The 144,179-nt window shown below is 35.3% G+C and overlaps 1 protein-coding gene across 1 annotated transcript; it reads left to right on the top strand.

Annotated features, from left to right (window-relative positions):
- The first annotated feature begins 44,571 nt into the window (after nucleotides 1-44,571).
- Nucleotides 44,572-140,630, top strand: Alg10 (alpha-1,2-glucosyltransferase Alg10). The gene is made up of 4 exons (XM_090415204.1): nucleotides 44,572-44,736; nucleotides 70,141-70,323; nucleotides 132,508-132,723; nucleotides 139,633-140,630. Exons 1-4 carry the CDS (start codon nucleotides 44,572-44,574, stop codon nucleotides 140,470-140,472), a joined length of 1,404 nt encoding a protein of 467 aa, XP_090271330.1. The 3' UTR covers nucleotides 140,473-140,630.
- Nucleotides 140,631-144,179: the final 3,549 nt, after the last annotated feature.

The raw sequence follows: 144,179 nt of genomic DNA, 5'->3' as shown, positions 1-144,179 counted from the left end.
TGATGTCGCAATATATTGACTAAGGCAACAAACTCTATCCCTTTGTTTTTGATACTCCTAGCATTTCTGCACATACATAATAATCTACCTGTTGGTTCTTTTGTATACTCTTGTTTGCAGTCTGCATGATACAGTTGGACTACTTGCATATTTCTATTCTTCTTTAATGCTTAGCACACACATATGATGGGTCCGAACCGGTTGAACAGAAACCATCGTCAACATTTCCATGACAAATCTCCATGACCTAATATATTTCCATGACTTAATATACATTTTTTCTCCTGTGAACATTATCATAAAGGGAACTCCAAATTACGAAACTCGATAAATTATTGCTGCTTTTTAAATAATGTATACTTTTAAACATAAACATATGCATTTATTTAATATGATTTTATTTGTGTACTTATTTTAGGAATAAGTCTTTTAAATCTTCTAACTCCTTTTTTCCCCCCCTAAATGGAGAAAACGCAGCTCATTTAGTCCTAACCTGTGAAGATGGATTAGTAGTCAGTCCATTGTCTCTGTAATGTTCAACGATGTGTTAATCTATCAATGACTCATGATGACTTTGCTCGAGAGAGAGAGAGTGCATGGTAGACAACTGCTGCCATCTCGTGGCCCTAGACCCTAATATTCGTATCATTTTTTTATTAAGAGTGTGAATTTTACATTAAATTTTTATCATGTCATGTCATAAACCTGAATTTTGGGAACTTTCCTTAATATTTAATATTTAATATTGTGTTTCTGTGTGGGCATGCGACTGCCAGTACCAGTCCTCTTCAATTCCCTGAGCATAGATCGATGAGATGTGGATCGGGAACAGCCTTCATTAAATGCTTCGATGAATTTCTGTGCTGAGGAAGTTCTGTTTGTCCGTACATGCTTTTTCAAGACGACAGCAATCTCCTTCCTGACAGACTCTCATAGGACCACAGTTACACCTTTTAGACAAGCCACATAGTTTATTTTTTGCACTGATTAAACACGCTGTATATCTCACCTTTTGAGTAACCAGAAAGTTCTGTTGTTTTCAAAATCGTGGCTCCAGCAAGATGGGCACCCACAGTAAGCCCCCTTTCGAACTCCGAAAGATCTTTGTTTATCCCATTGTGATCAACACTATTGGCGATCACTGAACAGCAGCATAATTAAATAGTTGCGTAGAACACCTAGTGACGTACATGACCAAGTATTTTGTATATACGCCTGGTAAGTAACGTTTACGTACATTTGCATACAAGTTTTTAATTCAATGGCCAGTAGGTGTATAACACTTGAAATAAAAAGGCAAAATTACGAAAATATAAAAAAAATAAAAAATTTTATTTTTGCATTTTTCCCAAATAGAAAAGAAAATTTTATATTATTTCTGCCGAAGTAAGTACATTTGTAGTAAAATAATAATAATAAATTTTCGAAACTTGATAGGACAGAAATTTTTCTCGTCCCTGCTCAGGTTTTTTGTAGATCTGACCTTACAAATGCGATTTCCACAGAGCTACACAGGCAACTTAATTAATTTTATTTTATCTAGTTTTAAGCGTGCGTTTATAATTTTAAATTATGGTACAGAATAACTCTAAAACAATAAATTTCGTTAATATTATCTTTGAATAAGGGATAACTATGAAATTTTCAATGCCACACAACTCTAGAACTAAAGTTGTACAGATATATAAAGGGTAATTCATGTGAGAAGAAATTAACGGCGAATTATGATGGGATTTTACCTGCTTAGGTGAAAAGCAAATTCCGAAGTATATTTAGAAGATGGTGATAATAAATAAATAAATAAATAAATAAATAAAAAGTATGAAGAATGATTAAATTTCTCCGGAGAAATATGAAGTATTTGAGTGAGATCGTTGGCGATAGCAAATCATCAGCATCTCTGCCTGCTGGATTGGTGCATTTGAAGATGGACAGCCAGTTCGAGTTACATCCAAATCTCCAAGAATATGAGTTTGAAATCAGAAAAGTTGAAATAGAGCAACATTTAAAAAACGAAAATTAATGTTTTGAATGATTGGTGTTATTATGAGATAGATAGATAAGGCAAAGAAAGTTTTCACTAAAGAAGATTAAGCATAAGAAATTCTTCATTAGAATCTCTCTGTCTCTCTCAATCTTTGAGAAGAAAAAATTCTGTTAAGAAAAGTATGTGTAATTTTGTAGACTGAAAATGTAAACTAAGATAATTAGGTTGCAATCAAAACTACGTTTATTTTTGAAGTGGATTTGTAAGGTGCACAGATTTTTGTGGTTGAAAATGTTTATTATGTTGAAAGTCGGAGAGTATAGAATATACAGCAATGTTCTTTGCTAAGCGATCTTTTTCCATCTCCTCAATAAATCACGGCCACGGCAAATCCCTCATCAAATCACCACTTGGATTTTTTCAGGCATAAATGGCAGAACAGTGATTCGCAGCTGATCTGGAAGCCTTCTATAGATTCACTACTATGCTTATTTTTATTTTATTTTATTAAGTTTATTCCCGCTTGTTGTCTAGCAGCCAGTCTGCGAAAGGTTTTGTACTATATATCCAAGATATAAGAAATTTTGGACCTCTTCGGAATGTTAAACATGACTTTGAAAACATTATTTACACTTCCAGGGGTATTAGGGAAAAAAAGTACGTTTCTCTGCATTCGAAATGCGATTTCTTGATAGTCTTCAATCAGTTCATTTCGTTATCAATTATATCACATTTACGTTCGCGCGGTTAGCCCGGTGGCTGTGCGCTTCGCAACCATATGCCTAGGGAAGGAGTGTCCTAAGTTCGATTCCCGTCGGTGATGTTAGGAGATGAAGGATTTTCCTCAGCCATAGTTGAGTTAGTCGGTCTTGGGCGTGGACAGCAGGGTTTTTTACCCAGTTTATCCTGGGGTTTTTCATCCCGCAAAGCAGGTACTATAAACCAGCCTTGAGAACTCAACACTACAGGACATAGGATACACCATAAAGGTAAAAGAGGATAAAAGGAAGATGAGATGAGATATCACATTTACTAGTCTGGTTGGCCGAGTAGAGGCCATGCACTCTCCAGCCAGCAGTCTGCGATTGCGAATCCTGCCGTGAGATTGGATTGTCTTTAGGTGGGAAATGAATCTCATCGTCTAGTGTGAGAATACCACATTGTTTATTGAAAACCTAAATAGCTGGAAAAGTCCATGTTTGGTCTCTAGAGTTTCTGAATTATATCGACCACTTTGCAGCACTTGGTATCATAAGAGCAGAGACTTAGCTCTGAAAGGTTGCGGACTCCACATCGATAAATAAATTATATCTCCATACAAGAATGCTATTACGAAAACCACCTTGCGTAGTTTACTTACATGTTTTGAAGTCGAAAGGATGTAACTCTTACATTACCTGAGTAATCATTTACGGTTGCTTATGCAAAGTATACCGATAATCAAATGCGTTATTTAGCTTCGAGTTACTATGAATTTAAAACGTTAAAAATACTAAATTAATAAACTAAATGAATACTAAATTACAAAGCTTATTAGCAACAAATGTCATGTGCGGCAGTAGTCAAGAGAAAAAGATAAAAATAAATAAAATAAATCCGCTAATGTCCTTTATTTCCTCATAGGGCAGTCTGCTAGAAATGAAACTTGAATGAGATTATAATGAATTAAGAAGAGGACACGTCACTTTAACAGTATACTAGAAAGGAAAACGGTTAAGAAAAGATTCGATGAGTGAGTGAAGAAGATTGTCAGAAATTCAGTTTATTGCTGAGAACAAATATTTCACTTTCTCATCCAGCTGGGAGGGTGGAATTGCTTGAGTTGGAATGTAATGAAATGAAGAGAAGAGCAATGTTTACGTTGTCATGATTAAAATAAGCACATATTGCTTCGAAACGTTCTGAGTGAAATAAATAAAGTGTCATCTGTGCCTTTAAATGAGGACAAATTTGCTCTCTCTCTCTCTCTCTCTCTCTCTCTCTCTCTCTCTCTCTCTCTCTCTCTCTCTCTCTCTCTCTCTCTCTTCTTCTCTCTCCATCAGCGGTGAGTTAGTGATCCTCTGCTAGAATAATTGTCTGAGTAGAAGGAACGCACGATGGATCAACATCGTGCGTTCAACATGTTGATGTACACAACAACTGTCTGTGTACATCAACATGTACACAGACAGTTACCCAAGTGAAAGTTACTCTAATTAATACACAAAGCAAAAACGGTGTATTTAATTTAACATACTACAAATAATTTGTAGATACTTCCTGAAATGTCATCATGAAAACAGAGAGTTTCAATTTATTTCATTCCTTCCATCACTTTTTCTTGCGAGGTATTTTTTTCGGTTGAAGATTGCTTTTAGTGTTCAGTTTAGTTTGGTTGAGAAAGAATCTGGACAGACTGGATGAAACAATGCAGTAGAATCAAAAACGGAAATCATTAAGGAAGAGGGATGTAATGTATCGATTATATCAGCATCTTCGTATTCAAATTATTTCTCAACCAAACCAAACTCAGCACCTAAAAGAAATGAAAATAATTTTGCATTTTCATAACGAAAATTTCCTGTATTGCAAATGGTGATAAACTGTGAATGCTAAAAATGAACATTAAAAATTATTCTTATTGAAATATAAAATAGAGTAAATCATTAAGTATTTAATGAAATAGTTAAGAAAAAGCGAAATTAAAAAAATTATCGGTTATCAACTCCCATTTCTGAACATATTATGCAATACAAAATTAAACGTTTGAAAGTACCACTGCTGCTGCTCTTCTATGGAACATGTTGATTAAAAATTATCGTTTTAAGCGGTAGGCTTTTGTTTTAAGTAAGTAAGTCACCACTGCATGTCAGCAAAGTGCTGCCATCTGTTAGGATAGGATTAATTTAATATATATGTTTTGGGCACGTTGAAATGATCATGCTTGGATGGCCATAGCTAGGAAGCATTCAGATAAATCAATGTTGGGATTTACATTCAAGTGTATAGCATCAAATAATATTTCCATAGATTAACAAATTTTTCTTTGCGTTTTGTGTACAAGTTTTTTTTCACATTCCTTCCACAAAACTTGATGTTTCTCTGTTCGAGGCATTATGTAAATCAGCTGAAGGCAGTATATGTGAAGGCAGAGCTGCAGCTCTCTGTCATTCTATATATCTGATATTTTTCTCGGTGCGCTTAGAGTTCTCCGTCTTTCCCTAGCATGGTGTCTTGCAGCCACGCCACAGTTGATAATCTCGTGGATATTTCAGATTGCTGTTTATATTTAACGGATCGAAGTAGACCTTAACCCGATGAAACGAGTAAATACGATTCTGGCCAGTTTCATAGAAATAGGGCTAATATGGGAACAAGTAATAAAACTTTTGACTTATACATCAATAGAAGACGCATTGCCTAGTTCTTCTTCATTGGTAATAAGAGGATGAGCTCTTACTTCCAGTACGGAAACGATGCCCAATTTTTGAGGTCTGTTATACTTAGGTTTAAATCCTAAAATGAAAGCTAACCAAATGTTAGCTTTCGTTTTGGAATTTAAAGTTCATAGTTCATAGGTTAATCGCTAGTTCACAGGTTAATGTTATGTTGAGGAAGGGGGGTAAAGAAAATCAGAAAGTAATTGTTGTTCGTGGCTCCAAATTAAGGATATATCTTTGATATATGTCTTTCATACTTCTTTCTTTCAGGGTTACATGGTGGTCAACATTCATAGTGAAGAATTTATGGAGACATGACACACTTGTCTGAATAATTACTTTACTTAACATTAGGAAAGTTACATTGGACGTTCCGACCTCTGTATTGAGGCCATCATCAGGAAAAATACATCATTATCATCATCATACGTATCAAGGATTTAGGCCTAGTACGGCTGTTCCGGCCTTAGAAGTCATCGTTGAATCGTTTAAGAGGACGTCCTGGTTTTCTTTTTCCTAATGGCTTGTACTTTAAGGCTTGTTTTGGTAATCTTTCTGTTTTCATTCTTTGAACGTGTTCCATCCATTTATGTTTATTATTTTTTAATTTTTTTCAATTACTGGTTCTTGGTTTAATTCTTTCATAATATCTTCATTTCTTTTGTGATCAAATAGGGTATACGTTGCAGTTTTTCTCATAAACTTCATTTCTGCTGTTGTTAATCTTTGTTTGTCTTTTTGTTTTATTGTCCAGATTTCGCTTCCATACATTAAGACCGGTAGGGCTAATGTATTGTATACTTTTAGCCTGGTTTGTTTTTGAACTAGGTTTGGTTTAAATATAGAGTTAATTACTCCTGTTATTTTTAAATATTTCGCAATTTTTATGTTTATATCTTTTTCATTTTCATAAGTGATCATACATCCTAGGTAGTTAAATGAATTCAGCTGTTCTAAGATCTTATTATCTAATACTATTTTAGTTCTTGCTGGATCTTGTCCTTTAAAGTTTTTTTTTAGTTTTTAGTTTTTGATTTTTCCGTTGATATTATCATACCATAATCTTTGGATATCTCATTTAGATTTAAAATAGCTTTGTGTAAGTTATTTTCAGAATTTGTAATTATTATTTGGTTGTCGGCAAAGAGGAGAGTGTTTACGTTCACTGTAGGAGAAAGTTTAATTCCTTGATGTAAATTTTTACTCCATTTTATTATTATTTCATTTAAGTAGATATTAAAAAGAGTTGCTGAGAGGGGACATCCCTGCAGGACCCATTGGTTTATCTCTCTTATATATGATAGCTGATGATTTAATCTTATTTGTATTTGATTATTTTCATATATACTTGTGGCAGCTTTTAGGATATTATTTGGTATTTGTCTTTCTTTTAATATGCTAAATAATATGTTTCTTTTAACTTTGTCAAATGCTTTTTCAAAGTCAATAAATGCAATATGTGTTTCTAAATTATATTCTCTTCTTTTCTCTATTATTAATTTTAGGCAGAAGGCTGGGTCTATACATGATCGTCCTTTTCTAAATCCATTTTGTACCTCTAGAATAAAGTTTTTGGAATATTTCATTAGTTTGTTATTTAATATTCTGCTGTATATTTTGTAACATGAATTTAGTATACTGATACCTCTATAGTTTTTAGGGTCATCTCTATTACCTTTCTTAAAGATAGGAATCACAATTGCTTTTTTCCATTCTATTGGGGGGATACCAGTTGAGAATTTTATTTAAAAATAATAAGATTCTTCCTTTGAATCTTGTTCCTGCGTATTTATATAGTTCTGAACCTAGCTTATCTTCTGGAGGTGATTTTCCGTTTCTTGTTTCTTTCAGGCTGATTTCTAATTCTTCTTCAGTTATTTCCTTTTCATTTTCGTTAATTGTTTGCCAGTTGTCTTTTTTAAAATATTTGTCTGTCCACAGTTCTGTGTAGTAATTTAGAAATTCTTCTAATTTCAATTCAGTGTTTAATTTTATGTTTTCTTTGGTATCTGCATTTAGGTGTTTCAAAATCTTATATACATTGTTCTTATTTTATATAAATCATGTTCTAGATTAGAAACAAATTTATTCCATGATTCTCTCTGTCTTTTTCTGACTTCTCTTTTAGCTATGGCTCTTATTCTTTTATATTCTATTTCATCTTCTAATCTTTTACTGCTTAACCATTTGTGATAGGCTTCTTTTTTCGTTTTGATTATTTCTTTGATTGTATCATCCCAGATCTTCAGTTTTTTTCTTTTATTGAATTTTTTGGTCTTTCCTAAGCTTTCATTTGCTGCTGCATTTAGTATCGTTTTTATATTAAGCCATTCTATTTCTATTTCTTCATTTTGTTTTATTTTATCTAGATACTGGTTAATTCTTTGTTCATAGCCATTGTATATTTGTGTCATTCAATAGTCTAGTTTTATAAACAAATGTTTCAATTTTTCTTTCTGTTCTTGTTACTTGTAGCCATTTAGGTGGTAATCTTAATTTTATTTTAACAAGGAAGTGGTCACTGCTTATTTCATATCCTCTGTGAACTCTAACATCTAGTGAAATTTTTGATGTCTTTTCATTTAATATGAAGTAATCTAATATTGATTTCCATCCGCTTGCTGCCCAAGTATATTTATGTATGTCTTTATGTTTATAGAAGGAATTCATTATTTTTAGGTTATTATAAACTACAAAGTCAATCAATTTTTTACCATTTCTGTTTAGAGTGTGTTCTCCATGTATTCCTATATTATTATTAATTTTCGTGATTCCAATTCTTGCATTTAAGTCTCCTGCTATTATTATATATTTAACGGATCGAAGTAGACCTTAACCCGATGAAACGAGTAAATACGATTCTGGCCAGTTTCATAGAAATAGGGCTAATATGGGAACAAGTAATAAAACTTTTGACTTATACATCAATAGAAGACGCATTGGCTAGTTCTTCTTCATTGGTAATAAGAGGATGGGCTCTTACTTCCAGTACGGAAACGATGCCCAATTTTTGAGGTCTGTTATACTTAGGTTTAAATCCTAAAATGAAAGCTAACCAAATGTTAACTTTCGTTTTGGAATTTAAAGTTCATAGTTCATAGGTTAATCGCTAGTTCACAGGGTAATCTTATGTTGAGGTGTTGGGTGTTAAAGAAAATCAGAAAGTAATTGTTGTTCGTGGCTCCAAATTAAGGATATATCTTTGATATATGTCTTTCATACTTCTTTCTTTTAGGGTTACACGGTGGTCAACATTCATAGTGAAGAATTCCTAACTTTCCTAATGTTAAGTAAAGTAATTATTCAGACATGACACACTTGTCTGAATAATTACTTTACTTAACATTAGGAAAGTTACATTCGACGTTCCGACCTCTGTATTGAGCCATCATCAGGAAAAATACATATGCATAAGATACAAGCTACATGACACTGCAAAAGTAAGAGAAATCTAGATTCTTGTTAATAATTTAACCTAGCCTGACCTCTTGTAGAAAAAATAAAATAAATAAATAAATAAAAGTTTAATTTAAATTTTAAAAAAAATGTAAATTAAAATAACATATAAATGGAACTACATTAAACATTTCTAAAGTCCTCTCCTATTGAGATTTTCTTCTGTTTGGGCTTGTTCTTGTTGCTATACGGATTTTAGATGGGTCCTCCACATTCTTGGAATGATTAAGCCATCATTTTAGTTCAGATTTGGATGACGTTTTAGCATTACAAGCCTTCTTTGAATTTTCTTTCAAACCAGGTGCGGTGTGGTGTAGGGACTTAGTGTCTTTCCATTCAATTCTGTGCATGTTTGGAGTGCGTGGTCTGATAGGTCTGTATTACTTTTTTTTTAAATTTTGTTTAAATACTTCCACTATGAAAAAACAGGCCTATCAGACCACGCACTCCAAACATGTTGTAGGAAGGTTGTAGCAGAGGATCCACAAAGTTTTTGAATGATGTTACTACGAGTCTCGATTTTAGCCGCTGTATTCTCCAAGTGTTTCCTGCGGGATAGCGTTCGGTCCAATGTAATGACTATTTACTCGGAAAACTTGTTATATCGTAATGTATATATAAGCTTCCATCTGATCAACCTATTGATCAGATGGAAGCAGGACACTTCCGTTTTATCTTCATTTGGGCATAGTCACCTTTCTTAAAGTAATTCCCTAGAGTTGTTAGATCGGATTTTACAGTTTCTTCCATAATTTTAAATGAACTACTGTGTCTAGTAGCACGATCGATGTCATCTGCATGACAGATTTTTCTGGCTTGCGTATCAGAGTTCTTCAGAGGAGAGGATAATACTGATCCCTGGGGTAGATCATTTTTTAGTTTCTTGTATTTACTAATTTATTTTCCTAGAGTCACTTGAAAATATAGTTATACAAGGGATGACTTTTATCGTTTGTATATTAGACTTTCCTTCAAACAGTGTCATAAGCCTTTGTGATCGGGTTCGCAGCTCTGGCTCTCCTACTTGTAGTGCAACCTGGAGAACGCTAAATGAGCTCGAGCGGAAACTGATTGCCAATCTATTCAAGGATCTCTTTGTTATTATCATGTAGTATCAAGAGAATAAAGAGTATCATCCTTCTGAAGACTACTCGACTAAAAATCTGGGACATTCTATCCGAATGTGCCAATTAAATATTGAAGGTATTAGCCGAGTGAAGTGCGATTATCTCTCTAGCTTTCTTTCTGACATGGGTATTGATGTACTGCTTCTTAAGGACACTCATGCAGATTCAAAGAAAGAACGCCGAAGAAGGGGCATAATTATAGGTTTCTATATCATTGGAGCAACATATCACCAAAAGTATGGATCAGCAACATATATTCGAAATGATATTGAGCATGCGCACTTTTTGACATCAATAAGAAAATAGAACCAACATTACAAAAAATAAATCGTACCTACAGTAACAGAACTGAGATTAATTGTGGCATTCCTCAAGTGGCAATTCTATCGCCATGCCTTTTTAAATGATTTATCCAACGTACAACTGTACAACGCACAACTACAACTGTACTGTACCAGTACGCAGACGACACGCTACTTTTCCATCCATCAACACATACCGACAGTCGACTGCTAACTATAAAAATTCTTAGACATTACATTATCATACTAAGACACTACTTTTCCAGAAAATATAGAAAAACAGTTCCAATTCCATATCAAATCAGACCTCAGTAAATAACATACATTACAAGTAATTATAATAATGCATATGGAAAAGCAATTCGTCAATTATATATGCAAGACTTATTAAATAAGCTTCCATATAACATAAAGAACCTAACTTCATATGCTGCCCAAAGCTCTCTTTAGAGCAGCATATGTAAAATATATTCCACTCCTTATACTCAACGCCAGTCAATAACAATACATGGTATTAAAGTAACCACATACAAAAAGACTATTAATACTCGAATGGCACCTGAAACGTTTATCTTCATATAAGCCAAACACATCTTTCGAAAGATGTGAACAAAATAAACATTAAATATACTGGTAAGGTTATTGTACTTATTATATACATATGCAAATATAAAGTATACGTATATGAAATGTAGAGCTATATTCAACGTAAATATGTATGGATATACAGCATATGTAATTGTATTATCAACTAATCCTCATAATATTACGATGCAAAATACTTTTAAAATATTATTATTATCATCATGTTCTTTTTTTCTCACATTTTTAGTTAAGAAAGTAAGAATTCAATCGTACTGGAGGAAAGATACTTAATTTGAGATGTTTTTTAAATCGTTCCAATCCGAATCCTGTAATCCCTTTAACTAGGAATTTTTCTATACAACTCGCGACTATAGAAAATGTATTTTTCTATAGTCGCGAGTATATTTACTTGAATATATTTTTAATGTACAATATTTCGGTAGCGTTAAGCTGATATTCTGCTTTGAATTTATTTCAATAAAATTTAAAATACAACCAGCAGAACCATCTCATAAGATGGTTCTGCTGGTTATATTTTAAATTTATAGTATATATAGCATCTAGTTAGATATAGTATATCTAACTACTCATTATCTAATGAGTAGTTTGGCATCGCTGTTCTTGGTAATATTATATTAGAATAATATCAACGCATTTGTCTTGGGCTTCTGTTCTTGATAATCATACTATTGCAATTATAATAATACTTAACAAGACAATTAGGGAAATCTCTCGTAAAATATATTCCAGCATATAATTTTTGAGGAGGTTTTTACCTTTGAAGGAATTTTAGATTTGTGATAGGAAGAAAATGATTAATTATTTCCTGTAATTTAAGTACAAATTTCAGTCTCTGTAAACTGACAATTGTTTATGCCCGCTTTCCATCTGAGATGCAACCAACCTTTATAGGATTTTTCACATCGAAGGTAAGACAATCATTCTGGTAAGGAGATGGAAGGCTTTTTTTTTAACCTGGAAACTCTGATATTTTATATTCTATCTCGCAAGATTTCTATCTTGCGAAATAGAATACGCACAGATGATAGAGCCCATGCATTGATATGTAAAGCCGGTTATTTCGTCGAGCCACTAGCCTAACACTTTAAATAAAGTTGACATTTAACAATAGATGTATGCTACTTCTATTATCACTCAGTAACGATTAAATTCCTAATTCCATTAAAAATTCGATTAATTATTAATTTTTAGCTATTTTTGTCTATTTTTTTGTTGAGGAGTACCTTTTATAATGTTATTGGCTTTTTACTCGATTTTTAGGGCATTACTGATGTTTTAAAGACAGATACATGAAGGCTATATGGGAGGAATAATTTTGGCCATACCTTTGTAGGATGTTCCTGGTTGTCATCTTAATAAGCGGCATCCGATGTATGGCGATATACATTTGTATTACTTCTGAAGTGTTTTAAGAGTGGACTGAGAATTCTTTGGGAAGAAGGTGAAAAATATAATTTTTTGGGAGGGAAAGGAGAAGGATAGAATATGATGGAACATGATTAGGGGTGAAAGTAACGGAGTATGAGCCGTTTCGATAGTGCCTCGTCTTCGGAGCTCGTGGGAAAAGTGGAGGCTCTGTCATGTCGGCTTGGTGTTTTAGTCTTGGGTGTAGTTGTGTTGTTTTCAATCGGTCGGAGTCGTGACCTAATTTTTATGTTTTGGCGCTTCCAACTCTCGGAGATTATATAGGGGGCCGTAAACGTTTATTGAGTTTTTGTCACATTTTATAGCTATCGTTTCCGATATTGTGATCATTATATCATTTCCCTGTGTGTCTATTATTATGGCTTTGTGATTTGTGGGGTATGCTTTTGTTCAAGAGCGTGGAGTGCAATTTCTATTTTTCTTTTGGTTATTACGTTTCTTATTGTCTAAATGTTCTGGAATTGGTATGTTGCAGTCACGGAAGTGTTCTTATAATCTTGCCCATAAAGATCTGATCGTGGAACCTGTGTAGGGGACATCACAGTCTTGTTGGCAAGGAAATTTGTAAACTACTCTGTACTGTTCTAGTATTTCTTTGTATGTGTGATATGTTGTAGATTTGAGTAGTGTTGCCAATTTTGGTTGGGGGTGAACACCAACTTATAGTCGGTGTATTTAAAAAAGTATTTGTGGGCTTAGTATGTGTTCTGGATGTATAGTAGTTTGATGATTTTTTAAGCTGGGAAGCTTTTTTTTTTTTTTTGGTTGTTGAATTGTTTTGATTGGTTTTTGTTGTTTTGTTGGGGTAATTTATTAACTGTGTTCGGTAATTTCGGTTTTTAAAAATCTGTGTCTGTGTTAATTTCTTTATTTTTATGTTGAGGTAATTATGTGTAGTCGAAAACGTTTAGGCATTTATAAATTATGCTGGGATGACTGATTTTTTGATTGAATAAGGATGGTATGAGTTACTGACATTAAACTGTAGCCATTTTTGCCAAAATTTCCAGTCTATTCAAATCACTTTGTAAGCGCTGGTTATCAGCAGTATCCCTGAATGCTCTGCCTATCTTCGCATCATCGGCAAACAATTGCACACCTCTTGTTAGACCCTAATAGCATTACTGTATAGAATGAACAACAAAGGACTGAACCCTGAGGTACGCCACTGGTCACCTTAAATCTGGAAGATTCACACCCACCGTATATCATTTTCTGATATCTGTCAGTCAACTAGCTACAAGAGTTTATATTTAAGTCCCATATTCTCCAGTTTATGCAGCAACCTTTCGTGTGGTACCCTATCAAATGTCTTAGCAAAATCCACCATTATCATAGTGTATCCAATTCGGCCGGAATATTGTTATAAATTATGAGAAAATTGCTAAAAGATGACATTCCTTTAATAAACTCATGCTGCTTCTTGCAGAGTAAAGCTTGTTTGGCAATCATTTTCTCTAAATTCTTTTCTACCACATCAGCGATACTGATAAGTCGGTAGTTAGACACATCAGTTTGTGAACCACCCTTGTACAATGGATCTATCATACATTCCTTTCATTCCTGTGGTTTCATTCCTGAGCTGAGACATAAGTTATACAAACATGTGAAAGACCTAGCCAGTTCGGTTGAACATTCCTTTAGCAAACGTGGTGATATTTCATCTATCCCTATTGAAAAATTCTTATTTGTGTTATGCAACATCTCTTCAACCTATTCAACCTAATTCAATGTAGCAGTAGCATTGTGCACTATGTTACATACACCTGGTTGATATATCTCAGAAAAGTGAGCATTCATTAATTGAATAATCTCATCGGCTTCTGAGACTGGAGTACCATCTGCATTCAATAAAGTTATTCTTCCACATTCATTCTTTCTTTTGCTTGCGGGATAATGACAAAATTCTTTTCATACTCCGATTTAGCTTTCCGCACAATACTCGTTACTTTTCTGACCTCCGCTTTATATTTATTTCATAACTCCTCTCCCTCCCTCTTATTCTCACGATATTCTTTCCACATCATCTTCTTCTTGTGGATATCTTACTTAATAAGGTAGCTCATCTATTTCACTCCCAACCTATTTATTCTTGGAATAAAAAGGGATACATTCAGGTATCTGAATGTATCCCTTATTATACGCCTCATTTTAGCACTTTTTCAAAGATCCCCATGCATTGCTGATATTTTATCATTAGTAACTGATACTATGGGAACCTAAGTTGAATATAATTTCCAGCTTTGTAGTTCAGCATGTAACCTGTTTTCATCGGAGCATCAATACAATTAGATACTTCCCAAGAAAGTACAGCATGATCACTGTCACCAGCTGGTGGTAAAATAGTCATATTCTTAACAGAAACCCCTTCTGACGCTATGAACAAATCTAACACTCTTTGACATCAAATTCCTTCTTTCACATACTGCTTGAGAAAGTTGTTTTGCAACAATTCAATAAATTCCTCTTCTTTCTTATCATGAGATTTCTCTTCTGCCGAATCAAAGTCACCCATAATGATCACTCGTTTAATACCCATAAGGCTAAATTGGCGATGCATTTCTTCGTCCCCTGCAACTGATCCGCCAGGTCTGTAGCAACATGGTACCATATATTTCATTCTGTTAACCTCCACTTCACACCAGATAGCCTCAAACTCGCTGCTACATGGAATATTGTTTCCATAATTGATTTATTGCGCTTCTCTCCCATCTGGACTTAATTCATTTGATATCATTAGCAGCACTCTCCCTCCTCACTTATCTATTCTGTCATTCCTAAAAATAGTATACACATTACACTGTATCCCAGTTAACATATATGATCCTTCTAATACCTAAGTTTCATTAATGCTCACAATCTTAGGGCACTTCGTATTAAATAAAGCAACGAACTCAACCCCTTTGTTTCTGATGCTCCTCACATTTGTGTATAGACATAACAAATTACCACTACCCTAATCTTATACTTAAATATGTAATCTATTTGGCTTGTTGAAGAACTTTCTCTCTTTCCTCCCAGACATACTCAAAAGGTCCGAACCCAAACCATATATTTCCACCCCTTTTTCTAGATACATAACCATGTGCGAAGCATTCATATCTTTATCAGGTTTGCATACTAGAGCTTAATTTACACAGATATTTTCCCCATTCCTCCCTTGATCATCTAGTTTCCTCGATTCTCTGCATTAGGTCTCATACCAATGAGTAATTTTCCCAGGCTCCTGATGCCAAATGAATTCAAATGCAGGTCGTTCCTCTTAAACGTTTTTTCTGCAATCACACTCAGCATTCTAGAATGTGCCAGTAGAGCTAATCTAAGGCGGTATGCCCATTTAAATAGAATGGGTGAAGACAGGTTAGCAAAACAAGTTTTTTTTTGGCAGGAAAGAGACCAAAAGGAAGACCAAGGTCTAGGTGGATTGACTCGGTCAGAAGTGTCTTAGAATGATGAAATGTTAGATATGACAATAATGGAATGCTCACAAGTAACAGATTTATTTGGAGGAAAATTGTTGATAAGAAGATTAATAATAAAGTAAACTTAATCATACAGTGCTGTCATAGTAACTTGAACTGCCCTTCGGGGGGGGATACATTTCAGGAAATTGATGATGATGATGAAAATCTCTTTCACTTTTCTTTTCTGCTCTTTCGATTGCGTTTGTCATATCTTTAATTTCTCCCCCCAGGAAAATAAAAGTAGTGACCCCCCTTAATAAGCACATATTTTAAGATTGAATCACCATATCATATCACCTCTTTTTTTCTTATATTTTAACTTCCCTTGTTGTTATTGTTATTATGATAACTAAGTTCAGTGCTTTCCTTCCTCTTTTTGTTCTATTCCATTTTTCTTATCCTGTCTAAGTTTTGTTAGTTTTTCCACTTTTTCTAATACTCTGGTCGATTTTCTAATAATTTCTTTTAATCGAGATATTACCAATGTCAGATTATCCTTGGATAAAGTATCACCGTCACTGCAGCAACGCTTTTGCTCATCGGGACAAACGTTCACTTTAACTTGGGCTTTACACACTGCTCTGTTGTGACCAGATATCGGTGACATTTTTAAGCGTGGTGAAAACTAACAATATTTCTACAATTATGTTATTAAATACTGTAGCATAATAAATATGCTAAACTACAATAGTATATACTAAAAATGGACCAGTAATTCTAAAAAAACACTGAATAAATCAGCAAAATTCACTGACATTTCAGGAGCTTCCTAACAGCACCTCTTTTTATGATAGCCTCGAAACCATGTTATTATTATTATTATTATTATTATTATTATTATTATTATTATTATTATTATTATTATTATTATTATTTACTATATGGTTGTACTAAATGGAAAATATATGATAATTGTACATATTGTGCATACTGTATTTGATCAAATTATTTCAAACTTTAAAATAATAAAAATAATGAAGAATAAGCTAACGCCTTTTTATTCCAGTACAGGGAGTAGGCAAGGGCTTTAAACCCTATCTAGTTTTTCGAGGTATGAGTGGGCAGTTTAATCTCCACCGGTAGCCAATCAGAGATAGCTGGCCCATGTCTATCACTAATTATAGGCAGCCACCAATGAAGAGACTGGCAAACAAGTGCTGCTATCTCTTGGTGCCTAACCCTAACAAGATATGTTACTCCCTGAAATAATGTGGGTTCTAGGGTCGATTTTCTTGAGTTTATTTACGGGATGAAGAACCAGAGTTTCCAGAGAATAAACGTGCTTCTGCTTGCCTGTGCCAGAGATCGACTAATTCGGAAACCGGTTGAAGAAAGGCTTAGAAAAAGTTACTCTAGTCGGCGACTTGACTCAAGCTATAAGTCTGTCTTCATGCTGCCAATGTAAAAATTAAATGTAAAATATGTAAAAATATGTAAACATTTAAAATGAAATCATATTCCTTGTATGTATTCAAGACGAACATATAGATGTAAAAACTGTAAGTATCTGTTAAGTAATAAGTATTCAAAGTTCGAAGTATACGTCGGTCAACTACGCGAGAAGAGAACAAAGGAGGACGCCATATTAGAAAATACAGCAAGATCGTCAAACAAGAAGTATGAAGTGCTACAAATGCCAAGAAGACCTAACGGGGGAAGAAAACCACGTAACATGTAGGAACTGCCAAAGAAACATGCATTTTTTATGTTCAGGATTGTCCGAGACTACCTGGCAGCGAAAATCAAACAAGAATCGTGACGAGTGGAAGTGTCCCCATTGCAGAGATAACAAAGGAACGTCGCCTTCGACCGCAGGCGGAAAACAGCCAACGCAGAAAACAACCGCAGGCAGTAAACAGCTATCAACAACAGAGGGAATTAAAAACAAAGAAAACAACAACGGAAACCCAGGTGAGCCATCTTTAAATGCATTACTTGAAAATAGATTACAAAACCTAAAAGACTGTTTAATCGATTTTGTTGGAGAACTATTTAAAAAACATACCGCACAAATTACAGAAAAATTTAACCAATACGAGGCATTTATTAAATTTAATAATAACTCGATAGAAGATATGTTACAAACCGTTAGAGAAATTAAAAACTGCGTCAAAGAGCTAACTGAAAGACAGCATAATTTAATTAAAGAGACAACGGACCTACGGCAAGAACTAAACTCTCTAAAGCAACAGTACGAGCTCTCAAACCAACAGCAGCACAAAAATGACCTCCTCATAAATGGTCTCCCAGAAATAGCTACGGAACCTCTAAGAGACACTGTAATACAACTAAGCCAAAAAATCGGCTCCCCCATTGAACCAAGAGACATCCAGTCAGTGCATCGGTTACCACAAAAAAGGAAAAGAGAAAATAATACCCGTCCTTCTCCCGTAGTAGTGCGACTCACCAACAGCCTAACAAAAACTACACTCATAAAAGCTAGCAGGATTAAAAATCCAGTAGTAAAGGATCTGAAAGGAGACCACGACAACACCCCAATATACTTGTCTGAATACCTTACTCCACACTATCAGAAAATATTCTACCAAGCAAGGAAAGTAAAAACAGAAAACAATTACCAGTTTATATGGATAAGAGACAGCAAAATATTCCTTAGAAAGACACAAGACTCAAAACCAATCGAAATAAAATCCGTAGATGACCTCAACAGGCTGTCACATTGAAAGGAATATTGACAACTCGCAAAGAAGGACCAGCACCCCAACCAACATGAATGCACACCATCAAGCAGACGTAATCACCCCGGAACATGATAATTGCCACATTCTGAAATCACTATCAGAATGGAAACAACTGAAAATCCCCAAAAAAGGACTATCTATTCTCCACATCAACATCAGAAGCATTCAAAAATACTGGCTGACCCTGCAAGCTTATCTGAAGGAAGATATAGACGAAATAGACATTTTAATACTGACTGAAGTATCTACCACAAACGAAGAGGCATCCTCCTACAAATGCCACACTTCCAACAACACAAACACTGCAGACAAACAAAACGAGGCGGTGGTATAATAATATTTACCAAACATAAACTAGAAGTAACAGAAATAAACTATAAATTAGAACACGCAGAAAACATATGCATCGAAATTAAAAACATCAAACAAGAAAACTCCCTGTTATTAAACGCAATATACAGACCACCCAACTTAAGCACCACAAAATTCCTAGAAGAACTAAATAGATGGCTTTCAGCCACGAAAGTAGGCACCTCAAAATACTTGATAATAATAGGAGACATTAATATATATAAACATTAGGAACATAAATAACAACACAGAACAATACCTAGACCTATTATCGGCATATAACATAACCCCATCCATACAGTCGTATACACGAGAAGAGATAGTCGGAAACACAACAACCTCAACCTGCATTGATCATATAAATATAAGGGCCCCTCCTAACAGCCACACAGCAGCCGTCATAACATGCAAACTAGCAGACCATTATTTCACAGCATTGCAGTTACACACTGAACCAGAACCCATAAAAATCACTGAGACTACAAAACAGTATCATAGCATTGTAAACGAAGCAATAGTGAACGATGAAATCAGAAAAACAGACTGGATGCAGATAGCATCTTTAGACTCTGCTGAAGCTGTATATAATAATCTTAAACTTGCATTTAACAAAATATACAACAAAGCATTAACAAAAATAAAAATAAACCCCCAAACGAAACAAAATCCATGGATAACAGACAACATACTAACAGACATACAAAGAAAAGATGCCCTATGGAAACAACTTAAGAAGTCACCGAACAATATCGCTTTAAAAGCTGAATACAAAAGAAAACGGAATCTCCTAACAACCCAGATTCGAACGGCAAAAAGAAACTATTACAGCAACAAATTAACAACAGCACAGAATGACATAAAGGAAACCTGGCACCTGATTAATGAAATGCTGGACAATATACACAGAACCACTGCAACAGAAACAATAAAACACAGCTTTGCCTGCGACCCCAAATCCCTTAAACAGTTGGCAAACAACTTTAATCAGCACTTCGTGAACTCTGTCCAAAAGCTACAAGAAACAACCTTTCTCACACATACGAACATTCTCCACTAGGTCCACGAGCAACCCAGTCGATGTGGTTCCCCACAGTAACAAAAGAAGAACTATCACTGGCAATTCAACAAATTAATCCTAACAAAGGACCGGGGATAGACGGAATCAGACCAAAAGACATCAAGAAAGACTCAACCGACCTACTTCCAGTTATACAAAAACTGTTAAATAAAATCTTCGAAACGGGACACATACCTGAAACACTGAAGACTGCACTAATCACACCCATACACAAACAGGGAAAAAGAAACATAATAAGTAATTACAGACCTATCGCCACGCTGCCTGTAATCAACCAAATCATGGAGCGCATTGTACATCAGAAACTCTCCACATACGTTGAAAAATTTCAAATCATACCCAAAACACAATATGGCTTTCAAAAAAATAAAGGAACAGCAACACTCCTGGAAGATTTCACAGATCTAATAAACGCTGCATTGGACAAAAACAGAATAACATTAGTGGTATTCATTGACCTAACAAAAGCATTTGACACACTAACACATAAAACCTTGTTAACGAAACTTACCTATATCGGAATTGGAGGTCGCCTACTCCAGTGGTTTAAAGCATACACGAAAAACAGAAAGCACATCACACGTATAGGATCAGCACACAGCAAAGAGGTACATGTAACCTGTGGAGTACCGCAAGGAGCTGTCCTATCTCCCATTCTATTTAACATATACACACACGACATAAGCCAACTCCCCCTAAAAAGTAAAATCTTCCAGTATGCAGACGACACTGCCATAGTATCCATTCACAACACTGCAAAAATCGCTTACGAAAATATGCAACACATCAATCAAATCACTAACTGGTTAACCGAAAACGGCATATATATAAACCCTGGAAAAACAAAGCTAATGATATTCAAAAACCCCCAAACCGTGCCCATAGAAACTAAATATCTCACTATCAAACATTCATCCTCCTATACACAAAGTGCAGAACCTAAAATAACAACCATCACACAGGTGAAAACAACACGCTACCTTGGACTTCACTTCGATGCAGATCAAAGTTGGAATAGCCACACAAACTACCTACATACCAAGCTTAGGATAATAGCAAGCAAACTATACAGATTAAAAGACATTGCCCCAACCCACATAAAAATACTAATCTATAAAGCATTATGTGAAAACATTTTAAGATATGCAATCACATCATACGCATTCTGCGCAGACTACAGACTTAACAGGCTACAATGGTTGCAAGACAAAATGATAAAACTGATATTCTGGGAACAACCCACTCTTATGCAGGAAGCATGGACAAAACATAAAATATTTAAGGTGAAACACTTATGCCACTACACAGTCATGTTAAAACACTACTACAGCCCAACATATAGAGTAACCAGAACAACACATCAAATAACAAGACCACAGTCAACAAACTACATAACATATAAGTACAACAATCACCACGGCAAAGCCACCCGAAAGTTCTACGTACCTGACACGATAAACAAACTGCCGTTCGACAGCAGAAACCTAGGAACATACAGAGAGCTGAAACAGGCACTATATAAATATTATAGCGAGAATGAAAATTAGGGCAATTCCTGTTTCTCTCTCCCCCACAACACATACACAAACACACAAACCACGACAACCCCCCTCTCAAAAAACAACCACTACAAGAACACAAAGAAACAAACACACCATGTCTAAATCCAACCCTATTTGCACAAAAAAAAGTTAAACTGTAATAGCAGTCAAAGTCTTTCAAACACGTACCAACAAACAGTAAAATCAACGCCTGGCTTGTGACCACTATAGGAACACAACCATGAAACCACCACCCTCTGTCATCTATTATCTTCCTCAGATAAGCTCTGCTAAGCTTCGAGGAAGAAAATTACTAACATGCAAGTATCTGTTAAACACACCTGTAATGCGTTATAAATATTATATACATATAATTACTACAGCAACTATGTATGAAATTCATCTGAGACAAAAAAAAAAAAAAAAAAAAAAAAAAAAAAAAATTCTGTATAATCCTTATTGTAAATACTGTAAATATTATTATTGTATGTAACTTATACTGAGACATAATAAAAAAAAAAAAAAAAAAAAAAAAAAAAAAAAAAAAAATTATTATTATTATTATTATTATTATTATTATTATTAAGCCTGTGTAGCTCAGTGGATGTGGCGTTTGCACACCACCGCGCTAGGCCGCACGAAGGAAGTCTTGGTTTCGAGTCTAGTCGGCGACTAGAGGAAATTTTTCTAAGCCTTTTTTCGACCGGTTCCCGAGTTAGTCGATCTCTGGCACGGGCAAGCAGGTTTTTCCTCCCGGAAACTCGGGTTTTTCGTCCTGTAAACTCAAGAAAATCGACCGTAGAACCCACATTATTTCAGACATTACATATAGACCACGAGATGGCGGCACATTTGAGCCGTCTCTCTTCACTGCGTACCGCTTAATTAGTGATAGCCTTGGGCCATCTGTCTCTGATTGGGTACCAGTGGAGATTGAACTGCCCACTCAGTCTCCAAAAGTTAGATAGGGCTAAATGGCCTTGCCTACTCCCGTATATACGGGAATAAAAAAGGCGTTAGCTGATTTTTTATTATTATTATTATTATTATTATTATTATTATTATTATTATTATTATTATTATTATTATTATTATTAATACATGAAGTATGCTGTTATATCCTTTGCACATTATCACATTATGCATATTATAATGATTCAAAAAAAATATATATATATAATGATATTAATTAGAATCTGTCTCATGTCTCTTCATCTGCTGCTGCCTTTAATTAGTGATAGACATATGCAAGCTATCTCTGGTTGGCTACCAGTGGAGATTGAATTGCCCACTTAGTCTCCAAAAGTTAGATAGAGTTTAAAGGCCTTGCCTGCTCCTTATAAGGGAATAAAAAGCATTAGCTTGTTATTAAGAGCCTGTGTAGCTCAGTGGATGTGGCGTTTGCACACCATCGCGCTAGGCCGCACGAAGGAAGTCTTGGTTTCGAGTCTAGTCGGCGACTAGAGGAAATTTTCTAAGCCTTTTTTCGACCGGTTCCCGAGTTAGTCGATCTCTGGCACGGGCAAGCAGGTTTTTCCTCCCGGAAACTCGGGTTTTTCGTCCTGTAAACTCAAGAAAATCGACCGTAGAACCCACATTATTTCAGACATTAAATATATTGTGTTAGGGTTAGAGACCACGAGATGGCGGCACATTTGAGCCGTCTCTCTTCACTGCGTACCGCTTAATTAGTGATAGCCTTGGGCCATCTGTCTCTGATTGGGTACCAGTGGAGATTGAACTGCCCACTCAGTCTCCAAAAGTTAGATAGGGCTAAATGGCCTCGCCTACTCCCGTATATACGGGAATAAAAAGGCGTTAGCTGATTTAAATTTTTAAAAAGCTTGTTATTATTATTATTAAATCTAATTTATCTGAGTCATAATAATGTTAAAATATTATTCAGGGAGTACTGGTATAATCATATAAGGTCCAGTTGACACATACTAAAGTTAATGTGGTACATATTAACATTTAAAATCTAAAACAAATCTCAAGGATAAGCAGTCTTACTTGCACAGTTCAAGTGATATTACTACTTGAACTCGTTCACTGATGTTGCACTTCCTCTGGCAACATATTCCACTAACTCACTACTATCTATGAGAAAAATTTACTTCGCTGTTCCCCGAACTTTTCTTAACCTTGCATAAATGACCTCTTTTTTTTCCCTCCCTACCTTGTTTTGAAAATTTTCCCCTGTATGTACCTATAAAATCTCCCTCGCTAATTATTGTCTGTATCATATCACCTTTCATTTGCCTATCCAATAGCCGCTACAATCCACAGTTACTCAATCTGTTCTTAGTCAATATCAGTACTGAAATTATTATTATTTGATACCTGCAGGGAGTCCAAAGACTCATCGAGGGTGGTCACCTGTTCTACAACTCCGTCTCCACCATTCAACCACCAACTGACCACAACGACACCAACGCCATCTATCGCCGACTTACACTCGTATTACCACAGACAATCGCAAATATCCTTGCCCACGGCGGGATTCGAACCCGCAGCCTTTTGGCTGGAGAACGGATATGCTATCCACTAGGTCAACCAGGCCAGCATTATCTTAGTTATTCTCATTTGAACCCTTTCTAATGTTTATTCATTGCCCTTAAAGTGAGGGAATCAAATCAGTATGCAATAATCCAAATAGGGTTGAATCGATGTCTTATATAATTGCATAAAAATTTCTTTGTCACTAATCATTTTATTTTTTTATTATTCCTGCAATTCCGTGTGTCATCTTCACTGTCTATCACATAAACTTCATTCCTGAATACACAATCATTCCCCCCTATCCCTTAAAAAAATGTTCCTTGATTTCTTCACCTCTTGCAGTGCATTTCTGATATTGTACACTGCATTCCATTTTCTTGGTCCATAATTGAAGTAACATTCCTACATTTCTGCCCACAATACCAGCCTATTCAAATCTCTCTGAAGTAATCTAACATCATAATTATTTTTTGTTTCAGATGGCGAAAAGCTTCCCAGCTTTTCGCCATCTGAAAATGACACTAAAATATCTAGTGTTTGTCTTCAAGGAAGACAAACACTACATCATAAAAAAAGCGGTCATCAACAGAAATAGGTATCAGAAGTAGTACCTATTACTTTGTCAGTCTTGAATCCATGCCACTAATCTGCTATCAATCCCCATTCCTCCTAATTTCAAAACTAATTTATCATGACTTACTTTATCAAATGCCTTCGCAAATTCAAGAAATATTACATTCTATCCGGTACTTTCCGAGAGATTTTCTTCTTTCATCCACCTTTGTACTATGTCTCTCACTCACGTCTCTAATCTACATTATGCCTCCCAGACAGAAAGACTGGTCGGTAATTTGATACTACTGTTTTGGAAACACCTCCATGTAGCGGTACTACATTATCATCTTTCTGCTCCTCTAGGAACTTGATTAAATAACCAAGTCATAGTTACAGTCAACTCCTTTGCACATTCCTTAAAATGACTGGTGCCACCAAATCCAATCATTTTCCCTTACTGACATCAAGTTTTTTAATCAGCTAACGCCTTTTTTTAAATTCCGTATATAGGGAGTAGGCGAGGCTGTTTAGCCCTATCTAACTCTTGGAGACTGAGTGGGCAGTTCAATCTCCACTGGCAGCCAATCAGAGATAGCTGGCCCAAGGCAATCACTAATTAAGTGGCACGCAGTGATGAGAGACGGATCAACAAGTGCCGCCATCTCGTGGGCACTAACCCTAACACAATATATTTAATATCTGAAATAATGTGGGCTCCACGGTCGATTTTCTTGAGTTTACGGGACGAAAAACCCGCTTATATCAGAGATCGATTAACTCGGGAACCGGTCGAAAAAAGGCTTAGAAAAATTTCTGCTAGTCGTCTAGTAGATTCGAAACCAAGAAGACTTCTAGAAAGTGCCATATGCACACTGTCTAGAAAACAGTGTGCATATGGGATATGTGAGTGTGCATGATTTAAGGTAACCATTGCTATACCACAAAGATCCGTCCTTCATGCATTGTTATTCAATCCATACATTAATAGCATTGGGAAGGATTTGACAGCTGAAATACAGTTATTTGCTGATGATGAAAAGATAAGGAACATAATCAAGAATGCGGCTGATGCAGTACTACTTATAGAATGATTTCAATAAGTTGGAATTGTGGTCATGTCAAAATGGCTCTCAGTTTATTTTATGCATTTAGTGTATGGAGGGAAATACAAAGAAATTAATTGTAGTTGAATGTTTGTAGTTTGTAGTTAGTTTCACAGTATTCTTCGCAGTCCTTGGGACTAGAATTTGGTATTCGCGCAAACCATATGAGATACTTGCTGCATAGGAAGTAGTTGTTTCTGATTTTCTTTATTTCTTTGATGGTAGCTTCTCTTCTGAAGCAGAGATTAGTGATGCTGGAAAGAACAAGTATCAACAGGAGAGAAAGAGATCTTAAAGTCCAGAGATGGTTCTCATTGTTATGTTAAGCTGTGTGTTCATGATAGTCGTGTGACTATCAATTTAATGTTAGTAAATGTAAAGTAGCGCATTTGGTATCATTATATATATATACAATATCATATTATACTGGTGAGACTGCTGGAAGAAACTGATCAGGCTAGGTATCCTGGAGTTTTCGTACATAGGAATGTAGGAAAAAAGATTACAAATACATCTGTTTATTTGCTACAGATGTGGCATTGCAATAACCCTGTTGGTAATTATAATGCTAAAACGAACTTTGACTTGTAAAGAAAAGAAAATATTTTTCCTCTTTACAAGCTTGATAAGACCTCACTTGGGCATTTAAATGCAGATCTAGTCTTCTGGTTTTCATGGTGATTTGATATAGTAGAGAGAGAGAGAGAGAGAGAGAGAGAGAGAGAGAGAGAGAGAGAGAGAGAGAGAGAGATAAAACAATATGCAGATTGTGTAGTACTGAATATGAAGACGATTGAGAATTTATAGTCTGGAGACATCAGCAAATAGGAGAAAAATGGGTGATATTATTGTGACTTAACAAACTAGGGATCTTGAAAGAATCATATAGGATTTCAGTAGATGAATTTTTCATTTTATGGAGGGTGGAGGAAGGCTGAGATAGCATCCTTAGACGGCGAGAATGAATGCCTTCAGGAAGGGGATGAGAGCTAGATTTTTCTCTCATAGAGCGGCGCTTGATTGAAATGGATTGCCACTGGTTGTTATGTGTACATGCATACATACATACATCTTCAAGGCCCATTCTTCCTAATTGGGTTGTGGGGGAAACAGCTGCAAGAGGAATTTCCAATGGTCACGATCCTCTGCCACCAAGCTCAGGTGTTCTGGTGGGATTCCCAAACGTGTCCACCCAAGGTTTTGGATGTAGGTTATCCAGCGAGTCCTTGGCCTTCCACGTGGCCTCCAACCCTCTGGCTTGGCAAAGAGGGCATGCTGAGGGAGCCTCTCTTGTGGTATTCTGACCAGGTGCCCGTACCAACGTAACTGTGATCTCTCAACATGGAGAAGCAGCGGTTGAGTATTGAGGGTTCCCGAATTGCAGAGCTTCTGACACTGTCGAGTCTTGTCAGCACCGCAACCCCTCATTGAAGGGTTGAAGGAACCTCATTTCAGCCGCTTGGATTCGTGTCCGCATTCTTTCGGTCATTACCCAACTCTCATGACCATAGGTGAGGATGGGGACATAGACTGTATTGAAGACAGAGAACATTGCCTTCTGGCTTAACTCCCGCTTCAATACTACCGAACGGCCAAGATCACGCAATATTGAACTTGCTAAGCCAATTCGAGTATCTAGCTCTATGTCCCATTTTCCATCATTCGTGAATATGGACCCAAGGTATTTAAACTTCTCCACCTGCCTAATTGGGACTCCACTTACATTTAGAGTACACTGGGATGGTTGTCTTGAGACCACAAATGTTTCAGTTTTGGCCACACTGATCTTCATTCCGGCGTCTGCAAAAACAGCTACAAACCTATCCAGGGTCCGCTGGAGGTCATCTGTGGAAGAGCTAAGCAGAACTAGGTCATCTGCAAAAAACAGACGTCCAATGCTACATTTTCCAATTCTGACACACTCACTGCCTCAGCTGTGCCTATTAACCCAGTCCATAAATATTATGAAAAGGAGAGGTGACAGAACACACCCTTGGCGGAGGCCAACGAAGACTGTGAAAAGTTCAGACTTTGTGCTGTTTATCCTGACACAAAACTCTGGGCATTCATACAGGGACTTGATGGCAGCCAATAGTTGGCCATCCACTCCATACTCCTGTACTACTTGCCAAAGCTTATCCTGAGGAACCCGGTCATATGCCTTCTCCACATCCACAAAACATGTGTAGACATTCTTGGCATATTCCCGAGATTTCTCAAAGACTTGCCTTAAAGTGAAGATTTGGTCAGTTGTGCTTCTACCAGGACGAAAGCTACATTGTTCTTCCTGGAACTTTAACTCAACTATGTCCTGTACCGTTTTTCCAAGGACTTAGCATACACTTTCCCAGGCAGGCTGAGCAGAGAGAGAGATGTCACGATAGTTACTGCAATCCTTCTGGTCTCCCTTCTTAAAGACTGGTATTATTATGCCTATCTGAGATTGCTTTGGTGCTCACCCAGATATCCAAGCAGTCTGACACACTCGAGTCAGCCAGAGAACACCGTCTCGATTTAAAGCTTTTAGCATTTCGGGCCGAATTTCATCATCACTAGCAGCCTTGCCCGATTTTAGCGATTTTATTGCTAAATGGACCTCTTCTGCTGTGAGATTAGTCATTGCCCCGATCTGCACCTCTTGGATGTCCACAACTGCTCGGCCACCCAGGTTAAGAAGGCTCTCAAAGTATTCCCTCCATCTGTGGAGGATACCCTTCTTGGTTGTTAAAAGTGCACCATCAGAGGCCTTAATTGCCCTTGCTGTGCACGATTTCCTCCCTAGAAGGCGGCGGATGGACTGCCAGAATACTTTGTTTGCATTTGCATAGGATGAATCTAATCTTTCTCCAAAGGATTCCCAAGCCTTCTGCTTTGCTGTCTTTACTGCCTCAAGCAGCAGCTTTTCGTGCCTCCGCATACCGCAAATGCATCTCAGGTGACCTGACCCTAAGCCATGTTAGGTAGGACTCCTTTTTTGCGTGGACAGTTTTTCGGACTTCTTAGTTCCACCAAGGTGTCCTTTTCTGACTGCCCTAGCAGAGTGCTGCGGAGTGGTGTCTAACGGAGACTGTAACATATTTTTCGAACGGGTCCCTCTGCCTAAAATCCGAACGCGTCCCTTGGTAACCCGCGCGACGGACGATGCCGTATGATCATTTTTTGATGGCTTGATCATGTTACAGTGTTTGATAATGTCCTGTTAGCACAAGACGAAATGACATAGAAAGATAGTAAAGATTCCCCTCAAATACTCTAATAGCATTCGGGGGAAGGAGCAAGAAGAGAAGAAAGAAAGAAGAAAGGGAGGAAGAGGAGGGACCAGTCTACAGATAATATAACAGATGTATATTACATGAAGTAAGGCATGGTCCAGCATCAGGTACTTCGGGTTTGCCACACCCGTACTCACTAAAGTGAGCCCCTGAGGACTTATGTGTATAATGTGTGAAAATTCAAGAACAGTTTTGATGGCTAGTGCAGGTAGTTAGTGGGCTCCATGTATGAGCCCAAGACTCACTGGAGGTCTCTCTTAATTACAATCTTCCTTCTTCCTCTGTTACATTTGATGCGACCTTGTTAGTACAACCCCCCAACCGGCCTGTCGTCGAGCCTACCACTGGTGGAGAAAGTATTTTTGAGTGCAGCACGTGTGTTCACGGGCTGGTTTGATTGTTTGCCCATATGAGACCGGCTAACTCACCTTTAGCTGAAAGAGACCAGATAAAGGTTCCTCACGTCACTGACGGGATAGAACCCAGATCTTTCCGACCAAAGGGCTTCGTCTATACTGACTGAACTACGGAATCTCTCTCCCTCTTAATTACAATAAGAATAATAATAATCAAGATCACTGTTAGGATATATTTCCCTCCTAGGCAAGCATTATTTTACGGCCCCTAAATTCAAGGAAATATGCAAAGTTAAAAAACAAACAAAAACAGGGTTTTATGGTTGAGATCCTTTTTTTTTTTTTTTTTTGGTTTTGATATCTTCGAAACTTACTGTTTCTAGATATTGCATTGGTTGCTTATTGATTTACAACGGCTTCGGGCTTAATCCATTACTTAATAATATATCCTTCTTAATCCCTTTATATTTTCTATTCCGTAAAAGCCATCTGACCATATCAGAATCTTACTAGTTAAACAATATAAATAATAATAACAATAATTATTATTATTATTGTTGTTATTATTATTATTATTATTATTATTATCATAGAGGGCGCTGTATAGGCATACGAACTGGCGCAGGGTGATATCGCTGCTCCAGTCTCTTATAGTTTTGAAGTGGTTCCAACTCCTGTTTTAAGTTGAAAGTGCTCCCAAGTAACCCTACTTATCACACCGAAGACAGTGATGTAAAATTCAACGAAATCGGCTAAGAAGAAACCAAATTTTTAGGTGAGAGAGGACCGTGGTCAACAAACAGCGAAGAACAAAGGACGTCGCCATCTTTATAATCACGCCATACTGCCTAAGGGAAGAAAGGTGAGTGATGAAGTGTATCAAATGCCTGGAGGATTTATCGTCCAACAGAAATAATATAACTTGTACGAAATGCAGTAGGATTCTACACTTAAAATGTGCCGGCTTTTCAGAAACAACCGGGCAACATAAATATAAATCCGATGTAACACGCGAGGAATAGATGTGCATACTCTGTAGGAAGAACAAAGAAACGCACCTAAAGCAGCCACCTATGACGCGGCCGATTATACCGGAGGCAAAATCAGACGACGAACTGAAGAGACAAAAAAATGCAGGTGGCTGAATCCTATAATTTCAACTCTTTAAATATACTAATAGGAAACGGTCTAGAGACCATAAAAGCTAGCTTAGTAGACCTTGTACAAGAACTCTTTAATAAACAGAACGAACAAATAACAAAAAAAAATCTAGCGAATATGAAGATTTGGTAAAACATAATAATTTAGCAGTTCTAGAAGTGTTGCAAACGGTAAAAGACATTAAAATGAGCATTAATGCACTAAATGACAGGCAACACAATTTGATGAAAGAGACATCCGAACTCCGTCAAGAACGTCATTCTCTAAAACTACAATACGAACGTTTAAATCAGCAACAACATAAAGAAGATCTTGTCATAAACGGTCTTCCCGAAACTGCACCTACAGAAAACCTCAGAGACGTGGTTTTAAAATTAGGCCATGTAACTGATATCCCCCTACAGCTTAACGACATTCAGACCATAAATCGGATTCCTAGGAGGAGCAAAAACCAAGGCTTGCCACCACCTGCACCAGTCATAATTCGTCTTAAGAGCAAGTCCACAAGAGACAATCTCATAAAAGCCAGCAGGCAGAAAAAATCAGTTGCGAAGGACTTGAACGCACAGCAAGACAATACACCAATCTCTCTATCCGAATATTTAACACCATTCAACCATAATCTGTTGTACCAAGCAAGAAAAGCAAAAATGGAAAAAAATTACCAATTTTTGTGTACCAGAGATGCCAAGATGTTCATAAGGAAGTCACAAACTTCAAAGCCGATACACATTAAAAGCATAGAAGACATAGAAAGGCTGCCACTGTGAAAAAAAAAGCCTCCTAAATAGTTCAAAAAGAAGCCCACAATAAAAAAGAATGTGAACCATCAAGACAGATGCAATAACAACAGGATATATCGGCAATTTCACTTTGATCAGACCTTTCAGATCATTCATTTGACCTCCCAAACATCTGCCTGCTTCCAACACAGCAACCAAATCAATAATAAATAAATATATATATATATATATATATATATATATATATATATATATATATAACCAGTATCATCCTCAGATAACTAATTACAAAGCTTCGAGGATACAATTCAGTTACATCCCAGTAGTAATATTTATCTAACATTATTTACTTAACATTCTGTAACGAATACTAGCAGTAAACAGAAAATGTGATAGAATACTTCAGTTATATATTTAAATTTAAAATTATATATTTAATTTACGTATTTAAATTAAAAAAATTATTATTATGTAAACTGAAACATTAGTAATGTTGTTGAACTTGTGAGTTTTTAAGGTGTAAAGTATTACTATGATTATTAATAATGGTAATAATACACACTTTTTACTCTTGTGTCAATGAGAAATTCTGCAAATGATAATGATATTAGGAGTAATTATTATTTTTACTGAACCATTTTGCAAGAAAAAGTTGCATTGTTGCCTAAATTTTAGTATATTCATGCAATTATTTGAGAGATAATAAACTATTATTATTAAAAGAAGAAAAAATTATTATTATTATTATTATTATTTTATTCACATAATTGATACACAGTCAAAACAGGATTTCATATAAATAAAATTTTGACTGGTGATTCAGAACAATTCGGATTCTTCCCAAGAATCTAAGAATAGTTCGCCAGGTAACATCGTAACACATGGACTGTTCCAAGTAATGCTGTTTTATGTAGGTCATATGGGGTATGGTCTATATTCAGTAATTTTTTTCCAGTTCTTTGTTGTTAATGTTGTTATCACTGGGTACTGCAATATCGATAATCCAAACCTGTCGATGTTCGAAAATTGTGATGTCAGGTCTATTGTGTTCCAAATGCCGATCAGTTTTTATTCTAAAGTCACAGAGAATTTTTGCTGTTTCGTTTTCCAATCCAGACTCTATTTCATGCTGCCACCAGTTATCAGAAGTAGGAAAGCCATATTTTTTGCATAGATGCTAATGAACTATTTTGGCTACTTGATCATGGCGATATTTATAGTCAGTTTGAGCTATTTTGGTGCAGGCACTGATTAGATGTTCTACAGTCTCATCTTGCTGATCGCATGATCTGCATTTGCTGTTATTATTGATGTTGAAAAATTTTGCTTTGATTGCATTAGTTTGTTATTATTAAACATGCATGTTCCTGAGCTGCTAGAGTAAATCCTTCTGCTTTTTTAATGTATCCGTGCTGAAATCATTGCCATGTCTTGTTCACGTCAATTTTGTCCTCAGAATACCAGAAGAAATTGGCCATGGAAGAGTTTATTTTTCAAGCACACATATCGGATATTTTGTTGTTCATTTTTGTAATCGGATTTGTTTCCTGTTGCTTTTAGAAGGCCCTCTTGTGTAATTGCTTGAAGCATTGGCTGAGAACTATTGTCGATGTAATTTCTTAAACCAATTTCTTCTTCTTCCACAGCCTGTCTTACTTGCAGCAGACCCCGTCCACCTATTCTCCTCGGTAGGTACAACATGTCAACATCACTTCGTGGATGTAATGTATGATGCATAGTCATTAGTTTTCTAGTTTTGTGGTCTAGTTTTTCCAGGTCTTCTTTTTTTCAATTTATTATGCCAGCTATGTACCAGATCACTGTTATAGCCCAAGAATTCATTGCTCTAATTGTGTTTAATTCCATTTAGTTTTGTTTTCAGAATATTTCTAAATTTTTTAATGTATTCTGATGCTGCCTGTTGTTTAACTTTCGAGTGGAGAATATCATTGGCTTCTAATATTCCTAGGTATTTATAGTGTTCGTCAGCTGAAATTGCTTTTATATATTTCTCTTGATCAAAATTAAAATTGCTAGTGTCATTAATTTTTACTTGTTTAATAGATAAAATTGCGCATTCATCTAAACCAAATTCCATTTTGATGTCCTGACTGAAAATACGAACTGAGTTCAGTAAAGAGTCTATTTGATGGACCGACTTTCCATACAATTTCACGTCATCCATGTACAACAGATAGGGAATTTTAATATCACATTTAGGAATTAGAAGAAACACACGTATAAACCACAGTGAAAATTATTTAATTGTAAATATTTCATCCGAAGTATCGTAGAACATCATCAGTACAGTATTTAAACAAAAATTAGGAATAATATACAGTTAGGGCGCATGATTACAATAGAATCTCATGAAAACGTGCATAACGTGCTAAAGTAGTACAAAAAAAAAAAAAAAAAAAAAAAAAAAAACCTTAATTATTTAACACAGTTTTGTATGATAATTTCCCATACTTGAGGAATAGTAATTTTCGTTAAGGTTTCGTTATTTAAAAAAAAAAACATTTTGGAATTTCATATCCAAGTTTTGTTTTCTTCAGAATCATAGACAAAGGTATCAAAAAAATGTTGGAGAGCAATGGTGACAAGGAATCACCTTGAAAAATTCCACGTTGAATGTTGATATCTCGAAATCGTTCATTATTCATTATTAATGTTGTTTTCCATGGGTCCATAGCAGTAGCCAGAAACGAACTTTTTGCTAATTCCAAATATTTTTTGTGATTTTAGGATCCAGGATTGTGGATGGGAATTGAATGCTTTCTTGTAGTCTATCCATGCCATGTTTAAATTAGTTTTTCGTCTTTTTGAGTTTCTGGGAATCATTTTATTAATAAGGATCTGGTCTTTTGTTCCTCTAGATTTTTGAAAATTGCCTTTTTGTTCAATCGGATAAATCTGATTATCTGATAAGTAGTGGTATATGGAATTTGCTATGATTGCAGTGAACAGCTTAAGCATAGTTGGTAGGCCGGTTATTGGATGATAGTTACTTGGGTCTGCACCCTTATCCTTATCTTTCATGAAGAGAAAAGTGCGCCCAGATATCATCCAGTCTTCAACTGAGCCTGACTGCAACAAATAATTAAATTGTTCTGCCATTCGATCATGTAGACTGGTTAGATGTTTTAACCAAAATCCATGTAGTTCGTCTTTGGCAGGTGCACTCCAGTTTTTTAATTTTCTAGCTTGAGAACTGACCATTTCTTTAGGATAATAACATTTTGCATTTGTGTTTGTTGCATTTCTGATTCTATTTCCTTAATCCATGATGCATCTTTATTGTGTTCAATAGGATTATCTGAGATTGACTTCCAAAATTTGAGTGTTTCTTGTTTTTCGGGTGAATGATGGTTTGCATTTGTATTTCTCTGGAGAGACTGAAAGAACTGACGTTGGTTCTGTCGAAATTGCATATTTTGTACATATTGGTTTATTCTTGCTTCGTAACTTTTAATTTTCTGTGCAGTCACTGTAATTCTTTGTTTTAGCTCTTCGGTAACTTCAGCAATTGTTTTGTTGGCCAAATTATATGTGTTAATCAGTTTGTTTTTGATGTTATTATTTTTCAACTATCCTTCTTTAAAACTCTTTAAGTTGTTGACCTTTCGTTCTAACCGGATTTTCCATGGTGCAGATTCTTTCATCGTCGGCTTTTTCTCTTTCGTTCTGCAGCCTAGCTTCACTGAAATGATATAGGCTGTGCTGTATAGGAGCTGATTTGTTTCCTTTATAACTGTTGGTTGTGATGGTTTCAATTACCGCATTTGCGTCTAAGAGGGGTTGTTTTAGCTTAGATTGTTGTAAAGCTTTTAATGATGGTAGTCTTATACAGTCATTTATGGAGTTCTTATGTTCCAATATCCCTGACTTCATTTTACACTGACTTTCTGTCAAAACATTCTGAGGTATATCGTCAGATTGATGTTTACTGAGTTGAATTCCAAAGTTTGATGTAGCTACCTCCTGATGATTTTCTGTTACTGGAGTTGTTGGTTCATTACATAACTCTTGCAATTCAAGTTCAGTAAATATTTTGTTACGGAAAATGAAATTCTTTTGGTCCATAAGTCTTTGTTCTGTTATTGCAGATCCTCAGAATTTTTGTTTCCAAATTAAATGCACACGCTTTCTGAAACCTCGTTTTTCTGGTGTTGATCTTTAAAAACATTTCATAATTTCTCTGTTTTCTTCTACAGTCCATTTTTTACGTTTGGTTTCTTCCAGTCGCTTTTCAGCTTCCTACCCTGATTGTCCAGCAAGGAGATAATGGTCCTGTAGCCCACTTGTCTCCTGATACCCAGGATCCCCAACATCTGACGCAGTCCTTGATGACCCAGGCATCGACTGATCCGGTATGGATCTCTTCTTTTTCACTATTAAGATGGGAGATGGAACACTGTTAGTCTGGCTCCTCAGTTGAGCGCTGTCTGACAAGGGTGACCCTGCTGGCAGCTATGCAACCGCCAGAATAGCTCTCGACATCACTGAAGCACACAAGCCCCACCGCCACGACAAGGCCGTGTTCCTTCGGGGGGATTATTATTATTATTATTATTATTATTATTATTATTATTATTATTATTATTATTATTATTATTATTATTATTCCATCTAACATAAAAAAAATACTCCTATATCACGGTATCTGCGAATCCCTACTCAGATAGTATATAACAGTCTATGCAAACACATCAAACAGCCACCTAACAAAATGAGAAATATTAAATAGGAAAATTGTGTCAACAGTGATTTGGACACCTTATATGCAACAACAAATATCCCACCAGCACATGCGATATGCAGAATCCTGAGCATTAAAAATCTGAAACGCTACATAACATTAATAAGGAATTACTTAAACATCACCATCGAAACAACAGAGACACATATCTTATAACGCGACCTACAACAACTCTCTACATCTGTATACCTTTCAACAACTCATACAGTTCTTTTGTGAGATGACATCAGCTACCCACGCTACTCAACAACCTATCAAGAAATTTAAAACACACAGAACATTAAAAGACGAACTCTGGTAAATATACCAACAAAGTTAATATACCATTAACACTAATATACACATCACAAACCACCAACATCCAATGCCTACATCCCATTCATAAACATCAACAACAAATATAGTGAAGGCTAATCCCATTCTCTTCATGAAAGTAAGGATCCCAGACGTCCCGTAAAATATGGGATCGTCCCTGTTTTGGCTAATGCGTCCCGTTGTCCCGAGAAAACTCTTTGGGACAGCTTTTTGTCCTGTATTTTAGAGTTCAAGACTGAACAACAAAATCGATGAGTTACAATTTCTATTCTTTTACAAACATCGCTCTCCGTCATTACAGGGAACTACATAAAAGCTAACCCAAGCTTCGAAGAAGGTGGAATTAAATAGCCTCACTCATCCACACGTAATCCTCATATTCAAGACTGCAAATTATTTTACAAAACAGTCAGTACAGTGTATAATAATAATGAAGATACAGATAATAAACAACAAAAAAAAGTATATATATGAATTTGTATCCAAATAAAAAATACTGAAAAGAAATAATGTGCCTTAAACTGCGTACAGTATAATATATGGTGCATCAAGTGTAATATTCATTAATTATAAATTTGTGAATACTCTGTATGATGAAAATAGAAAAATTGTAATTTTATGCATAATATGTAAACATGCAAAAAAAATCTGTAATAATCATATGTATGTAATGTATCTTAGATATTATCATGTTGTTGTTGTTATTATTATTATTATTATTATTATTATTATTATTATTATTATTATTATTATTATTATTATTATTATTATTATTATTATTAACAAGTTGGTATTAACCAGTATTATTAATCGGTTGGCCGAGTGGTTAGCATGTCCTTTCTCCGGCCAAATGGCTGCGGGTTCGAATCCCGCCATGGGTATGGATGTTTGTGATTGTCTATGAAAATACTCGTGGTGATGGTCGGCGGTAGATGGCGTTGTTCTAGATGATGAAGATAGTTGCGGCTGGTGGAGATGGAGATTTGTGGTGTTGGTGCCCGCTCTTGATGGGTTTTTGAACTCCTTAATGCCTCCATAGCGCAATTGATAGAACGACTGTACATTGCGCCCTTCGATTGGAAAACGCCTGAGTTCGATTCCCGTCCTAATGGGAGGAATCTTTATATGGGCTTTTTCAATTGAAGGTGAGTTAGCCGATCTCATACGGAGGTAGCAGGGCTTTTTCTCCTGGAAACTCGGGTTTTTCATCCCGCACAGACTTTGTCTGTATGCGGGATGAAAAACCCTTTTCATCCCACAGAACACACGCAATTTACAGACAAAAAATACTTGTTGTTATGGTGGTCGTGGTGGCGGTAGAGGCACTGATGTAGTTAATTGGTAGTAAAGGTTCGGTAGTGGTGGAGAGCAGAGCTGTACAGTAGGTGTCCTCCCGCGATGAGTCTTCGGACTCCTTGGAGGCGTCAAGAATAATAATAATTATTATTATTATCCATTATTCAAAAATTCCGTGTAATCTTCATTGTGTTATTAGAACACGTGTTGAAAATATGTATGCAAAAAAGTATTATTATCAAAAATTTAATTGGAATACAATGTACAAAATGAATCACATATGCAGCACTCAGTGCTGAATTTTGTAAAAATTTACAAACTGGAATGACATTAAAAACGATTATAAAGAAAAAAAGTGTATGTAATTTATCTGAGACAATAAAATGTTTTTTAAAAAAATTATTATTATTATTATTATTATTACTTATAGTTTTACAGAATTCTGTAAAACTATAAGTTGCAATGTCACTCAAGATGTTTATTATATATGTAAATATTTTAACAGATCAATATTTTTAACAGATCAATTATTATTATTATTATTATTATTATAAAAAATACTAATCTATAAAGCATTATGTGAAAACATTTTAAGATATGCAATCACATTATACGCATTCTGTGCAGACTACAGACTTAACAGGCTATAATGGTTGCAAGATAAAATGATAAAACTGATATTCTGGGAACAACCCACTCTTATGCAGGAAGCACGGACAAAACACAAAATATTTAAGGTGAAACACTTATGCCACTGCACAGTCATGTTAAAACACTACTACAGCCCAACATATAGAGTAACCAGAACAAGATATCAAATAACAAGACCGCAGTCAACAAACTACATAACATATACGTACAACAATCACTACGGCAATGCCACCCGAAACTTCTACGTACCTGACATGATAAACAAACTGCCGTTTGACAACAGAAACCTAGGAACATACAGAGCGCTGAAACAGGCACTATATAAATATTATAGTGAGAATGAAAATTAGAGCAATTCCTGTTTCTCTCCCCCCCACCACCACACATGCACACACACACACACACCTATGACAAACCCCCCCTCTCAAAAACTATCACTACAAGAACACAGAGAAACAAACACACCATGTCTTAATCCAACCCTATTTGCACAAAAAAAAGAAAAAAAAAGTTAAACTGTAATAGCAGTCGAAGTCTTCCAAGGACGTACCAACAAACAGTAAAATCAACACCTGGCTTGTGACCAGTATAGGAACATAACCATGAAACCACCCTCTATCATCTATTATCTTCCTCAGATAAGCTCTGCTAAGCTGCAAGGAAGAAAATTATTAACTTGCAAGTATGTTATTCACAATTGTAATGCGTTATAAATATTATATATATATAATTACTACAGCAACTATGTATGCAATTCATCTGAGACATAAAAAAAATAATAATAAATAAATAAATAAATAAAATAAATAAATAATAATAATAATAATAATGGAGTCAGTAGACTCTTCGTGGGAGACCCAAACTCTATCCACATAATACTATCATAAATCTTCTTGTACTCTTTGACAGACGAAGCATCAAAAACTGAGTCACGCAATGCATTTCATTCATTCACCACCCTCCAAGTAAAAAAATCTGGTCCTCACACCTTTGTTAACCACACTCTTACTTAATTTCCATGAATAATCTCTTGTTCTTCAACCTCTAACCAGCTGTTGAAATATTTCTCTTGCATCAATCCCATAAAACCCGTTTAATAACTTAAATATTTCTATCATATCCCCTCCTCAGCACCATCAAACAATTTCTGTAATCTGTCAATATTATATTATATTATATTATATTATATTATATTATATTATATTATATTATATTATATTATATTATATTAGGGGTCGCTTAATGGTCAAATCCAAGTAACTGGGAGGTGACCCCCACATCTCCTTTTAGGAATACGGAGTACCGACTGTGGCTTCTGAAACAATGTCAAAACCTCACCTTCATGTGGTGCACCCTGCTAGTAGCTATACACTGGGTACTGAACGAACGCGTGTGGGCTGACAATTTGGGACATAGCTGACCAAATTGTACACTCTATTGGCTTAAACCACAAATGCATATGATGGTACAATATGATGAGATTTCATGCAGGCTGGAGTATCAACTGGTTAAACAATCCTGTTACTTTTATCAGGGAACTAGGGCAAACAGTGAAAAGTCAGCATCTCGAACTCAACATCTACAAGAAGAAAAATAAACCAAACATCAGAAGAACTGAAGAGAGGAATCATCCATGTGAGGAATATTAATGGAAAGGATATCGAACTTGAAGATTTGGAATGGTACCACACGGACATAATTCCATTACTGAACAAAGAAGACAACGTGTGAAATTTTACTAAGTAATAAGTATAGGACGTTATTTTAAGGCAATGATTAAAGGAAAGGAAGGAGTAGCGATAGCATTCAATGTCATAAATCAAGAAAAACGCTTTGATTGGAAGGCAGTTTCAAGTATCGTTATATGGGTGAACTTCAAGATAGGGACATACACAATGAACTCATTTGTGCTTATGGTCCCACAAAAGGTTCTTCCAAGAAAGAAGCGGAGGAAGTTTTTGAGTCATTAGAACAGGCAGCACAAAAAAAAAAAAAAAAAATCGAAAAAGTGGTTCTTATGGGCGATCTGAACAGCAGAGTAGAAAGTGACTCTCACCATGCATATAGTAACATTTTGGGAAAATTTGGAGAAAAGGACAAAGATAATAATAATGGCTAGTATTTACTAAACTTCTGCTCAGGACATGGACAAGTCATTACTAACATAATGTTTCAAAATAAAGATGTGCAGTAAGAAAAGTCTCGTTGACTATGTCATTGTTGATAGTGATATCCACATGGTTATTCAGGATACAAGAGCATACAGAAGATTTGAAATTGAAGTGTTCATCACTTACTATTAAGTAGGATAAAAATGGATATCACATTGAAAAGACCTATGTAAGGGATTTTTAAAAAGAATTAAAGTTGAGCAGCTTTTACAAGTAAATTATAGACTCCACTATATACAAACATTATTGAATAAAAAATAATAAAAAATTGAAAAGAACCAAACGTTGGAGTGTCAGTGGCAAACTCTGAAGAAGGCGCTGATTGTTTCAGCTAGTGAGGAATGCCGTTAAGTTGTCTGCAATGATAGAAAAATAAAAACACGATGATGGGCATAAGAAGTCAAAGAAACAGTCCAGGAGAAGAAAAAAGCATACTAAAAGTTCCTAGCAAATAAACCGGTAGATGCCCTAAATAATTCAGATAAAAATGTGAGAGTTAAGCTTTGTGTATAAGTGGAACAAAAGTCATGGGAAGACTTTGGTAAAAATATAGAAAATAAATATCAGGAAGGTGGCAAAATGTTCTGGAGACTATTGAAGAGCTTAGAAATGGAGGAAACTAAAGGGAATCAAAGATAATTGAGGTGACATGAAAAGTAAAGATAACGATATCTTAGATCTCTGGAGTAATTACTTTGAAAGACTGTTTTGAAAGCAGTGACTGAACCAAACTAGAAAATTTGAAACAGGAATGCAAAGAAAAGTACATATGAATTCTTGAGGTAGAAAAGCCATCATAAACTTGAAATGTGGAAAGGCAGCCAAGTAGATGATTTCGACCAGAAATGCTTAAGTATGGAGGTATATAAAAAAAAGTTTTGCAGTGGCTATACTGCATGATTCAGAGGGCCTGGTCAGAAATTCGAATTCCCAATGATTGGAACCCTCGTAGAACTCATCTATAAAACATGGAATAAAACTGAATGTGAAAATTATAGAGAAATTTCAATACTAAGTCTTCCAGGTAAAAGTTATGCAAACATATTTGAAAAGAAAAAAAAAATCAGCTAACGCCTTTATCTCGTATAGAAAGTAGGCGAGGCTGTTTAAGCCCCATCTAACTTTTGGAGACTGAGTGGGCGGTTCAATCTCCACTGGTACCCAATCAGAGACAGCTGGCCCAAGGCTATTTCTAAATAAGCAGCACTCAGTGAAGAGAGACGGCTCAACAAATGCCGCGACCTCGTGGTCCCTAACCCTAACACAATATATTTAATGTCTGAAAATAGTGTGGGTTCTACCGTCGATTTTACGGGAAGAAAAAAGCCCGCTTGCCCGTGCCAGAGATCGACTAACTCGGGAACCGGTCGAAAAAAAGGCTCTAGTCTTTGACTAGATTCGAAACAAAGTCTTCCTTTGTCAAGAGCTGTGGTGTCCAAACGCCACACCACTGAGCTGCACAAGCTCCTGGATAAGCGAAAAGAGGTTGAGAAAAATTGTGGAAGAGAAACTTTGAGAAGAACAAGCTGGGTTCAAGGAAAACAGAGGTTGTCAAAAATAGATTTTCACTTTACAACAAATAGTTGAAAAAACATGGCGATATGATAAAGATCTATACTTAAGTTTTATAAATCCGTAAAAGCATACACGAAGGTGCTCAGAGAAGAAGTTTTCAAAACATTACTGTTATATGGAATTAATGGAACATTCTCCAATTCTAATACTATTCCTAGATGACTCCATGGGATACTAGGATTATAATCATAATATATCAGACCTGATGCCACTTTCTTTCATAATATGATCCATATAGATGATAAATAAGAGTGAAGATAATGTGAATCCAAGTCTTACCCCTGATCTTACATCAAACCATCCTTCAATTTAAAATTTAAACATAGACTATTTATTGCTCTGTAAGCGGTTAGTAGTGATTACAGAGTAATACATAGCCTCTATTTAAATTTTCAGTAAGCAGTTAGAATTGAAGTAAATACAGGAAGATAGTTTGATATAAAATCAGGGGTAAGACAAGTATGCACATTAACTCCACTGTTATTCATCATCTATATCAGTGGCTCTTAACCTAAGGTATGTGCACCCCTGGGGGTTTGAGAAAGCATTTCCGGGGATGCGAGAGAAGTTTCTAAATTTTGACCCAGATTCGATGGATGACAGCTATTTAATAAAAGATGATCTTATTGAAATACGAACCAATGCACGTATTCAAATAGAATTTGATAAACTGGACTTAGAACAATTCTGGTGTACACAGTTAGAACTTTATCCACAGCTGGCAAAAGTAGCATTGCAGACACTTTTACCATTTGCCACCACCTAACTGTGTGAAATGGGATTTTCATCACTTTTGCACATAAAAACAAAAGCCATAAATCGCTTAAATGCAAGTGATGACTTACGCGTGGCTCTTTCAAATAAAGAGCCTCGCTTCAAAAGTATTAATATGAATAAACATAGTCATTAAAAATTGAATTATTGTTTTATATGTATATGTAAATGTATGTGTTTATTTTTCACTAAATAAATTATCTTGCAATAGATGTAATTTCCTAAATAAAGAAATAGAAACACATTTTTCAAGGGGGTGCGAGAACTTATTTTTAGATTCAAGGGGGTACCGATCACTAAAAAGGTTAAGACCCACTGATCTATATGGGTCACATCATGAAAGAAAGTGGAATCAAGCCTAATATTAGAATCGGCGATTTAAAGTTTGGCTCTATGATGACTCCTGAACACATCCAGTGCAAGTCTCCAGGTTCAAAAAAAAAATAAAATAAAATCAGCTAACGCCTTTTTATTCCCGTATATAGGGAGTAGGCGAGACCGTTTTTAGCCCTATCTAACTTTTGGAGACTGAGTGGACAGTTCAATCTCCACTGGTACCCAATCAGAGATAGCTTGCCCAAGGCTACCACTAATTAAGTGGCACACAGTGGAGAGAGAGAGAGAGAGATGGCTCAACAGGTGCCGCCATCTCGTGGTCCCTAACCCCAACACTCGTATTTAATGTCTGAAATAATGTGGGTTCTACGGTCGAATTTCTTGAGTGTATGGGACGAAAAATCCGAGTTTCCGGGAGAATAAACCCACGTGCCCGTGCCAGAGATCGACTGTCTCGGGAATCGGTTGAAAAAAGCTTAGAAAAATTTCTTCTAGTCGCTGACTAGATACGAAACCAAGAAGTCTTCCTTCGTGTGGTCAAGCGCCGTTTTGTGCAAACGCCACATCCACTGAGTTACACAGGCTCCAGTCTCCAGGTTTCAATAACTAAATTGAATAACAGCGGTAACAAATTTGAAAATTCTGAAAATCAGCAATAAAGATATCAAACCTATTAAAATAGTCAGGAGCATAGAAATCTTCAGTTGTATTCTGAATGGAGATCCCATAGAACAAGTAAAACATTTCAGCTATTTAAGGCACAGTTTTTAGTGAGGATGGTAGGATAACTCTAGAAATAGACAACAGAATAATTAAAGCTGTATGGTGGATAGCCAGCTGAATAAATTTATATGGAATAAGAGAGGAATTAGCCAAAACTCCAAACTAGCAGTATACGAAACAATGTTTAAACTAGTATTAAATTATGAATCTGAGAGTTGGATTAGAAATAAAGTACTTGATCAAAGACTACAGATCGTAGATAGATGATGGTTCTGCGAAAAATTATGGAAGTGAACCAATGGTATCAATGTTAGAATCATATTAAAAACGAAGTTATTAGAAAGGAACTTGACATTATTAGCATTCAAGAGTGTGTCAGTAGAGTTGATACAAGGTGGTATGGCCACTTAAATAGAATGGGTGAAGAAAGGATAGCAAAACAAATGTTTTGCTATCCTTTGTCAAGGAGTAGGAGAATTAATTCGGTCTGCAGTGCCTTAGAAGCACGAAATGTTAGATATGAGAATATTGGAGTGTTCACTAATAATAAACTGATTTGGAGGAAAATTGTTGATAGGAGATTAATAATAATGTAAACTTTATATTATGTTATATTGACTCTTAAACTAGACTCACAACGTAGATTAGATAAAACAGGTAAGGTAAAGTTGTTTCCATTCCAGACTAGGTGGTAGTGGTGCTATTACCTAGGAAGAAAAAGAGATTGAGAGAATTAAAAAAAAAAAAAAAAAAAAGTAAAAGCAAAATGTACTTTGGAGAAGCTGTTGAAACGGGTTAAGCGTCTAATAATGGCGGTTATGGGGCACCAACACGTGATTCTGTTTACCTTAGTACTGTCGATATATGTTGGTATTTCACTGTGGATTTTCTACATCACTTATAAAATGCAACCCAATCCTTATATGGATGAAATCTTTCACATTCCTCAGGCTCAAAAATACTGTGGAGGAAATTTCTCGGAGGTGAGTTTTAGCGTAACTAGCTGATTGAATCAAAACTGGATCGATCAGAGGTTGAATATCTTTCCCACTACAAGATTACATGTAATTTTATTATTACATTACGTTTCATCTGGTTAATCAGTATTTTGACACTGTTTTAATTTATCAGTATGCAACCTGAACTTAGCTATGCATCTTGAAAATGTGTTATTTGTATCAGTAGAATGAATTTGTGCTCTGTAATGTTTCACGAATAAATTATTTTTTGCTGTTTTTTTAGTAGGTTGCCCAGAGTTTGTTGTTAAATTGTGCGTTGAATCACCTATTGCTGTTTCAATAACTGTAATTTGAAAAATCGTGCATCGAATTTATTGATTACTTTGCCACTTTTATTTTCCTGATCCCCCGCATCACGTTTCAGGTTTCTTCTCTAACAACTTCATTTCTTGCAATCTCATTCATTTTAACTCTTTGTCGATGAAATACTGTTAATTTATTTTATATAGCTAATTTTATAACTAGAGGGATGTAACTTGCCCTTAGTTCTCAGCAGGTACTGTAAACGCCTCCCCCCCCCCACCTTTCTCATTTGGCCATTAGTGTTTTCGCCAAATGAGATTACTCGAGCTGTATAAAATCCTTCTGAAATGTATATACTGAAAGGTTCATAGTAATAAATAAACGCATTCAAAAATTTAAGGACCAGTAGTATTATGGTAATCAGATAACGTTTATTTCATCAACTGTTCAACAACTCAGAATGGTAGTTGATGCCATAAATCTAATATAATAAGCACTATTAACTTTCCAATAAATAAAAAAATTTCCAAAAAAAAAAAAAAGAAGTTGCAAAGAAGTGCCAGTGAAAAATAATTTTGTACCAGTTATAATATTTTTATTAAGTCCATGATAAAGTACAAAATTTAAAAGCTAAATCACAATCGGTACATATGTATATCTCAAATGATTTATTACATGAAAGAAAGGAAAACTTCATTTAGCTGTTTTCTACTTTAATTTATTGAATACAGCTCTTTGAGTGTGATTAACTGGGGCAGCTCCAGAGGTGCTGTTCAGGAGTTGTACCATAGGTTTCAGCACGTCTGATACACTAGTAGAATGATCCCAGGTCATCAGTTAATACATGTCATATCATTCTCTGTGAAATGTTCATCTCTCGCGACATCACTTTTTGCATTCTCACAGGATTACAGCAGAGATATGCCTGCATAGCCCTCAGAAGCTGATGCATCCTAACACAGTGTGGTCGACCTGGTCTTTGGCAGTCAGTTATGTTTTCTGTATCATTATAACAGTTTAATAGTCCAGATAAACACAAATATCCTCCTGATTCTGAGTGGTTTTAGCATGTTGAAAATAACAGGTGGCTGCATTCCAACCTTGTTAAGTGCTATTACAGCTACATGTTCTCATAATCTCTCCACTGCATGTGAACTCATACAACTAGACAACTCTCTTGTACTGATAAACATGTGAATGTTGGCTGTGCACAGTGTGACTAATTTAGCTAGGCTAACACAATTCTGTGTGCAGCACAGGCCTATGCAGAAGTTGTAACAGTATGTATGTATGGCAGGACTGTGTAGGTTTCATGTCCTTTTGTGTGTGTGAAGTCACTATATATATATATATTGCCAGCCTGGCTGGCCAAGTGGTTAGCTTGTCAGCTCTCCAGTCAAGAGGCTGCAGGTTCGAATCCCACCATGGGCATGGATATTTGTGATTGTGTGTGGTAATATTAGTGGTGGTGGTGGTGGTGGTTGGCAGTAGATGGCGTTGGTGTAATTGCGGTCAGTTGGTGGATTGTGAGTGGTGGAAGCAGAGTTGTAGAGTAGATGCCCTCCCTCGATGAGTCTTTGAACTCCCTGGAGGTGACAAATAATAATAATAATAATAATAATATTAAAATCAAAATTCTGATGAACTGCATTTATCCCAGTTAACAATGCTTATTATTATTATTATGTGACACCTCCAGGGAGTCCAAAAACTCTTCGAGGGAGAGTGTGCCAACAGTATCGAACGATTGAACCCCTTCCAACTACTAACTGTGCTCAAACTTGTTTAACTTTTTGCGTGAACCATTAGTAGTAGCAAAGGCTCTACCAATCGACCAACCTTATCTAAGGGCTTTTGTTTTTAACTGCATTGTATTAGGACTTATTATTCCATACAGCTTCTGTTAAATTAATGATTTTATGGCTGCATTGTTTGATGCTTCTTTGTGCCTTTATTCCACTTTTTGCATTAACATACAGTTTGATAGGTGAAAATTCTATGAATGAAGTTTTCCCCTGTAAGAATCTGTCATTGTTTTTCAGTTGTAGTGGAAGTCTCTTATGGAGATTGCAGAATTTTTCTTGTTGAGAACCTGGATCCTGTTCTCCTCTTCCCCTCTACAAAGCAGATAAGACAGCTAGAGAACACACATACACATATATTTAGCAGATATAATATACTGGCCTTCTTAGCTATAATTTCAACTATTTAATTATTCCAATAACCAGTTGGGGGAAATTGGCTGTTGGGATAATTACAGCCAATATGGGAGAAATAGTGGAGACAGTTGATCTGGATTCATTTTTAGGAGCTGTAATGTTTGTAAGCTTCAAAAATTTTTAAAACTATTTATTTTAAACATGAATCAGTTGATTCTTTAACTTTAAATGTTTTGTTTTTAAATGAAAATATCTGAGAATTTGAATGGTTACTTTCTGTTCACATGAAGAATGTAGTTATAAATATACTTTTATTTCATTTTGAGTCATGACTGGTGCCATAAATTAATAATGTTCATTCATTTATATTACTGCAAAATAAATAAATAAATAAATAAAATAAAAAATATATATTGTGAAATGACTTGATACCAACAAGATTTTGTTCTTGAATTAGTGAGTGTCTTTGGCAATAGTTTGGTCTTATGATATATATATATATATATATATACCTGCCTTATTCTCTGTGCTATTTAAGGCTGAGATCCGTCTCATCCAGTTAACTCTGTATTTTGTAGCTAATTCTGCTGTTCTTCCAACCAACCATTCCCCTTTCTTTTTCTCTCATTTTCTGCCAAGTTAGTTTAGGCCTGAAATCCTTTCAAAAATAGGCATGGACGCAAAAGACATTAGGCTAATAACTAATCTTTACTAGGAACAGACTGCATCTTTGAGAATAAATAGAGAGACCTCAAAAGAATTCCCAGTTCAGAAAGGTATGAGACAAGGCTGTGTCTTGTCTCCATTTCTCTTTAACCTGTACACAAGAAATATTTAATAAAATTAGTAACCTCAAAGGAATCACTATAGGGGTCAGAAATATTAATAACCTGAGATATGCAGATGACATGGTTCTTCTAGATGAAACCCTCAAGTATAGCGAATAGTATGGCCTCAGTTTCAACTTTATTATTATTCCTGATACCTCCAAGGAGTCCGAAGACTCATCGTGGGAGGACATCTTCAACTATCTCTACACCTTACCTCTACTACGAATCAACGCCATCTACCGCCCACCTCCAACACCACCACAACTAGTATTTTTTGTCTGTAAATTGCGTGTGTTCTGAAGGGCCGATTTGTATGTATGCGGGATGAAAAACCCGAGTTTCCGGGAGAAAAAAACCCTGCTACCTCCGTATGAGATCGGCTAACTCACCATCGATTGAAATCGACCAGATAAAGATTCCTCCCGTCGCGACGAGAATTGAACTTAGGCCTATTCCAATCGAAGGGCGCAATGTACTGTCGTTCTTCCAATTGCGCTACGGAGGCGCTAATAATAATATGGACCATAGAAAACATTTGGAGATTCCTAGTCTTGTTTTCAGATTTAATTCTCTAGATCAGTAGATTTTTCATATTGTTTGAAAGTTGATCTTACAATTTCAATCCTTTTTTTAAAATATTTAAAAAGATAAAAATCATGATAATTTCAATGTTCATGAAAATATCTCTGAGAATTTGAATGGTTACTTTTTATTCACATGAAGAATGCAGTTATAAATATACTTTTATTTTATTTTGAGTCATAAATAAACTTTTATTTCATTTTGAGTCATGACTGGTGTCATAAACTAATAATGTTCATTCATTTATATTTATGAGTTATACTTCAGACACTTGATCACAGAGCAGGACAGAAGATGAAATTAGAAAAAGGATTGAAATTGTAAGATCAACTTTCAAACAATATGAAAAATCTACTGATCTAGAGAATTAAATCTGAAAACAAGACTAGGAATCTCTAAATGTTTCCTATGGTCCATATTATTATAGGGAGTAAAGACATTGCCACTCTCCAATCTGAATGTGAAAAAACTGGAGGCCTTTGAAATGTGGATGCTGCAAAGAATTATGAGAATATGATGGAAGAACAAAAAGACAAATGAAGAGGTACTAGAGATGGTAGGTGTAAACAGGAGCCTGATAAAAGATATTAAAAAGAAAAGTCAGCTGTTTCAGACATATTCTGAGACCTAATTGCCTACAAAGGACACCTCTCGAAGGAACTGTTGAGGGGAAAGAGAAGGAGAGGAAGACAAAGACTGGAGTGGATGAAAAATATAGAAGACTGTATTTCTCTCTCTCTCTCTCTCTCTCTCTCTCTCTCTCTCTCTCTCTCTCTCTCTCTCTCTCTCTCTCTCTCACTCACTCACTCACTCATATGAGGAATGCAGCAGAGAGGTGCAGAATAGGACATGGTAGAGACACATGGCAGTCAATCTCTTGGAGGGAGAAGACACCTGACAGGGACAGTTTAGGCCTTCCTCTTTTCCTTTTTTCTTCTATGAACCATGTCAAAGTTACCCCTTAGAATCTATTCTCTTTCCATTCTCAGTACATGTCTAATCCATTTCCATCTTCATCTTTTTATTTCACTTTTTATTTATCTTGGTAAAAATTTCCTGATTATGGAAACCAAGAGTCCAAGTAACACAGCATACCAGATGTCCTGTGTCAACCTGCAGGATTTATTTTATTTATTTCTTTATGCATTTATTACTAATTCCCTAAGTTTTCTTTTAAATACTGCCAATCTGAAACCTTCTGTTTGGTTAAGATATATTGATGATGTATTGAAAAGATATATTGAAAATATTCTCAAATTATTTGTCCCTTCCACCTCCTCATATCCTTCTCAACCGAAAGACTACAGTAGTGCCATTATTGTTCCCTATATCTGGGTCACTTCAGAAAAACTGGCCTGAACTTTTGAAGAAATACAATCTCTGCCCTGTTTTCAAATCTCTTTTGAAGCTGGCTTCCCTTCTCTGCTCTCCTAAGGATCCACTTCCTCCTCTCTCTATTCCAGGTGTTAACAAGATTCCCTGTTCTTGCAACTTATCACGTTATCATCATACTTGGGAAATCTGCCCAGAAGAACACAAAAAATACATATGCCACTAATTGTGGTCAGTCAGGTATAGCAGACTGTGCTTTAGATATTGTGTACAGAATCAAATGGAAGAAAATCACCATGCTCCATGCAAATACAAAGATGAAAGACTTTTAAGAAAGTGTACCAGAAAAATCAGCCTAATTTTATTAAACATGGTTGTATTAAAATTCCCAAAATTTGGGAAACTTTAATTCTTAGACCTCCTGCCCAACATCTAAGGCTGGCCAACAGCACCCATAGAAGGCATCCCCTCATAAGACTTCAGTCTTTATTCTAATCTCATTTCTTCTACTTATTGTTTCTTGTGTATTTTTGTGTGTGTTATTACAATTTTAACATTGTATTCCTGAAGATGTCTCTGTGACTGTGATGAAATATTGAAATGATTAAACATGTTGTTTGATCATTTTTGGCTGATTTTTCATTTGCTTCAGTATAATTCAGTTCATTGACTTACCATCATATAGATCTGTTTTCCGTGAAGTGGACAAGTTAGACATGAAAACTGTTGTTTAAATAGCCAGAATGTTTCACTTGTTCTGTAGGTTTTCAAATGAGAATGCACTTCATTTACCATTTCCTTGCTCTGTTTTCATACATTTAGTATTTTTATTATTTGTTTACACATCAAATGCATTGTTGCAATTATTTAATTTGGTTAGATTCTTGAAGACCTGTCACCTACTAGATTCTCTTTCATCTTTCCTCTCTGCATCCCCACAGCATTGCTGACAACCTTCTCAGCTCTAGGGAAATACAATTTCATCAGAATCCTTTCAAGCTCTCTTTTTATCATGGAATCATCATGCAAATTGCAGTTAGATTCTTGAAGATCTGTAATATGTTAAGATACGCAACCGAAATTAAAATAATGATTAATGATAAAATACACAAAACTCCATGCTGGCTTGAATCATCGCCAGGAATGACAAGGATTGCATTGCTTGTTTGGGGGAGTAGGGCAAGCTACGAAAAATAAGTTACAGTCCCCTAAACAACGCTCTCTCAAGATCTGTTCCTTAAACATAGGACTAAGTATGGAACAGAATCTTCACTCCAGATCTGTGCATAGTCTCTAAAGGCTCTGAAGACCACCCTCTTCCAACAACCAAAATACCATCCTCAACAGATTCTCTGACAGCCAGCACTGTCCTACACTAATAGAGACATGCACATCAATCCGAATTCATCGGTGGCACAGCAATTGCTAGATGGAACCTTTGCAGATCCAACTGGAATGTATTTGAGAAACAAGCTGAACAAATCATTATAGCAATACTGCCCGCCCTTAATAGCTACCCCAGATTTGTTAAAGTAATCAAAACTGCAGCCAAAGCCTCTATTCCCAGAGGCTACAGAAAACAGTATATCCCATGCTGGAGCAAGGAAACGGAAACTTTTAGCCAAATATGAAGAAACTGAAGACCCAACTGCTAAGGAGCTCATAGCAGTGCTCGACAAAAACAGAAAGGATAGATGGATCTACCATCCATGAACTTGACTTCACCAAAACTAACTGGAAAAGCTGGTCACTTCAGAGAAAATTAGGTGAGGCAGAACCAACAACATACAAACCACCAGAGATAACTCCACACCAAATGGCTAATCATTTACTGAAAACCAAAACTAGCTGGAAAAGCTAGTCACTTCAGAGAAAATTAGATGAGGCAGAACCAACAACATAAAACCACCAGAGATAACTCCACACCAATGGCTAATCATTTACTGAAAACCTCCTGGATACGTCCCAACACTACCAGGAAAATAACTATGTAATCTACTATCAGAAAAAAACCTAATAATGATAGGTTTATACAGAATCTGAACTATGGGGGAGCTACATTGGGTAATCAAAAAAAAAAAAAAAAAAGATTGTACCAGGAACAAAAATCATGTTGACATTTATTATAATATTATTGAACTACCAAATGAAGAAAACCAGGAAGTCAAAATCAATGTATTTCATTGTAAATTAAAGATGCCAAGAAATTATATTTAATAGTATAATACTTTATCTAAATATAAGCAAACAAAGTTTGCACCTGCAGTAACTTCAGGAGTGGACAACTCATATATAGAGGCTAATGACTTCACATCACTTTCCTTAGTATCCCATAATGCAAAGCACATATCCTTACGGACATGTATAATGCTGTGCATTATGGGAAGGGTCACTACCTAGACCCGTTTCGACCTTTATTGAGGTCTCATCGGTGGAAGCTAGACCCAGAAGTACCAAGACTTGAGGTGCAAACTTTGCTTGCAGTTGGATAAAGGATTAAATCAAGAACATAATTTCTTGGCATCTTTAATTTATAGTATAAATTAAAGATGCCAAGTGGAAAAACTTCTGAGTATTTCATTGGTTTTACATCTGTTGGATTAAGTAGAGATTTTGAGTTAACTTTCTGCCATGTATGGTGCATAGTTTGAATATGAGATTAAGAGACATGGTGTCAACCACCAATAGCAATGATATTCTTTGTTATAATTCAAAGATTAGTTCTCACTTTACGAATTCCTGCTTTATGAATTTGTTGGTTAAAAATTTTTTATTATAAATTGTGTGCAGCAAAGGCGATTAGGGCATGTATAGGGAATTACGCAGTATGTAATGACGTAATGAACAGCTAGAACAAGCTTCAGTCATTCCCAAGCCTTGGAATGTTAATAGAAGCAACTGATAAAGATGGAAACTTTTCTAGAGTTTTGGAAAAGATTCATTTTAAGTTCAGTTCAGGTAATGCAGAGTGCCTGGCATAAAGTTTCCGAAAAAACTATGAAAGAAGTATGGCATAAACTTTATCCTCAGTTTAATGATAATTTCGAAGGCTTTGAAAACCAAACAAAGATTGTGAATTCTGAAACTCAAGCGATCTTAGATTGGGTGAGAGTTCCATAGTGTGAGATTGAAGTAACTCATTAACCTCACCTTCCAAACTTCCATTTGTAACTGGTTAGTCATATTTAGGTATGGCTTCTTCTCTTCAACCATTTTCTGTCCACTGCTGGATGAAGGCCTCCTCCAATTTTTTCCACCTTTCTCTGTTCTTGGCAATGGTTGACCAATTTTTCCTAACAAAATTTGACAGTTCATAACTCCACCTTCTTTTAGGATGTCCTTGGCCTCGTTTCTCCTCTTTTGGAATCCAGTTCATTAGTATGGTGATCCATTGTCATCTTCTCTTCTAGATAGATGTCCAGCCCATTTTCATTTTAGTCGCTTATGGTGAAGAATGATGTCAGTCTGGCTTCTTATCCAGGTGTTTCGCTTCTTATCTTTTAATGTGATGCCTAGCATCAATCTCTATTTTTCTTTGAGTTGTTAGTTTATTTGCCAGTGCTTTTGTTAGTGACCAAGTTTCACAACCATATGTGATGAATGGAAGTATACACTGGTTAAATGCCTTCCTTTTTAAACAGAGTGGGACATCATTGTTTTGAAAAATGCTTTTCAATTTTTTGAATGCGTCTCAGGCAAGTCGAACTCTCCTATTTATTTCCTTTTGGAATCCACAGTTTAGATCAATGAGATGACCTAAGTATGTATATGAAGAAACTCTTTCCAAGAAATTGTTTTCTATTATTATATTTTTTGGTGTTACAAAATGATTTAAACATGATTTTAGTTTTTTCTCTGTTTATTTTTAGACTGACTTTTCTGCTTTCATGATATAGGTCTTCTATCATTATATTAAGGTCTTCTGGAGTGTTTGCAAAAATTACGATATCATCTGCATATCTTAGATGTGTTAAGTTTTCTGTTATTAATTTTTATGCCAAGGTTTGTCTAGTTTATATTAATAAATATTTCTTGAAGGACTGCTGTAAAGATTTTGGGTGATAGTCTCCTTGTGATACACCTTTTTCAATTGATATTTTATTGCTACTTGTGGTATGGCTAACAAGTTGAAAATGGAAGTTTTGGAAGGTGATGTTAATGAGTTTGCTTCAGTCTCACATTATGGAACTCTCACCCAATTATTTCCTTAAATTAGAGGAAAGAAAGAAATGAAGAAGATAATGAATATAAAGCTCCAACTTGGTTTTTCACTTTAAAAGGCCTAGAAGAAGCATTTAAACTTCTCAAAAATGCTCAAGTAATGTTTGAATCACAAGATTCAGGCTTTGAACAATTTAGTAAATTTTCTTGCAAAATGAATAATGCTTCTGCTTGCTATTGAGCTATTTTAAACAAAAAGAAGCGAAAGTCAATGAAGCAGATGGCACTAGAGGTCTTCTTTGAAAAAAAAGAAAAAAAAAAGATGCACCGAAGCTTCGTAATATATCTCATACTACCTTGATGGCTGCTGATTCTTCTGGTTATATAGAAATGGGCTAATTATTTATTTATTTTTTTAAATCTCTTTTAATTTAAAATTTTTCTTATGTTATTTTTTAAATATGTAAATCTTTGGCCAGTCAAGTATTTTCTTATCATTTAATATTCATTTTATATATTCCTTCTTATGAATGTAACTCTCACTTATAGTATCATTTCTAAGGCAAATAGTATCCCAATTTATGAATGATTGCTAGGAACCAATTAATTTGTAAAGGCGGGAACTACATGTACATGATATTTTCTGGATCTGCCCAAAAATGGAACATTTTGATGAAACACATCATCGCTCTCGGACATAATGATTAGAATGCTCACTAAATGCTATTAAAGCCGTTATATTTAATGTAAATAATATTCGAGATGAATTAGAAGAGTTAAGTGAAACAACAGATAATCCTCAAATAAAGAGCAAATTGTAGTCTTTGTGGAAAATTAAATTAATTTTGAATTTGTGCTATCCAGAGTTATTTGGTAGGATCTGTTGCTTCCTCTCATAACATTATCAGAAGCTTTAAAAAATCTAATGGATCTAAGTTTGGATATTTAACTTTTACATGGCCTGAAAATATTTTTTAAAAATTATAGAAAATGCTTTTCTAAATCAAAAGAAACTGCATGTGAAATATACAACAGAAGTGACTTTCCAATAAAATATAATGAAATTAGAACAACGAAATGAAAATGTTTGCATTACTATAAAGAAGAATATTCACTTAGAAGTAATCCCAAAACTAATTCCTACAGAGACTAAACTATTATTTTTTTGTTTTCTTTATAATATCTTAGCATTAAAGAATTTGAAAGAAGAGGACCTTAAGAAACACTAGATAGATCTAGATATTGATTAAGAGATAGTGAAAATTGGGATATCAGTAACAGCAATTTATATGATAAAATATTTTGTAATATTTTTCGCATTAATGGTAATTTATCATATGTGATCCCATTACAGTGTTCGAACATGATATGGAAAATTCATGGTTCTTCATATGTCTTTAAGAATTTTCTTGACAATTTCAGTTGTTACTGCCTCAGTAGAGTGTAGTTTCTTCATACTGAAATTAATAAAAGATTAAGATCTGCAGTGACAAAAAAAAGGATTGGCTTATTTGGCATCCGTCAAGTAGAACACAAATTATATGAAAGTCTTCATTAACTCTTAGTAAGGGAATACTGTGAGTAGACATATAAATGCAAAATTAATGACGGAAAATCTCACGTAAAAAGATTTTTTTAATAGTATAATTTTCGCCTGTGTGTCACAGGCATCTTCAGTACATGTTAAGCTGAAATTAAACAATAACTGACAATTCCAAAAAGCGCCACCTAAGTAGCTAGTGTAAGATAACCAAAAAGGTCGATAAATTTTCCTAACAAAAATGTATGGTCTTCTGAAAGTTAATAAACCAGTCATTCCATTGAGGCTAGTTGTAGATTGTATAGGTTGTCCCACTTACAAAATTTCCAAATTTTTATCAAATTTACTCACTTCCTCAACTAGAAGAACTGATACTTATATAAAAAATACTTTAGATTTCAAAAATAAAATTTCAGATCTTCATTTGGACGTTTCTGATATCATGATCAGTTTGGATGCTGTTTCTTTATTTACAAATGTTCCTTTATCTGAAAGTATTGAATTACTACAACAGGAATTTCCTTCAGACATTGTAACAATATTTAATTTTGTAATACATTCTGGCTATTTTTCCTTTAAAAATAAGTTGTATCAACAAATTGAAGGAACAGCAATGGGCAATCCTCTTACTCCCGCTATCTCCAACTTCTTTATGGAACATTTCGTAAAACGTACCTTTGACAACATTCAGATATGTCAGTGACATTTTTGCTATTTGGAATGGCTCTTCTGATGAACTTCAACATTTTCTCACTAAGTTAAATGCACTCATCCAAGAATCCAGTTTACCCTTGAAATAGAATCAAATAAGCAGTTAGCCTTTTTAGATTTTCTAATTCTTCGCCAACCACATGGTAACCTACATTTCTCAGTCTATAGAAAGAAGACTCATACTGGCCATTATATCCATGCTGAATCTCATCGCCATCCCAGTCAAAAGGCAGGAACTATTAAAACACTGGTTCATCGGGCCAACTCCTTTTGTTCTTCAGGCAATCTCTTACAGCATGCTTCTTTCAATATGCTGCAAGCAAAAAAAAAAAAACTGTACACGGCAGAATGATTTTAAGGAATGCCGAGGGTAAGAAGGTCACTGAATCAGTCGATATAGTGGAATTACTGAGCAAGCACTTTGCAAGAGTATATCATCCAGGTGGTGACATTGAAAAAATGAAGGAACCATTAGTTTATACGGGAATTGTGATGAATGAAGTGGAGGTGAATAGTCTATTACAGAACCTTAATGTAAATACATCTGTGTGATTGGATGGTATAGTGGCATGGGTCTTACGTGAAGCGGCTAAAGAATTATCAGTGCCCTTGGCCATGTTTAATCTGAGTCTTGGGTCTGGTTTAGTCCTGAAGGTGTGGAAAGAGGGGAAAATAGTTCCACTGCATAAAGGAGGTTCCAAGACTACTGTTGCAAATTACCGACCGATCAGCATATCAGGAATCGTTGTCAAGGTCTTGGAGAAAGTAGTCATGGGAAAAATACAGGAATGGATTGATGAAAATGAGATACTGTATGGGGGACAGCATGGCTTTGTGAAGGATAGATCATGCCTCAGTAACTTGCTCAAGTTTTATAACACAGTGACGGCTGAACTGGATAAGGGTAATGGGTTTACAGTGATACTGCTGGACCTGGCTAAGACATTTGACAGGATGCCACATGGAATTCTAATTCGTAAACTGCAACATATGGGAATGGATATAGGGTTGGTGAGATGGATAGGTGGGTGGTTGATGGAGAGATATGAGAGAGTAGTTTATTCAGGAGTATAGTCCAAAAGATGGCCTGTGACTAGTGGTGTGCCATAGGGTTCTGTTCTTGGACCACTGCTGTTTAATTTGTTCATTAACGTTATAGGGAAGGATCTAAGAAGAACAGTTCATTTGTTCGCTGATGATGCAAAGTTGGGTAGGGTAATAGTGAATGCAGAAGATGTCAAAATCTTGCAGGACGACTTGGATAGATTGGAATTAATGTGACAAAATGTAAGATTATGCATTTTGGGGTGAAAAGATTAGCAGCGGTATACCACATTGGTGGAACTGTACTCCAGGAGATTGATGAGGCCAGTAGGGTAATAATGAATGCAGAAGATGTCAAAATCTTGCAGGACGACTTGGATAGATTGGAGTTCTGGGCTAAGGAGAATGAATGTCAATTTAATGTGACAAAATGTAAGGTTATGCATTTTGGGGTGAAAAGATTAGCAGCAGTATACCACATTGGTGGAACTGTACTCCAGGAGATTGATGAGGCCAGGGACTTGGGAGTGTTGGTGGATAGGGAGGTGAAGTTTATGGAGTACATTGCAAAAGTAGCTAAATCAGCTCATCAACTCACTTAGTTGTTGAAAAATACTTTGACGAGCAGAGACAAGCAAGTTATTGTACCTCTGTACCGAGGCTTGATAAGATCTCATCTCGACTACTGTGCCAAGATTTGGTCACTTAGGTCTCTTCTGGATGGGGAGGAGGTGGAGAGGATCCAGAAGCGAGTGACCAAGAGGATAGCAGGTCTATAGAATGAACCTTATGAGAACAGGTTGAAGATTTGTCATCATCATCATCATATTCCTGCCATGTACCCTCAAGGGGTGTACAGGATATGATAGTACTACATGAAAAAAATTACATCATTACTAACTTCCTATCTACAATTTTCCTCCAAATCAGTCTCTTACTTGTCAAGACTCCAACATTATCAGATCTTATATTTTTATTGTCTAAGGCACTTTGTACCATATCAATCAACCTATATCTTGGTCTTGTTGAAGATTTGTGGGTTGCAGAAATTGGTTGATAGGTGGAAAGGGGAAGATATGATTGAGACATTCAAATTGCTAAAGGGTTTCTATAGGATTAATTCAGAGGATATTTTTGAGAACAGCACTGGTGGTGGGAGAACTAGGGGACACCAATGGAAGCTGGGCAAGAATGTGGTTAGCAAGGGTGTGAGCTGGGTTCTTTACTTTTGGAGTGGTAAATGAGTGGAATAAGCTGCCAGAGTCTGTTGTGGGTGCTATGACATTTGATAGATACTGTGAGAATGTCGTGTAGTTGTGTGGACATGATGTTTAGGGCATCCCTCGATGAGTCTAAGGACTCCCTGGAGTCGCCCGTAATAATAATCTAATGGATATAAGAATTCCTTCATCAAAAGAGCTTTGAATAGTTTTAATATGTCTTCCTCTTCAAATACAGAAGAAATAACACGCATTCCTATCCCTTATGTACACGGCATTAGTGAACATATTGCAAAAGTTTTAAAACCACTGCATATTTTTGTTGCCTTTCGACTGGTCAGAAAAATCTCCACCTTTCTTCCTTCTCCTTAGGACAAGCTTCCACATCTTAATTATCCAGTTGTTTACCAGATTCCTTGCTCTTGTGGATTATCTTATTTCGGACAAACAGGAAGATCTGCCTCTATTCGACTAGAAGAATACCAGTCTTATATTCAGTACCTTAAAGCTGAACAGTCTGGACTTGCAGAACATGCCATCTTAACCAAACATAGAGTCCATTGGAAAAGACAAGAGTCCTTCACAAAAGTCGGTTCCTCATAGAATGGCTTAATAAAGAAACATGTGAAACTTTACTCCACTCTCTTAACTTAAACAGATCTGATGGTTTACGTCTATCCCCTTTATGGGAGAAGATAGTACTTTACAAATCCGCTAATCTTTCCTAACTTTTTATTGTATGTATATATATGTAGAAAGTTTTTTACATTGGGTATAATATATGTTAAAGATGCCAAGCTATTTTAAACCTGGTTTTACTCCATTTCCCAAGTAAGCAAACAGACAAATAAGTCAAGTTTGCACCTGCACGTAGTGCAAGTCTAAGTGATCCACAAAGTAGTGCAACTCGTGGTAAAGGTGGAATAAGCTCTGATTGATATTCTTAATATTTACCCTTAAAGTAAGCCCATCTCCATGAGGAGATGTATGATGCTATGCATTAAAGGCAAGGGGCCACTATCCAGACCGGTTTCGACCTTTATTGAGGTCTCATCAGTATATATTATTTATTTTATTTTATTTGTTTAGTTAATTTTATTGATAAACTTGATAAACAACTAAACCAAGCTAACATAAAGATATGTATAGTAACAGAAACAAAGAAAAAACAAAAAGGTACAAAAGAAACAAAGAACTATATACAAATCTACAGTGGGGTAAAAAAAGAAGAAAGAGCAAAGGCAGGTATAATGATTATGGTACATAAATCCCTAAAGAACAATATTGTATATTACAACTATTTGAATGAAAGACTAATAGAAATTAGACTCAAGACATTAAGAGGCCACATAACAATAATTGGTGCATATGCACCAGAAGAGGGAAAAGAAGAAGACAGTAATATATTTTATAAAGAATTACAGAATGCCATAGATAAAACAAACAAAACTGACTATTTACTGCGAGCAGGAGACTTAAATGCCAAAATAGGAAACAAAAAATACAAAACAAACATAGGTAAATTTGGCGAAGATACATGTAATCAAAATGGTCGCAGTTTGCGCAATTTTGTCATTTATAATAATATGAGAATAATGAATTCAATGTTTAATCACAAGGAAATACATAAATATACTTGGTCAGCCAGAGGATACAAATCAGTAATTGACTGTGTTATCGCAAATTTTAAATTAGTGGAGTTAATTTTAGATGTAAGAGCATATTGAGGCTTTGAATTAAACTCTGATCATTATATGGTATCAGCAAAAATTCGTTTTAAACCAAAGTGGCTAAAAATACATAGAATTGAAAATTCTTACCAGCCAAGCTACAAAATTTCTTCATTACAGGATCCTCAAGTTAGACTACAATATCAAAAATGCACAAACTTAAAAACAGAAACCACACATGAATCAAGTGACATAGAAGATGAATGGGAAAATTTGAAACAAATTCTCACAAAAGCAGCAACAGAAACCTTAGGAATAAAGCACAAATGGATTAGTAAAAGAGGACTAGGACTACGAGACTGAAACAAAGAAATAGAAAATATAATAAAAACAAAAAAGGACAGTTACCAGAAATGGCTAAATTCCAAAACAATAGAAGCAGAAATAGAGTATAAAAGAAATAGTGCAATTGCAAAACGAGAAGTAAGGAAAAAACATAGAGAAAGATGGAACAATTTCGTAACAGAACTAGAAAAGGATTTATTTAAGCCACAACCCAAAACCTATAAAGTAATAAAATACATGAATAAAGAAATAAAAGAAAAGATAAAAATACAAACAATAGATTTAGAAAAATGGGTGACCTATTTCCAAAATCTCTGGACAGATGAGAACAATGAATTAAAATTTTATAAGACGAAGAATGACCAAATTGAAAATATCACAATGTTAGAACTGAAAAATAGGAAAACGCCAGGAGAAGACAATATAAATATAGAACTATACAAAAATGCAGGTGAAAAATTTAATGAAAGACTTACGAAATTTTTTAATATGGTTTGGATGTCTGGAAAAACCCCTAACTCTTGGAAAAAAGCGCTGGTTATCCCAATCTATAAAAAAGGAAATAAAGACAATTGCAATAATTATAGGGGAATTAGCCTGCTGAATACAGAATGTAAAATATATGCAGGAATATTAAAAGAGAAACTAAGCAGCATTGTAGAAAACAAATTACTGGAAGAACAAAACCGTTTCCAAAAAGGCCGATCCTGCATAGATCCAATTTTTACTTTAAAATTATTAATAGAAAAGAGAAGAGAATTTCAAAAAGAAACACACATGGTGTTTATTGATTATGAAAAAGCCTTTGACAAAATTAGTAGACAAAAATTGTTTAAAATATTAACCGATTTAAACATACCAAACCAACTTTTACAATGTATTCAAGAAATATATACAGGAAATAAAATAGCAGTTAAATTAGAACACACCTCAGAATAGAAAGATATATCAAGATGGGTATGACAAGGATGGACCCTCTCACCTCTGCTTTTGAATATATATATAAATGAAATAATAACAATCTGGAAACAGCATAACCCATTTGGTATACAAATGACCCTGCAAATGAAGATAGATACGCTACTATTTGCAGATGATCAAATAGTATTAGCTACATCAGCAGATGACTTACAAAGATCATTAAAATCATTAAATGATATCTTAAAGCAATATAATATGACAATATCCAAAGAAAACACAAAAATAATGGCATTCAAAGGAGAAAACCCAATAAGAAGTAAAATAGTGATAGATAATAAAATACTAGAACAAGTAAACACTTTCAGATACTTGGGATGTGATCTATCATACAAAGAAGAAATAGACATAGACACTAAAATATCAAACTTTGTCAAAGTAAATGGCATAATAAATAATATATTTAAGCCATCCGGAAGCGAAACATGGACCATGAAAAGGAAAGATGAAAAACAAATTCAAACAGCAGAAATGAAGTTCCTCAGAAAAACAGCTGGATATACCAAGTGGGACCACAAAACAAATGAAGAAATCTTACAATCCCTGAAAATAAAACCAGTTAATCACTACATAAGACAGTATAAACAAAAATGGCTAGAACATTTAAATCGAATGGACAACAACAGACCACCAAAAATATTATACAGATACAAAATTAAGTGGAAAAAGAAGAATCGGAAGACCAAGAAAGAGATGGCATGAGACCGGAACAGGCCACATGGCCTAAATTCCATGATAGGAAGAAGAAGTTAATTTTATTGACCTTTTTAGTTATCTTACACTAGCTACTTAGGTGGGACTTTTTGGAATTGTCAGTTATTCTTTAATTTCAGCTTAACACTGAAGATGCCTGTGACACAGGCGAAAATTATACTATTAAAAAAATCTTTTTACATGAGATTTTCCGTCATTAATTTTGTATTTAAACTCTTCATTATAAGAACATAATTAGTGACTTTCTGAAATGAAGGCAAGAAAAATTAATTTTATGGAATACTAATAATTATTATTAGATCTAGATCATAAGCTACCTTCTTTTAAACTCATTCACATCAGATTCACTGACTACTTCAACAGGCAAACTGTTCCACTCACTTACTGCTCTGTAAGAGAAAAATCTAACTCTCAACTGCATGCAAACTTAACTTCTCAGGATGCACCTTCTCCTCTTTCCATCTTCCTATAACAAAAAATTTCATCAGATGATAACCTGTAACACTATTTCAGAAGTTTATAGGACTATCATATCATTCATCTTCTCCTGTTTACCAGTGTCTGCAGTCCACTTAAGTTCGCAATCTGTCTTCATAATCTACATTCCATAATCTTGGTATCATCTTTGTTACTCTTCTTTACACACTTTCAACAGCTCCTTTATTTCCTTTGAATCCAGGAGAAGAAATCTGCATGCAGTAGTCCGGGTGCAGTCATATCAAGGCCTGTATAAAGAGGCCTTCTTATCCTTATATGTCAATGTTTTTCAATATTGCAAATATCATTTGAGCTGTATTTGCAATTTTTTCAGTGTGACCTTTGAACTTCAGCTTCCAATCCACCATAACTCCAAGATCGGTGGCCTCATCATTTTCTTATAATGTAATCCCCCAATTTAGTCTTGTCACACAAAAGTGTATAATTTTATCCTTACTAATGTTGAAGTGAGAGCCATTATCATTTGCTCAGTGTTCCAGCTTATTCAAATCATCCTATAAATGCTGCATATTGGTAGCATCCCTGATTGTCATACCTGTCAGGGGTGCATCATCAGCAAACACAATTGAATGTCCTGTTATGCCCTTCCAAATATCATTTGTGTATAGATTGAATAACAGTGGACTAAGGAATAGTCCCTGAGTGAGACATGGCACTGGTCCCCTAAAATCTGATAGATTCATGCCATCCCCATATACATGTTCTGATATTTGCCCATCAGTTTACCCAGTTATTCAAATCAATAGTTTATATTCCAATCCCAGATTCTCCAGTTTATGCAACAGCCTTATTGCAATAGTTGTTATAAGTATATAATTTATGAATTACATGTATTTGTTTATTATTCATCTAAACATTGCCAGACCAACAACAGAACAATTAGGCATATATAATAATCATTTAAATTCAGTCACCTTTTGATAATTTGTTGAATTTCAGTCATATAAAAACCATAATTTTAGATATATTTTTCAATTATTTTGTCATTCTGAAGGTACAATGGTCAAGGTAAGAGGATAAAGCATATGGATTATGTTAACTGTCATGGCTCACTCTAAAATCGAAACAAAAATCATGAATTTCTGTAAACATATACTGAACATATTTTATTAACAGTTTGCCAACTTTTAAATATTTAGACATTTGGCACATGGGCCTCCATTTGTACTCTTGCTGTAGGCCTGCACATATTGTTAGCAAGGGTGTCAGGACTAGATTTTTTATAATGGGTCTCCTGCAATGATTCTTCTCATCTTTATGGAGTTGCCCAAGGAATCCATAGACTCATCGAGGGAGACCCTAAAGATTGTGACTAGCGCTATCAATATATGTTCAATATCTATCATATTTCACTTACCACTCATTCATGATCAGTCATGGTGCTCATGCCCACAACTGACTGGTATTCTATTCCACTCATTCACCATTCTCCAAGCAAAAATTTTCCAAGGATGGTCCCTAGTTCTCTCACCATCAGACACCTGCTCTGAAAATTTTTCTCTGTAAATAATAAATTACACGATAACCACAGTAATTAACTTTAATGAAATGAAACTGTGGTTAAGTTAAGGGGATAATAAATCCCTCGTTATTTTAAAGCCAGATACGAAACTTGGAGATCGAAATCTAAGAGTTTCATGCCGAAGAACTATCAGCGAGCCCAAGCATAAGTCAACACCTGGGTAGTACAACACTAGGGCAACTCGGAGCAAAGGTGGAGCAAGATCCATCACTATCCTTAATATTTTTTCATAATGTAAAACGCAGCTCCTAGGAGATGTATTACTGTTTTACATTATGAGGAGAGGGGTCACTACCCAGACCGGTTTTGACCTTTATTGAGGTCTCATCAGCGAGTAGGTAGACCTGGATAATATCAAGGTTTAAGTGAACTGAACTTACATATACCCTTACTATACGAATTGCCAGACCGGTGTACCTATATATTATTATTACTACAATAAAGAGCCAAGAGGCTATTTTTTTCCGGTGGCGTAAATTAAGGATAGTGATGGAACTTGCTCCACCTTGGTCCGAGTTGCCCTAGTGTTGTACTACCCAGGTGCTGACTTATGGCTGAACTCGCCGATAGTTGTTCAACATGAAACTCCTAGATTTTAATAGATTTCGATCTCCAAGTTTTGTATCCAGCTTTAAAATAATGAGGGATTTATTATCCCCTTAACTAAATTTACGCCACCGGAAAAAAATAGCCTCTTGGCTCTTTATCGAAATTGTGTGAATGGTGAAATATGACCTTCCTCCTACCAAATCCTCTTCTTCCAAATAGGCTTCTACCTCTTCCTCAGTCAAGTTTTTACATGAAGTCATTTTGCATACTGCAACAAATAATATCATAAATATCCACCAAGAATGCATAAAAAATAAACATAAATCACAATACTATAAATAAAAAGCTCAAAAATGCTTTGATTTACTTTGGTAATATCAAATTCAGTGTCAACAAATGTAATCATTGTGACTAGAACAAGAAAATTTGCATAAAAGTACAAAATCGAAAAAAAATATCACTTGAAACTTACTCATGTAAGTAGCTGTATGGGATACAGGTTCAGAAATCACTCCTTACTCTACAACTAATTACACCAACAGGTGGCATTCTGTTACACCCTGATACCAGGAATGTAGAATTCTCAGTTATCATGGTGTAACATGAAAAGCAAATAAAATAAAACCCCTGTATAAAAGCTAATAGATGAATTATTTAAAAGAAAGAAAAATATTCTTGCATCCAAGTAAAATGTATGTCAAAAAAAAAGTTTTTGTTGAACTAACTAATAAAAGAAAGAATATATTAGTGTTGTGATATGATATAAAAAAAAGAAATTTTAGCTAAGTAAGACAGAAAAGGATTAGTCATAAGAAATTGTATGTGAGAGGCTAGAGATTAAAATATTAAGTAAATTCATAGAAAAATTTTGGAAGGGGGATTAAATTAGAGGCTAGCAAAAGAAAAACAACAGACCATCGCTCAGGGTCAATTCCCGGATTTAGACATCGTCACGGGCTCACCGACCAAAGGATGTTTGGCAGAAAAATGCCACCCTAATTGGTCGGTGAAGTCGAATCAAGTAAGGGGCGGAGAAAAGAAATTAAAGAAGGTACCGTTATGAGGCAAGGTATAAAAGGGTTAGACCCCCACACACACACATGGCTTTTGGTTTTTTTTTTCCTGGATAGTTTCTTCGCGAGCTCCTTCGTATAGGTTTTCACACGGTTTTCCTGAGTGGCGGGATTGGAGTTATATCTCTGTCATCACAACAAGGAAAGAAAAGTGAGCGGGATTCCGATTCCGTATTTCCTATGGTAAGAAACGAGGAATGCCATATAGTCAAAGGGAAAGAAGGTATAGTCTATGTGTTTCATCGTCAAGTGACAACTACGAAAAAAAGGAAATCTGTAAAGAAGTTGGTGTCCACGTGAAGAGTTTCACAGCCATTATATAGATGATTCAAAGTGTGTCCTTAATTACAAAAAGTTAAGGTCGCGTAAGCACAGTTCAATGCCAAAAGAACCTAGGAGTAACAGATTATAGGAGAGATCATACCAGGATAGTTCAATCGGAAAAAGGTAGAGGCCAATATAAAAAACTCAAGAGAAAAAGGTACTGTAAAAATCTTGTTAACTGAAAATCGTCTGTAATTGTACTCATTATTCTATTACTGAACTATTGAAGAGACTAAGGAAAATTATACTAGGACTTTAGTATATGACTGATTATAATGAATGTATGCTTGTTAATACTAATATTATATAAGTAATTATGTGTCCTGAGAATTATGCATGTGTATTGTAACTTATAGGAAGGTTTTAAATGTCAAAGTTATGTGTTAACACATTGAAAGGATAATTTAATCTACATAGTTTTAGATAGTTAAATAGAGTGAGTTGATCATATGTGTCCATTTGCTACAGCATATAGCATATATTCAGACTAATATAGGGTTAACTAATGCGTTAATTAGATAAGGGATTATACTTATGGTTGTATAAGTTGAATTTGTTATGGCGGCAAGATCGTAATACCCTTATAGGATCATGGCCAAATTACTTGTGATAAGCCAATGTTAATTTTGTAAATATTTTCTTAGTATTGAATTGAATTATATTAGAGATTGAATTGTACCATGCTAATGATTTTAATAAACCTTTGTTCATTAATAAAACAGTTGTCTGAAATTGCTGCCCAATGCACCACTTAAAAAACGTACGAACCTAATCACGCGGAAAATTAATGTGTTAAAAACGAGATAAAGTGTCACGACTGCAATATTGTTTCACATTCAGACATGTTTTAGTACTTTCTCCTTGTTTTTGTATTTAATATCTCAAACTAAATATCCCAAAAGGCACAGTATAATATAAATATTAGGAACACTAAGGGGAGAAATAACTTAAATATTTGTATTTTTTGGTGATATCTCGTGCATAGATAATAGTAGAACATAGATAAGCAAAATTTCACTAGATAGAATAAAAATCATAAATTGGGACACAACAATGTGACTGATTTGGTGCGAGGGCAGCAAGAAACTCAAATACTCAAAATCTCAACAAAAATTTGTCAGAAATTGAACTTGAATGACAGCTGGGGTCAAATAAACCCTTTGCAACTAATTACAGGTTAAAGGCCATCTTCTCTCCTGTATGCAATCCACAACCAGTACTTTGTGTGATTTTACAATTGTGGCACAAAAAGAAGATCTGTAATATTGATTACCAATCACATTGGGATTAAGGGAAATGAGACTGCAGATGTTGCTGCTAGAGCAGCTCATAATTTTTTTTCATTTGTTTGTCTGTCCTGTATACAGATATGTTATTTGATCAAAGCTAAGTAACCAATGGCAGTCATCAGAGACAAATACATTGCATGAGATAAAGCCTGAAATTAAGCATTGGCATTCTCATCTATTGAGGACTGATGGATCCACTTGTGTGTGAACAGTGCACCATTTGCCATGTTCTGGTGGAGTGCTTCAGTCAAGAAAGGAATGAAATTTTTACTAATGTAGTTGAGCCACATACACTTAGGCAGATCTCTTCAAACTTAGATAAATTACATGAAGTTTTTAACTTTTTACAAAGAATTAATTCATACAAACATTTGATTATAAATTCTATTTATGTAGATACTGCATGCAGTATCTACATAAATAGAATTTATGTTAGGCCATGCAGTATCTATGTAGATACTGCATGGCCTAACTTAATTTTTTTTTTAATTTACTTTTTGTATCTACCATGTTATTTACTAATTATCTATTATTACTATTTATTATTACCTTTAGTACTGCTGCAGCCTTTGGTTTCGTGCGGTATAACCTTTGCCAATAAACCATATCATCTAATCAACTAAAGTTAGAAAATGCTGTAATATAAGGTCTGGATAGTCAATTTTGTTATATGTCAGTATTTTGTTTGTTATTAGTGTTTGTTATTAATGATTTTGTAATATAGCTAATTATTTGTATTGAAAAGTGAACAAAACTTACCGTAAAGTAAGTTCTTAAAGTTCAGTATGATAAATTCAGCAATCCCTCGATTAATGTGCTCCCGATTAGTGCGTTTTCAAATAGTGCGTCATTTTTTTTTTCGATACTCAAATTCGATTAGTGCGCCTATATACATCTTAAAAATAAATATTACAGATTTTAAAAATTTTCGATCTATACATTTTTTATGCCTAGTTATTTAAAAAATCACTCACCAGGATGGAATAATTTAGTTACCGATTTGAAACATTTTAGAAAGTTATTTTTTAATGCCATACTACACTAGTTCCATGTACACTATGTTCCAAATTTACCGCCAAAATTTATGTCGTCTGCTTTATATAGCATTTTGCTGATCATATCACATGCAATGGTTTTCCTTACTTTTTTTTATTTTAAATTAATTTCCTAACCTTTAATCATGAGTAAAAGAATTAGTGAGCAAAAAATAGAAGTGTGAAAATGATTCGCAAAGTAATCTCATTGGAAGAAAAACTTGAAATAAGAAAGAAAAATGAACAAGGCAAGTCCAGGGCAGAGATAGGACAAGAACACAAAAGTGGGTGAATCAACTGCTGAATACAAAGAGAAAGGTAAGGCTGCTTCAAGTTCATCATGTATGCACTCGAAATCAAAGTATTATAATGATTGAATTAGATAGACTTCTTTTTACATGGATCGACGATTCTAACCAAAAACGGATCCTGCTAAACACTGAACTTATTAAATCAAAAGCATTGTCTCTTTGTAACCTGGAAAGAAAGGGCTATCAATGATGGAAAAAAAGAATTATTCCACGTTAGTGCTGGGTGATTTGAGTGTTTCAAAAAGAGAAATAGCTTACATAATGTTCTAATCACAGGAGAAGCTACAGGTGCAGATAAGGAGATATCCAGAGATTTTGAAGAAATTTGTGTAAGAAAGAGACTGTTGTGATCAACAAATATTTAATGTTGATGAAACCAGCCTTTTTTTGAAAGCGAATGCCTTCCAAGACTTTTCTAGCCAAATCAGAGAAATCTCAGCCTGGTTATAAAGTCACAAAGTCGAATGAAATTACTGCTAGCAATATGCGAGCCATTTGGAAGCACATTCTTCCACATTTTGCAAATGATTTTAGAGGCTTTTCAAATGAATATAAGTTAATTAAATCTCATTCTGAGAAGTTGAGTGATTCCGACCTGCTAAATTTAAATACACAGCCGGAAGATCCTGAAGAATATGAAGAAAATTTAATCACTGACAAACCCAAAGAGGTTTCACAGAAACAATTTGAAAATAGTTTTTGTACAATCGAAGTTTTTAAGCAGCAATACTTAGAAACTGATCCTGGTGAAGAGAGAACCAGTAAAATTTGCAGAAGAGGCAATAGGGCCATACTGTCAGTTGTATGGAAAAAAGAAACAGAATGCCTGCCAAACTACGTTAGCTCAATTCTTTATTAAGAAGCAGAATAATAAATTTATATTCTGAATATGTTTTATTGTCTTTTAGCTTCGTGGTTTTCCTTTAACTAGGCCCTGAGACATACCCTAATTCTTTTATAAAAAAAATTAAGGGTCAAAAAAGAAATCTGAGGAACGAATTATACATTTTCCCATAGGTTATTATATTCGATTAGTGAGTTTTCGATTAATGCACCTATTTTAAAGAATGCATTAGGCACACTAATTGAGGGATTGCTGTATATTGTTCGTGAACCTCCCACAATGAGTCTGCTGATTCCATGAAGGTTGATGTGATGATGATGATAATAATAATGATGATGATGATGATGCAAAATATTGGCCATACATTAATATGCTGATGACATTTTTTCTTATAGTGGGATCCTAAAATTACAACTCCTCCTGGACTCTATCTTGTGTCTGTAGGAATTTTGGTCCCTTTTATAAAATTAACTGGAATCAACTTTTGCAATGTTTATCATCTTCGTCTGACAAATTTAATGTTTGCTGTTGGCAACTTCTATCTACTCTTTGCATTAATTTGCAGAATACAGCATAAGGTAAGTAACTGGTAAATAAGTTTAGCAGAAGATCATCATGTGAGTTTGAAGCATGTAAATCATTAAGTAAATATGAAAATTAAACATGATGATGATTCACTGATAATAAACCTTGCAAATAAATTAACATAAAGTTATAATCAGAAAATGAAGGAATTAATAGTAGATAGTCTACATTTGTTGATTTTGGGAGTATGTCTGAACCTGTGTAAGGAAGTGTTATTCAACTCTTCTCCTTAGATCGAGTAAAGAATAATACAGTGGAACCTCGGTTGTAGAACGCCTCTGTTCTCGAACAGACAAAAGGCAACCGCGTGCTGAGCTGTAAGGCAGGAAAGTGTCAGTTATGCGGCTGCCTTCGTTCAGTGCAGACAGCTGCTCGAATTTATAGTGAGTTTTCTTGATTTTCTTTGTGTTTTTTTTTTTTCTTTCATAAATTATTATTAATTAAGCCACCATGGTGATAGCAGCAAAGCGAAAAGAAAAGTTGTTAGAACCACCACGATACAGATAAAAAAAGAAATCATATCCAAACATGAAAATGGTGTTCGTGTCTCGGATCTTGCTATGCAGTTCGGTATGGCAAAATCAACAATCTGTACAATACTCAAAAATAAAGAGGCGATCAATTTTTGTCTATATTTTATCTATTCATTGTGTTTATTTTTTTTTATGTAAGATTTTATGCATTTTCGTTATGTTGGTATACGTTCTTATGCATGAAGTACTGTTGTAAAGGTTTAAATAAACAATCATCTTGGGTTCAGGAACGGATTAATCCATTTTACATTAATTCTTATGGGAAAATGGTTTCAATTTTCGAACAATTTGGTTTCCAAACAGCCTTCGGGAACAAATTAAGTTCGACAATTCGACAACCGAGGTTCCACTGTATAACTGTTTTTCTTTTTTTTATCTCAATTAAGAAATGTGGTTATGTGTGTTTCTCAATTAAGAAATACACATATAACTGTGTTCTTTAATTGAGATCAAAATTGATATCAACATGTGCATATTCTACTTGGTTACAAGTAGATATGCGCATGTATATTATACATGTAAAATACATGTATATTATATATATAATTATACTCAACAAAAAATATACCCTTGTACTGATTTCCTTTATTATGTTATATTCTTTATATCAATTCTTGCTCAGTTGGGTTCAGTTACTTCATGCAAGTTACTTCATAACTACTCTACTATATAGAGGCTGTTGGCCACACACAATTGTCTTAGTATCCTTTAATACAAAAACATTATGGGAACGGTCACTACCCAGATTGGTTGCAACTTTTATTGAGATCTCATTGATGGAAGCCAGATCGAAGAAGAAGAAGATACCGAGGTTAAATCAATGCAGAAGTTATATTTTCCAATACAAATCAATAACATGGTGTTATTACCTTATTAAATATTCTTATTAAAGTTTTTTCATTTTGTTATAACTTATATTACGCTTGACAAGAACTTCTGCATTAAGTTAACCATTGCATTTTCTTGGGTCAAACTCTTGCTGATAAGACCTCAATAAATTCATTTTATAAATTATGGACTTTACAACCGTGTTATAAATAACTATTTTAATTTCCCGACTTTTCTACCTTCATATTAAGGTCATCATCTGGAGTATATACAAATACACAAGGACAAGCTATGCTACATTTCACACGGTATGCTAAAGAGATAATGATTTGATCAATGGTTATTCTACTGCCATGACCTCTAGTGAAAAAAAAAAAAGAGAGAAACAGATAAAATTAATTAATTATTTAGAAACTACATCAAAACTAAATTCCATTTAAGATAACATAAGAGAACCATTCTTTCATATAGATAGTTTTCTTACAGTAATAAAGATACCTAATTTAACATGGCAATTTTTATATTAGATTTAAGATTCTGGATTATCTACAGTCCTGTTTATAGTTAACTCTTAGGGAGAAAGGTTCCTTGGGTAGAATATGTACCTTCCATATGCTTGGGATTTTCAGACTATCATTATTGTTTAGATTAGGGTGGTTGATAAGAATCTCACTAAATTTAATCTTCCTTAAATTTACGTTCATACCATGTTTTGGTGTGATGTAAACAACTGGTGTTTTTCCAGTCGATTCTATGTAAAGTGTTCAGGGCATGATCAGAAAGGCCAGCTTCACCATAGTTATTATATTTAATGTGTTGTTTATGTTATTTTTGTCTGATAGGAATTGTGCACCCTATTTCCCCTATATATGGTAGATTACAGGTGCAATAAATACAGTAAACTCCAGGGTGGGCCAGCTGAAGGAGTGGGTCTTTGGATGAGTTGAGTAAGCTTTTTAATTTTGCAAGGGGTTTAAAGGTGGCTTTGGGGTTGTATTTCTGTAGTATTCTGTTTATTTTATCTGATGTCCCTTTAATGTAAGGAATGATTATAGCTTTATTGTAGTCTGGTTTATCTTTGTTTTTTATTGAGGTCTTGTAGAGAATTTTGTTAATAGTGTTTTGGCTGTAACCATTTTTTAGGAAAGTATTGCTGATAACTTTAAATTCGTCTTTAAGCACTTGTTCATTGGAGCAAATCTTCAAAGCCCTATTCTTTAGAGTATTAATGATATCTAGTTTTTGTGTTAGGTGATGGTGGGAATTAATGTGTATATATTATTATTTGTCACCTCCATGGAGTCCAAAGACTCGTCAAGGGAGGGCATCTACTCTACAACTCTGCTTCCACCACTCACAATCCACCATCTGACTGCAACTACACCAATGCCTTCTACTGCTGACCGCCACCATTGTTATTTCAACAGACAATCACAAACATCCATATATTGGCCAGCATGTCTCGTTTCCAGTAAACAGTGAAGGAAAAACTGCCAGAAGGGAGACGTGTGACAAGTGTATCTAGAAACGGAATTGTGTTCTGCTTTTCAATCTCAATTGTGAACTGTTTGTGTTGTTTGTTTAGGTGGCTAAAGAAAGCTTCAAAATGTTCCATATAAAAGTTAGCAGTAAGGGGGATAATGGCAAGCCCATGGCTGTGCCTTCTTTTTGTAGGTAGATTCTACCTACAAAAAGAAGGCACAGCCGTGGGCTCGCCATTACCTCCCCCACACACACCCTATTGCAAAATGTCTGAAAATCCCAAGCATATGGAAGGTACATATTCTACCCACGGAACCTTTCTCCCTAAGAGTTAATTATAAACAGGACTGTAGATAAACCAGAATCTTAAATCTAATACAACAATTGACTTAATTTAACACACGTGAACCACAGTAGTAGGGTTTTTTTTTTTTTATTACGTAAATATTTCATCCTAGGTATCTTAGGACATCATCAGTACAGTAGAACAATACTAGGAATGATACAAAGGATAGGGCATACGTATAATGGAATCTAAATTGCGTGCAGTGGTGCATTGCAGCCTGAACTTGAATTAAATTAAATTATAATTAAATTACAATTAAGTTATTTTTACACAATTACTTACTTCTTGCTTAAAACATAATCATCACCAGAGCCGACAAAGGAAATACCACAGTGGTTCTTGATACTGTTTCATAAGACCGAAAAATGAATCTATTACTCCGAGACCAAAATACTTATGCAAAACTTGACTATGATCCCACAAAAAGACAGCTGAAGAAACTGAACAAGTTACTCGATGAAACAAAGTCGTTAGATGAAGAAACTTCAAAAACTCGAGGCATACCACACTAGACCTCAGAGAATATATGGTTTACCCAAGCTTCACAAGAACAACGCCACTCAGACTGGTCGTTGATTCAATTAGCAGCCTGACTTACGAGTTAACAAAATTTTTATTCAACCTTCTCTGTCCCCACATATGCCATTCAACCTCTTCAATAAAAAATTCCACAGAATTGCATGCCAAAATAAAAGACCTTCAACTGCTGAAAACTGACATGCTAATTAACTTTGACATCGTCTCTCTCTTCACCAATATCTCCCATAAAGAAACTGTAGACCTGTTAAATCAAAAATTTCTGTCGGATATTGTTGAACTTTTCAAATTTGTTATCACTTCTGGTTACTTCACATGAAAAGGAAAAATCTACAAGCAAGAGGAGGGAACAACAATGGGTCCCCCCCCCCTTGTCACCCAACTTGGCAGACCTGTTTATAGAACATCTTGAAGAAAAAATTCTCACATTTAAACCCAAACCAAAACTCTGGCTTCGATATGTCGATGATATCTTTGCAGTCTGGAGTCATTCCGAACAAGAGCTACTTTAGTTTTTAGATAAAATCAACCTTCTTCATCCACACATCAAATTTACATTAGAAAAAGAATCCCCTTTCAGGATTTACACATCCAAAGAAAAGAAGACGGTTCCATCTCCGCCTCTGTCTATCGCAAGCCACCATTTTCAGGTTGCTACATTCACCATACTTCTGCTCATCATCCCTCTCAAAAAATTTGTCATCATTAAATCATTAGTAACCAGAGCACACAGATTTTTGCTCCTCCCAGGATTCTCTAAAACAAGAATTGGAAATAATCAAAAATACAGCCACTCTAAATGGATACAATCTCAAAACAACTTAAAAAATCATCAGCAACTTCTCCACACATCAACCTAGACAAGAACAAGCCCATAGGATTCCCATACCTTATATCAAAGGCATCGCTGAACGGCTCTCGAAAATTATGAAGAAATACAATCTTGCTGCCACTTACAAACCCATCAACGAGATCCACAACTTGTTACCTTTGCCTAAAGACAAATTTTCACCTATGCTACTACCTGGTGTATACAAGGTTCCATGCCCCTGTAAACTCTCTTATTATGGACAGACAGGCAGATCAGTTTTTAAATGCATTTCGGAACATCAAGACCATATCCGCCTCATCAAACTGCAAAAATCAGGCCTCGCTCAACACAGAGTTGAAAACCCAAACCACAAGATCCACTGGGAAAAGACAAAACTCCTGCATAGACCTTCATATAAATATGAACGCTTATATAAAGAAAGTGCTGAAGCCTTACTTCACTGACCAAATCTAAACCGCAATGATGTTCTTGCCATCCTTAAAGTATGGGAAATTGTCATACAAAATTGTATGACAATTGTGTAAAAATAACTTAATTTAATTTAAGTTCAGACCGCAACACGCCACTGCACGCAATTTGGATTCCATTGTACGTATGTGCCCTATCCTTTGTGTCATTCCTAGTATTGTTCTACTGTACTGATGATGTCCTAAGATACCTAGGATGAAATATTTACTTAATAAAAAAATTAAAAAAAAAACCTACTACTGTGGTTCACTTGTGTTAAATTTAGTCATGAATTCTCCCAAAGTTTCTCTATATAATCAAAACTAATATAACAATTGTCATGTTAAACTAGGACATCTTTGTTACTTTAATCTATATGAAAGAATGTTTCTCTTATGTTATCTTAAATAGAATTTAGCTTTGATGTAGTTTCTAAATAATTAATTAATTTTATCTGTTTCTTTTTTTTTTTTTTTTTTACTAGAGGTCATGACAGTAGAATAATTGTTGATCAAATCATTGTTTCTTTAGCATACTGTGTGAAATGTAACTCAGCTTGTCCTTGTGTATTTGTATATACTCCAGATGAGGACTTTAATATGAAGGGCGAAACGTCAGAAAATTAAAATAGTTATTTAAACACAGTTGTAAAGTCCATAATTTCTAAAATGAATGCTGATCACATGCAATACTAAAAGGAAAGACCTCAATAAATGCTTAAACCATTCTGGGATAGTGATCCTTCCCATAATGTTTTTACATTATGGGCTACTAAGTAAGTGATGTGAAGGTTTACTTTATACTTATGCTTAGATATAGGATTAAAACAAGAATGTAACTTCATGAATAATATGTATTATATACACTAATTGGAAAGAAGTCAACTGATATCTCTTCCCCCATAGGCAACATGTATTGTGCCATGTGTACCCAGTATATATTGGAGAAATATGATGCTCCCAAGCCGGTGCAACTGTTTCTGGGTGAAATGGCTGCGAGATGGAAACTGACAGAGTTTGAAAGAAGCCTTGTAATAGGGCGCTATGTTGAAGGCCTATTCAATCGGCAAATTGTTGACAATTGGGCCATCCCAGGTAAACAATCAGTAACACCATACTGAGATGGAAGTGCAGGGAGACAACTTCAAGTGCTATCTGCAGTGGATGACTCACTACGCTTACTGAACGTGACTGTAGAGTGTTACAAAAGATATGTAAAAACTGCCATGTGGAGTTTTAAGCATTGACTAGAACATGAATCTGCACAAAAATATTCAGAACCAAGACTCGCAACATGGACTTCCATGGCAGGACAACAATATGCCAGCCCCATATTACCCAAACTAACATGTAGCATTGTCTTCAGCGGTTGTGCAAAGAACTTGTACAGTTGGATGTTAAAGCTTGAAAAGATGTGTTATGGAGCATCAAATCATGCTGCACCCTCTACTGAGTAGTTGGATGGGTGTGGCGGATGCTGGTAAATGTCTCTTACCAGAATTCGCAATGCCAACTTTGATATTTGAAGTTAGCAGTGTGATGGTTTGGCCTCAGACCTCTGTTTTGTGGATATGAATGTCATTACACTTGACAGTCCTCCACACAGCCCTGATCTCCAATCTCTTGAACATCTGTGGGATGAACTGGAGCATCCGATAAGATCAAGGGATGTCCTCCCCACAGCAGTCCAGGATCTCATTACATGCCTACAGGAAGAATGATTCAAAATTCCCATTCATTTCTATTGTACACTTGTGGAAAGTTTGTCCTGTAGGATTGCTGTAGTCATTGCAGCAATCCTACAGGACATACATTTATTAAGGTGGGTGCCATGGCTGTTGGTTCTTCACACTATGGTGTCTGTTGATGTCTTCCCTAACAGTGTGTTATACATGTATAATGTGTAATATACAGTCAGTCCTCAACTTATGACATCCAGCCCATTGATATGTTCACCAAATACCACCTCACTCTTACAACGTATGGGCCAGAATGTAATTGTATAGCACCTCTGTAATGTAATTGGAAGAATGATGGCACATTCTGCCCTTTGGTTGGAAATAGCCTAAGTTCAATTGTTGTTGTAACGAGAGGAATCTTTATATGGGTGTTTTCAATTGAAGGTGAATTAGCAGATCTCATATGGAGGCAACAAGGTTTTTCCTCTGGAAACTTGGGTTTTTAATCCTGCATACAGGCAAATTGGCCTCGAGAACACAGCGGCAATTCTGTGTAGTTAGATTAAATGGTGTTGACCGAGATTTGTAAAATAGACTGCCCTCCCTCGATGAGTCCTTGGAGGTGCTTTCAAGACGTTGTTTAAGAAATGCTTATACTCAGGCTATTGCTTCTACTGAGGGTGAGGACACCCTCAGAGACTGAGAAGGATTATAATACTTTCATTATATGAAAAATGTAGATACAGTTGGTTGAGATGCAACATGTATGAATGGTGTTTGGAAGATGTTGCTGAAAATATGTATTCATATTTACAGAGGAGTCAGCAAAGCAAAGAGATTAATGACATGATAGTGCTGCTGGCTGAAGATTTGCAGTTGGAGGTTGATAATGAAGACAAAAAAAAAAGCAGTTTGCAGATAAAAATCTTATAGAGCTATAAGCACAGAGTTGCAGTGTTTATAGTGAAGAAATTGACAGAACAATTTGTCTCGTTTAATATGACACCTTGGTTGTTTGAGGAAAGTACTCCAATATGGAGAGATTTAGCAAAAGTTGACAGAATGATGCTAGATGAAATTGCTTGCTATAGAAATATTTATGCAGAAAAGAAAAGGCAAACTTTGTAGACTAAATTAGATGTAACGTACAAATTTTGGAGACTTGTAGATGTACATGATGCATCCAGAAGTATGCATTGTGTGAATCATTCTCAGAATGCTTTATTACAATTCTTCAATTTGAAGAATCTAACATTGTTTTAGCCTTCCCCAGCTTCTCCAGTAAATCATCCAATTAATAAAGCAGCAGCTTTGAAGACTTACTCTTGCTCCATGTATTTTCAGCTGATTATTTTACTGTAAAGACACAGAATTAATAATGCTTATTTATTATTTGTTACAGTACAGTACTATGTACTATAATTTTATAAATTAAAGATGCCAAGAAATTTTATTCTTGGTTTAATCCTTTATCCAAGTTTAAGCAAACAAAGTTTGCACCTGAAGTAACTTCAGGACTGGACAAGTCGTATCCTCTATGTATGAGTCCTGAAGTTACTTTAGGTGCAAACTTTGTTTGCTTACACTTGGATAAAGGATTAAATCAAGAATATAACTTCTTGGCATCTGTAATTTTATGTTATAATTTGTATTAAATATCTGTATTAAAATTTAGATATCCCACAAGTTTAAATTATATAAAATTGAATTAGAGATCAGAAGAGTTAATAATACAGTATTTGTAAAGCAGTTAGTTAAACGTATGTTTATTTTTTGAATGTCACGAGCAAGAAGATTTGAGATGTTATTTTTATCTTTTGCTACTGAAGTCTTGCTTAGTTATAAAATAAATGTATTTAGAATAAATATTAAAGCATAATTATGGTTTTGTATGAGCTGTCTAGGTTTTGTGATGTTGGTGTTGTTTGCATGTAAATAAATATTATTTGAGACGTGTTGTCAATAGTGAGTAAAATGAAAGTCACCACTGCATTATCAGAAGTAATTAAATGGGCTTACCTCGGTGTGAAAAGATTGTGAAGTGAGTAACTATATAATTTATTGCTGTTTCATTTTGAAATTGAAATTAAATAAAGTTTTCTGCACTGTGAAGTAAGGACTTTGTCATTTCAAGCCCAGTGCTGGAAGGCAGTAATAGCACGTGATGATGGACTTGAGCAGATGTTTCTCAGTTGCATTTCCAAGTATGCACAGAGGCAAAAAAGAACATTATCAGACATTGCTAGGTGTTCAGCTGTTCAGGGAGTAGAAAAGGAGCACAGCAGGAATAAAGCTATGGCGCTTCTGTGTCTTCAATATACAGGGAAGATGGTGTGAAAGGTGTTTACTTATCACACCATCGAACCACATTGAAATCACCTTATAGATTAAAATGTCTGGCAGTCATTTTGTATGTGGAGAATAAAATAATGATATTATAAGTGTTATATTTCATCCATTCAAACAACTGACTGTCACTCCATAAAACCTATCATAATTATTATTAGTAGTATTATTACGTGACACCTCCAGGGAGTCCTAAGACTCATCGAGGGAGAGCATCTACTCTACAACTGTCTCCACTCAATTCTCCAACTGCAATCATCATCTACACCAATGCCATCTACTGCCCACTACCACCAGTAGTATTTTCACAATCACAAGCATCCATGCCCAATGCAGGGATTCGAACTCTCAGCCTTTTGGCTGGAGAGTGGATACACTAACCACTCAGCCAACCAAGCTGGCTATTAAATTCTTAACATCTACAAGATACTACTACATATTAAGTTTACATTATCACCAACTTTCCTATTAATAATTTTCTTCTAAATTAGTTATTTTATAACACTAATATTATCAGATCTTATATTTTTTTTTTTTTACATGACTTCTGGCACTGCACCATTCTGCTTAGATATTGCTCCTTATCTGGGTCTCGATCTGCCATACTGGCATCAAACTTCTATTGACCTTTCCCATTCAATTTAAGTGACAGTACAATCTTAGATTGCTCTGCACATTATTTAATGCCTAAAGCATGTCTCATTTTCATATTCTATCACGGATGTCATCTATTTTATTTCTAACTGCCCAGCTCTTAGATCCATAAATAAAATTGATTTAAATGTTGTCTTGTATATTACTACTTTAGTATTTTGGCTAATGTCTCTTTTATTTTATGCAAATTTATTCATTTGACTCTCCACCTAACCAGCTTTACTTTGTTTTTTTGTTTGTTTGCATATTTCATTTTCCAACATCATTAAAAAAAAAAAAATGAAAGCGTCTGGAAACAAGAACCAAACATTGGAGATTCGATGACAAATCCTAAAAAAAAATTGATTGATTCAGCCAGAGAAGCATGTGGTGAAATTGTGTGTAAGGATAGGAAAATCAGAACTCCATGGTGGATTTAGGAAGTTAAATCGGCAGTGAAAGAAAAGAAAATAGCATATCGAAAATTCCTAGCAAGTAAGTTAGCTTGTTCTCTTAGAGAATACAAAGAAAAATGTAAGAAATCGAAGCACTGTGTAACACTAAGCTAAACAAAAGTCATAAAAGTCATGGGAAGACTTTGGTAAGAACATAGAAAATAAATATCAGGAAGGTAGCAAAATATTTTTAGGCTATTAAAAAGCTTAGAAATGGAGGAAAGAGTGCTGTAAAAGGAACCAGAGATGATAAAGGTGACAATGAAACAAGCAGTGTCAGTGATGGTAGAAATCCCAACAGGAATACATATCCCTACTTGAAGTAGAAAAGTTGTCAAAAACCTGAAATGTGGAAAGGCAGCTGGAGTAGATGAACTTTGGCCAGAAATGCTCAAATATGGAGGTATAAAAGTTTTACAGTTGCATAATTCAGAAGGCCTGGTCAAAGGGTCAAATTCCAGATGATTGGAGCAGAGCTCTCTGTTACGTCACCACTTTCATGGCTTTGTTTTAATTTATACTTGTTTTTCCTTATTTAGATCTAATTTGCTTTTACCCTAATTACTCATCATCAAATTCCTGCCATGTACCCTCAAGGGGTGTACAGGATATGATAGTACTACATGAAAAAAATTACATCATAACTAACTTCCTATCTAAACCTAAATTTTGCCTTCAGTACATGATATAGGAAGACTATCTATATATTTGTCCGATTTCTAAATTAATCACATGTATTAATTACTCGAACAAAGGGTTTACCCTTTGTTAGGAACAAAATCCTTTGTGATTACTGTCTGAGATTGTCTCCCGATCAGATACCGGCAAATTTATTTGTTGCGCTGAGCCAGCCAATATCTTTAGGTTAGAAGGAATTCTCAGATAACTTACAGAGGTGAAGAATCTAACAGTTATTCTTAGTACCGAAATTCTCAATATCAACTATATTTAATATCGTTTGCAATCGTGGCTTTTAAACATCTATTCTACTCCGCTTAGGTTCCGTTTTTATGAGGGGTAATTTGAATTCATTCTCAGGCTAATGTCAGGTACAAAACATAAATCACATTTATTGAGATCTTAAGGTTATACATTTACATTCATGCATTCAGTCAATTTCATGTTATTCTAAAGTAAAGAACTAGTTAAACCAACTATAACACAACTGGATACAATCATTAGCTCCTTCTATAAGATTAAGCATTAAACTACACAATATAAAAGTCTTAAATTTCATCCATTCAGTTCTCTTCTAAATTACGTTAGTTATTCACATAAATTACTTGTTACAAATCATCTATAAACTTTCTCTAACAAAATGCTCAGTGGAGTTAAACCACTGCTATCATCGATTACATTGTCCTTGCTCACTAACTATATAACATTTCTTCACTCTAAATGGGAAAGGAATAACAAAATTCTGTACATTACCAGCTCTTGGGAAGATTAACAGATCTGTCACTTAATTCACATTTTTGTCTTGCACAGCCCTAACCTTCTTCCTTGAATTGGGGTCATCTCCACTTTGCCTTTATCCATGTGGTTATTTATAGAGATCATCCTGCTTGGCTTTCCCGAACATCTGGCGATATGCCCATGGCTGTCTGGTTCTGATGCCGCTAGTCCTCGTCAGAGCTGCCGGTTCAGCTATTCTGTCCCGAGGAGATAGCTAGTCAGGGTGCTGGAACTGCGGGTACCGACATCTAACATCTCAGGGCGATCCGGAATCCATCAGGAGGCGAGAGAGGGGCCCAATGTCCAACAACGCAAAACACCCGAAAAGGTCAGGAGAACAAGACAAAAAGCCTTGAGAGAAGGGAGCAAACCCCTTTTATTCTGCACCCTTGGTGCCCTCTTTACTGCCACGTTCTTCCGCACGACACTCATCTCCTTTGCCCGCAAGATGATCCAGTATCCCGCGTCTCCTTGTGTAGCGTCTTCTGGGAAAATGAGCTAGCGATGCTTTCCATGTAAATGCTTATGCCACAAGCCAAACATTTACCCGAACAGTTCGCCTGCGAACTTTGGACTTTTGTTTATATCTTGATAAACATTTCATTTCACATAGAATACCCTTTTATAGTTACATTTTACAAACTGGAAATCTTTACTTAGATTTGAATAAACAAGTTTTCTTTTATAATTCTACATTTAAAGGTATTTATAGCCCTATTTACAATCCTTTTGTTTGCTTTAGTACAAGTTTCTCCTTGTTGGTATGTTAGACTTGTTAAATCTTGAATGAATTAATTTTTCAATAAATTCTCCCATTCAAGATCTAACACTCTCATATATACCCATATATAAAAAGGGAAATAAAACTGAATCTGAGAATTACAGAGGTATTTCTTTACTGAGTGTTCCTTGTAAGATTTATATAAGCATACTTGAGAAATGGCTAAGAAAAATTTTGGAGGTAAAGCTTGATGAAGAACAAGCTGGAATTGAGGCCAAATAGAAATTTTCAGGATCGGATTGCCACTTTAAGACAAATAGTTGAGAAATATTGGGAATATTACAAGGAATTGTATTTTTAAGTTTCGTGGATCTGGAAAAGGCATATGCTAAGCTGCCAAGAGTGAAGCTTTTCAAAATGCCATACTTATATGGTGCAAATGGAAGATTATATCAACAATATTCTCTGTTTAATCTCTAAGTCAGCAGTTAGACTTGAAGGAGGCTGGTTACAGGTAAAATCAGGTGTGCGATAAGAGTGCACATTATCTATATGGATCACATTATGAAGGAAAGGGTATTAAACCTGATATCAAAATTGGATATGTTAATCTCAGCTCTTTACTTTGTGCAGATTATGTTATACTTTTAAATAAATCCAGTACAAGTCTGCAAGATTCCCTGACTAAATTGAATGACTATTGTAATAAATTTGGATGAAAACCAGCAATAACAAGACAAAGACAATGAAAACAAGCGGTAACATTGAAAACATCAACTATCCTGAATGGTGAACCTGTAGAACAAGTAAAACATTTTTCAGCTATTTAGGCTCAATTTTTAGTGAAGATGGTATATTAAATATGGAAATATGAGTATTCAACAGAATTAGTAAAGCTGGTATAGTAGGAAGTCAGCTGAATAAATTTACACGTAATAAGAAAGAAATTAGTCAAAACACTAAATTAGCTTTATACCAGACAGTGTTCAAACCAGTTTTAACTTATGGATCTGAGAGCTGAGATAGAAATGAAACACTTGATCAAAGACTGGAGAACTCTGATATGAGAGTTCTAAGAGAGAGAGATTAGTGGAGTGAACAGATGGCATCAATGGGAGTATCACATTAAAAATTAGGATATTAGGAAAGAACTTGTCATTGTCAGCATTCATGAATTCATGAATGTGTTAGCAGAGTTAATCTTAGGTGGTATGATCACTAAAACAGAATGGGAGAAGAAAGATTAGCAAAACAAGTGCTTTTTGCCAGGTTGGCAGGGAAAAATCCCAGAGGAAGACCAATATGTAGATGGATTGATATAGTAAAAAGTGCCTTAGAAGACAGAAATATAAGATCTTCTAATATTGGAATCTTGACAGATAACAGATTACTTTTGAGGAAAATTAATTGGAAGTTGGTAATGGTCTAACTTTTTCATTTAGTACTATCATAAGTATCTTATTCAACCTATGTGGATATATATCAGGAATTTGATGATGGTGATTAAAAATTATTATCATCATCATCATCAAATTCCTGCTATGTACCCTCAAGGGATGTACAGGATATGACAGTACTACATGAAAAAATTACATCATTACTAACTTCCTATCTACAATTTTCCTCCAAATCAGTCTGTTACTTGTCAAGACTCCAACATTATCAGATCTTATATTTCTATCGTCTAAGGCACTTTGTACAGTATCAATCCACCTATATCTTGGTCTTCCTCTGGGTCGTTTTCCTGCCAACATAGCAGAGAACACTTGTTTTGCTAATCTTTCCTCTCCCATTCTATTTAAGTGACCATACCACCTGAGATTAGCTCTGCTAATGCATTCCTTGATGCTGACAATGTCAAGTTCTTTCCTAATATCCTCATTTTTAATATGATATTGCCATTGATGCCATCTGTTCACGCCTCTAATCTTTCTCAGGACTCTCATATCTGCGGTCTCTAGTCTTTGGTCAAGTGTTTTACTTCTGACTCAGCTCTCAGATCCATAAGTTAAAACTGGTTTGAACACTGTCTTCTATACAGCTAATTTACTGTTCCGACTAATTTCTCTCTTATTCCATATGAATTTATTCAATTGACTTCCCACCATACCAGCTTTGCTGATTCTGTTGTCTATTTCTATATTTAATTTACCATCTTCAGTAAAAATTGTGCCTAAGTAGCTAAAATGTTTTACTTGTTCCACAGGTTCTCCATTCACAACACAGTTGACATTTTCAATGATTCTGCCTATTTTCATTGTCTTTGTCTTTTTATTGCTGACCTTCATACCATATCTATTACAAGAGCTATTCAATTTAGTCAGAGAATCTTGCAGACTTGTAGCGGATTTATTTAGAAGTATAACATCATCCGCATAAAGCAAAGAGCCGACATTAACATCTCCAATTTTGATATCAGGTTTAATACCACTTTCCTTCATAATGTGATCCATATAGATAATGAATAACAGAGGGGATAATGTACATCCTTGTCTAACACCAGATTTAATATTAAACCATCTTCCTGTACTTCCTTCAATTCTTACTGCTGACTTACAACTCAAATAAAGACTAAGTATTGCTTGATATAATGCCCCATTGACACCATATAACTGCAGCGTATTGAATAGCTTCTCTCTTGGCACCTTGTCATATGCCTTTTCCAAATCGACAAAACTTAAATACAGATCTTTGTTATATTCCCATGCTTTCTCGACTATTTGTCGTAAAGTGAAGATCTGATTCTGACAGCCTCTATTTGGCCTGAATCCAGCTTGTTCTTCACCAAGCTTTTCTTCCACAATTTTTCTCAACCGTTTCTCAAGTATACTTGCATACATCTTGCCAGGAACACTAAGTAGGGAAATACCTCTGTAATTCTCACATTCGGTTTTATTTCCCTTTTTATATATCAGAGCTCTACTCCAATCATCGGGAATTCGTCCCTCTGTCCAGGCTTTCTGAACTATGCAGTGCAGCCCCTGTAAGACTTTTATACCACCATACTTCAGCATTTCTGGTCGAATATCATCTACTCCTGCATCTAAGCCTTTGATGGCTTTTTCTACTTCAAGTATGGATATGTATTCCTGACTGCATGCCTGGTCAGTGTTTTTTATCACTGTGCTGTCATCACTGCTTGTTTCATTTAGCAGTTTTTCAAAGTAATTACTCCATACTTCAAGGATATCTTTTTCTCCTGTTTTCATGTCACCTTTATCATCTCTAACTCCTTTTACAGCACTCTTTCCTCCATTCCTAAGCTTCTTCCAGAACCGCCAGAATATTTTGCCACCTTCTTGATATTTATTTTCTATATTCTTGCCAAAGTCCTCCCATGACTTTTGTTTAGCTAGTTTTACACACTGTTTAGCTTTCTTACATTTGTCTCTGTATTCTGTAAGAGTAAAAGCTGACTTATTTGCCAGGAACTTTTGATATGCTCTCTTCTTTTCCTTCACTGCCTCTTTAACTTCCTGTGTCCACCAGGAAGTTCTGATTTTTTTTATCCTTGCAGACAACCTCACCACATGCCTCTCTGGCAGAATCAATCAATGTTTTCTTCAGAGTTTGCCACTGAATCTCCAAGGTTTGATTCCTGTTCTCAAACTCTTTCATTTTCTTTTCAATAATCTTTCTGTATTTTAGTCTACAGTTCACATCTGAGAGCTGCTCAACTTTTATTCGTTTTAAAACTCAAGACTAAATAGTGATCACTTCCAATTTAAAATCCTCTGTACACTCTGGTGTCCTGCACCAGGGAGAAGACATCACTATCAACAATAACATAGTCAATGAGACTTTTTTTATTCCTAGCCTCTTCTCTCCATGTGAATTTGTGCACATTTTTATGTTGGAACATGGTGTTAGTAATAACCAGTCCATGTCCTGAGCAGAAATCCAACAGATATTTGCCATTATTATTAGCTTTGCTCTTTTCTCCAAATTTTCCCAAAATATTTTTCTATGTCTCACAATCATTTCCTACTATTCTATTTAGATCCCCAACAAGGACCAACTTTTCCTTTTTCATTGTGTCAGTTGCTTTTTCTAGAGCGTCAAAAAATTTTTCCACTTCTACCTTAGTAGAACCTTCTGTGGGACCATAGGCACAAATAAGTCTCATTGTCCAGTTCCCCATTCTCATATTTGCCCACATTACTCTACTTGAGACTGACTGCCATTCAAGAAGATTAGCCTCGTATTTTGTATTGAATGCTATGGCTAGTCCTTCTTTTCCTTGATTGTCATTGCCTGAATATAACATTTTGTATTTATTGCTTAGAAAGATCTCACCAGTTTTGTTTCAGTCACCCCTATTATATCGTTCTGGTACTTATCTAATTCCTCAGCTAGCTCCATTTCTTTGCCATTCAGGCTTCTTACGTTGATAGTACCGATCTTTAACTCTGGTGGTGGTGTTGAGTTGGGGTTTGTTTTCAGATTTGTTCCAGTAGCTGACTTTTCGCTGTTCGCCCTGGTTCCCTGGTGAAAACAACGGGGGCCTTGTTTAAACATGCGACGCCCCAGCCGGCATGAAATTTTGTTATGTTGTACCATCATTTTTTATTTTGGTTTAACCAATAAGAATACAATTTGGTCGGCTAAATCCCAAATTGCCAGCCCAACCTCGTTCGTTCAGTATCAAAGTAGATACTCAACAGGGTGCACCACGAGAAGGTGAGTATCGGACATTAGGTCAGAAGCCCTGGTCGGTTCTCCACATTCCTTTAAAGGCTATGTGGAGGTCTCCTCTCAGTTATACAGCTTTGACCCTTAAGCACCTCAAAAATTATTATTATTATTATATTTAATTTACTGAACTTGCTATTTATATCATTAATATTTCACTGGTTTTCTAACCACCCTCTTCAGAGCACAAATGACAACTTGGTAAGTATACAACACTCAATGAGATTGCTGTAGAAAGAGCTCACATAGGAACTGAAAAGGAAATAAGTTTCTCTTATAAGTCACCCTCTAGAGACTTGATAACAAAGAAGGTGATTCAAAAAAAAAGTCGGGCTTAATTCTTACTGTTGGAGGGAAAAGCATTTCATAGCTAATGTTGATTCTAAAAATATACAGATATGCAGTGCAGTGGCATTTTTCTATTTAATCCTATATGGAGGAATATTCTGAGTATGGTCTTCCAGTCCTGACTTACAGATGATTGCAGACGTAGTTTTTATGTCCTTCAAGGTATATCACATAAACCTGGCTTGGTGTGTTTTAAGATGCTGTACTGTTGGATTTGTGTGACCTTATGTAAGTGTCATTGTGTGTGTTGGGGGGGGGGGTATATACATTTTTTTTTTTATAAAAAGTAAAGATTGATGAACATTTAGTTGTCAGCTAATTAATGTGTTTAGGAAAGAAAAAACAGATGTTTGTTTCCTTTCCCTTCCTGTAGCAAAAAGTTTTTTTGGATGTTTAAATGAGCTAGAAATGTATCTGAGGTGTTTTAGCCTATCAAACCAAATAGCAAATGCATTATCTACATAGCATAGCATAGCAGCCTAACCAAATTGTTGGTTTTGTAGAAATTCCATGTAGTTGTTTGTATATTTTTCCTACCTCAATGTATAGTTAATTAAATAATTCAGATACAATGAGGAAGCTTAATAAGATCAAAGGTTTCTGTTAGTAGTACACTTATTAATTAATGAGGGAATATAGGAAACTTTAAAGATACTTAAATAATGTGGTATTTGAATGCATCCCCAGAATTCAAAGAACAAATAGAATGGGAGTGAAAAGGATGTGCCACCTTATTAGGAAGAGATCCATAAGATGAGGATGATGTGAAAGGAATATCATGCAAATAAAGGTGAGAGGAGTCATGAAATATATAAATATAAAGCACAGGCCAGAAAAGTTAAGATTTTAGTTTATTATACAGAAAGCTAATTCAGAGTATGAAGAATAACTTTACTGAATGCAATCTTTAAAGGTACCTGTGGCATAACTATAAATAATAAATTACACAATAACCACAGTAATTAACTTTAATGAAATAAAGATACAAATATTTGATACTGAAATTAACAGTACATCATCAGTGTAGACAACAAGCAGTTCAAAGGAATGGAATACAAAGTACATAACAGTTGGTGTATTACTAATTAAAAACTGCTGATGAGGAGTTTCTGAATTGTTGCATATCCTGGATAAGAATTTGACAACAGAGACAGATGGGATATCAGCACATATGCTAAAAAAATACTCAGTAAAACTGGACAGGTCCTTGATATTTTTGTGTAATTTGAATCTCAGCTCAAGAAAAATCTCACTCCAAGAATGTGATAATCCCATTGCAAGAGGGGGTGCAAAGACTGATGTGTCCAACTATCAACCTATTGTTCTATGGAAGGGTTTTAAAATAGTTTAGAGAAGTTGGTAAGAACTCACATACAGAAATGAGTTGACAAACAAGCTATATTTTGCAAATAACAATTTACTAAAGGAAGGTCATATCTAAGCAGTTTACTTTTATTTCATGATAATGTTACGGGCTGAGTTAAATAAAGGGAATGGTTACAATGATACTATTGGACTTTGCTAAGGCATTTGATAAGATACCACATGAAAGGTCATTGCATAAACTGGAGAATGTAGGATTGAAATGTAAGCTGTTGACTTTGTGTGTTGCTGATGGAAAGGTACCAGAAAGTGGAGGGGTGAGGAAAAAGTGAATATGACCAATTTAAGGTAATAGTAATGTTCCTCAGTGATTAGTCCTTGTTCCAACACGGAATTCACAGTCAGCATCATTTGCATGCACTTCCAGTCTGTTCAAATCACTGTGTAAATGCTGTATATCAGTAGCATCTCTGATATTGAGAAGGACCTGATGGGAGAGGCTCATTTGCTTGCTTGCTCATGATGCAAAGATGGGCAAGGCAATCAGAGATGCTACTGATATACAGCATTTACACGCTGATTTGAATAGACTAGAAGTGCGTGCAAATGATGTTGGCATGTGTAAAGTTATGTACTTTGGCATATAATGCTATTAATTTGGTATATAATGATAATTATTATTATTATACAGGTATCTCCATGGAGTCCAAAGAATCATCCTAGGAAACAAACTAACTTTTATACACACAAAACATATCGTACTTCTTCTTAAACTCATTTACTGTCAGTGCATTCACAACTAATTTTGGTAATCCATTCCACTCACTTACCACTCTCCATGCAAAAAATCTAGTCTGCACATTCTTACACTTCCACGGATTGTCCTTAGTTCTCTTTCTATTTGTCATGTACTGAAAAATTTCCTTTGTGGCAATCTTATAGAACCCCTTTAATAAGTTTTTATCACGTCCTGATTCCTAAGAAACCTAAGTAACCAAATCTGTGCACAGTAGTCAAAATGCAGCCAAATTATAGCTTATAAAGAAGGATAATAACTTCCATATCTTTTACTTGTTGGTGATTTTTCAAATTCAAGCAATCCTTGAGCTATTTTTACCAACTTTTGCAATATTCCCTCTGAGGTTCAACTCTTTGTCCAGTATTACCATGGGGTCATCAGCTTCATCAATTTACTGCAGTCAGTACCATCAGTATGATACACAATATGTAACCTTTTTCAACCCAAAGTACATAAATTTACAATTTGCAACATTAAATTCACAATCATTATCTTTCACTAACAATACCAATTTATTTAAATCATTGTGGAGGATTTCTGTATTACTTTTATTAACTATTATCCTCCCCAGTTTTGCATCATCAGCAAATAATGGAATATAATAATATCTAATTATTATAACATATTCTAATGTTATAATTTGTGTTTTGAAGATACTGGTTAGAAATCTAGCAGAGTATTATTAAGAGTTCAGTATATTATTTTCTTTTGGTGTTGTTTATAGTTAGAGTGCTATTAAAAAGATATTCTGGCTTATGAAAATACAGGAAATCTTGCTTAACATGAATTCGATATGCGCAATAATCAGTTAGCACAGTTGAGTGAAATGATACTATTTCCCGCTTTAAGTGAGGGATTAATCAGTTAACGTGATTTTTTTACATTATGCAAAATTTTTTGTCACCAATCTGCAGCGAGCAGAAAAGCTGGAAGTCATTAAGAGACATGAAAGTAGCATTAGTAATACAATGATTGTACAAGACATTGGATACAGTGAGTCTACAGTTCGGACTATATTAAATAAGAGCAAAGAATACAAAGAACAAGGAAAAGTTGCTACTGCTTCTTTAAGAAAGCAGATCACCCGAAATAGAAGCCATTTAATAATCGGGATAGAGCATCTTCTATCACTCTGGATTGAGGATTATAACCAAAAAAGAATACCGCTCAGTACAGGAAATATTCAGGCAAAAGTTTTCTATATTTTTATCTTATTGAAAGAGATCAAATTTCAAGAGAAATGTGAAAACTTTACTGCGAGTTTAGGATGGTTTGACCATTTAAAAATCGAACTGGACTGCATAACTGGGGAATCTGCTAGTGCTGATAAAGAATAACTGAGGAATCTGCTAGTGCTGATAAAGATTCTGCAGCCAAGTTTCTTGAAGAATTGCAAAGGAGGGTGATTATCATGATTGGCAAATATTCAATGTCAATGAAATTGGTCTCTTTTGTAAGTGTATGCCAACCAAAAACTTTCCTAGCTAAAACTGAAGCATCTCAACATCTTGTCATGCTCAGAATCCAAGATCTAACATTACTGAAGAAATAAACACAATTGGAAAAGAACTTGGACTTAATGAACTGGATAATGAAGATGTGAGAAATTTCCCCTTCAGAACGGTTAAGCAAAAATGATCTCCTTCAACAAGAAGAACAGCATGCATGTGAAGAAGAAGATAAAGAGTGCAAACAAGAGAATAACTGCAAACTTGAGGTAGTTTTCAATCGTATTGAGTATGCTAAGGAAATTTTGTTTGATGCTGATCCTGATATGGAATGAAACTTCAAAGTTCACCGAAATCTTGATAATGCGATTGCCAGCTATTACAAACTGCATGACAAGATGAAAAAGTCGAGCATGGTTCAAACATCTTTACTTAATTTTTTTGTAAAAAAATAGCTCAATCAAATGTTTAGACATTAAGTAAAAATTTAACCAAGTGATTTTTATTAATATTGATGACTTTATCCTGTATATAGCTTATACTCTATAAGCTATATTACTTAATTTTTTTTCCAAATTTATGCTAACTGATGGATAAATTATAACTATTCCTATTGTTTATTGCATTCATTTAATGCAATTTTGCTAGCACACATTAATTGATGAATTAATTAATTGCATTAAGCGAGGTTTCCCTCTAAACTGGAGTATGTTTTTAATGAAAGTTAAAAAGCAGTTTAATTTAATGAAAAACCAATGAAAAAAGTCAGTTTTGGACTTTTTTTATTGCTGATTTTGTTACAACGGTTATTTAGTTTAGTTTAAACATAAACCATTCTGAGGACTACTGTTGGATTTATTTAGAAGTATACCTGGACCATGTTATTCAATTTGAAATTTGCAGGGTAAAAGGTAAAAATTATATTCCTCATCATCATCATCATGAAATTCCTGCCATGTACTTGCTCTCAATGAGTGTACAAGATATTATGATAGTACTACATGAAAAACTTACATCATTACTAACTTCCTGTCAATGATCTAACAGATAAGCTTAAGTGTTGATGGTTATTCATGACTTACTTTTAATGGTATTAACAACACCAAACAATTTTATCAAAAGATGTTTGATTAACTGCTTATATTTCATCATCATCATCATCAAATTCCTGCCATGTACCCTCAAGGGGTGTACAGGATATGACAGTACTACATGAAAAAATTACATCATTACTAACTTCCTATCTACAATTTTCCTCCAAATCAGTCTGTTACGTATCAAGAGTCCAACATTATCAGATCTTATATTTCTATCGTCTAAGGTACTTTGTACAGTATCAATCCACCTATATCTTGGTCTTCCTCTGGGTCGTTTTCTTGCCAACCTGGCAGAGAACACTTGTTTTGCTAATCTTTCCTCTCCCATTCTATTTAAGTGACCATTCCACCTGAGATTAGTTCTGCTAACGCATTTCGGGATGCTGACAATGTCAAGTTCTTTCCTAATATCCTCATTTTTAATATGATATTGCCATTGATGCCATCTGTTCACACCTCTAATCTTTCTCAGGACTCTCATATCTGCGGTCTCTAGTCTTTGGTCAAGTGTTTTACTTCTGACCCAGCTCTCAGATCCATAAGTTAAAACTGGTTTGAACACTGTCTTGTATACAGCTAATTTAGTGTTACGACTAATTTCTCTCTTATTTCATATGAATTTATTCAATTGACTTCCCACCATACCAGCTTTGCTGATTCTGTTGTCTATTTCTATATTTAATTTACCATCTTCAGTAAAAATCGTGCCTAAGTAGCTGAAATGTTTTACTTGTTCCACAGTTTCCCCATTCACAACACAGTGGACATTTTCAATGATTCTGCCTATTTTCATTGTCTTTGTCTTTTTATTGCTGACCTTCATACCATATCTATTACAACAGCTATTCAATTTAGTCAGAGAATCTTGCAGACTTGTAGCGGATTTCTTTAGAAGTATAACATCGTCCGCATAAAGCAAAGAACAGACATTGACATCTCCAATTATGATATCATGTTTAACACAACTTTCCTTCAATGTGATCCATACAGATAATGAATAACAGAGGGGATAATGTACATCCTTGTCTAACACCAGATTTAACATTAAACCATCTTCCTGTACTTCCTTCAATTCTTACTGCTGACTTACAACTCAAATAAAGACTAAGTATTGCTTGATATAATGCCCCATTGACACCATATAACTGCAGCGTATTGAATAGCTTCTCTCTTGGCACCTTGTCATATGCCTTTTCCAAATCGACAAAACTTAAATACAGATCTTTGTTATATTCCCATGCTTTCTCGACTATTTGTCGTAAAGTGAAGATCTGATTCTGACAGCCTCTATTTGGCCTGAATCCAGCTTGTTCTTCACCAAGCTTTTCTTCCACAATTCTTCTCAACCGTTTCTCAAGTATACTTGCATACATCTTGCCAGGAACACTAAGTAGGGAAATACCTCTGTAATTCTCACATTCGGTTTTATTTCCCTTTTTATATATCAGAGCTCTACTCCAATCATCGGGAATTCTTCCCTCTGTCCAGGATTTCTGAACTATGCAGTGCAGCCACTGTAAGACTTTTATACCACCATACTTCAGCATTTCTGGTCGAATATCATCTACTCCTGCTGCCTTTCCACATTTCAAGCCTTTCATGGCTTTTTCTACTTCAAGTATGGATATGTATTCCTGACTGCATGCCTGGTCTGTGTTTTTTATCACTGTGCTGTCATCACTGCTTGTTTCATTTAGCAGTTTTTCAAAGTAATTACTCCATACTTCAAGGATATCTTTTTCTCCTGTTTTCATGTCACCTTTATCATCTCTAACTCCTTTTACAGCACTCTTTCCTCCATTCCTAAGCTTCTTCAACAACCTCCAGAATATTTTGTCACCTTCTTGATATTTATTTTCTATATTCCTGCCAAAGTCCTCCCATGACTTTTGTTTAGCTAGTTTTACACACTGTTTAGCTTTCTTACATTTGTCTCTGTATTCTGTAAGAGTAAAAGCTGACTTATTTGCCAGGAACTTTTGATATGCTCTCTTCTTTTCCTTCACTGCCTCTTTAACTTCCTGTGTCCACCAGGGAGTTCTGATTTTTTTTATCCTTGCACACAACCTCACCACATGCCTCTCTGGCAGAATCAATCAATGTTTTCTTCAGAGTTTGCCACTGAATCTCCAAGGTTTGATTCCTGTTCTCAAACTCTTTCATTTTCTTTTCAATAATCTTTGTGTATTTTAGTCTACAGTTAACATCTGAGAGCTGCTCAACTTTTATTCGCTTTAAAACTTTCTTACATGTTATTCTTTTCAATATGAAATTCAATTTTATCCTGCTCAAGACTAAATAGTGATCACTTCCAATTTCAAATCCTCTGTACACTCTGATGTTCCTGCACCAGGGAGAAAACATCACTATCAACAATAACATAGTCAATGAGACTTTTCTTATTCCTTTCCTCTTCTCTCCCATGTGAATTTGTGCACATTTTTATGTTGGAACATGGTGTTAGTAATAACCAGTCCATGTCCTGAGCAGAAATCCAACAGATATTTGCCATTATTATTAGCTTTGCTCTTTTCTCCAAGTTTTCCCAAAATATTTTTGTATGTCTCACAATCATTTCCTACTCTGCTATTTAGATCCCCAACAAGGACCAACTTTTCCTTTTTCATTGTGTCAGTTGCTTTTTCTAGAGCGTCAAAAAATTCCTCCACCTCTACCTTAGTAGAACCTTCTGTGGGACCATAGGCACAAATAAGTCTCATTGTCCAGTTCCCCATTCTCATATTTGCCCATATTACTCTACTTGAGACTGATTGCCATTCAAGAAGATTAGCCTCGTATTTTGTGTTGAATACTATGGTTACTCCTTCTTTTCCTTGATTGTCATTTCCTGAATATAACATTTTGTATTTATTACTCAGAAAGATCTCACCAGTTTTGGTCTTTTTTGTTTCACTCACCCCTATTATGTCGATCTGGTAGTTATCTAATTCCTCAGCTAGCTCCATTTCTTTGCCATTCAGGCTTCTTACGTTGATAGTACCGATCTTTAACTCTGGTGGTGGTGTTGAGTTGGGGTTTGTTTTCAGATTTGTTCCAGTAGCTGGCTTTTCGCTGTTCGCCCTGGTTCCCTGGCGAAAACAACGGGGGGCCTTGTTTAACCGGGCAACACTCCAGCCGGCATGAAATTTTGTCATGTTGCACCATCATATATTTCCCTGAATTTCAAATCAGCATCATCAGAGCACAGCTAGTATACGCAATGAGTAAGTGAAAAAATACAATTGTAATGGACAAAAGATCTAAAGTCCTATTTTGGTGCCCTCTAATGTTGTAAAAAAGATCATAGATGCAATAATGTGCGTTTAGTTATAGCAAGCATCCAAGTATATCAGGAAATTGAATGATAATGATCAAAATTATTTGGATTTTGGCACTCTCTCAATCCACAGCTAATCTTCTAGTATTCATGATCATCCACTTCTAAACTCAAGACATGAAAAGGTTTTGGGAAACTCATCACTCTCAACATTTTAAGGTGTTTAATTTGGTCTGGCATAGATATGCGCTCACCAAAGTATCACTTTCTGGTTTGCCTACAACCTTTTGGAATTGAGTCGTACATTTCCACTCTCATGTCGCTCACTATATGTCACTGTAAATGGTTTCCTTTCCTCACATTTCTCCACCACTGCAGAAGTATCTCTGGGGGGGGGGCTCTGTACTCTTGCCCATTCTCTTCCTTCTATACATCAACGATCTACTCTGATTAACTTAAAATCCTATCCATGGCTATGTTAATTGACAGTACAGTTCACTTTTCCCTTTCACATGGTAAACCTTGTAGTACCCAAGCATTAGAATCTTTAAGATCCTTCATAATACATGCTATAAACGCTCATCTTCTTGCTATTCGTCAATGAGGTGAAGATAATCTTGCAAACTTCAATGCTACTAATACACAATCCTGTACACTTTTCTGCTAGAAGAATCTCTAGTCTCTTCTCATTTTTGATAATTCTCAGATATCACAACATGATCAGATTTTGCTTTTTGGACTGACCTCCCCCCTTTTCTTGGCACAAACACATATCAGCATTACCTTCTGTGGCCTCCAAAAAAATTTTTCATGCAAGGCAGCACTTTTCACCTACACGACTACTAACATGGTATAAATTCTAGATCTGTCCAAACATGGAATATTGCTTGCACATTTGGGGTTTATTTATTTTATTTAGCATATGGTTCACACATGAAAGTTACATTACATTAATCCTTAATATATATAAACATAATAATGGACATATGTACTATAATACAGTCATAAAAGAGACACTCAAGAATAGACTACAGCTGTATGTCTAGGTTGATTATCCAATCAGCTGCACTTGGTGTAGCATGGATGAAGTTCAATAGGTTTCCATTATATGCATGTTGGGCACATTCTACTGTAATATGATTAATTGTCTGGCAGGGTGATCCACAATCGCACCTGAGTGAGGCAATCATGCCCATTTGTAAAGGTGATCTGCACATCTGCCATGATTGGTGTGGATTCTGTTAAGGGTAGACCAAGTTTTCCGAGGTAGGTCAAAACTGGAAGGCATCTGTGTTGGTTCACATTTTGGGTGGTTCACCCAGAACCTCACTAGCATTGCTTGATACTGTTCAGAGAGGACAGTTGGATTAATTGATGATCCTCTCTCATAAACATTCAGTTTTTGCTTTATCTTTCCTCTACTTGCTTCAAACACAGTAAGAACAAGAGCAGCTGTTGGTCAACATCCATTTACCATCCGCTTTTGAAAGTTATCTAACCATCTCCTCCTCCTCCTCCTCCTCTTTTATTTCATCTATCTCTGTCCTCCAGAATGGCCTCTTTTACTCTTTCTTCCCCAAAGATTACAGTCTTCATCTATTTAAAAAAACATATCAGAAAATTTCTCTTTTGCCACTTATCCACACTATTGGTCTTGTGACCTTTCATTTTTGAGTCAGATATATATAAAACAAACAACCTGCTGCCAAAAAAAAAAAAAAAATGCATATGAAAAAATAATCTGTGCTTTGTTTTGATGTTATTTCACTGGTAAACAAATGTCATTTAAATTTCAATAGACACTATTGAAATAGTGTCTATTTCAATATTGTCTATTGTTTTTATAGACAATATTTATAGACATATTTACTGATGTGTAAACACGTCATAGCCAGTCTGGTGGTAAAATTATGATTCCATAATCTTCTTCACTTTCACTCTGAGATTTCTTTTGACTTGTTTGAGTAATTTCCTCTTGTAATCTATTTTTGCACTGTGTGGGCCATCCTTATTTACAGTCGGTACTGGTTTCATTAATTATATTTCTCTCTATATATAACCCTTCACAACTTTATTTGCAGCTCTTGCTGAGTGACGCTTTTCATTCTTTTGAATAACTCACATCTGATTTTTGTCTATTTTCCATACTCTGCTAACATCTTTCCCTTGCAGTTGCTTATTTCATTGTGCTAAGCCACCTCCTGAGTTTTCCTCACTCTCAAGCTTTGTATTTCCAGATTTACTTATTCTTAATGTCCTTCCAGATCATATCATCCTCATTTTCAATGTTCCCTCTAAACATACCAGTGAAAAAAAAAAAAAAACATACATGCCTAGTAACTATGCACACAACATTTTTACTTTCAGAATGTCTAATTTACAGTCAATTTTTTTTTAACATACTGTAAAAACAAATTATATGATAAATGATACTTGTTACTTATTTTATTTAGTAAGTTCTCCGGTGTCTCTACTCCATTATTACTCTAACTCATGCCAACTCTGACTTACTTACTTTTAGTCTGCACTGTGTGGGAAAACTACAAATATGCCTCTACAACTTGCTAACATCAGCAAGTTGCAGAGGCAAGCAGTTTTAGTGCATTAAAACCCCAAAATGTCACTGTCATAATTAAAGCAAAAAAGAACTGCAAATTTGTTTACATTTGAGTAGCATATGTGACAATTTGTTTATAAACTGTATGTATATACAGTATTTAAGTGGCTGAAGAGTAAGAATTTTGTTGCTTTTATAGAGATATTTAGCATGCAACATACAAGATATTTTAATAGAGATGTTGTCACCTGTTTTAGACATGTCAAATTAAGAGCTTATGATTTTCATATTGTGAACACAGGCTACTGCACACATAGAATCTAAGACTGGAAACGTGAACATAAAATGTTTTTCATGTGCATGTGGACTGGCCAAAATTAGATGGAATATTGTTCATCTCCTTTTGTAACCTGGCTGCAACATATATATTTTGTCCTGCTTTCTTTTATTAATTGTCTTAGTATCCCATAATACAAAACACACATCCTTTCGAGTGTGTATAATGGATTGAAGGAAATGATGAATTTGAATTCTTCTGGATGGTGGCCCTTTCCATAATGCTATGCATTATGGAAAGGGCCATCATCCAGAAGAGTTCAAATGCATCATCTCCTTCAATCCTGTTTTGCCTTCCTGCCAAGTTTTAACTCCTGCTGGTTGTAACATTAGGCTACTTGTATATAGAGGCTAATGACTTCACATTAATTCTTTTGGTATCCTATAATACAAAACACACATCCTTTTGAGTGTGTATCTTTCCACGATGCTATGCATTATGGAAAGGGCCACCATCTAGAAGAATTCAAGTTCATCATCTCCTTCAATCCTGTTTTTTGCCTTCCTGCCAAGTTCTAACTCTTGCTGGTTGTAATATTTCTTTAGCTTCAGCAGTATCCTTTTCCCCATCTTGTTTTCTGTCCTCTCTGAAAATACAGTATCCTTTAAGCACTAAGAAACCATATTCGCCATTCTTTGATCTTTCTCACTCGTGTTAAAGGTATCTCTAAGCTTGACTCTTCCTCATTTTGAACTTCCGTTCTCTCAATGAACAAAACTTAGACACTTAACTTCCAATTCATTCAAGTGGAATTCACAAGTCATTACAAATCCTTTTGTGCGTGAAATTCAGTTAACATTTTTGTAAAAAAATTTCAGAATTACACAAAGACATATGCGGTGTGACAAATTAATTCCTAGAATGGCCACGTAGTGTCCCTTGTGGGGTGATTTGGTTGGAGTCATGTGAGTGTTTGTACATCTTTTAACTAATGTGTGTGTAACCCTCAAGCTGAAAGAGCCATTTGTTAATTGGCTATTGCAAAAACAATAGAGGTCTGCGTGTAAACTTTGTCATAAAAATGTGTGATCGAAATTTGGAGCAGCATGTTAACATCAGATTTTGTGTGAAAATCAGCAGAACTGCTACTGAAATGTTGGTGCTGTTGAAAGTGACATGGTATGGATGCTCTGAAGAAGTCAAGTGTCTAGGTGGCATAAGAGATTCAAAGGTGGGCGAGAAGATGTGAATAACAAACCCAGAAGTGGGCAGCCAAAAACAAAAATGAGGTGCAAATGTGAACAGCGTGCAAGATTTGGCACGGTCTGACTGATGATTAAATGTGTAATTAATGGTTGATGAATTGCAAATGAATCGAGAAATGGTCAGAGTGATTTTAACTGAAGAATTGGGTGTGTGAAAGATTTCTGCAAAGTTTATGCCTCTAATCTTGACAGATGGACAGAAGCAGTGGCGGGTTCAAGTTGCCACTGATCTTTCTGGAAATAAGCACGTTTCCAAGAGTAATTATGGGTGACGAAACCTGGTGCTTCCAGGTTTCGTCACCCATAGTACGATCCCAAAACAAACAAAATGTCAGAGAATGCAGTGGGAAACCCCCCCCGAGTTCACCACATCCGAAAAAAGCATGCATGTCAAGTTCACAGTTCAAGACCATGCTGGTGTGTTTCTTCGATTATAAGGGAATATTCCACTATGAATTCATTGAACAGGGACAAATGGTCAACCAATAATGCTATTTAGAGGTGCTAAAAAGATTACAAGATTCTGTTTGGAGAAAAAGACCTGAATTGTGGATCACCCATCATGACTATGCAGCAAGCCATGATGCGCTCATTGTGAGACAGTTTCTAGCCAAAAAATTCATCGGCAAATTAGGTCATCCTGCTGATTCACCCAACTTAGCTCCATGTGATTTCTTTGAAAAGGACAAAAATTTTCTGACATTGCTGATTCCAGCAGAATTTGATAAAGGAACTTAAGTGGAAAAAGAGTTCCAGGCCTGTTTCCAAAAATGAGAACACCATCTAAACCAGTGTATAAATGCACAAGGGACTACTTCGAAGGCAACAGTAGCCACTAATGTATAGTTCCGAATGTAGGTTTTTACAGGTGCATTCCCGGAATTAAATTGTCACACTTCGTATATATAATCCAAGATCATAAGCTCATCCCAGCTAAAAAATATAATCATAAACTATTATTACTGGAGTCACGTTTAATTGAAATGTTTTTATTTGCAAAATTTTCAGCTAAGTTTCATAGCCATTGTCAATACAATTATAGGAAAACACACACAAAAAAAGAGAACAATTTAAAAAAAGTACATGATATTATGTGCACTGTTGGCTACAGGAGAATAGCTCCATTTGCATTAATAGATAACCAAAATAAATTACAATAAATAATTTACTTACTAAATTATTTTTAAATATAAACAAAAAATTAATTCCAAATTAAGGAACACATGATTGGTGAATATTAGTCAATATAATTTCCCAAAATTGAGAAAGTTTTAGGCAGGGCTGTCTTAAGGCATGGGCACACACAGTTGCCCAAGGGCCTCATGCTACCATATTGTTCATGAAAGATCTCTTGGCAGAGTATATAAATTACTCAACCTCTTGCTGGAACACTGAGCTAAAAATGAGAACTGGAGATGGTGAACAGTACGTCAATAACTAAATACTTTCATATTATACTATACTATAAATAAAATTTAAAAAAATATATATATTGTATATATATTTTCTCCAGGTGGATGAAATACTAATTGTACATGAAGTCCATGATGAGAATGGTGTTGTTTGGAGTTATTGCATAGTCTAATCCTTTTAATAATACTGATATTTTGTCATTAGATAGAGGATGGCCTGAAATATTAATGATAGTTTTTGAGGAGTCAAACTGGTTATTAATACTGGTTATTGCTAAGGTCAAACAGTTGTAGTTCATGATAAGAACAATTATTTTAGAAAACTTAATCTTCCACATACAGAAGCATTGATAGAGACCAAGTCAATCACAAATCAATAAACTTAACAGCCTCTTGGACGAAGTTCATTCTTTCATTCTTGGGATGAAGAAACAGTAAAAAGACTAAAAGTTCATAATTTTTTTGCTCTAAGATTGTATAAAATACTATGAAGAAACAGTAGAAAGACTAAAAGTTCATCATTCTTTTGCTCTAAGACACAGAGAGGAAAGATAGTGTGTGTTTGTTGCCTTATTCATTATAAATTTATTCTCTTAACTCCCTGCCATACCAGTTTTGCTAATTTAATTTGCCCACTTCACCAGAAATTGTGCATAAAAAGCTGAAATGTTTTACTTGTTCTCTAGGTTTTCCATTAAGGGCACAATGCTAGCCTGGTTAGCTAAGTGGTTAGTGTATCTGTTTTTTCATCCAGCAGGCAGTGTGTTTGAATACTGCTATGGGCAGGAATGTTTTTGATTATCTTTAGGTGGAATATGAATTTCATTGCCCAGTGTGAGACCCCACCACCTTGCTTATTATAAATTAAAGATGCCAAGAAATTACGTTCTTGGTTCCATCCTTTATCCAAGTGTAAGCAAACAAAGTTTGCATGTGAAGTAACCTCACAGCTTGGCTACTTCTATATAGAGGCTAATGACTTCACATCGATTGCCTTGGTATCCCATAATGCATTGCATTATGGGAAGGACCACTACACAGACTGATTTCAACCTTTATTGAAGTCTCATTAGTGGGAACCAGATCCAGAAGTGATACCAAGGTTGAAATAATGGATACAAATACAATATTTGTATCCATCTTCAATTTTAGCTGCTGAATTACAGCTCAAAAATGAACTGTATTACTTGATATGATACCTCATATATGCCATTAAATTGTAGTGTTTTTCAAGCAGATCTTCTCTTTGTACCTTGTAATGATTTTTTATAAAATCTCCAAAACTTAAACCCGCATCCCTATTATATTCCCATTATTCTCAGCTATTTGTCTTAAAGTGAAAACATGATTATCACAACCTCTATTTGGCCTGAACCCAGTTTGTTTTCCTCTAGGTTTGCCTTCCACAATTTTCTTAGCCTCTTCTCAAATGTGCTTACACAAATCTTACCTTGAACACTCAGCAAGAAAATTCCTCTATAATTCTCACATTCTATTTCTCTTTTTGTAGTTGAAACCACTACCCGGACTGGTTTCAACCTTTATTGAAGTCTCATCAGTAGGAGACAGACCTAGAAGTGATACCAAGGTTGAAGTAATTCTGTAAAAGCTTAATAATTAATTTTGAATGCAGCCCCCTGACCAGGCTTTCTGAATGCCAATGTAAAACTTTCATCTCCATATTTGAGCATTTCTTGTTGAATGTCATCTGTTCCATTGCAGGTTTTGGATAGTTTTTTCTACAGAAAGTATTAATGCTTTTTTTTTTTTTTAGTATCGAAATACTGTGAGTTGGTACAATAAAATTTCACATAACTTTAAAAAATCCCGCTAACTTATTGCACTTACTGAATTCGTGTTAAAGAGATTTTCCTGTACTGAATTGTTAAAAGCCTTCTTCCAGTTGCTTTTCCATAGATACTTTGAATTATGTTTTTAATAGGTATTTCCATGAGCACTACTCCATGGAATGGTGCACTACTCTACACTACTTGTAGAGTAGTACACCATTCTGCTGTTGTTCAACATGCATACACAGTTCATATCTAATTTATCATCAAACCTTTCTCACTCTTTTTCATTATTTTTCTCCTTTCTTTGGAACAGTCTTCTCCATTCCATTTTCCTCAATGAATGCTTCTCCCCCTCCTCCCCCCCCTTTTTTTTTTTTTAAATTCTTCAAGAAACACCAGATTCCTTTCTAACCACTTGTCTACTCATAGTATTCCATGTTATAGATTTTGATACTTTTAAGGTGTGCAGTTGATATATATCAGATCATCCCAAAAGTAATGTCATTTTTAGCATTAAGTTTTGAAAGGATATAAAAGATAAATCACTTGCTAATTTAACCCCTCAACTGGCCCGGACATCTATAGATGTCCAGCTAAATATGGATACAATTCTATAACACCTATTGAATAACATGGATAAGAAGTGCAATTTGGTCTCACTATTTATCCATCCAGCCGAGGTGGATAAATAGTGAGACCGAATTGCACTTCTTATCCATGTATAACCTTGAAGTGTAACTTTATGGTTATACATTCCCTAGAGGATATCTTGTTCTTTTTTTCACTTACAATTTGAATTGTTTCTGCAACTGTCTACTTGAGTGCTATGTGATTACTAATTATAATTTGTGCTCTGGTGATGCTAGTTAGAAAACCAGTGAAATATTAATAAAATCAATATGTTAATTATTTCTTCTCTTAGCATTGTTCATACCATGACACTATTACAGACACACAGACTTTTGTTTAGATTGAGTAAAATATTAAAATAAGAATATAATTTCTTAAGTCTTAAGACTCCTTCATGGAGATTTTTATATGATAATTATCACAGCTGTTTATTAAATTGTTGACTGCTTACTTATAAGATACTATTTGATGTTTATATTTTAAACAAGGAATGATGAAAATAATAAATTGTTCTTGGAGAATGGCTATGGTAGAATAATTTTGATGAATGCTGACTATAGCAAAGTGACTGGAGATATCATCCAGTAGGAGATATTGCAATAATAGATTGACAAGGACTGATGTGGAAGTAGAGGTTTATAGACTATTACAGAACCTTGGTGTTAATATAGCTATGGGATTAGATGAAATATCTGCTGCTAGTTATTTATTGCATAGTTTGCATATTTATTTATTTTTATTTTATTATTTTTTATATGTTTTAAAGAAATAATAATATAATATTGCATAGTTTGCATATTTATTTATTTTTATTTTATTATTTTTTATATGTTTTAAAGAAATAATAATATAATATACTGTATTTGCCGGCATATAAGATGCACTTTTTTTCGTTGAAAATAGGTCTGAAAAATCAGGTGCGTCTTATACGCTTATACTCAGTTTTTTATTACTTTCATTTCTGGAATTTTTCTCTGTTCCGGGTTACGTGATTTCTTTCTCGCTTCCTTATGGTGTATAAGAACATTCCAGTTATGTATTCCAATTACTGGAATACATTCTAGTATTCCAGTTATGGATACATAACATTTGGTCTAGGTTGTCGGGGCTGTTGAAGAAGCCTACTCTGCTAGTATGGGACCAGTTTCGTTCTCACAGAACAGAAGATGTTAAAAATAAACTCAAGGAATTGAAAACTCAGTTGGCTGTAATTCCAGGAGGGCTAATTAGTCAGCTTCAACCTTTAGATGTCTGTATTAATAAACCATTTAAGGGATTTATGAAGGAGAAGTGGAACACTGCATCCAGAAGACTGCTGGATGTAGTCTTCAGATTTTGAGGTTACACCATCAGGAAGAGGCCTAGCATTTTGCAAGTTTGTGAGTAGGTGAAAGCTTCATGGGATGCTGTGAAAACTGAGACAGTGGTTAAATGATTTAAGAAGTATGGCATTAGTAATGCACTGGATGGTACAGAGGACAATTTGTTGTATGAAGACTCAGATTCTGATTTAGAAGTTTCAAGATTTTCTTCATTTAGCTCTGGAGACGAATTTCTGGGTTTTGACGAAGAAGATTAAAAGGTGGGTACTCTTTCTTGTTAGATTAGGTATTTGTTGAAAGTAGACCTACTTATTACTTTATATTTGAAATACTGTAAATTCATTATAATATTGGTAAATTCATTGATAAAGTTTTTTTTCCTAAAAAATGCGTACAAAAAAGTGGGTGGTGCGTCTTATACGCCGGCAAATATGGTATATATTATTTTGTTTTATATTTATTTATTTATCTACTGAGGGTTATCTACTGCATGCAGATATGAGTGCCAAGGTTTTTTGGTGATGAGGAGGAGATGAAGAGGATCCAGAGGCGAGTGACCAAGATGGTAACAGGTCTATGGAATGAACCTTACGAGAACAGGTTGAAGATTTGTGGGTTACAGAACTTGGTTGATAGGTGGAAAGGGGATGATATTACTGAAAGATTTTTACAAGATTAATTCAGAGGAAATTTTTCAGAACAGGTCTGCTGGTTGGAGAACTAAGGGCCATCCATGGAAACTGAGTAACAGTGTAGTTAGCAAGGGTGTTAGAACAAGGTTTTTGCTTGTGGAGTGGTGAACGAGTGGAATAGGTTGCCAGAGTCTATTGTGGGTGCCATGACTGTGAATGAGTTCAAAGAAAAATATGATAGATACTGTGCAAATGTTGGATAGTTCTTGAAATGATGTTTAGAGCAGTGGTGGCCGGTGAAAATTTTAAGTGGGGATGCTGCATATACAAAACAAGAAAAATAATTCATTTTTTCCTAAACAGTAACCAATTTATTAATAAGTAAATTTACATATTCAAGAATTTTGAGACTCGTCGATATTTGTTTGCAATTGTCACTGCATGTAACAAATGAATCCGACACTGCTCGTTGAGCAGTGTTGCTACAGATAAATTGTATGCTTGCACGTGTTATTTCTTTGAGATATGAAGCTTTTATTATTGGTGTATGTTCGTGGTGAAATATTTTTTTGGCAAAAATATTATTTTTGCCAAACAAACTAACAAATTAACAGTTGATTAATTTCTGCAAAATAAATCAACTGTTAATCACAAATATCTTATTTTACCATTCTATCACAGGCCACAGCACAAATACACCTGGACATCACTAAACAATGAAATCAAAAACTGTATAGACTATATAATCATCAATAAAAATGGAAATATTCATTCCAAAGTGTCAAAACTTTAAAAAAAGATTGACATGGATACAGACCATGAATTACTATAAGCCAAACTAAAAATCAATTTCAAAAGAAAGAGAATAAACCACCAAAAAAAAAAAAAAAAAAAAAGATAGACATCTCAAAACTCAATGATAGCTTGACCAGATCTAACTATCAGAGAACATTGAAAGAAAAATTAAATAATCCTACTTTAGATACAGTCTCAGAATCTTGGAAAAAAAGGTAAAGAAATTATTAAAGAAACAGCAACAAAACACCTGGGCTATTAGACAAGAGTAAATAAAGATTGGCTTACACTAGAGATTTTGGTCTTATAGGCGAGGAACAGAATATCCAAAACTAACATCTCAAAAGAAGATAATGAAGAAAATAGAATATTATACAAAAATTTGAAAAAAAGAAATAGACAAAAAAAATGCAGATTAGCAAAAATCACATATTTAGAAGAAAAAGCAGGAATGTGTGATGTGTGTGCATACAAAAAACGTGACTCCAAGACCATTTATGAAATAGTTAGAGATAACTAGAACATACTCATCCAACCCAATTTCAGTATTGCAAAAGGATGGAACCAGTATTTCAGTATTGCAAAAGGAGAAACAATAAAAGAAATATGGACTAATCATTTTAAAGAAACATTTGCAGCTCAAGAAAATAGATCCAGATGCCTTCAATCCAGAAGAACCTTCCGACTCAAAAGCATCCTAAATGAAGAAATACATAAAGCAATCAAACAAATGAAAAATAATAAAACACTAGGCATAGACAACATTCAAAAAGAACTTCTAGAAAAAGGGGGTGAAAGCATAATAAATTATCTGAGGAAACTGTTCAACAAAATACTAAAGAAAGGAAATTTACAAAAAAAAAAAAAAAAAAATGGAGAAACAGGACAGATCATACCCATCCACAAAAAAGGAGATGTCATATCTTGCACTAATTATAGACCTAGCAGGTCTATAGTTAGTGAAGATATGACAAGGATTCTTCAAAACAGAGTTAAACATTCTTATGAAGAGCAAATGGGATTTAGAAATAGTAGAAGCACAATAGATGTAATTTTCACATTAAACAGATTAGCAGATGTTATGAGAGACAAAAATAAAAAAACTTTATTGCTGTTTTATCGACAAACAAGCTTATGACTCAATAAACAGAAGCAAACTCATTAAAATTATAGAAAATAGAGGGTTCGACAAATACCTATTAAATTGTATCTCGAATTACTATTCAGAAATACAAGCAATAGTGAACTACAAAAACATAGAAACAGATCAAATAGCAATTAAAAGAGTTATGCAAGACTGTCCATTGTCATCATATTTATTCAACCTGTACCTAAAAGGAGTAGTATATGAAGGACTACAGATGTGTGAAGGCATAACTGTAAATGGAAGAAATATCGCACATTTAAAGTATGCTGATGACATTGTTATCACAACAGACAGCCAAGAAAAATTAGAAAATATCCTGACCAAGCTGCATCAAACAATTGACAAATATGATATGAAAATCAATTTTAGTAAAACAAAACTAATGGTAATAGGAATAGGTAAAGGTAAAAACTGATGAAATCTTTCTGAGCAATAAATACAAAATGTTATATTCAGGCAATAACAATCAAGGAAAAGAAGGAGTAGCCATAGTATTCAACTAAATACAAGGCTAATCTTGAATGGCAGACAATTTCAAATATAGTGATGTGGGCAAATATCAGAATGGGGAACTGGACAATGAGACTTATTTGTGCCTATGGTCCCACAGAAGGTTCTACTAAGGTAGAAGTGGAGGAATTTTTTGAATCTTTAGAGAAAGCAACTGACACAATGAAACAAGAAAAGTTGGTCCTTGTTGAGGATCCAAATAGCAGAGTAGGAAATGATTGTCAGTCATACAAAAATATTTTGGGAAAATTTGTAGAAAAGAGCAAAGCTAATAATAATGGCAAATGCCTGTTGAATTTCTGCTCAGGACATGGACTGGTTATTACTAACACCATGTTCCAACATAAAAATGTGCACAAATTCACAATGAGAGAGAAGACGCAAGGAATAAGAAAAGTCTCATTGACTATGTTATTGATAGCAATGTTTTATCTCTGGTTCAGGACACTAGAGTGTACAGAGGATTTGAAATTGGAAGCGATCACTATTTAGTCTTGAGCAGGATAAAATGTTCTTTTCATATTGAAAAGAAGAACATGTAAGAAAGTTCTAAAGCAAATGAAAGTTGAACTGCTCTCAGATGTGAACTGTAGAGTGAAATATACAAACATAATTCAAGAAAAAATGAAAGAGTTTGAGAACAGGAATCAAACCTTGGAGATTCAGTGGCGAGCTCTGAAGAAAACATTGATTGTTTCAGCCAGAGAGGAATGTGGTGAGGTTGTCTACAAGGATAGAAAAATTAGCAATTTTTCTATCAAATAAGTCAGCTGGGGCTTTTAGAGAATACAGAGACAAATGTAAGCAAGCTAAACACTGTGTAAAACTAGCTAAACAAAAGTCATGGGAAGACTTTGGTAAGAACATAGAAAATAAATATCAGGAAGGTGGCAAGATATTCTGGAAGTTGTTGAAGAAACTCAGAAATGGAGGAAAGATTTCTGAAATTGCTGTAAAAGGAATTAGAGATAAAGGTGATATGAAAACTGGAGAAAAAGATTTCCTTGAAGTATGGAGTAATTACTTTGAAAAATTGCTAAATGAAACTAGCAGTAATGATAGCACAGTGATAAAAAAAAAAAAAAACACTGACCAGGCATGCAATCAGGAATACATATCAATACTTGAAGTAGAAAAAGTCATCAAAAGTGTGAAATGTAGAAAGGCAGCAAGTAGATGATATTCAACCAGAAATGCTCAAGTATGGAGGTATAAAAGTCTTACTGTTGCTGCACTGCATAGTTCAGAGGGATGAATTCCAGATGATTGGAGTAGAGCTCTCATCATACCCATATATAAAAAGGGAAATAAAACAATGTGAGAATTACAGAGGTATTTCTCTACTGAGTGTTCCTAAGATATACTTGATAAACGGTTGGCAAGGATTGTGGAAGAGATGCTTGGTGAAGAACAAGCTGGATTCAGGCCAAGTACAGGCTGGCAGGATCAGATTTTCACTTTAGACAAATAATTGAGAAATCATGGGAATATAACAAAGATCTATATTTAAGTTTTGTAGATCTGAAAAACAGTGGGGCATTGTTGTTATTATTAAGAGAGACATCCAGGGAGTCAGAGACTCATCAAGGGAGCCTGCACTTTGTACCGTTCGTGTGCCTGCAGGTCACCCCTTTCTTTAAATTCCTTCCACAGTTGTTTCTTTTTTTGCAGCTCAAGCTTAATGGTATTATTCATCCATTTAACCCCTACTTGTTTTACTATTCGGACCCTAGGTATACAATCAGCCATAACCTCCTGTAAATGCTCCTTGACCACTTCCCATGCTCTATTGACGTCCAGCCCTTGCAGTTGTACATGCCATGGCACTGATCCAAGCAATCTCCTTAGCTTGTCATACTTGCCAGCACGGTAATTCCACATATACCCTGTCTTAATCAAAAATTCCACACCTTTAGCCACCTCCCAGGTCAAGACCTTATGATCACTCTCACCAATAGGTGACAATATGGTCATATTCATTACAGTCAAATTGTGAGATGCTGTTACCAGGTCAAGCACTCTCACATCCCTAGTATTTTCAATTACATGCTGTCTCAGATAGTTATCCCTTAATAATTGAATAAAATCCATTTCCTTCCTCACATGTGTCCTCTCCTCCTTCCAGTCAATGTTACCATAGTTAAAATCCCCCATAATAATTACCCTCCTTCCACTCATTTCATCAATTTGTTTATGCATACTATCTCCACCATCTATTCCATCACCTGGTCTATAGCAGCACCCAACTGTATATTTTATTCTGCCAGTCTCAATCTCACACCATATAGCCTCATGAGCTCCTTTCACTATCCTGCAATACAACTTCAATTCTCCTTGGCTGCAGTTCATCAGCTATCATCAATAACACCCCTCCCCCCATTTTATTCTCTCTGTCCCTCCTAAACACACTATAACCTACACATTCTATCCCACTAACTGTATCATCTTTCATCAGATATGTTTCATTAATGCCAATAACCTGTGGCCAGGAAGAGCCAATCAAGGCCAAAAATTCTTCCTTCTTGTTCCTAATACTCCTGGCATTAGTATACTTGAAATGCAGTGATCCCTTTGTCCCATCCCTATCTTGATGCTTTATTCTAAATGTCCCATTCCCATTTTTTGTCCTTGGTGCTGGCTCAGGTACATTATATACATTTTTACACTCAACTGTCTCACTGATGTCTGCATATCTACTCCCCCCCCTCCTTGGTAGTTCTAGTTTCCCTGGTTCTGCACATCCATTTTCACTTCATTCAGCAACACTTTTTCCAGTCTCCGCACACCAAGTCCATTCAAATGCAGGCCATCCATCTTGTATAAGTCCTTTCACCCATCAAACTCATTGTACTCGTCCACGAATTCCACACCACACCGTCTGCATAACCTGCGCATAATGTCATTTGCGATTATGACCCTCCTTCTAAACTCCTCTCTGTCATACTGCGGCAACAGACTCACCATTCTAACTCTGTCACTCTTTTCTTTCACTACCTTTAACAATACTTTCAAGTCCTCTCTCATAAAAAATTTATCACCTTTCAATTCATTTGTACCCGCCACAATTATTAATTCTTTCACCCTCTGTTTTTGCACTCTAATACTCTCACTTACATCCTTAAATTTCGCACCCGGTAAGTACGATTTAGTTACACTCCCATCTATCACTCCTCTTAATAACGAGTCACCATACAACACTCTTTCCTTCATTTCAGAAACTCGCCCACTCTTACGCTGTTTATTTGCAACCTTTGTCACGTGGCCCCTAAACTTCAACTTCCTATCTATTAACACTCCAAGATCCCTAGCCTCATCAGTTTCTTCTTGCCTAATCCCACCAATATAATATGACATTTAATATATAATCATGCTGAAGTGAATGACTTTACATTTACTATCAAACATATTGATTATTATATCAAGCAAAACTTGGTCTTTATTTCAATTGAGTCATCAGTTAGAATTGACGGAAGTACAGGAAGATTGTTTAATGTTAAATCTGCTGTCAGACAAGGACGTATATTATCCCCCTCTGTTATTCATTATCTATATGGATCACATCATGAAGGAAAGTGGTATTAAATCTGATATCAAAATTGGAGATGTTAATCACAGCTCTTTGCTTTATGCGGATGATGTTATACTTGTAAATAAATCTGCTACAAGTCTGTAAGATTACCCGACTAAATTGAGTAACTGTTGTAATAGATATGGTATAAAGGTCAGCAATAACAGACAAAGAAAATAGACAGAAGCATTGCAAATATCAGCTGCATTGTGAATAGAGAACCTATAGAACAAGTAAAACATTTCAGCTACTTTGGCACGATTTTTAGTGAAGATTGTAAATTAAATATGGAAATAGACAATAGAATCATCAAAGCTGGTATGGTAGGAAGTCAACTGAATAAATTTATATGGAATAAAAGAGAAATTAGTTAAAACTAAATTAGCTGTATACAAGACGGTGTTCAAACCAGTTTTAACTTATGGATTTGAGAGCTGGGTTAGAAGTAAAACACTTGACCAAAGACTAGAGACCACAGATATGAAAGTCCTCTGAAAGATTAGGGATGTAATCTAAAGATTAGGGGCAGGAACAGATGGCATCAATGGCAATATCATATTAAAAACAAGGATATTAGGAAAGAACTTAACATTGTTAGCATCCAGGAATTTGTTAGCAGAGCTAATCTCAGGTGATATGGTCACTTAAACAGAAGGAGAGGAAAGATTAGCAAAACAAATTTTCTCTGCCAGATTGGCAGTTAAAAGACCTACAGGAAGGCCAAGATATAGGTGGATTGATACGGTAAAAAGTTCCTTAGAAGATAGAAATATAAGATCTGACATGATAATGATGGTAATAAGAAGAAAAAAGGAAGCAATCCAAATTAAAATAGAAACAATAATGTAGAACAACTAAAGCACTTCAATTACCTAGGATCGATGATCACTCAAGATCTAGACTATTTCGAAACCATCAAACACAGAATCAATAATGGATGGATAACAGTGCGCAGAGTATAAAAAATATGGAACAATAAAATAGTAACCAAAGAACTCAAATTAAAGATATATAAAACAATGATAATTCCCACAGTACTCTATGGCTCAGAATGCTGGATCTTAAGAAAAAAAGAAATGGATAATTCAATGGTTTTGAAATGAAATGCCTAAGAAAAATCAATAGAACAAACTGGACAGAAGGAAAACCAAATGAAAAAGTGAGAGAAAAGCTTAACTTTAAAGAAACAATAATTACAGTACTATAAAATAGCCAACTCAGCTGGTTTGAGCATGTTTCAAGAATGAACTCAGAAAGACTACCAAACATATTATTAAATGGTAGAATTGAAGACTGTATAACTGAGAGGAGACCTCCACATAGTCTTTAAAGGAATGCGAAGAACTGACTAAGGCTTCTGACCTAATGTCCAATCCTCACCTTCTCGTGGTGCACCCTGTCAAGTATCTACCTGGATGCTGAACGAATGAAGATGGGCTGGTAATTTATTTGGGTTTAGCCGACCAAATTGTATTCTTATTGGCTTAAACCAAAATACAAAATTTCATGCCTGCTAGGGCTTCACTTGGTTAAACATTTGTTCCAGTAGCTGACTTTTCACTGTTCACCCTGCTTACCTGGCAAAAACAAAGGGTTAACAGCGAAAAGTCAGCTACTGGAACAAATCTGAAAGCACACCCCAACTCAACATCACCAGAGTTAAAGATCTTTACTATCAACATAAGAAGCCTGAATGGCAAAGAAATGGAGCTAGCTGAAGAATTAGATAAATAATAGAAGAATTAGAGCAACATAATAGCGGTGACTAAAACAAAAAAGACAAAAACTGGTGAGATCTTTCTGAGCAGTAAATACAAAATGTTATATTCAGACAATGATAATCAAGGAAAAGAAGGAGTAGCCATAGTATTAACAATAAATACGAGGCTAATCTTCTTGACTGGCAGTCATTCTCAAGTAGAGTGATGTGGACAAATATCAGAATGGGGACTGTACAATGAGACTTATTTGTGCCTATAATCCCACAGAAGGTTCTACTAAGGTAGAAGTGTAGGAATTTTTTGAGGATTTAGAGAAAGCAACTGACACAATGAAAAAGGAAAAGTTGGTCCTTGTTGGAGATCTAAATAGCAGAGTAGGAAATGATTGTCAGACATACAAAAATATTTTGGGAAAATTTGAAGAAAAGGGCAAAGGTAATAATGATAATGCAAATACTTGTTGGATTTCTGCTCAGGACATGGACTGGTTATTACTAACACCATGTTCCAACATAAAAATACGCATAAATTCACATGGAGAGAAGAGCAAGGAATAAGAAAAGTCACATTGACTATATTATCATTGATAGTGATGTTTTCCCATCACTATCACTCTGTCCACTCTGGTACAGGACAACAGAGTATATAGAGGAGTTGAAATTGGAACCGATCACCATTTAGTCTGGAGCAATATAAAATTGAATTTCATATTGAAAAGAAGAACATGTAAGAAAGTTTTAAAGCGAATAAAAGTTGAGCAGCTCTCAGATGTGAACTGTAGACTAAAATACACAAAGATTATTGAAGAAAAAATGAAAGAGTTTGAGAACAGAAACCAAACCTTGGAGATTCGTGGCAAGCCTTGAAGAAAACACTGATTGATTCAGCAAAAGAGGCATGTGTTGAGGTTGTCTGCAATGAGAGAAAAATCAGAACTACATGGCAGGCACAGAAAGTTGGACACAGAGTCAGTGAAGGAAAAGAAGAAAGCATATCAAAAGTTCCTATCAAATAAATCATCTTTTGCTCTTAGAGAATACAGAAACAAATATAAGAAAGCTAAACGCTGTGTAAAACTAGCTAAACAAAATTCGTTGGAGGACTGGCAAGAATATAGAAAATAAATATCAAGAAGGTGGCAAAATATTCTGGAGGTTGTTGAAGAAGCCTGGAAATGGAAGAAAGAATGCTGTAAAAGGAGTTAGAGATGATAAAGGTGACATGAAAATGGGAGAAAAAGATATCCTTGAAGTATGGAGTAATTTGAAAAATTGCTAAATGAAACGAGCATTGATAGCACAGTGGTAAAAAAACACTCAACAGGCATACAATCAGGAATGCATATCCATACTTGAGTAGAAAAAGCCATCAAAGGCTTGAAATTGGAAAGGCAGCAGGAGTAGATGATATTCGACCAGAAATGCTGAAGTATGGTGGTATAAAAGTTTTACAGTGGCTGCACTGCATACTTCAGAAGGCCTGGAAAGAGGGACGAATTCCAGATGATTGGAGTAGAGCTCTCATAGTACCCATATATAAAAAGGGGAAATAATACTGAATGTGAGAATTACAGAGGTATATCCCTACTGAGTGTTCCTGGTAAGATTTATGCAAGTACACTTGAGAAACAGTTAAGAAGAATTGTAAAAGAAAAGCTTGGTGATGAACAAGCTGGATTTAGGATCAGATCTTCACTTTATGACAAATAGTGGAGAAATCATGGGAATATAACAAAAATCTGTATTTATGTCGATCTGGAAAAAGCATATGAAAAGGTCCCCAGAGAGAAGCTATTCAATACGCTACAGTTATATGGTGTTAATGGGGCATTATATCAAGCAATACTAGTCTTTATTTGAGTTGTAAGTCAGCAGTTAGAATTGAAGTAAGTACAGGAAGATGGTTTAATGTTAAATCTGGTGTGAGACAAGAATGTACATTATCCCCTCTGTTATTCATTATCTATATGGATCACATTATGAAGGAAAGTGGTATTAAACATGATATCAAAATTGGAGAGGTTATTGTCAGCTCTTTGCTTTATGCGGACGATGTTATACTTCTAAATAAATCCTCTAGAAGTCTGCAAGATTCTGACTAAATTTAATAACTGTTGTAATAGATATGATATGAAGGGCAGCAATGAAAATAGGCAGAATCATTGAAAATGTCAACTTCGTTGTGAACAGAGAATCTGTGGAACAAGTAAAACATTTCAGCTACTTAGGCATGATTCTTAGTGAAGATGGTAAATTAAATATGGAAATAGACAACAGAATCAACATTACTGGTATGTTTGTAGGAAGTCAATTGAATTAATTCATATAGAATAAGAGAGAAATTAGTCGGAACACTAAATTATCTGTATCCAAGACAGTGTTTAAACCAGTTTTAACTTATAAAGCTGAGAACTGGGTCAGAAGTAAAACACTGGACCAAAGTCTAGAGACCGCAGATATGAGAGTCCTGAGAAAGATTACAGGCATGAGCAGATGGCACCAATAGCAGTATCATATTAAAAACGAAGATATTAGGAAAGAACTTGACATTGTCAGCATCCAGGAATTCGTTAGCAGAGCTAATCTCAGGTGGTATGGTCACTTACCGGGACGTTTTCTCTGCCAGATTGGCGGGAAAACGTCCCAGAGGAAGACCAAGATATAGGTGGATTGATATGGTACAAAGTGCCTTAGACGATAGAAATATATCATCTGATAATGTTGGCGTCTTGACAAGTAACAGACTGATTTGGAAGAAAATTGTAGATTGAAAGTTAGTAATGATGTAAATTTTTCATGTAGTACTATCATATCCTGTACACCACTTGAGGGTACATGGCAGGAATTTGATGATGATGATAGAATTGAAGGACAGCCCAGCAGAGGAAGACCAAGGAAGAAATGGATTGACAACATTAAAGAAAGCACCTACTTCAACTCCATAATAGAGCTTCATAAAAAGACTGCAGACAGAAAGAAATGGCAAAAATTCATCTTTGATGAACTCAACCTGCTGTGAGTAGAAGAGAAGGTAAAGAGTGTAATAAGCTACTTATCTCTGTTTGTTAGTGTTCTTCAATAAACAAATAATCCCATCAGCTGTTTTAGCCACTTTTGCAATATGCCCTCTTAACTTAAATTCCCAATCTATAAACATCCCTCGCTGTGTCAGTTTCCTGGAGTACAGTTCTATCAGTGGTACATAGCTGGTAACTTTTTACTCCATAATTATTATTATTATTGTTCCGGGCAACTCCAAGGAGTCGACAGACTCATCGAGGGAGGCCCTAACATCATGTCAAGAACAACTATTCGACATTCACACAGTATCTATCATACCTTGCCTTGAACTCATTCATGGTTGTAGCACCCACAACAGACTCTGGAAGCTTATTCCACTCATTCACCACTCTCCAAGTAAAAAACCTAGCTCTAACACCCTTGTCAACCACACTCTTGCCCAGCTTTCATGCATGACCCCTAGTCCTCCCACCACCAGTCATATTTTCAAAAATATCTTCTGGATCAATCTTATAGAAACCCTTCAGTAATTTGAATGTCTCAATCATATCACCCCTCCTTCACCTATCGACCAATTTCTGCAACCCACAAATCTTCAACCTATTCTCATAAGGTTCATTCCACAGACCTGCTATCATCTTGGTCACTCGTCTCTGGATTCTCTCCACTTCCTCCCCATCACAAAGAAACCCTGGTGCCCATAACTGGGCACAGTAGTCCAGATGGGGTCTTATCAAGGCTCGATACAGAGGAACAACAACTTGTTTGTCTCCGCATGTTAAAGTATTTTTCAGAAGCCAAGTGATTTGGTGAGCTGTTTTAGTCACTTTTGCAATGTGCCCCTAAACTTCAATTCCCTATCCACCAACACTCCTAAATCCCTGGCCTCATCAATCTCCTGGAGTACGGTTCCACCGTACTCCTGGAGATTGATGAGGTGAGATTGATAAGATGAGATAGATGCAATGAGTGAGATTGCGTTGTTGAATGATGCGATACAAAGGGCAAAACAGCAGCTAGAGCGTATGAGCAAAAGTCTACTGAATGAACCAGCCAATAATAAAAAGTATGACAGGAAAAATAGACGTATGAGTGTGAACATGAACAAAATGAAGGATAGAGTGCTGTATGGAGACTCGTTAGTACGAGGTGTGATAGTAGAGGATTTGACAAAATCGTACCAACCTGGTGTGACCATAAAGGATGTAACTGAGTCTATTAGAGAGCAAAATGAAAGGGTGAAAGAAATGATTGTTGTGGCAGGTATGAATGATTTGAAAGGAGACAAAATGGAAATGATAGAAGACCTGAATGAATTGTTTGAGGTAGCAAAAGAAAAGAGTGAGAGAGTTAGAATGATTAGTCTTTTGCCACGGTATGACAGTGAAATGTTTAAAAGGAGGGCCATAATTGCGAATGACTTTATGCGTGGGTTATGTATGATGAGTGGTGTGGAATTTGTGGACATGTGGAGTGAGTTCGATGGGCGAAAGGATCTATATAAGATGGATGGCTTGCATTTGAATGGTTATGGTGTAAGAAGACTTTAGAAAGTGTTGCTGAATGTGGTGGATGTGCAAATTCAGGGAAACTAGATTTATTAAGGGGGGGGAGTAGATATATACAGTCCTTAGGGAGGCAGTTGAATGTAAGAATGAATATAATATGCCCAAGCAAATAAGGACAACAAATCAGAGTGGGATAGTTAATATAAGGCATCAAGGTAGGGTTGGGGCTAATGAGGGTCTTAAATTCATGTACACTAATACTAGGAGTATTAGGAACAAGAAGGAAGAATTTTTGGCCATGGTTGGCACTTCCAGACCACAGGTTATTGGTATTAGTGAAACATGGCTGACTGTAGATGATATAGCTAGTGGGATTGAATGTGATGGGTATAGTGTGTTCAGGAATGACAGGGAGAATAAAATAGCGGGAGGAGTATTGTTGATGATAGCTGATGAGCTGCAGCCAAGGAGAATAGAAGTTGAATTGCAGGATAGAGAAAAGAGCACATTTGAGGCCATTTGGTGTGAGATTGTGGCTAGCAGAACTAAATATACAATGCACAACCTTATACTCTGCCACTTTAAACTGACATTTATTTCCCTTTGTCCATATTGCCAGTTTATTTATATGTACTTGCAAAATTTTATCAGCATCTTTATTGACTATTGTTCTACCTTGTTTTGCATCATCAGCAAGCAACTATATATTTCTCTTTCAGAACATTTGGATAATGAGACCGGAACAGACCAATATGGTCTGTATCCATAATTAGTGTTATGATGATGATCATTTTCTATATCATTAATGTACAAATTAAATAGTAGTGGCTCCAAGTACAGAGTCATGCTACTAGCCAGTGGCCTTCTGTTGAACTCTACTCTGAATGAATTGCTCTCTACTATTTCTAAATTGGCCATCTGTTATCTACAGTACCAACTTCATATCTATCACGATGTAGTCATTACCATTATCCAAGTCAACTGTCACTTTGTTATAAAATGTAAGTTACTGAGTCATGAAAAGCCTTGATGAAACCATCTTGCTCACACATATCCCATTCCTGGATTTTTTCTCTTAACTACCTTCTGATTGCTTGATAATTTGCTATTTCATCTCACAATCTTGAAATCTCCTTTATGCAATGAAAATTTCTCCTTCTTTCCACTCCTCTGAGACCAACCCATGACTGAGACTTAAGCTAAATAATGCAGTCAAAGGCACTGTTAATTCTCTAGCACATTATTCTAATACTTGAACTGATATATAATTTAATCCACTAACATCCCTGATTAGTTGTATTCACACTGAGGTTTTGTAATATCCTATGCACCTCCAGTTCATCTATTTCCACATCAACACTTATCTCTTGCTACTGCAATATATCCATCCATCTGGATGATATATACTTGTGAAATGCTTTAACTAGTCTGCCTGCATCAGTTACTTCTCTACCATCAGCATTCATCATAATTATTCAACCAAATTATTTTTGATTACCTTTGTGGCTCCCTTTGACTTTCACAGCTGATCTCATACTCTCTAAGTTTTGCCTTTTTTTATACTGGTCATCCTTCTCTATGCTTGATAATTGCCTTTTTTCTTTGAATTCCTTTCACAAATTTTTCTTTTGTTGTAGCTCCTGGTAATGGTACTCTTCATCCATGTCACATCCACTTGACTTCTTTCAACTACTCCTTTATCACATCTCGTGTACTATCAACATCCAGCCCTTGCAGTTTTTCATGCCATGGCATTACTAGAAGCGGTCTCCTGAATTTGTTGCACTTACTTGCTCTGTAATTCCAGACATACTCCTTTTTAACTGAAAATTCCACACATTTAGCTATTTCCCACGTCAAGACTGTATGATCACACTTGTTAATTGATCCTGATCTGGTCATCTTAGTTACAGACAGATAATTTGATGCAATTTCTAGGTTTAAACCCCCTAGTATCTTTCATAATGTGCTGCCTCAGGTAATTATTACTTGGTAACTGCATAAATTCCATTTCCTTCATCCCTTGGCCTTTCCTCATTCTGTCTATGTTCCAATATCTGTCCTGTCCTGTTAATTGTCATCTCCAGCCAGGAGGTTGTCTGTTATGGATCTCCATATATTTCTGTCTGAACTATGCAGAGAGCATAGTTCAGACTCAGCCAATTCTTTGATTTTGAACCATATGTGTTGTTCATTTCCTTGTCTTAATATCTTCTATTATTATTATTATTATTATTATTACCCCAAGACCTCATGTGGTCAAAAACTCATCTGAGAGATCCTTTTATCACACACACAGCTCGTCATACCATGCCTCAAACACATTCAAACTCCTTGCAGACACCACACTTTCATGCAAGGCATTCCAATCATTTACAATTCTGCATGAAAAAAACTTGCCTCTCACTCCCCTACTCACACCCTCTTTATACAGTTTCCAGGGATGACCTCTGGTTCTCCCCTGATCTCCCACTATTCTCTGTAGAACTTTTCCACCATTGATCCTATAACAACCCCTTACCAACTTGTAGGTCTCTATCATATCTCCCCTCTTTCTCCTGTCCACCAGACTCTGCAAATTACATCTTCTCAATCTTTCCTCATACTCAACATTCCATAGGTCAGAAACTACCTTAGTCAATCGCCTTTGGACCCTTTCCAACATCTCTTCATCCTTCTGAAAACCAGGTGACCAAATCTGGGCACAATAGTCAATGTATGTCCTAATCAAAATCTTATACAATGGAACAAGAATCTCCCTACTCCTACACGTCAGTGCCCTCCGCATCATTCTCAGAAGCCTTTGTGTTGTCCTCACAATTTAGTCGATCTTTCTGAGGATCTCATGCCTCACAATATTACCCATATATGATATTTTTATAAATAACATAAAATGGATTTAGCTTACATATATATTATTATTATTAAAAAATTTTCACCCTAGTATCAAGGACGTCTTTAGTTTGACTTTCAAATTAAACAACAACAACAGAAACTGGTATATTCAACAATGGCACATGTGAGCTTGCAACATGACGTGAATTTTCATTGTCTAATTATATTCAAATTCTAGTAAAAAAAACTTTAACAAGATTTAAAATAAATTTAAAAAATAATTAAATTTAAATTAGTTCTTCTTCCAGAATTATTTCTTAATAAGAAGGATAATTAATTTAAATTCATCATTTCTATTTAGATTTGTTGATATCTCAAGGTCTTACAACTCTCTTGTATAAACATTCCAAGAGATCATTGCTTTTATGGAGAACCTTAATTTTCTTCCAAAGAACAACTTGGTGCCCAGTGGTGATAGCATACTCCACAAGTCCTGATTGCTTTGACTCATGGAACTTAATGTAGTCAAAATTTTCATCACGATGTGCATGGCTACAGATCTGCTTTGTTTGGCCAAAATATGATAACCCACACTGGCATGGAATTTGGTGCACTCTAGGGTGGGCTAAATGCAGAAGTTTATCTTTAGCTGACCCTAGAAATGTAGATATCTTGTTGATAGGATGAAAAGATACTCGTATACCAATGGATCTAAGTAGTTTGGCTATACCTTCTGGGATGCCTTTAATGTAGGGCATGGTGACATGACTGACCACCTCTGTATCACTATTTTAATGAAAGGCATATGACGAGGAAACTATAATTATAAATGGATATATAATGAACTGAAACAGTAGAAAGACTCAATTTTCGGCACTCCAATAGAAAAGCATGGAGCCTTCTAAGAAAACTAGGTAGTAGCACCCAGACTGTCTGGGAACAATCGGCTATTTCTCCTAACCAATATGCATCACATATTGTCAACACGTCAAGATATACTAGCAAGGACAAACAACACACTCATCAAATAAAAAGAGAACTTACGTATTTGAAAAATAACAAACCATCAGACCCTCTATACGCACGGCCCTTCAGCTTATTAATTATTATTTCTGGGATGAATTGAAGTGATAGCCAAACGGAGACAGTCAGAAAGTTGCAGGTGGTTCCTATGTTTCTTTATAACCACAATCATGACAGAAAATGCAGCTTCACAAAGATATTAGTAGAAAAACAAGGAAGAAATCTCATCGATATTTCATGTAAATTTGAATATTAATTTTCATTCTTATCCAGAATTTTGAATTACTCATAGAATTGAAAGTACTTTCCAGTCCTTTGTCTGATGATAATTCAATAAGTTGAAGGGTTTCTTAATGAGAAAGGGCTGTCTCTTTGTGTTCAACAAAGTGGTTCACATATTTTGCCTCCAGGGATCCTCATGTTGTGATATATACTTTTCAAATGACAACAACATCTTCAAGTGAGCTGCAGTAATATCTAAAACTGAATTCTGTGAATAGAAATCACCTACTTCCATAATATAATCTGAGTAGCTGAAACATTTCATTATTTCTTTCTGCAATCATATTAAACCAGAGTTTGAGTTTCTTTTTTGAATGATTCGATCTTGTTCAGAGCATTAAATTTTGTTGTATCTGGACCTTGAAGTTTTAAATTCAACTCATTTATGTAAGAAAATATATCACTGAGATATGCCAGCCTGGCTACCCATTTCTTTTGATGTCTGAAAATTCCTGATCACTCATGAATACGCGCCTTTGTTACTAACATTTGATGTTATTTAGGTGTTCTGGGTCTGAGCTTTTTGATACATTCACGAATATTATTCTCCTCAGAATATTTCCACTATAAAATATTTATTCAAGAAAAATGCTTAAAAAACTGAAATGACAAATTTCAGGAGAATCTTTTGTGGCTCGATATAGTTGATGCCAAGGTCCATCGGTTGAGAAACCCTGATGTATAATGAGTTGACTGATGCAAAGAAAAATTGTATTTGTTCACAGCCCACTATAGGAAGAAGGTCTGGCAGATATGATCGCCATGTTACTCTTAATATCATATGTTTAGAAGCCACATGTTTTGACAAAGTTGCAGCTGGTGACTTCATATGCTAAAAATATTTAAAATAATAAACTCCAGTTAATTAATCAGCTTTTAAATAATGAAAAGTTTTGGCGACTAAACACAATTATTTTCTATCAGCTGAGTCATGTCATTATGCCCCTCAGCTATTGGCTAGAGGTTCTTAACATAGGGTTCCCATTCATCCTGTTTTTCCCAGGACAATTCCGTTTTTTATAAAAATGTCCAGAGTTAATTCCAAAAGTCCCACTTTTTTTTAAGTATCCTTCAGGAAAAAATGGATGCACAGATTTTATCTCATTTCAAGTACCAATTTCTATTACAATGTTGATAATAATAAATTTTATTTATTTATTATTTATAATAATAATCATTAGTATTATAAATAATATAACTAACTAATAGTAACTAATGCTGATGTTTTGTTTTCCCATGCTTCTGTTATAACAGTATCTTACTTGATCAATACTTTGCTTGTTATAATTTTTATTGTTTTTCTACCCCTATAATGCTGAAACTTAAGTGCAGTATTAATGATAATATTAGAAAAGAATTTCCTTTCATTAAAGGTGGTGTAGATGAAAATGTGGAATGTACTTTATGTAACTGTAGATTTTGCATTTTGCATGGTGGTCGGTCAGACATAGTCAACCATGTGAAAACGAAAAAACATAATTACTTATACTGCAGTTCGAAGTAAGGCTTCCAACTGCAGTATAAGTAATTTTTTAATTGTAAAAACCAAGAGTGAAATGGAAAAAGAGTGCAGGAAGCAACCTTTGCGTATCACACAGTGGTGCATACCACAGCTTTAACTCCATGGATTGTACAACAACCATCGTGAAAAAAAATTTTCAACTATAAATAAAGTTGTTCGCAAACAAAGTGCAAGGCAATAATAACCAATTTTATTGCGACAAAGCAGATTGAGGAAGAGATAAAAGAAGTTCGTTTTATATCAGTTACTAATCGATTCATCAAACCACTTTGACATGAAATTAGTGCCTCTGATCATTAGATACTACTCACATCCAGAAAAAGGTGTGAAGGTGAATGTGTTAGAGTTAGTTAATTTAGGTGGTGAAACTTCTGAACTTTTATTTTCTTATGTATTGGAAGTGTTACAGAACTTAGATCTCCTGAAAAAGGTTATTGCTATATTAGCAGATAATACAAATACAAACTTTGGTGGAAAGAAGAGAAAGGGAAAGGATAATCTGTACTTCAAAATGCAAGAAAACATTCTGAACAATTTAATTGGAATTGGTTACCCTGCACATGTGCAGGGCAGCAAGACAAGATGGCTCTCTCTTTTGCCTTCAATCCAGAGGGTTGACATGTTCCCTTCATTGAAGTGATATTTTCTTTCTATTCTTTAATTTCTTTGAAAATCCACTTACAATTACACTCCTGCATTTCCTTGCCAGCTAGTTAAAGACCTTTTATAATACCATTAAATGTATTGAAAAGCAAGATATAAAGTAATTGAAGTGAAGGATGAAACAAACAAACTGGTGGAAAGGTTAAATTGTAGGAAGGCAGAAAAGTTTCTCACAACTACTGTGAGAAAACAGTTGCAAGAATTAGAAAAAGAAGGACACATAACAGTTGAAAAGTTTGAAAGCTACGCAGTAGATTTCTACAGCACCTGTATTGAATATATTCAGGAGTGGTGTACACCATTTCTCATACCTCTTCAGTCTATGGATTGGATTATTTTGAAGGGAAAGGATCTTGTGACCTGAAAGAACATACAAGAAAGCTACATATTCGTGCAGATACTGTCACCAAGTTTTACTGTGAATGAAGAGGACTTATTTGATGAGTTTGTATGTGTGAAAAAATATTGTGAAAGCAAATTTGAAGTGTGGAGTAACAGAAGGATCAAAGTGTCAGTGATAAATGGTGTGAAATGGTTGCTCATTTTACAAAGCAGGGTATAAATTCTGGGAGTATTAAATGCCTAGTTAGTTTTTGTTTATCACTGCCAGGAACTAATGCAGCTGTTGAATGTGCTCTGGACAGATGAAAAAAAAAAAAAAAAAAAAAAAAAAAGACTTAAAATTGAGTCAGTAAAAACTTTAATCATTGTGAAGGCATTTTAAGAATTTTTTTTGTGCTGAGTTCTATGATTAAATATCAAAAGAAAAAAAAATTCTTGAACAGGTCCATAAATCTGATAAATATTTTTCTAATTAAATATGTTTGTGATTAATAATCCTTTTTTAAAGTGGATTTAATGCTAATGTATGTTTATTGCAGTATTTAATTTAAAGTGCAGCATATATAATAGTTTTATTTTGGTTTTCTTAATTTTTAACAGGTCCCGGGTTTTTTTAAGTAAAAATTTCAGAATGTCCCAGATTTTAGTAAAACATTATGGGAACCTTATCTTAACATGAACTGTAGTTTTCAGTTGCTGGGCCTTGTTCCTACAATGGGCTTTGTGTTTGTTGGTTAGTTTCTTTTATGTAAAACAAAATTTAACTTGTATGTACTGTAACAATTAAAAAAAAAAAAAAAAAAAAAAAGGTTGAATAATTTATAAGCGTATAAAAGGATATCACTTGTAAATCGTTGACATGCCAGCAAAATTCTCGGACATGCCCCCCCATCCCATCCTCTTTGTTCTATCATCCTTACTGAAAATACTATACTTTCATATTCTGTTCCACTGACTATATAATTTTCTGTCAGCCATGTTTCTGTTTTCACTAATACCAATAACCTCGGCCAAGAACTAACCAATGCCAGAAACTCATCTCCTCCCCTTGTTTTAAATGCTCCTGGCATTAGTGTACATAAATACTAGTTGTGGTGGTGGGTGGTAGATGGCGGCGTTGATGGAGATGATTGGTAGTAGAGGTGTGGATGTCCTCCCACGATGAGTCCTCGGACTTCTTGGAGGTGTCACAAATAATAATAATAATAATAATAATAATGCCATATCACCCCCCCCCACACACACACACACCCTGCAGACAGCTATCCTTACACTTTATATTAACTATCCTATTCTGGTTATCAGCAATATACCATCTTATGCATGTTTTGTATGTTCTTACGCTTACTTGCCTCACTAAAAACTCCACTCCCCATTAGTTCTAATTTGCCTATAACAATAGGAAAATTATTTCCTATAATTAGGAAAAATACTTCTTATAACAACAACAGATGTTGAACATCAAATCTGCTCAAGTGAAAACCATCCACCCTATATGTTTCTTCATCCATCAAACTCATCTCACACATCCACAAACTCTGTATCATTCCTTCTGTATACCCTATGCATTGACTCATTTGCAGTCATTGTCCTCTTTCTCATTGCAAGTCTGTCATACTATGAGAGTAAAATCTCATTCTTCTCTTTCACTATTTTTAACTCTTTTGCATCCTCTATCATCATTGCAAACATTATTTATATTGTACACGAGACGTACACTTTCATTACATGCTCATCGTTCACTTCTGTTATCATGAAATCACTATACAAAACTCTCTTCTTACTTTCTTTTCTCATACATCTTCCTTCTTTCTTTTCTCAGCTGTAGCACTCACTAGTTGCTTCTTGCTTCCTACACTGCAACCAAAGAGAGTAGAAGTTCAACTGCAGGCAGGCCAGTGAAAATAGCACATTTGAGGCCAGGTGTGAAATAGTGCCAGCAAAACCAAATATTATTGTTGTGACACTTCCAAGGAGTCAAAAGACTCATGGAAATAGGGCACCTACTCTACAACTCTATCTCCACTAACGCCATCTACCACCCACAGCAGGATTCGAACCCGCAGCCTTTTGGCTGGAGAGCAGATATGCTAACCATTCGGCCAACCAGGCCGGCTTATACAGTTATATACAGTTGAATACTTCTAAGTCACTACCCCATCATCCTTAATATACCAAGGGATGTAAATGATAAAGGGGAATATTATGCATTGGCAAATAAGCTCAATGAGTGGAGGGTAAATAATTATTATGGGAAACTTTATCTATGGCAACATAGATTGGAAAGAGGAGAGGACACGTATCTTGATTACATTGATGGAGCTGTGATTTCAGTCAGGATTTTTCCATGACTGCAGGTCATAAAGAGTCTGGCTATTCCTGTCTTGAGCCTTTCTTTTCCCTTTTCTTCCAACTTTCTTGATCGTTGGGTCTTCCCACCTTAAGGCCGGTCTTCCAGGTTTCCTTTTGGTATCTCTTGGATACCAGTTTGTTACTCTGACTGTCCATCTGTTGTCTCTCATTCTGATGTCCTGCCCATCTACTTTTGCTGTTATAGATTGCTTTTATTACATCTGAGTCCAGACTTCTTCATGATTTCTGTGTGTCTTACGTGGTCTATTTTATTTATATTGCACGTTGAATTGTTATTAAGCTTTGTTCTTCTTTTAAAGTTATGTTCCATGTTTCACTGCCATAAATTAATTCTGGTAGTCTTTGAGTAAATATTTGAGTCCAGACTTCTTCCTGATTTCTGTGTGTCTTAAGTGGTCTATTTTATTTATATTGCATATTGAAAAGATGAGCTGTTATTTCTGTATACAGCAATACCTTGATTAATGTGCTCCGATTAAGTGCATAATTTTTTTTCTATATCCAAATTCGGTTAGTGCGCCTATATACATCTTAAAAATAAATGTTACAGATTTAAAAAATTTTCTATCTATACATTTTTTATGGCTAACTATTTAATGATTAATACCAGTTTAATTTTTTAATGACATACTACATTATTTCTATCTACACTGTGTTCCAAATTTAATGCTTAAATTAACATTGTCTGCTAATTACATAGCATTTTGATGATCATATCTCGTGCCTCTTTTGCGATTGTTTTCCTTACTTTTTTTATTTTAAAGTATTTTCCTAATCTTTCATCATGAGTAAAAGAATTAGTGAGCAAAAATGTGGAAGTGTGAAAATGATTCGAAAAGTAATCTCATTGGAAGAAAAACTTGAAATAATAAAGAAAACGAACAAGGTGAGTCTAGAGCAAAGATAGGACAAGAACACAAAAATGGGTGAATCAAAGAGCAATTTTAAGCAAAACTGCTGAATACATAGTGAAAGGTAAGGTTGCTTCAAGTTCATCATGCATGCACTCGAAATCAAAGTATTATAATCGTTTAATTAGAGAGCCGTCTTTTCTACATGGATTGAAGATTGTAACCAAAAACGGATCCACTGACCTTATTAAATCAAAAGCATTGTCTCTTTGTATCCTTGGATGAAAGGGCTATCAATGATGGAATAGAAGAATTCCACGCTAGTGCTGAGTGATTTGAACGTTTTATAAAGAGAAATAGCTTACATAATGTTCTAATCACAGGCGAATGCTGCAAATGCAGATAAGGAAGGGGCTGCAAATTATCCAGAGATTTTGAAAACAATTGTGGACGAAGCGGGCTTTTTGACCAATATTGGCCAATAAATATTTAATGTCGATGAAACTGGCCTTTTTTGGAAGTGAATGCCTTCCAAGACTTTTCTGGCCAAACCAGAGAAATCTCAGCCTGGTTGCAAAGTCGAATGAAATTACTACGAGCAATATGCGAGCCGTTTGGAAGCACATTCTTCACTCATTTGAAAAACCTCTACAATCTTGTGCAAATGATTGTAGAGGTTTTTCAAATGAGTCTAAGTTAATTAAATCTCATTCTGAGAAATTGAGTGATTCCGACCTGCTAAATTTAGATGCACAGCTGGAAGATCCTGAAGAATATGAAGAAAATTTAATGACTGACAAGTCCAAAGAGATTTCACAGAAACAAATTGAAATATTTTTCTAGCAACTGAAGTTCTTAAGCAGCAATTCTTAGAGGCTGACCGTGATAAAGAGAGAAGCAGTAAAATTTGAAGAAGAGGCAATAAGGCCATACCATCAGTTGTATGAAAAAAAAGAAACAATGCCTGCCAAACTACGTTAGCTGAATTTTTTGTTAAGAAGCAGAATAATAAATTTATATTCTGAATATTTTTTGTTTTTCAGCCTCATGGTTTTCCTTTAACTAGGCCCTGAGACATACTCTAATTTGGTTATAAAAAAATTAAGGATCAAAAAAGAAATTTTAGGAACGAATTATTATTTTTTTCCATAGATTATTATATTCAATTAGTGCCGATTAATGCACCCGTTTTAAAGAACGCATTAATCGAGGGATTGCTGTATGTCGTTTTGTTGGTAATTGTTGATTTTATTTTCTTGAAAGCTATCCAAGCAGCTCTTTTTCTCCTTACTGTTTCATTTGATATGTCGTTATTCATTTTTATGGACTGTCCAAGGTAGATATCTTCAACTTTTTCGATCGTGTGGGATTCTAGAGTGATTGTATAATCTTTACAGTATTCATTTTTCATCCATCTTGTTTTGTACGGATGTATTTCCAATCCAATTTTTTTGGCAATTTGGCTTATATCATTCATCATTGATTCTAAGAGTTCTGGGGAGTGAGATTTTAATATCACATGATAAAGAAGACACATGGGAGTAAGGAAATGCAATTTATGCAGTTATTAAGGAATAATTACCTGAGGCACCATGTGATGGAATGTACTATGGTTTGAGAGTGCTAGATCTGGTAATTGCATTGGAGAATTTGTGTATGACCAATATGACTACATATGCCACTAGTGGTGAGGGTGATCATATGGTCTTGACCTGAGAAGTGGCTAAATATGTGGAATTTTCATGACCTATCCTTCACAAAACCATGTTTTGTGAAGGGTAGGTTGTGCCTCAGTAACTTACATTTTATAATACAGTGACAGCTGAGTTGGATAATGGTAATGGGTTTACAGCAATACGTCTGGATTTTGCAAAAGCTTTTGATAGGCCACATGTAATTCTAATCAATAAATTGCAGTGCATAGGGATGAATATAAAGTTGAAATGGATAAGAGGGTGGTCAATGGAAAGGTATTAGAGAGTAGTTTATTCGGGAGTAGAGTTCAGTAGAAGACCTGTGACTAGTAGTGTGCCACAGGACTCTGTTCTTGGGCTGCTACTATTTAATTTGTTCATTAATGATATAGGAAAGGATCTGAGAGTAGCTAGTCATTGTGTGCTGATGGTGCAAAACTGGATAGAGCAATAATTAATACAGATATTAAAATTTTGCAGGATGATTTGGATAGACTCTCAGTCTGGGCAGAGGAGAATGGTGTCTGTTTAATGTGGTAAAGTGTAAGGTTATGCATTATGAGGTGAAGAGATTACCAGCAGTGTTCCATGCTGATGGAACTGTACTTCAGGAAATTGATTGAGCCATGGATTTGGGGGTGTTAGTGTATATATAGAGAGAATGAACATTAGAGGGCATATTACAAAAGTGGCTAAAGCAGCTCGTTTGGATTACTTGGTTACTGAAGAATACCTGACGAACAGAGACAGGCAGTTATTATTCTTTCTCTTTATAGAGTCTTGGTGAGATCCAATCTTGGCTACTGTGCGCTGATCTGGTGGCCTGGGTTTCTTGGGATGAGGAAGAGGAGGGAAAGGATCCAGAGGCAACTGACCAAGATGGTAGCAGGTCTATGGAGTAAAGAAATTGGTTGACAAGCAAAAAAGGTGTTACAATTGAGACATACAAATTACTGAAGGAACCATCATTGGAAACTGAGCAAGAGTGTAGTTGGTAGGGGTATCACCACTAAATTTCTTGCTTGAGGAGTGGTGAATGAGTGGAATAGGTTGCCAGCAAAGTATGATATATACTGCATGAATGTTGGGTAGTGCTTGCCATAATATTTAGGACCTCCTTCAAATATCAATTTTTAATATAGTAAATTATGCAATAAATTAAAGATGCGAAGAAATTATTTTCTTGGGTTAATCCTTTATCCAAGTATAAGCAAACAAAGTTTCTGCATGCAATAACATGCAGAAACTTTACTGACTTGACATCTTGTATATAGAGGCTAATGAGTTCACATCTAAGCAAACAAAGTTTCTGCATGCAATAACATGCAGAAACTTTACTGACTTGACATCTTGTATATAGAGGCTAATGAGTTCACATCACTTGCCATATTATCCCATATTATCCCATAATGCAAGGATATATATCCTTGCTGACATGTATAATCCAGAGTATTTTAGTAATAAGGTGTGACATCTTTAGGCTGCTCGTATATGGAAATATGACTTCTGCATTACTTCAACTTTGGTATCACTTCTGGGTCTGGCTCCCAATGATGAGTCCTCAATAAAGGTCAAAACTGGTCTCAGCAGTAACCCTTCCCATAATGCAGGCCTGCACAACATGTGGTCCGCAATGCTATTTATTTTGGCCCATCTGCCTGATTGAAATTATTTAATCATAGGGGGGATATGAAATTAGACAATTTTTTCCTAGTGTTGAATTAAATTTTTACTAAGACTCTGCATGTTTACGTTCATGCAATTAATGTCACAATCATGTTTCTTTCAACTCTACAATAAATTGCATTTGTAGTTATTCCCACTGTTGTATTTAATAATAAATTATTACAATCGCTTCGAGGTTTTGTTAGCACTAGTGTCGCTGTGGGGAAATTCAAAGTTACATCTCCGTGATACCGACTTGATGTCTACGAACGAAAACGAATCGTATTACACAAAGTTGGCTGTGCCTTGACACTGGCTTTGGCAGTGTAGTGGCTGGTCATAGCTGGAGCAATACATCACATAACTGTTATTATAATCTGCATTATTGTGAGTTTTTCATCATTAGTTTTTTTGTAATTAATATTGTCAATCTCGACACAATGAGCTTAAGTAAAAAGCATAAAATAGATTCAGAACATCGAGCATTTAATCCTGAGTGGACAAACAATTATTTTTTACGTTGTTTAAGGACAAAATAGTGTGCTTTGTTTTCTAGGAATTGGGAATCTATCGCTGTGCCAAAAGAGTACAATCTGAGACGTCATTTTGAATCGAAACATCCTAAGCTGGGCAAGTTGAATGTAAGTGAAAAGCAAATAAAAGCAGCAAAGTTATTGAAAGTCCTTAGCAGTGAGCAACAAGCCTTTAAAAAAATGTGACATCTGCAAATGAAGTTGCCACAAAGGCAAAAAAATTTTTAAATATCACAAGAAATAGTTTGTGCTGGCAATCATTTACTGAGGGAGAGTGGATAAAAAAAAGTGTCTGAAAAAGATTCAAGGTCCGAAGTGATCTGGCCCTTGGTCAGGTGGTCCAAGTTGGGTTTGGCCCTCAACGACAATCAAGTTGTGCAGGCCTGCCATAATGCATAGCATTATGCACATTCAAAAGTATGTGTGATCTGCATTATTGGATACTAAGACAATTAATGTGAAGTCATTAGCCTCTCTATATACAAGTAGCCTATATGCATTCTATATTCATGGAATAACTTCTCGTGCAAACTTTGTTTGCTTACACTTAAATAATGGATTAAACCAAGAATATAATTTCTTGGCATCTTTAATTTATAGTATAACACCAAGTGAAAAAACTTTCAAAATCAATTATGCATTAATAAATAAAATAACATCTTCTTTTATGTGTACTAATACAGCGTATCAGTTTACATAATGAATATTAAACAAACTGCAAATATCAATATTTACACGTGTGTGTGTGTGTGTGTGTGTGTGTGTGTGTGTGTGTGTGTGTGTGTGTGTGTGTGTGTGTGTGTGTGTGTGCGTGCGTGCGTGCGTGCGTGTTTGCATGCATGCATGTTCGTGCACACTCACTTGAGTTGCCCTGTTACTTGCAATAATAATTTGATTTCTAGTGTGATTTTTATAAAAACACACATTAAATTTTTGTAAAGCATTTTTTTCTTTTTTTAGGGAACCACAGGAAGAAAACTAATATTTTCAGCACTGAATTTAGCCATATTTCCTGTGCTATACTTTTTCACATTTCTTTATTATACTGATACTGGAGCATTGTTTTTCATATTGCTTATGTATTTGTTTCACCTTCATCATTCTGATTGGACTGCTGCTGGATTTGGAGCCCTTGCTGTGTTGTTTCGACAAACAAGCATCATATGGGTATTTTTTGTATGTATCTTTATTTTTTTTTCTTTTAAGTGTTACCTATGATAGAAAACTTTATCTTAAAATAAAATTTATATTTAAATGAAATTGAAAAATAATAAGAGATGCTATATGAATTATTCATATTAATAATTAATTGAATGTATGGTTGTAGCAACTTTTTTTGGCTGGGTGTGAAGTAAAGTAAATTATACTTGACAAGAAATTGTATTATTTCATCCTTATTTTACATATATGTGAGCATGCAAAGGTTTCACATGGACTCTCTTCATGACTAAGCCACTTATCTGGAGAGTAGTTAACATTCCTAGTCACTCTTTGTAATGTATTTAGCATACTCCCATTTCAATTGTGTGTAGACTGCTATGTGTAATTAGTTACCACACAGACCTTTGTCAGGGTGTTGTCAATAGGAGTTCCTATAGTGATACTGGGAACTAACTGAATGGTAGAAGTAATTTCGATATACAAGTGGTTACATGGCATATCACAATGTTATTAAATACTCAGTACCATCGACAAGCTGTAGCATAGAGGCAGCCTGCCTCACGGCATGGCTTAATAAGGGAGCTAGATTGCAGTAGGTGCCATTGCTACACTAACAATTTCTGTTAGTGTAGCAAGCATGGGAAGACATTTTTCCAAGCTTGAACTGATTAAAAATTATTTGCGAACAGCAATGACCCAAGAAAGATTAGTTGATCCAACAACTATATCGATAAAGGTGGACATAGCTTATAATTTAAATTTAGAACAGCTTATAAACAGTTTTATTTTGCGATATCCCCATAGAGCAAACATTTAATTAATATTATTATGTAATTGTTTTGCATTAATGTTTTTCTTGTAATAAAAACAAAATAGCAATTCGAGATTTTCTTATATTTTTGTCTTATAATCCATCTGGGGCAATATTTAATTGTTTGCCTCAGGACACGATCTAATCTGGCAATGGCTCTGACAATACTTATGAAGATATTTCACTTGCAAACTTTTGTTTTTGCTCATAATTGGATAAAATAAGGATAAAAACAAAAATAAGGGATGTATAGCTCAGTGGAAGTGGCTCTAGGCCGTCCAAAGATAGACTTATTGTTCAAGTCTAGTCGCCAACTCGAGGAACTTATCTAAGCCTTTCTTCAACTGGTTCCCAAGTTAGTTGATATCTGGCACAAGCAAGCGAGTTTCTTTCTCCCAGAAACTCAGGTTTTTTGTCTCATAAACTTAAGAAAATTGACTGTAGAACCCACGTGATTTCAGACCGTAGCATATCATGTTAGGATTAAGTAGCAAGAGATGGCAGTACTTGTTTGCTGATCTCTTCATCAGTGGCCTCCTATAATTAGTGATAGACATGGGCCAGGTATCTCTGATTGGCTACCAGTGGAGAGTGAACTGCCTACTCAGTCTCCAAAAACTAGTTAGGGTTTAAAGGCCTTGCCTACTCCTTATAAGGGAATAAAAGTCGTTAGCTTATTATTATTAACAAAAGTATAATTTCCTGTTGAGTATAATTTACTTTCACTGGAATGTGGAAAGTTTTTACCCTTACCAGTGAAAAAACTTTCCATAACCACTCTTGATACACTAAATTGTTACTTGAATATTGAAGTCTCATTTCTGCCATTAAGTAGAAACTAGATTTACAGTATTATCCTCAGATGACAAGGCCCTGATTATTGATTAATCAGGGCCTTGTCATCAATTTGCAGATTAATTTTGCCCTGTTATAACAGGGCAAAATTAATCTGCTCAGATGACAAGGCCCTGACTATTGAACTAAACCACATCCTCAACACTTTCTTAGCCAATGGCTATAACTCCCAAAAAATCCAAAAAATACTAAAACCTGTAAACCACAACCCCCCTCCCCCCCTCCACAATAAAGATTACACCAAGTCTATCACCATCCCCTACATCCAGGGCACCTCTGAAAAAATAACCAATATCCTCAAAAAATATGACCTCACTACCTGTTACAGACCATATAAAAAGTTGGCATCCCTTATCCGCTCTACCAAAGACCAACCACTTCCCCTAGACCTACCTGGTGTATACCAGGTCCCTTGCAGCTGCAAATTGTCCTACTTTGGCCAAACAGGCAGAACAACAAATATCAGGATTTCAGAACACCAAGACTACATCCGGTTTCACCAGTACAGCCGCTCTGGGCTGGCAGACCATGCCTTAGATACCCACCATAAAATCCGTTGGAAGAAAACAAAAATAATCCATCGCAGCAAGTTTAAATATGAAAGATTATTCAAAGAATCTTCAGCAGCTCTAAAAAACGTTCCTAACTTCAAGAAATTTGGGTGCATGAAACTGCCCCAAATTTGGAAGACTTTCATTATGAGAACCTCAGCCCAACTGCCAAGACTACCAAATTAGCCCGCAAGAGGGCACCATTAGGACTTTAGGAACAATATTAGTTTCTTGCTTTGTGTTAGTTCCTGAGTGCACATACCATATCTTTATGTTCCCAAAGATGGCAATGTGATATTGCCGAAATATAGAAGTTATTCATTAAAGTTATCTTTAATTAATATACTTTATATGCGTTGTTAATTCCGTAAACTAATTACCAGTTATATCGACTATGGGGTGTAGGGGGATATTAGTTTTGTGGATTTTTGATAATCCATAAATACAGGATGGTTTAACATGAATTGGTTTTATTTTCCTGGTGATTTCTTTGGACCATGACGTCACTTTTTTCAGTAATTTTCGGACTTTTTTCTTTTGAGACATCATAGGGTTTCGATGTATAATTTGATACATGGAACTGTCACATAGGAGATCTTGCATTTTTCTGTTATACTCTTCTTGATTCATGATAACTGTTGCATTTCCTTTATCAGCTTTTGTAATAATAATATTTTTATTATTATATAACTTTTTTGTCCTATTGTAAACAAATAAAGTTTGCATGTGAAGTCACTTCATGACTTGGTTTACTTATTAACCACATCGGCTGCCTTGATATCCCATAATGCATATCCTTGCGGACATGTATAATGCTATGCATTATGGGAAGAACCACTATTCAGACCTGTTTTGACCTTTATTGAGGTCTCATATGAATGACTTCTGCATTACTTCAATCTTGGTATCCCGTCTTGGTCTGGCTCCCACTGATGAGATCCCAATAAAGGTCAAACTACTCTATGTAGTGGCCGTTTACAATAGGATAAAGGACGAAACCAAGAATATGATTTCTTGGCATCTTTAATTTATAGTATAACCAAGTGAAAAAAACTTTGCCAATAGTATTTTTGCTCTAGCCATTTTTTAGGAAAGTACTACTGATAATTTTTAATTCATGCTTAAGTGCTTGCTCATTGGAGCAGATCTTTAAAGTTCTGTTTTTGTGTGTAATTGCACCTAGTTTTATTTTGGGTGGTAGTGGTAAGAGTATACGTGTACATATTGGCCAGTAAGTGCAGGCTTACAGTAAACACTAAAGGAAAGAATGTCAAAAGGAAGACGTATGACAAGAATATCCAGAAATCAAAGTGCATTCTGACTTTCAATTTTAATTATTGATTGTATGCATTTGTGTTTGTTAAGGAACCTGAGGAAGTTGTCTAAAGTCTGGTAGTCATGGGGACAGGTAGTGAAAACATCAGCATACCTAAGATAGATTTTGGGTTTTAATGTAAATCTAGAGCACATTGCAATGCATTAGGGGATACTAAGACAATTGATGTGAAGTCATTAGCCTGTATATACAACTAACCCAGTCATGAAATGACTTCACATGCAAACTTTGTTTGCTTACACTTGGATAAAGGATGAAACTGAGAATATAATTTCTTTGCATCTCTAATTTATATTATCAACAAAATTCATAAACAACACATTAAATTTAATAACTGTGGTAATTCTGGCCATTCTGATCATCCCCTGGATACTCTACACAGAATTGACTGGAAAGATAACTGTTCATTACATCACACCAAAACTTGGTATGTGCACAAATTTAAAGTGTCATCCTGTGAAATTCTAATCAACCACCCTAATCTTCTTCTTCTGTAGCTTGTCCCACTTAAGTAGGGTCACTGTTCTCAGTGAGTCTCCTCCACATCCTCATGTCCTCCTCCACCAGCTCCCTCCATCTCTTCTTTGGCTGCCCATGCTTTCTCTTTCCCTGCACATCCATCTGCATGACATATCTTCCCACATACTCATCATCACATGACCAAACCATCTCAACCTTGACTCCTGTATCTTCGCTTCTAAGTTCGTAACTTTCGCCATTCCCCTTACATAGTCATTTCTCAGACGATCCTTTGTGGTCACACTGCACATCCACCTAAGCATTCTCATCACTGCTACCTTCTTCCTGGTGATGTTATTTTTCCTCAGGGCCACAGTTTCCATAGCATACATCATAGCTGGTTTCACTACTTTCCTGTAGATTTTGCCTTTTAGATTGATCAGCACCATCTTATCGCATAGCACTCCAGCCATCTCTCTCTCTAGTTCCTCCATACCGCTTTTATCCTGCATCCCATTTCCTTTTCAGCCTCTTGATCCTCTTTCACTGTTGAACCTAAGTATCTAAAGTCCCTAACCTTCCTGATGACATTTCTTTCCAGCTCCAGATCTGTTTCCTGGCTGCCATCCACTTTGCAACACATGTATTCTGTCTTTCTTCTGCTCAGTCTCACACCTCTCTCTTCCAATACTTTCCTCCACCTTTCCAGTTTAGCTGCCACTTCTTCTCTTGATTCTGCACTGCACAATGTCATCTGTATACAACATTGTCCAAGGTGCATCTTCTTTCACCACCTCCATCACAATATTAAACAGGAATGGACTTAATGCTGACCCTTGATGCAAGCTAACTGTCACTTGAAAACTTTCTGTCTCTCCCATGTAGGTCCAAACTCTTGTCTTCAAATTTCTGTACATCTTCTGCATCAACCTGACATATTTCTCCAGTACCTTCTTCTCCATCAGATACCTCCAGACTTCTTGCCTTGGCACTCTATCATATGCTTTTTCCAGATCAATAAACATCAGATGTAGCTCTCGTTGTTGCTCTCGAAATTTTTCCATCATCTGCCGTAATCCAAAGATAGCATCTGTTGTCGATCGACCAGGCTAATCTCAACAATAATGATCTAAAAATCTGAAGAATCTGAATGGTACATATTCTACCACATAACCTTTTGTTCTAATAGGCCATTGTAAATTATAATGAGGACTTCATGGTGTTCCAGGATCTTGGCCTCAATATAACACACTTATGTTAAATTATTCTTAGGTCACCACTATTGCTGGATTATAAGATAATATGAATTTGTTCTCTGGCCATGTAAAAATAGGATATAGTTTTGATGTAGGTTTTATTTTTATTACAGGTCAGGCCATTAGAATAATGGTTGATCAAATTATTACTGCTTTGGGATACTATTTGAATTTAATGTAATCTGTTTGTGTTCATTATATAGTTAGGAAAATGTGTGTTAGATATACTTTGTTAGATATAAGCTGACTAAAATTAGTTTCGACTTGTAACAACTTCTGTGAAGCACATTGTTTCCTTCTATTTCTTTTGTTCTACAAGGCATATATTAAGAGATCTCTCTGTTTGTCCATGGTAGGCCATGCTACAACCACTGAGCTCCTCTCACACACAACAAGATGTGAGAAAGGATGGAGAGTGTGCTTTGGTGATGAGAATTAGGATTTCTAATTTGAAGTGCAGTACTTTAGCTGTCATTTCAGATATACCCTGATATGTGGGATAGGAATAGCTTTGGTCTTGTGTATTTGTGGAGAGGGGAGATAGTATTTTATCTATTTGGCAGGGCTGTATGTTCTGTGGCAAGAGTAACATAACTAGGAATAGCCTTGGTTTTATTTAGCAATTTAAATCATTATCATCCAGCCCACACTGTTGGGCTGGATGATAATAAGGGATGATTGTTATGCTGGTATCTTCCATAGTTTGTGTGTTAGCTTTCTATGAATAGAAAGAGATAACAAACCATCCAAAAGATGTGTAAATAGTTGTCAATAAAGGGGCTGACAGTTATTTCTTTTTCTAATGTGAAGTGTATTTTAGGATTCTGGCTGTTTGACCAGCATTACAAATGAATCTAAAGTATCTTGTTCATGTGGGCAAATGACAAATACATTATCCAGATCATGAAGTCAGGCTAACAATTTGAAAATAACTCCTCTAAGGGCATTTCTTCTACGAATGCTCCATATAAAAATTAGCTGAAGGAGGGTAGAGGGGAAGAACTCGTTGCAGCACCATCGATTTATTTGTAGATTTTTTTTCTTGCTGTATAAACTAACTTGCATAAGAAAGAAAAACTGAACAAAAAAAAAATTTTTTTTTAGGTGAATCATTGCAGACCTCTGTATATTATTATTATTATTCACATTTTGAATACATGTGTATGTGAATATAATTTTTTTTTAATTATGACGTGTCTGTTACCAAAGCCATTCAGAAGAACTTAAAACCTAATACCTTGTATTCAGCTAACTTTCTAAAGATAAATAAGCAGCCATTCTCCAGCCTTATGCCATCAAATAGGTTAGCCTGAATTGAGGCTTGTGGAAAACAGTAGAAAGTGCCAGCATCTCATGGTCCTAACTGCTAACAGATGTTTGAAATAGTGTGTTCTATGATCAGTATTTGAACTATGGGTTTAAAAAAATCTTTGTGGGTGTAAAGGTTCCTGCTTGCTTGTCAGTGACTAGGATCAGACATCTTTTGGCAGTCTTGCTATAGAGACAAACAGTTTTTAGCTATATGTATATTAGTTTTATTTTTAAAATTATTGATTTTTTTTTTCCCACTTCAGAAATTGCTTGACTTAAATGTGCTATATTTTAGATGTTGACTGATGACTTAATTTGAGATATTCTATATATATTTTATTGCAGGTAATGGCTCAGCAATCTCTCAACATCCTGTCTAAATACATTAAGCTAGAGAAGAAAGATGATGACAAAATTATGCCAAAAGGAAGTGCTCAGTATTTGATATATTTTGGTAATGCTGCTTTAGCAATGCCTTTCCGTCAGAAAAAGAGATTTCTTAATGCCATTATTGATATTTTGACAGCTACAGGTGGATATATTTTAGTAGGAATAGCTTTTTTGGCTTTTGTTATTTATAATCACTCAATTGCTCTTGGAGATAAAGAGTTTCATCAGGCATGTTTTAACATTCCACAGATTGGTTATTTTCTTGGTTTTACACTTTGTTTTGCTAGTCCATATATGCTGACTCTGCCTAAGTTTCGCAGGTTTTTTTATTTTCTAATCAGTCAGCCAATGATAGTATGCATTGCTGGTTTGCTTAGTGCTTTGGCTATTCAGTATTTATCATTTGTTCATCCATATTTATTGGCTGATAATCGTCATCTGACTTTCTATATTTGGAAGCGCTTTTTAGGTCATAGCACACTTGTTTCTTGTCTCCTCATACCAGCTTACATATACAGTGGATGGACTGTGATTCATTCAGTGCAGCAGAAGGATGCCTTATGGAAACTTGTGTTTGCAGTATGTGTAATTGCTGCAACTGTACCACAAAAGCTCCTAGAGTTTCGTTACTTTATCATTCCATTTATCTTTTATAGACTGCACATCCCAACAAATAGTTACCTACAGTTGACAATAGAATATTTGTTATATGCTTCAGTGAACTGTGCCACTTTTTATCTGTTTTTAATGAAGCCATTCACCCAGGACAATCAGATACAGAGGTTCATGTGGTAAATATGTAAATCACTATTTACATGTGTAGAATGGTTTATAATATGCAAGGTACTCACAGCTTTTTTTTTTCAGTCATGTTAATAAAATATCATTGATCCAGAAACTCTGTAAATAATTCTAAAAATACTCTTCACAAATAAATGGATGTTGGTGAATCATTGGAGTTGTCTGTATTAGCTGAAAGGAACTTTATTTGTTACCAAGATATCATATGCATTCTATACTTATGTAAAATCATCCTTATTACCAATTGATTGTTAATTGCTTCACTGAAAATTAAGGAAATACTGGAATTCAACAATGGAATGCCATCTTTTTAAATGCAGAGATTTTGCACACTTTTTTTTTTTTTAAATGTTAATTCCCACCTATTAAACAAGGTATAGGTTATATAACTGTATAGTATATTAAATGTTCACATAGGGGTGCTTAAGGGTCAAAGCTGAATAACTGAGAAGAGACCTCCACATAGCCTTTAAAGTAATGCGGAGAACTGACTGGGGCTTCTGACCTAATGTCCAATCCTCACCTTCTCATGGTGCACCCTTTTGGGTATCTCCTGGATACTGAAAGAACAAGGATGGGCTGGCAATTTGGGATTTAGCCAACCAAATTGTATTCTTATTGGTTAAACCAAAATAAAAAAATGATGGTGCAACATGACAGAATTTCATGTCGGCTGGGGCGTTGCCCGGTTAACAAGGCGCCCGTTGTTTTTACAGGGAAGGAACCAGGGCAAACAGCGAAAAGTCAGCTACTGGACCAAATCTGAAAGCACACCCCAACTCAACATCACCAGAGTTAAAGATCGGTACTATCAACATAAGAAGCCTGAATAGCAAAGAAATGGAGTTAGCTGAGGAATTAGATAAGTACCAGATCGACATAATAGGGGTGACTGAAACAAAAAAGACAAAAACTGGTGAGATCTTTCTGAGCAATAAATACAAAATGTTATGTTCAGGCAATGATAATCAACGAAAAGAAGGAGTAGCCTTAGTATTCAACACAAAATACGAGGTTAATCTTCTTGAATGGCAAGCAGTCTCAAGTAGAGTAATGTGGGCAAATATGAGAATGGGAAACTGGACAATGAGACTTATTTGTGCCTATGGTCCCACAGAAGGTTCTGCTAAGGTAGAAGTGAAGGAATTTTTTGAGGCTTTAGAAAAAGTAACTGACACAATGAAAAAGGAAAAGTTGGTCCTTGTTGGGGATCTAAATAGCAGAGTAGGAAATGATTGTCAGACATACAAAAATAATTTGGGAAAATTTGGAGAAAAGAGCAAAGCTAATAATAACGGCAAATGTCTGTTGGATTTCTGCTCAGGACATGGATTAGTTATTACCAACACCATGTTCCAATATAAAAATGTGCACAAATTCACATGGAGAGAAGAGGCAAGGAATAAGAAAATTCTCATTGACTATGTTATTGTTGATAGTGATGTTTTCTTCCTGGTGCAGGACACCAGAGTGTACAGAGGATTTGAAATTGGAAGTGATCACTATTTAGTCTTCAGCAGGATAAAATTGAATTTCATATTGAAAAGAATAACATGCAAGATAGTTTTAAAGCAAATAAAAGTTGAGCAACTCTAAGATGTGAACTGTAGACTAAAATACACAAAGATTATTGAAGAAAAAATGAAGGAGTTTGAGGACAGGAATCAAATCTTGGAGAATCAGTGGCAAGCCTTGAAGAAATCCCTGATTGATTCAGCTAGAGAGGCATGTGGTGAAGTTGTCTGCAAGGATAGAAAAATTAGAACTCCATGGTGGACACAGGAAGTTAAAGAGGCAGTGAAGGAAAAGAAGAAAGCATATCAAAAGTTCCTGGCAAATAAGTCAGCTTGTGCTCTTAGAGAATACAGAGACAAATGCAAGAATGCTAAACACTGTTTAAAACTAGCTGAACAAAAGTCATGGGAGGTCTTTGGCAAGAATATAGAAAATGAATATCAAGAAGGTGGCAAAATATTCTGTAGGTTGTTGAAGAAGCTTAGAAATGGAGGAAAGAGTGCTGTAAAAGGAGGTAGAGATGTTAAAGGTGACATGAAATTGGGAGAAAAAGATATCCTTGGAATATGGAGTAATTACTTTGAAAAACTGCTAAATGAAACAAGCAGTGATAGCACAGTGGTAAAAAAAAAACATTCAACAAGCATACAATCAGGAATACATATCCATACTTGAATAGAAAAAGCCATCAAATGCTTGAAATGTGGAAAGGCAGCGGGAGTAGATGATATTCGACCAGAAATGCTGAAGTATGGTGGTATAAAAGTCTTGCAGTGGCTGCACTGCATAGTTCAGAAAGCCTGGACAGAGGGACGAATTCCCGATGATTGGAGTAGAGCTCTCATAGTACCCATATATAAAAAGGGAAATAAAACTGAATGTGAGAATTACAGAGGTATTTCCCTACTGAGTGTTCCTTTCAAGATCTATGCAAGTATACTTGAGAAATGGTTGAGAAGAATTGTGGAAGAAAAGCTTGGTGAAGAACAAGCTGGATTCAGGCCAAATAGAGGCTGTCAGGATCAGATCTTCACTTTACAACAAATAGTTGAGAAATCATGGGAATATAATAAAGATCTGTATTTAAGTTTTGTCGATTTGGAAAAGGCATATGACAAGGTACCAAGAGAGAAGCTATTCAATGTGCCACAGTTATATGGTGTCAATGGGGCATTATATCAAGCAATACTAGTCTTTATTTGAGTTGTAAGTCAGCAGTTTGAATTGAAGGAAGTACAGGAAGATGGTTTAATGTTAAATCTGGTGTGAGACAAGGATGTACATTATCTCCTCTGTTATTCATTATCTATATGGATCATATTATGAAGGAAAGTGATATTAAACATGATATCAAAATTGGAGATGTTAATGTCAGTTCTTTGCTTTATGCCGACGATGTTATACTTCTAAATAAATCTGCTACAAGTTTGCAAGATTCTCTGACTAAATTGATAACTGTTATAATAGATATGGTATGAAGGTCAGCAATAAAAAGACAAAGACAATGAAAATAGGCAGAATCATTGAAAATGTCAACTGTGTTGTGAATGGAGAACCTGTGGAACAAGTAAAACATTTCTGCTACTTAGGCACGATTTTTAGTGAAGATGGTAAATTAAATATAGAAATAGACAACAGAATCTACAAAGCTGGTATGGTGGGAAGTCAATTGAATAAATTCATATGGAATAAGAGAGAAATTATAGTTAAGATAGAAAGCCAAATGGCTAGTTTTCTGGCACCTTAATAGAAATTAAAGGGATAAACATGCTTTGTTGTTTTATAGCCAGTAAGCGAAACTGAAGATCGAGAACTATGATCTATGAGTTTCATGCCGAAAAAACTATCGGCGAAGGCAAAGGTGGAGGAGATGTAATACTGTCATTACATTATGAGGAGAGGTCACTACCCAGACCAGTTTCAACCTTTTTTGAGGTCTCATAGGAGCTGTGTTTTACATTATGAGAGAATATCAAGAATAGTGAGGGAGCTTGCTCCACCTTTGCCTACGAATTGCCTTCGCCGATAGTTTTTTCGGCATGAAAATGATAGATCGTAGTTCTCGATCTTTAGTTTCGATTACTGGCTATAAAACAACAAAGGATGTTTATCCCCTTAAGAGAGAAATTAGTCGGAAAACTAAATTAGCTGTATACAAGACAGTGTTCAAACCATTTTTAACTTAT

The sequence above is a fragment of the Typopeltis vanoorti genome, chromosome 1, assembly GCF_054136105.1.
Source record: "Typopeltis vanoorti isolate ZY-2024b chromosome 1, IOZ_Tvanoo_1.0, whole genome shotgun sequence".
Taxonomy (NCBI): domain Eukaryota; kingdom Metazoa; phylum Arthropoda; class Arachnida; order Uropygi; family Thelyphonidae; genus Typopeltis; species Typopeltis vanoorti.
This window is presented reverse-complemented; position numbering and strand designations above follow the sequence as displayed.

What these genes read in the sequence shown, in the direction of transcription:
- Alg10 (XM_090415204.1), top strand. Translation starts at nt 44,572, where the DNA reads ATGGGGCACCAACACGTGATTCTGTTTACCTTAGTACTGTCGATATAT. An exon ending in GTGGAGGAAATTTCTCGGAG is followed by an intron (nt 44,737 to 70,140) that starts GTGAGTTTTAGC and finishes TTTTTCTTATAG; the next exon opens with TGGGATCCTAAAATTACAAC. An exon ending in GCATCATATGGGTATTTTTT is followed by an intron (nt 132,724 to 139,632) that starts GTATGTATCTTT and finishes ATTTTATTGCAG; the next exon opens with GTAATGGCTCAGCAATCTCT.